Source organism: Nicotiana tomentosiformis, chromosome 2, assembly GCF_000390325.3.
Source record: "Nicotiana tomentosiformis chromosome 2, ASM39032v3, whole genome shotgun sequence".
In the NCBI taxonomy this organism is placed as follows: Eukaryota; Viridiplantae; Streptophyta; class Magnoliopsida; order Solanales; family Solanaceae; genus Nicotiana; species Nicotiana tomentosiformis.
This window is the reverse complement of record NC_090813.1, coordinates 148,759,455-148,903,633: the sequence shown is the minus strand read 5'-3', so window position 1 is coordinate 148,903,633 and position 144,179 is coordinate 148,759,455. Positions and strand designations below refer to the sequence as shown.

General features: G+C 36.8%; 2 protein-coding genes across 3 annotated transcripts; both read right to left on the bottom strand.

The window, feature by feature from the left end:
• Positions 1 to 57,573: 57,573 nt before the first annotated feature.
• On the bottom strand, positions 57,574 to 71,242 carry LOC104108740 (3beta-hydroxysteroid-dehydrogenase/decarboxylase-like). Of its 2 annotated transcripts, XM_009617850.4 has the most exons (13): positions 71,089 to 71,242; positions 70,771 to 71,015; positions 69,055 to 69,144; positions 68,801 to 68,934; positions 68,540 to 68,710; positions 68,207 to 68,332; positions 66,583 to 66,662; positions 63,256 to 63,454; positions 62,641 to 62,746; positions 61,411 to 61,585; positions 60,766 to 60,922; positions 58,320 to 58,386; positions 57,574 to 58,114 (listed from the first exon to the last, which is right to left on the bottom strand). In XM_009617850.4, exons 2-13 carry the CDS (start codon positions 71,003 to 71,005, stop codon positions 57,969 to 57,971), a joined length of 1,686 nt encoding a protein of 561 aa, XP_009616145.1. In that variant the 5' UTR covers positions 71,006 to 71,015; positions 71,089 to 71,242; the 3' UTR covers positions 57,574 to 57,968. The 2 variants fall into 2 exon arrangements, with proteins under 2 accessions (XP_009616145.1, XP_009616146.1); XM_009617851.4 differs by lacking the exons at positions 57,574 to 58,114; positions 58,320 to 58,386 and having other exon boundaries at positions 60,788 to 60,922; positions 61,339 to 61,585; positions 71,089 to 71,228.
• A 4,086-nt stretch (positions 71,243 to 75,328) lies between these two features.
• Positions 75,329 to 117,232, bottom strand: LOC104108741 (uncharacterized). Its single transcript, XM_070194044.1, has 7 exons — positions 117,167 to 117,232; positions 79,752 to 79,784; positions 77,163 to 77,249; positions 77,015 to 77,062; positions 76,219 to 76,269; positions 75,937 to 76,005; positions 75,329 to 75,812 (listed from the first exon to the last, which is right to left on the bottom strand). Exons 1-6 carry the CDS (start codon positions 117,205 to 117,207, stop codon positions 75,945 to 75,947), a joined length of 321 nt encoding a protein of 106 aa, XP_070050145.1. The 5' UTR covers positions 117,208 to 117,232; the 3' UTR covers positions 75,329 to 75,812; positions 75,937 to 75,944.
• Positions 117,233 to 144,179: the final 26,947 nt, after the last annotated feature.

Below are 144,179 nucleotides of genomic sequence, written 5' to 3'. Positions count from 1 at the left end.
GGGGCGTCTGTGTTCCTCCTCCTCACATGACCAAACCACCTAAGCCGTGTTTCCCACATATTGTCCTCAATAGACGTATGAAGCCTAACCTACTTCATGTACGACATAAACTCCGGGTGGTCCAAAACACACCCGAGCCACCCGGGATCCCGTCTGAATGCACTGTTAAGTCCATAAACATATTGCGGACTTACTCGAAGCCTCGAAGCACATAAAATAACAACAGAATCAAGAATCTACCTCAAAACCTCCTTAATCAACTTCTAAGCATCAAACTCATTTCAACCAACCACCACATTAGCATAGCCTTCTTAGTGTTTAAATACTGATAGTTATCATTCCTTTATTCTTTGCTTGCAAATTTCATATATGAGCAGGTATATAGTATTGTCCTAATGACCTTCTCTCTTCTTTTTTTGAACATGTACAATGGCTTGGGCCTGCTGAGTTCTTAAAGAACTCAGGCCCAAATCCAGCATTGCTATATACTGAGAGTCCAAAGTCAGTTGTCGTCCCTGTTACTATTGGGTCTGCCTCTTTGAGGCCCCAAAACCATAGCCCTTTATTTTCCTTTACTCATTTATTTACTGCTTTCCCTATTTTATAGCTCTACTGTGTCGTTGTCCTTTATTGCGTTCTTGTTGTTTAATCTCACATGTATGCAACAATTATATATTGGATTGAATGCTTTATTTTATCTTTTAATTCATATAAAATAACTTGTCACAAATGAAATTATCCCTAGTTAACTCTTTTTGAGCCGATTTGGCACCCACATTACAAGCCAATATCCTTTTTGTTCTTAATTGACATTATTTTGATCCTTTTAACTCTTAAAGCACTTAACTATAAAACGAGTGCTAGAAGAAGTAAGAAGGGAACTTGGGTGGATTTTGAGTGGAACCAATGAAAGAAAGAATGGTGCACTTGTTTTATAAAAGAATACACCACTAGCGAAAATTGAAAAAAAAAAAGGAAATGCAACAGAAAAAAATCTGAAAAAAGAATAGAAAAAATATAGATGAATAAATATCTTGTTTTTGCTAGTGGAGATTAAATGACGATAGAGCTTAAAGAAAAAGGGAATGTCTTTGGAGTGATTTTGTTTGTGAAGTTGAAGTTGGATTGAGAAAATATGCGTTTAATATTGATTATGTGATGTGTTAAAGTACTTAGGAGGGTGAACCACTATTCCTAAATATATCCTACCCATCCCTTAGACCGCATTAATCAGTGCAGACGGATTTATATAATGTATATTAGAAGGAAAATGTCACTAATCAGTTCAGAATGAGGCAATGGTTCTTGTCAAGCGGAGAGACTCCGTGAGTTACTGAATTGGCGGGTGATTATGAGTTCTACACATCTCTTTCATCGTTTCAGTATCCCGAGGGTTGGAACAGAGCATGTATGTGTTATAAGGTGTATTGCGGGCACTAGGTTCATGAATTTGCAGCTATTGTGGTGGGAAAATATTACTATGGGCAAATGAATTATGCGGTGCATTGTGTGATTACAGCATGGGAGTATGATCATATTTTGGGTACAGCTTATTGAGATTAATACGGGGTATGTATGCTAGAATCGGACCTTGTAGAGAATTTTGAATATTGGAATTTGGTTCTAAGGATTGTGGACTAAGGTAGCAGGAAGGACCTTCCCGAAACCACGTTGCACTCGGATATCCAATTTTTGTGATTCTTCTTGTATTCTGTGTATTTCTCGGACATCTAGTGGGATAAAGAGACACAAGATGCTCTTACTATGTCAATATTGATAAAAGGGAATGTTATCCTATTCAATTTGTTCCCTTAAATTTGTGCACAATGTTTATTCATCTTTAAGGATTGCATGATAGAAATCTCATGGTAATGCAGTTTTTAATTTCAATTTTAATATTTGAAATTCAATTTTCGAAAACGAGGTAGATACTTTATTGAATATTATTAAAGATAAAAAGTTTCTACTTATTTGTAAAAATGTCAACTTGTGTTTGTTGTATATCTTACTCCATTTAACTACTTTAATTTACTGCCTCAACCAAGGGATCAAACCTCGATAGATGCATTGAGTAGAGATTATAGGAGTAGAAATACAGATATTCCAAAGGTCTTGGTTTGGTGCATGGTGCATGCATATTCCTCCAGGTCTTGAATCCTAGACTCGGTAGGAGGCGATTTGGAGAGGGAATTTTCACCTACAAATTTTGGGTAAGTGATTCTAATCCATTTCTAATCATAATCCATCAATATATCTTGGATTTTAACATCAAAATCATATGAATCAAAGTGAAAATTTGTGAAACTTTGTCAAGTTTTTGAAAAATAAGAAATTGAGTTTTGAGAGTCGATTTGGACTCGAATTTTGAAACAAATCACATATATGAACGCATAGAGTCGTGGATAGTCGGAATCTACCACTGGACCCGGGTTTTGACCGGGCGAGCCCCGGATTGACTTTTATTGACTTTTTGAAAAAAGTGTAAAGATCATAGATTTATCTATTATAATTATGTACTAGGTTCAAGTAGTACAAAATTAAATCATGAAACTCAAGAGCTTCTAGAAACACTTCCGTGAGTCCATGTTATCGATGAATGACTTATATGTGGTAAGTTTTATGTATCAATTATAGTAGGGATCTTCGCCCCTAAATCCATTATTCAGATAACTCGAGTTTCGATAACTATAAAAAGAACTTTCTAGTTCACTCGGAAAAGAATGATCGTTGTCAATATCAAAAATCTGATTTTCAAAATCAAAATAGATGAAATAATTGTCTTCATTCCTATCACTAACTAAAAAAGTATCATCAGAGATGAAATTCCGAATGTCTTTAATGACGAATAAATAATCAACATTACCGCAACTAGAATTGTCATGATTCCTCCAACTATGAATGTTTTTCACTTTTTGATTTGGAACTTCATTGGTATTTTCAATAGGACCAAGACTGCCCGTTGATTTATTTAGCCCACACCTGCATTTGAACTCCTTCTTAAACAACGTCGAATTAAACCACCATTTTTCCATAGAGTTTTCTTGCCCCCTATTTGCATGAAAATACAATAGATGAATAGTCATTCAACTATCAAAGAATTAGGCTGACGTGAAAAGTCTCATGTTATTTGAATTATTTCAAGTCATTCATTGTGCTGAGGGTATGACACCCCGAATTACGTGCTATGTGATTGATGTTGAGGTGACGCGCATGCTAGGTGACGGGCGTGTGGGCATGCACCGTGTGAGTTGTGATTTAGTCGATTTCGTGGAACTGTGTAGCTATCTTATCTGAGCATTTTTGTTGTACTCCATGTATTAGAGCACTTGAGCTGTAATTTATGCTAGAAATCATGTTTAGGCTATATGTTGGTACTATTGGGACCCACGGTGGTCGTTCTTTGCTCTTGAGTTATTTGCTTAATTGCAGTTATGTACTTAGTCGCATTCATCATTTCATATCATATCTCAGTCTCTGTTATTGTATATTGTCACATCTTGTATCGTTGATTAGGGCTGCTTAGTATGAGCATTGTGAGCCTGTGAGACTAGAGAGATTGGTGACTGAGTTGGGGCCTGAGTACCGTACTGTGAGCTGTGAGATATATATATATATGTGTGTGTGTGTGTGTGTGTGTGTGTGTGTGTGTGTGTGCGCGCGCGCGCGTATGTGGATCAGGGTTGCATGCCCAACGAGCCTTATGGCTATATATATATATATATATATATATATATATATATATATATATATATATATGTAGATTGTAAGTAACCGCAACGAACTTTATGGCTATATATATATATATATATATATATATATGGATCGTGTTGCACACCACAACGAGCCTTGTGGCTATATATATATATATATATATATATATATATGTAGATCGGGTTGCTCGCCGCAGCACGTATTGTACAAGAGTGCTGAGTATTGAGCATGGTGAGAGAGGATATGAGACAGTGAGATTGAGTTCTCTAAGAGTGTGAGTACATGAGTTCATCAGTGAGATACATTGCATTTGACATGCATACTTGAGATACATGCATAGATATGCATTTCCTTCTACTACCCGGTTTTGGTGATATTCATGATTTCACCTGTATATTGACATGTAGGCATAGAGATATATTTTCTTCGTGCTATCTGAAAATGAAACATCTTGTTTATTTTTAAAAGATGTTTGGAAAAAATTATAGTTTTCAAACTTACTCATATGCTTTTGTATTTTCGGTGAAAGATTTGGAGTTGACTGTTATACTTGAAAAGGATGCCTATTTTTCCGTAACTGTGAACGAGTTGAGCATCTTATAGCTGAGTTATTTTCATGCACCATTTTATTATATTATTATGAACTGTTGCTGGTTATTGGAGTTGGACTCTGACCCTTGTCCCAGCTCGTCACTACTTTCAACCTAAGGTTAGGTTTGTTCCTTATTGAGTACATGGGGTCGGTTGTACTCATACTACACTTCTGCACCTTGCATGCAGATGTTGGATGTTGATGTTGCTGTGCACAACGGGAGCTAGATTTGAAGATGTACCTGCATTCCGGTCATAGCTGCCTCTTGATCTTTGTAGCTTTAGAATTTTAATCTGTTCCTAAATAGTTCAAACAGATGATGTACTTTATTTCATACCAGCTTTGTAAATTCTAAATCTTAGAAGCTCATGATTTGTACTACCAGTCCTTGGGAAATTCTTGTATAAAAGCAGTAGTATTATCATTTCTTTTCTTAATAAATCTCATTAAATTGGAAAGTTGTTGATTGGCTTACCTGACTGGTTGGGTTAGGTGCCATCACGATTAGATGGATTTTGGGTCGTGACACTTTATTGCCGAATAAATAATCAAAATTACTGCAACTAGAATTGTCACAATTCCTCCAACTATGAATGTTTTTCACTTTTCGATTTGGATCTTCATTGGTATTTTCAATAGGACCAAGGCTGCCCGTTGATTCAACACCTGCATTCGAACTCCTTCTTAAACAACATCGAATTAAACCACCATCTTTCCATAGAGTTTTCTTGCCCCCTATTTGCATAAAATTACAATATATGAATAGTCATTCATCTATCAAAGAATTAGGTCGAGGTGACAAGTCTCATGTTATTTGAATGATTTCAAGTCATTCATCTTTCCATAGTGTTTTTTGCCCCCTATTCGCAAGGTGTCGTGCGCTTGGGGCTAAGCTTAGTATATGTCGAATATCGTGTGATTGTTGTGGGTTGTGTCTGTGCCTTTAACTTGTGGTGCCTTCTTCGTTTCTACACTCCAACCCCCTGTTTATTCTTGGCGGGGCTTGTCTTGGCTTTGCAATGTTGGCATTGGCAACAACACATGGCTGCGTGTCGCACATAGAATTGTGCGGCCGCAGAACCTCTTGAGGGGCATTTTCGTCAACAAATTTTGGGACACTATAAATAGACAAGAATCATATTTTTAGGTCAAGTTTCGAAGTTTGAGCTGTTGTAGCCGTTGGATCTTGCTATTTTAGAATTTTTATGACTATTTTAAAATTTAAACATCATCCACACAAGTCTAAAAATATCATACGAACTCGCTCGTGCGCGCGATCAAAGCACCAAAATAACATCTAGAACCACGTATCAGATATCAAAACGCATGAATTTCAAAAGAAAATTCAAGATCCTCTAGAAATGCAACCAAGCATCCGAATCCTATCAAACCAACTCTGAATTACACCAAATTTCGCAGACAAGTTCCAAATAGCAAAACGGACCTATTCTAAGTCCAAAAATCAAATTCCAATATGTATGGACTCGTGGGATTATGGGTAGTCGGAATCTACCCTTGGACCCGAGTTTTGACCGGGCAAGCCCGGGGTTGACTTTTGTGGACTTTTGAGGAATTTTGCAAAGACCATAGCTTTATTTATTGGAATTGATTTCTCTTACATTATTTGATATTATTAAGTCAATTTGGATTAGATTTGAGCTGAGGTGAGGTGTGATCGCGATCGCGAGGATAAAACCGCAATCGCGTAGGATACCATTGCGCAGAGCATATAAGTACTCTATTTTAGACCTTAAGCTTATTTTATCACATTTTGAGTTATGGAGCTCGAATTTGGGAGATTTTGGAGAGGATTTTCTCCACATGGATTGGGGTAAGTATTTTTGACTCACTTTTGATTATATTCCATGATTTCATCTTCGATTTTTGGCATTTTATTGATGATTTTAAAAGAAAAATTGGGGGGTTGTCTAAACTTTCCTAAAATAAATTATTGTGTTTTGAACATCGATTCATGGTCGGATTTCAGTAAAATTAGTATGGTTGAACTCGTATTCGAATGGGTTATCAGAATTTATGAGTTTTGTCGGGTTTCTGTCACACCAAACCTAGGGAGGCGTGGCTGGCACCCGATGCCGTGCTGGCCCGACCGAACCACTCTATAACTCATGATCGTTCGACCAAAACTAGAACATACATAGGTCGAGTAAACTGAACTCATTCCTTTTGTAACTATCATTGGCCCGCATGGCCATCACTCATAATGTACAACTGTAAGTGAGAAAATATTATATCAATGAACCATCTTTCTTAAAACATGAATACATATGGGCCATCAAGGCCTCTGACATACTGTACAAAATGAACCTTTCTCTACCAAGACTCGAAGATTATTTGACATCAAATGGGACAGGGTACCGGCCTACCCATAAATCTTTAACAAAACTCCGATACGATGACTTATAGACTCGGCTGCACTCCAAATGAAGTGGAGTCTTACCGATCCTTCGCCGAATGCTAACTTCGTCTACTATAAGGGCTCGTCCAATTGATTATCTATACCTACAGGCATAAATACAGAGTCCCCAACAAAAGGACGTCAGTATGAATAATGTACTGAGTATGTAAGGCAGAACTAAAATATATCCATAAGTCAATATTAATTAAAGACATATAAGAATCAACCTAAATCTCTGAAGTGCCATCGTATATACATACTTATTATACTTATATATATATAATGCTTCTCTTTGAGACTCTTATCCATATAGTATGATGCATGACTACCCAGCTGATCAGTGGTAACTGTCTGACCGGTCGAAACTCGGTGGTAAATGCATAACTGCCCAACCGGTGGTAAATAATGATACATAACTGTCAAACTGGTAGTAACAACCCGACCGGCCATAGCCCGATGGTAAATGCATGACTACCCGACCGGACGTAGCACGGTGGTAAATACATGAAGATGCATGTATCACTATATTATAAACATTAATATCTTTATCAAATACCTCAATAGAGACTTAGGAATATGCTTAGACATACTTGAATATCACTTTATAGGAATGAATAACATAGACATCATTAACTGCTAAGAGTAGAACAACTTATGGAATAGCATTACGGTTACGTATCGTTACTTAGATCATGCCAAAAGAAGGAAGGATTAGCCTTAACATACCTGAGCCAATTTTCTTGATAATCCCTCTAACATACGTCAATTGCGACAAAACACGTAATGGCGGGTCGAAGTAGGGAAAAATCCGTATTATATTCTTGAGAAAGATTGCACCGTACTCCCTTAGAATCGCAAATCTCACGCTTTGAAGTTTCAAATGAATTTATTAAGCTCCATCGTTACTTTGCAAATCTTAGCCCCCACTTTAAAACTTATGAACAAAGTTTCTAATTAGGTAGGGGATGTTGTTTACTACAAGAAAAGAGATCAATAGGCCGTACCATCTCTTTGCCTTTTTTATAACATTTCTCGACCAAATGAGATAAAGGTATCTTTAAATGTTGCCACCTTGTTTCATGATTTAATAGTCAACAAATGTGGCTTGATTTGCTTACGTTAAGGAGATCCTTTGTCTTATCCAAGGTTCTTAATTAATCATCCACTAATCCTTAATTAACTTGCTAATCCTCCATTAACCAATAAATCAATTATCCACATAATTAAAAATTATTGTAAATTACTTAAAATACTACTATTAAAATATTAAAATATTAATAATATCATGATACCATATAAAATCAATACATACACTATTATTTTATTAAAATATCCATGTAAAAATACATATATTTTCTCAACTTTTAATTTTCCTAATCTCATATAAAGAGTACAACTTTTCGTACGCTTAATTCTTAAAATAGTAAAAAGATAATCTTCTTTTCTTATGAGAAAATAATTTTTATCTTTACAATAAATAAAATCTCATAAACTTTCTCATATTCTATGTATAATTTAAAGCATATTCGAAAGTAGTAATATTAATAGCTATATAAAATCATATTTTTCAAACCTTCTTTTACAAAAATGTTCCAGTCAAAATACCATATCAAATGTATATAACGGTCTCAAGGTTATTAAACTTACGGGGTCTTACAATAACATAGTCACAAATCCTTTATAACTTCATGAATGGTCTTAATCCCTTCAACCTCATATGGATTACTACGACTCATCCTAATATTAAAGTACGGGATGTAACATCCTTCACCCCTTTAGAAACATTCGTCCTCGAATGTTAACTCTTAGAGATTTACAAAACTTTTGCTAGGGTCTCCTCTGTAAACTAAACTAAAATCCAACCTCTATCTGAAGTCTCAACTATTCACAACCTTTTGTACTTGAGTATCTCGTATCTTCTTCACCTTTACCTTACTTACTTTTCAATCTCGCTTCGTATCTTCTGTTTCTTTCATAACCTCCCTTCCACATAGGTGAAAATTACGCCTTAAAGCTCTACTGTGATACCTGCACCTCTGGTGCATACAAAATCTGGTAAAAGCTTCATACTGACTTCTTACGACTCAGCTCTATAGCACGATCTGGAAACAAAAGAAGGGTAACATTTCCTAAATGCCCTATAACCTCTTAATTATAAATGTGGCGTGTAACATACCCATAATTGAGACTCTACTAGGCACGGATTTGTAGACTCCCTAGGACACGACTTGCTCTGATACCACTTTGTCAAACTTGGGGAGGCGTGGCTGGCATCCGGTGCCATGATAACCCGAGCGAACCACTCTATAACTCATGATCGTTCGACCAAAACTAGAACATACATAAGTCGAGTTAGCTGAACTCATTTCTTTTGTAACTATCATGGGCCCACATGGCCACCACTCATAATGTACAACTGTAAGTGAGAAAATATTATATCAATGAACCATCTTTCTTAAAATAAGGCCTCTGACATACTGTACAAAATGAACATCTGTCTACAAAGCCTCTAAGATTATTTGACATCAAATGGGACAGGGTACCGGCCTACCCATAAATCTGTAACAAAACTCTGACACGATGACTTTTATACTCGGTTGCACTCCGAATGAAGTGGAGTCTTACCGATCCTTCGTTGAATGCTAACCTCGTCTACTATAAGGGCTCACCCAACTGATTATCTATACCTGCAGGCATAAATGCAGTGTCCCCAACAAAAGGACGTCAGTAAGAATAATGTACTGAGTATGTAAAGCAGAACTGAAATATATCCATAAGTCAACATTAATTAAATACATATAAGAATCAACCTGAATCTCTGAAGTACCATCGTATATACATACTTATTATACTTATATATATATAATGCTTCTCTTTGAGACTCTTATCCATATTGTATGATGCATGACTGCTCAACTGATCAGTAGTAACTGCCCGACCGGCCGTAGCTAGATGGTAAATGCATAACTACCCAACCGGTGGTAAATAATAATACACAATTGCCCAATCGGTGGTAACTGCCCGACCGGACGTAGCCCGGTGGTAAATGCATGGCTGCCCGACCGGACGTAGCACGATGATAAATGCATGAAGATGCATATATCACAATATTATAAACATTAACATCTTTATCAAATACCTCTAAGTTTCTAATTAGGTAGGGGATGTTGTTTACAACAAGAAAAGAGATCAATAGGCCGTACCATCTCTTTGCCTTTTTTATAACATTTCTCAACCAAATGAGATAAAGGTATCTTTAAATGTTGCCACCTTGTTTCATGATTTAATAGTCACCAAATGTGGCTTGATTTGCTGCCACGTTAAGGAGTTCCTTGGGCTTATCCAAGGTTCTTAATTAATCATCCACTAATTCTTAATTAACTTGTTAATCCCCCATTAATTAATAATTAACTAATTATCCACATAATTAAGAATTATCTCAAATTACTTAAAATACTACTATTAAAATATTAAAATATTAATAAATCATGGTAACATATAAAATAAATACATACACTATTATTTTATTAAAACATCCATGTAAAAATACATATATTTTCTCAACTTCTAATTTTCCTAATCTCATACAAAGAGTACAAATTTTCGTACGCTTAATTCTTAAAATAGTAAAAAGATAATCTTCTTTTCTTGTGAGAATATAATTTCTATCTTTACAATAAAGAAAATCTCATAAACTTTCTCATATTCTGTGTATAATTAATAGCATATTCAAAAGTAGTAATATTAATAACTATATAAAAATATATTTTTCAAACCTTCTTTTACAAAAATATTTCACAATACCATGTCAAATGTATATAACGGTATCAAGGTTGTTAAACTTACGGGGTCTTACAATAACATAGTCACAAATCCTTTATAACCTCATGAACGGTCTTAATCCTTTCAAGCTCATATGGATTACTACGACTCATCCTAATATTAAAGTACGGGATGTAACAGTTTCAAGGTGCGGGCCCAGGTTGACGTTTTGGGTGACTTTGAGTTTTTTATTAAAGATTCGACCTTTATCGCTGAGTTTGTTTCCTAGGGCTTTTCAGATGCTTTTGGCTAGTTTCGAGCCATTCAGAGGTTGATTCGTGCCTTCACTTGACTATAGACTCTGTCATCCTGTCATATTTTAATTTACCGTTATCACTCATTTATCACATCTTACTCATAATGCTTAATTTACTCTCTTCTTATTCTCCTGCTAATATTTTTGTCTATCACTTTATTTTGAAAACTTTACCAAAACATTCTTTCTCTCAACTACATCTTTCTCCTGGCTACAGAAAGGAAAACACACACACACACACTAGCTTTAACACTCCTACAATATCTACATAGATAATTAGATATAAGCTAATCTCCTGCAGGTTTACTTGACACATAATTAAGTACATTTAGGCCAAATTACAATTCATGATCAAGCGAACACAGGGTTTTATAGATTCAACTATACTGCCTGAAATATGATCTTCATAAAAAAGCAAAACATGTCAATCGCCTAGAAGTTGAATCTTTAGGTCTACGCTAGTTCGTTGTGCAAAGTATTTGAACAATGAGCTTGCATCCACACAAGTCTAAAAACATCATATGAACTCGCTCGTGCGATCAAAATACAAAAATAACATCTAGAACTACGAATCGGAGATTAAAATGCATGATTAAATCATGAAACTCAAGAGCTTCTAGAAACACTTCTGCACGTCTGATTCTTATCAAATCAACTCGGAATGATACCAATAGTACCCGTCATGTGTGGACATGCTTGACTTTTGATTCAAAGGAAAAAAGGCATGGAGCTTAAATAACTCAATCAGAACGCTTTTTAAAAGATTACGTGGTACAATTAGGTCAAATAAATCCTTCTGGAATAAGTATTCAGCTGCTTGTGAAACTTCGGGTACTGTTTGTCACGACCCAAACCGCAGGGCCGCAATGGGCACTAGTGCCTTGCACAATCGAGAACCAACGTAACATATCTTTCTTATCATACCGTCATAGGTAAGTGGGCCATAAGGGCCGTCATGAGACAACGGGAATAAAACATAAGGGAATACAAGACATAGGATGACCCAACATGATATAGAAACTTATACATGTGAGATACGGACCTATAAGGCCGACATGATCATTTGTATACTCAAAACATAGGCCGATAAGGCCATACAAGTATCCATATATATGATATTTGTCTACAAGCCTCTAAGAGTATATAAATATCATAAAGGTCGGGACAGGGCCCTGCCATACCAATCAATACATATTCAAATCATACTGACCAAATAGGCAACACCGGAGCAAGTGGAATACACAAACACCTTTCGATGAGCTGATAGCCTACTAGGAGAACTCTCAACCTGTCTATTGGGACCTGCGGGCATGAAACGCAGCGTCCCCAGGCAAAAGGAACGTCAATACAAATAAAGTACCGAGTATGTAAGGCATAAAAGTAGTATATAAAAGACATGAAAGAAACATGGAGTAAAGAACTCAACCTGTAATTCTGAATAGCTCTGTGAATCATGAAAAATTTATAATGCCATGCATGTGCATATAAATGTCATACCATGCATAGGTATATGCGTACATAACATCATCAAGCCGCTGAGGGCATCCCATCATATCATTTCAGCCATTGTGGGTGAAATCATCAACTTATACCAGCTGATCAGGTGGTGGTACATATATAACGCCATAACCTTTCCTCATATCCCATATACATATAATATACGCGTATATAATACCATCTGGTCATGGGTCAGTGTACATGTATAAATGAATGCAATGCATAATGAAGTAAGCCAGTAAGATTTCTCGGAATGTCATAAGATCAATATGCCTCCGGATAAACTTTAGCAACTTACGTATTTTTCTGATACCCATGAACAGAAGATATAATAATAGGACACATGGGGAATCAAGAACATAGGCACCCCTAGTAATTTTATGAATAGAGTCATTTATGAAAGTTTCGCGTTTGCACGTTTCATTTGTATCATATGGATCATGCTAAAAAGAAAGAATGGATAGCCTTAACATACCTCAAGTCGTCAATGCAACTCAACAAAAAGCTTATGACAACTAGCGCGCCAACCCTATAACAAAGAAATATGTGTACAACTTAGATGGAGGTGGTATATCACGTATCTCAAATGATAACTCGATTCTAAAATAAAACGATCAGCATTTCCCCTAATTTCACTACTCCCTAAAGCCTACTATAGTCGAGATACAAACACAATGCAATCATCAACTCAAAAATAACCCAACTACAATTCGGGACCTTCAATACAACAAAACCCCCAAATATACCATAACACACCCAATCAATAAGTTATCAATTGACCTGAAATTGCAATGACGAGCGACCAGCCTACTACCCTACCACATGTGGCATTTCTCCACGTCCTTCATACTTCCAAACTTCATAAATCTTCAGCACAATAGGCCAACACGAGTGGACTACAAAACAGTCCACTAAAAGTAAAATAAATCAAACTCACGGCTTTCGATCACCATCCCATGAGTTCTAACTATTAGGAAACGAATTTATCAACCTTCTTTGATATATAAAAGATTAAATACAGAAATTAGATGTTTTCCTAACTATGAAGTACCATCCAAAACTCAAACTACAAAGAAAAAGAGAGGCGATATAGCGATACTTACGTCGTAGGGATCGTTCTAATGTTATCGCTTCTTGATTTCATGCCCGGTATGTTAATATCCTTTGAAACCCTAGAAGAGAGATTATGGATATATTTATGGATGTTTTCAAGTCGTGTTCTATGGAAAAATTAAGATAAATACGGCCTAAGACCTATATATATCAAGTTTGGAAAAGTCAAAGAGGTGCTAGCTTGGCACCCTCTCATTGGCCCATCTTCTGACGATACCTAGACTTCATGTCTTCTTCAGCTTCCCAAATCATCTCCTCCATATTCTTGTTCCTCCAAATTACTTTAACTGAAGCTATGTCCTTAGTTCTCAATCTCCGAACTTGTCTACATAGTATAGTAATGGGAGTTTCCTCATATGATACCTGCTATGTGACCTGAACATCATCAACTGGAACGACTCTAGAAGGATCTACAATACACTTGTGGAGCATAGACACGTGAAAAACTGGATGTACTGACTCCAAGTTGGAAGGCAAATCTAACTCGTATGCTACCTGGCCTACTCTGCGTATGATCTTATAAGGTCCAATGTACCGAGGGCTAATCTTTCCTTTCTTACCGAATCTCATAATGCCTTTCATCGGTGATACCTTTAGGAATACCCAGTCATCTACCTAAAACTCCAAGTCTCGTCGTTGATTATCTGCATAGGACTTCTGACGACTCTGAGCTGCTAATAGCCTTTCCCGTATAAGCTTAATCTTCTCAACAGCCTGTTGTACCAACTCTGGTCCTACTAACTTAGTTTCCCCAACCTCAAATCAGCTGATAGGTGACCTACACTTTCATCCGTAAAGAGGTTCATATGGATCCATCTGGATGCTTGAATCATAGATATTATTATATGAGAACTCAATAAGTGGAAGATGATCATCCCGGCTACCCCTGAAGTCCATCACACAAGCCCGTAGCATATCCTCCAGTCTCTGAATAGTACGCTCCTCCTGACCATCTGTGTGGAGATGAAATGTTGTACTAAGACTTACTTGAGTCCCAATCCTTTTTGGAAGGACCTCCAGAAATTATTTGTGAACTAAGCACCTCTATCTGAGATAATAGATATAGGGACACCATAGAGTTGTATTATCTCCTTAATGTAAAGCTTTGCATAATTCTCTGCTGAATACATAGTCCTGACAAGCAGGAAATGGGCTGATTTTGTAAGTCTATCAATAATAACCCATATAGAATCGAACTTACGCTGGGTACGAGGTAAGCCTATGATTAAATCCATATTAATCACTTCCCATTTCCAAATCGGAATCTCTATTGTAACATCCCGGAAAATTTTGAAGTACTTAAGTGTAAAGCCCGGTAGAATTTGCAAAGAAAATAATGTTTCATGGCTCGGACATTTTGGGTTGAACAATGCACCGGAAATTAAAGGAAAATATTTGGCGGAAAAGTGCATTTATGCGGTTCATTATGCGACCGCAGAACCACTCTGCGGACCGCATAATGGCCGCAGAGTGAGGCAGTTAATTGGGTCAGTTGGAAGCAACTATGCGATCGACTATGCGACCGCATAACTGTTATGTAAACCGCATAGTGACCGCATACACAGACAGTTCTTTTGGCTATTTTGTAACCAATTATACGACCGATATGCGGTCCGCATATCGGTTATGCGATCGCATACCTTGTTCCGGAGCTCCATTTTTGAATTTTTAAAACCCGACCCTATTTTGTTAAATACACTCTTTGGGCCATCTTTGAGACATAATCTGATATTTTAGAGTGATAGAGAGTGCCCTAGAGTGAGAAGGTGTTCTTCAATAATTGTTCTTCAATTCTTGCTCAAGTTTTGGAAGATTAAGAAGGCAAGCTCACTAGGTCTTCATCCTACAGGTAAGATTCTACACCCTAAACCCTAATTTCGAAATCATCTGAAAATGGGTAATTAGCAAGATAATTCTTGGGCATGAGAGTTGATTATTTTACAAGCATGTGATATCAAGGGGTGTAGGAAGATTGTTGAACTAAGCATGGTAAAGATTGGGTTGTGGGATGATGGAATCCTCCATAAAAGGACCTTGAAACCTTGTGCACACCTAGTGTTTGATAAAATGCTCAAATGAGTTAGAACCATGATCATCTTCCTAATTTTGATTCAAATTGTTATATTTCTACAATAGATTGAAGTTGCTAAGAATTCCGGAACATTTAGAGTGTAAGGAAGCTCAAGTGAGGTATGTTGGCTAAACTCTTCTCTTAGAATTGAATCCCACGATATTCATGTAAATTATGTAAGTCCTGAGTGATTCATTATGAGGCTGGCCATTTCGAGTAAGATTGGGTTGAAAGATATATATATATTCAACAAGCATCCTAAATGCTTTATTCATGTTATGTTACCAATTGAGGGTGTGTTAAGAAAATACGGGCTGTGCATTAATAATATTTTGATTTTAAGTCAAGTTCAAATGAAGGCTATTATGCCAAATTTTGTGAAATATCTCTATATTCCTTAGACTCTAAATTGCTCACATGTGTACTACACACCTTGATTTGAGTGTTATTTGTTGTTGATGATGATAATGATATTTGAAATTGATAAGGTGAGCATGAAATACTGAATATGGCCAATGTGCCAAGAATGATCTTATAATTATGGCCATTAGTGCCAATGAAATGAAAAGATGTGAAAGTATTATGAAATGCCATGATTGATATAAAAAGGTTGATGTCTCAAATAAGACAGCCTAGTCGATCGGGTCATGATCGGACACCATGCTGCACACATGGTGGTGATTGTGCTGGAAATTATAATTGAAATTGTTATTGTGGTCGATGTCCCTAATGGATAGCCTAGCCGATCGGGTCGTGATCGGACTCCGTGTTAAAGACGGTGGTATTGATATTGAGAGAAATTGTGGTTGATGTCTCTACTGATATAGCCTAGCCGATCGGGTCGTGATCGGACTCCGTGCTAAGAGTACGGTGGTACTAGTTTTGTGAATAATGGTATTGTGAATAGTGGTATTGGTATGGTGAATAATGGTACTGGTATTGTGGACAATGGTATATCGATATTAAAAATCTCCCAGTGTGAGATATGGAAATTAATTTGAACACTGTCTTGATCCTAAATTGAGGTTTGATGTTGATTAAGGCTTTCATTGATATTATGATAATCTTGTTTGTATTATTTGTCATTCTATTGAGAGGGTGTTTAGTTATACATACTAGTGCTATTCGACGGTACTAATGTCCCTTTTGCCGGGGGCACTGCATCTTTCAATGGATGCAGGTGGTTCCACAGCAGGAGATATTGATCAGTGATAGCAGTGCACTTTCTTCCCAGCTGACTTGGTGAGCCCCACTTCATCCCGGGGTCATGTATCTTTTGTACTTTGTGTATTCGGTTTGAGGTATAGCCGGGGCCTTATTGCCGGCATTATCATTGCACTCTTATTTATCTATAGAGGCTCCGTAGACATAATGTGGGTTGTGTATTGGTGCTGGGGAAAGACAAACTATGTTATGTTGTGGACGTATTACTTGTCCATTTTAGACTTTAAAAATGATGAAACTATTGGAAATGAATTGGTATTGTAGACATGAACACATTTTCGCCTAATTAATGATAATATGTATTATCTCTATTAACGGATGAGTTTGGGTAGAATGAAATCTAACAGGCTTGCTCGGTCAGGTTCACTCGGTTGAGCGCCGGTCGTGCTCCTCGATTTTGGGGCATGACATCTATAGCTTTCAATAATCCACCGGATTTCTGATGCTCAATCTTAACCTACTGACAATTAGGGCACTAAGCAACAAACTATATACTTCTTCATTCTATCCCACCAGTATATTTCCCTTATATCATGATACATCTTTGTCGCTCCTGGATGAATAAAATAACAAGAATAGTGAGTTTCTCCCATAACCTGCTGGCGCAACCCTGCCACATTAGGAACACATAATCAACCTCGATATCTGAGGACTCCATCTCCTGTAATCTCAAATGATGTATTCTCCTTTTGAGGGGATGTATCTCTATAATGAGCTAGCACAGGATCCTCATACTGGCGTTCCTTCACTTTAGTTACCAAAGAGGATGTTGTCGTGTCCTGAATAGTAACTCCGGCATCACCTGAGTCCAGTGTTTGAACTCCAAGACTAGCTAGCTGATGAATCTCATGGGCTATCCCACTCTTCTCTACCTGTAAATATGACAGGCTACCCATAGATCTACGGCTGAGGGCGTCGGCTACTACATTTGCCTTCCCCGGATGGTATAAAATATCAATGTCATAGTCTTTCAGTAGCTCCAACCATCTCCTTTGGCGTAAACTCAATTCCTTTTGCTTGAAGATATATTGAAGGCTCTTACGATCCGTATAGATATCAACATGAATGCCATACAAATAGTGCATCCACATCTTTAGTGCATGAATCACCGCGGCTAACTCTAAATCGTGGGTCGGGTAATTCTTCTTGTGCTTTCTTAGTTGTCTTTAAACATAAGCAATTACTTTTCATGGTCGTTCTGCCACTTGTTGCATGGATACATGGCTTATCTCGTTTTCCACAAATACTGGAATTTCCTCTAACTTATATGATCTCAAATATCATCTTTTGATTTTTTTTCTTCACGTTCATTAGCCACGATAGGTGCCACTTTCTTATGGAGTGCATACAATGTTGTTGTGAGACTATTGTTACAAGACCATTTCTTTTTTATGTCACTATGCTTAAGTTGAAGCCTTCTTCCTTATTCCCTCAGCTAGTCTTTCTTTGTAGTACTTAAGAGAGACCCTTTGACTCCTATAAAGCTGCGAGCTTATTACATCATATACCCAAAAGAATTTTTGATGTTCTTACTCGCCTATAATTATCCTTAATTACTTACCTCCGTGCCCTTGTGCTCGTAAGGTTGCTTCTGAACTGAAATTTTTGACTGTCTTCTCAGTGGCACCATTTTCTTTTCTTTGTAATACTTATACGGTACTTATAAATACCCCAACTCCTATTTGAATATTTCTCAAGGGTTACGACAATATATCTGTGAGACTGAATTCACTATGTTAGGGTTCACTACGTTTATCTTGCACAATCTGCTGATTTGTCTGCATCCTCTTATCTAGACATGACTAGGCTCTTCTTGAATCAACTACTAACTACTCATTAGTCCATTCTCATATCTATATTCTGCGTAATCTCTCTTGGGTTATATCCTTTGTCTTAACTTACCCTGCATACTGGCTCCTTATGTATCAAGTGTTCATTTGCACTTATTTATTAATAACATCTAGTGATGGAACCCTTACTGCATCTCCCCATCGTCATGCTTACATAATGTTCTAGAGTCGTATCATATCTGTAGGATCTGAATAAATGCAATCTCACTCCTTTCGCCTTTCTACCACATTCTTTCTTCACTACTCCATAGTTACCTATAAATGTTTCACTTCTACATATCTGGCGTCTTTTCACATCTTCACGAACTCTTACTTGCCTTGCGGTAACCCTTCTGTACCAAGGATAATTTAATTTCTTACGCACGAAGGTGATGCCTAGTGTAACTGGCACACTTAGTCCCTTAAGCTTAACTCTGCTCACAGCGATTGTTTTAGGGAAGCTTCTTCCTGAATGACCTTTAAAGGTTATTCTCCTGTTGTCCATTCTACTATTGTCGGAACACGATATCTAAAATTCTCGTGATGCCGACTATTATCAAATCTTTCGATTCCTAATTCATGTTCAGTTTATCTTGTTCACTAGCCCATATTGATTTCTATTTCTCTGGGGGTCTAACCTTTTCTTCTGGTAATCACGTACGAGTCACCAACTCATTTCTCGAAATGGGGACATGACTTTATGGATTATACTCTTTTATTGACTCAGGGAATGTCTCCTCTTGTCTTTTCCTTTACTTGACTATAGACATTGTCATTATGTCATATTTTGATTTACCGTTATCACCCATTTATCATATCTTACTCATAATACTTCATTTATTCTGTCTATCACTTTATTTTGAAAACTTCAACAAAATATTCTTTCACTTTTAGCTCCCCTTGCTTCATCTCACTGGCTCTTCGGGATGCCTAACATTCTCTCTGCCTTTTTTTTTCTAGGGACGGGAGTCATACTAAGGTAAATATTGTAAGGACCCGGAAAAATTTTGCTAAGTAATTTAAGGTTTGTGGTGCCAAGGTAAGCTAATGTATTATATTTTCGGAGTTTTTGGGTTGAACAGTGTATTGGGAAGTTGAAAATTTTCAATCTCGCGTCGCCCAGCTTGTAGCGCGCTAGACCGCGCTATAGAGCGTGCCTAGCCTGGTCTATAGCTCGCTACAGAGCGTGCCTAGCCTGGTCTAGAGCTCGCTACAGAGCATGCCTAGCCTGGTCTAGAGCTCGCTACAGAGCATGCCTAGCCTGGTCTATAGATCGGTACAAAGCGTGCCTAGCCTGGTTTGTAGCCCGGTTCAGAATTTCGGAGTATCCATTCTTCTATCTTTATAACCCGAACCAACTTCGATAAATAACCCTTGAAGCTCATTTTGGAGCAAAAATCTAATATTTTTAGAGAGAAGTGAGAGTGTTCTAGAGAGAGGAAGAAGCGCAAGTGCTTTGTTCATCAAGATATTCGTGAGAAAGAAATCTATTGTGCTTAAATTGTTCATTTCTAATGAACTTAAAGTTATGATTTCCAGAATATTATATGTATGTTGATATTTATGATGATGATACATGAGAGGGAAGAAATAAAAGTGCGGAATAACAAATATGGCCATTGTTCCTTGAATAAAGAATCTTGTGAATGGCCAAAAGAGCCAAGGAAATATTATTGTTGTTATTAGTTGAAAATACTAGTGGAGATTTATACAATGTGGAAGATGATGAGGTAAATACATTTGCCCCTATGTTATTTTTGTGAATTATTCCCCTTAGTTGGGATGAGATTGATGTGATAAAATTATTCCTCTTATTTGGGATGAGATCGATGAGATTGATTGATATAAAAGGGTTGATGTCTCAAATAAGACAGCCTAGCCGATCAGGTCATGATCGGACACCATGCCGCACACATGGTGGTGATTGTGCTGGAAATTATAACTGAAATTATGATTTTGGTTTATGTCATCAAATAAGATAGCCTAACCGATCGGGTCGTGATCGGACTCCATGCCAGATTCGCGGGGGAATATTTGCACAGGGATTGTGATTGATATTGTGGTTGATGTCTTCAAATAAGATGGCCTAGCCGATCGGGTCATGATCGGACTCCGTGCTAAAAGTACGGTGGTATTGGTGTTGATAGTGATTGTGGTTGATGTCTCTAATAAGATAGCCTAGCCGATTGGGTCGTGATCGGACTCCGTGCTAAAAGTACAGTGGTATTGCTATTGTGAATATTGGTATTGTAAAAGGTGAAATTTTGAACAGTGATATATCGGTGCTAAAGATCTCCCAACAAAAAATAATATTATCATCATATTTTGATTATCACTTCACAATGTTATCTTCATATTTTGGAAATTATTATGTTTTAACTTGGCATTTGAATATCATTAATTGTTGATTGTTGTTTCCATGGTTTTCCCTTTCTTACATTGGCATAATTTGAAAAAGGACAGTTAGCTTTACATACTAGTACTATTCCATATGTACTAACGTCCTTTTTACCGGGGGCGCTGCATCTTTAATGGATGCAGGTGGTTCATCAGCGGGCAGCTTTGGTCCTCGTTAGCAGTCACTCTCTATTCAGCAGATTTTGGTGAGCCCTACTCTATTCTGGGCCTGATGTCATTTGAGTTGTACATTGTGTTTTAAGGTATAGCCAGGGCGTTGTTGCCGGTACTTCCATACTACTCTTCTGTTGTACTTAGAGGCTCCGCAGACAAGTTGTGGGTGGTATTCAATGTTGGGAATTGAACTATAAATGTTGGTATTTGGCAAACATATTTTTATTATATTTATAAACTTGTAATATTTTGGAAATTATGAAAGAAGCTGCTAATGAAAATGAAATGAGAGTTGTTAATGAAATTATTTCAATGTTTTATTAATGGAGTACATCTCCTCTTTATTCATGGATGAGTTTGGGTAGAAGGAAATCTAACAGGCTTGCTCGGTCGGGTTCACTCAGTTGAGCGCCGGTCGCGTTCCCCGAGTTTGGGGCGTGACAAACTTGGTATCAGAGCCTAAGGTTTTAAAGTGTCCTAGGATGTCTCGGAGCCGTGTCTAGTAGAGTCCTTCTTATCGGTGTGTTGTCGACCACATCTATAATGAGGGGGCTACTTGGATATTTAGGAATTGCACAATTCTTTGATACTCCATATCATGTGATAGAGCTCAAGATAGGAAGCTAATTTCCTCGTCATATCTCACTTTCCATATGAGTAACCCACGGGTTCGAGGCAGCGAGGAGGTATTGAAAGAACCAGTTGCTAGGGGAAGTGTCCTTGTTCCTATTAATGTTACCGCACCACCGGAATATGTGGTGAGAGCACCTAAGAAATGAAAGAGGATTATTGGCATCAATAAGCCGGAATTGATATGAAAGAAAATCCACTCGGGTTTATGTTGGATGATTCTTTAAATATGTTATGGTTGTGGAAAGAGGGGGCACAAGAAGAACAAATGCCCTTAGGTTGGTTACACACATCCCGGTCTGCCCGATATGCGGGCGGGAACATTTTGCATCGTGTTGTGAGCATGCTCAAGAGTGTGTTAGGGGTGGCAGGCTTGGGAAATTCCAATGGCCCACATAACAAACCGGTATAGAGATTGTTACTCCCTCCATGAAGGCTTGGAGGAAGGATAGGGGGAATGTTTTTGATGTACACAAAAAGGGTAAATATCAGGTCAGTGGGGCAAGTCAGTTTAGTGGGCCTCATCCTCGTTGCGTGAATTATAGGAGATATCATTCGGGGGTATGTCAATATGGTACCAATGTATGTTATGGATGTGGAGTCGAGGGGTATAAATTAAGGTATTTCCATGTCAATCTAAAATCATAAAGTAAGTCACTCTTTTCTACCTTATTGTGAACACCACATTATATTCCTTGTTGTATATGTACATCCATATTGAAGGGGGCTACACAAATATGGTCTTAACCAAAATGTTGAATCACAAAACATTGCATGTACTTACTTTATGAATGAGACACATTATTCTTGAAGCCACTCTATCACAAATTCTCTTACTTACAATCTCTTGTGAAACTGAGCTCTATAATTATTTCTTTGGATTGAGTTATAACTCTAGGATTAATACTTCCCACTTGCTTCCCTAAATTCTCAACAAGGGACTATACCTGATGAATTTCTTACAAAACGTTTTGATTCAAAAGGATAACATCTGCTCACTTGTGCTTATGCATGCACAGTCATAAAGTTTACCTATGTGGTATCAAATCCAATATATAGCGGCTTAGTGTTGAGATCCTTCTTGAACCACTCTTTTTCTCTTCGGTGTATGTGGCTCCTATGGTTGGAACAGTCACTTTACTCGTTTATGAATAGTATCATGAATCCTTTTCACTGTCTAGTAACATGAGGTCATATCTCAGCACCTATTATATGTGTACGTGTCAATTGAAATGGTCACTTGTCTATATAAAGTTTCTCGGGAATTTGAGGTTTTCGTGAATTTGTCACAAGAAGATATTTTTGTTTGCCCATCTCAGTATGACTTTCATGTCCACTTAGATTATTCCACTGTAAGTAGCTCACTTTGTTCCTAGTATTGTAGTTTCCAGTGAAGTGGCCTGATATGGCAGCTTGAGAGTTGTTATGGTAGAAACATGTCTAACTCACTCTCTAACGAATACATGATTTCACCCCAATGTTAAGATGCTCTAGCTGCATGATTTCACTTGTGTGTGATTGAAAGTTAAGCAGACTTACCGCGACTTTTCCCTCCCCACTTCAGGTGGATGTTTCACATTCTTGCACATATGATAAGCATATTGATTTGAAAGACAAGTTTGTTGTATCTCTAGTCCTCTCATATAGGATCAACTATTGTGAAAGGTTAAGCTGTCAGAATGATAATAATCTCGCAAGTGTTCAACTTCTTTTTCAACCTTGTGGGCTTGTGGCATAGATTCCTTGTGCTAGTTACTATTAAGAGCATGATGCAACTTTATCATTTTTAAAACCCATATCACATTCGGGGTGCCAAAATATTCTCATTTCGAGTTGAACTGATTTTCCCTACACTCCAGGAGACGACTGGTGTCATGTACTTGGCCATTTCTCTTTGAGGCTTACTATTGCCGAACAAGGCACATGTGGAATGAAACAATTGTTGTTTTACTTTTTATGACTCATAGTCTTCCAAGAATAATTGACGCTAATGTCTTTATCCTTCCGATTATGCCTCCCATATGTCATATGTCAAAGAAGAAGCATCATCCTGTGATCAATTATATTGGATAGTAAATTTTATGGTCATATTCAATCTATACATCTTAGACTAATTGTTGAAGGTCTCCAAAGGTTTAGTTTGGGTGTTCGGCGTAGGGGTTTAGAGTTGAAGAAAGTGAACAGGTTATTCTCAAAATGTTTGCTATAAATACGTTGGGTGAATTGTTAAGGAAGGTAAAGTATGTGTAGTTTCATTAGGCCTTATGAAATCTTGAAGGAAATAGGCCAAACTATGAGTATGATGTTTTCCCTATTATTGTCCTCCATGTACCCGGTGTATCATGTGTCTATGTCTATTAAGGTAGTTGTAAATACTTTGTCTATCGTTCCGGTGAAATCTAGTGAAGATGAAGTTAAAGGATAATTGGATTATGAGGGGTATCTATTTGCCATCCTTGTTAGATAAGTCTGAGAGTTGAGATTTCCTCTGTTAATGTGTTATGACGGAGTCTGTAAGTCGAGGAGGCCACCTTGAGGTCCAAAAGTGTTAAGGAAATAAAATGTTCTCACTTGAGTGTATAGTCAAATGATTGTGAATCGAAAGGCACTTTATATGTGTTATGATTTAAATATGTGCAGCTCATATCTAGATATCACTCTTGTTAATATGATGCATGCAATGTTGAGATTAATGTTGTTGATATATATTGTGATGCTTTGTGGAGTTGTGGATATATTGTTAGGACTGGTTTTGGTGATTCTCTAACAGGTGGATAGGCCCCAATACAAAGGAAACTCTGTCAAAATTTCTTAAAAATTTGGGACATTGAGGTGTGTGAGAAAAGAGATAAGTTATGATAAGCGTTTGGGGACGGACTCTACTCCTCATTCGAGGACGAATGATCCTAAACGGGGGAGAATGTAAGGAACTGAAAAAATTTCGCTAAGTAATTTAAGGCTTCGTGGTGCCAAGGTAGGCTAATGTATTATATTTTCGGAGTTTTTGGGTTGAACAGTGTGGTGGGAAGTTGAAATTTTTCAATCTCACGTCGCCCAGCTTGTAGCGCGCTAGACCGCGCTATAGAGCGTGCCTAGCCCGGTCTATAGCTCGCTACAGAGCGTGCCTAGCCTGGTCTAGAGCTCGCTACAGAGTGTGCCTAGCCTGGTCTATAGCTCGCTACAGAGCATGCCTAGCCTGGTCTATAGCTCGCTACAGAGAGTGTCTAGCCTGGTCTATAGCCCGGTTCGGAATTTCAGAGTATCCATTCTTCTATCTTTATAACCCGAACCAACTTCAATAAATAACCCTTGAAGCTCATTTTGGAGCAAAAATCTAATATTTTTAGAGAGAAGTGAGAGTGTTCTAGAGAGAGGAAGAAGCGCAAGTGCTTTGTTCATCAAGATCTTGTCCGAGCCTTGAAATCCAACAAGAAATCCCTCAAGTTCTTCATCTAAGAAGTAAGGTTCCATACCCTAGCTTTCAATTTCGAATTTGGGTAGAAGATGGTTGATTAAGAGTATGATTATTGGGTATAAGAGTATTATTTATACATGCATGTACCAATAAGGTTTGTGGGAAGATTGTTGAGCTCAAATGGGTAAATATTGGGTTGTGAAGTGAAGGAAATCTTGTGGAAGAACCCTATAACCAATTTGCACACCTAGTGTTTGCTGAAATGCTTAAGTGAGGTGAACCCATGAATATCTTCCTAATTATGGTTTAATTTTGTTATGTTTCTAAAAGGATTGAAGTTGCTAGAATTTTCGGAACATCGTAGTAATGTAAGGAAAGCTCAAGAAAAGGTATGTTGACTAAACTACTCTCTTAGAATTGAATTCAATGATGTTCTCATAAGTTTCAAGTATGGTTGTCTCAAGTTCCTTATTCTATGCTCCGAGTTATTCCCAATAAATTCGATTGTCCCGAATAAGCAAACTGTCGAGAATTAAGTATTCAAAACGTGTTATGAATGTTCCTAACACATTATGTTATCCTTTGGGAATATGTTCAAGAATGATATGTGTATTAAAATGCTATGTCTTTGAGTTGTGTTTCAAATGAAGGTTATGATTCCAAATTGTGTGAGAAAACTCAATATGCTTAAGACTTTTAGTTGCTCATATGTGTACCTAAAGTCTTGATTAGAAATGTCTTACTGTTGATAACCTATAAAGATGGTTGGAAGTGAAATAAGTGAATTGGGATATAAAGTGTGGCCAATGTGCAAGAGTGAAAGTTATACTTGTGGCCAATGGTGCCGATGGAATTAAACGATGTGAAAGAAGTATGAAATGCGATGATTGATATAAGTGAAAGTTATACTTGTGGCCAATGGTGCCGATGAAATGAGATGATGTGAGAAAGGTTATGAAATGAGCCTTGATTCAACTATTCTGAATTGGCTTTGAAAATAGAAATGCCTAAAAGCTTATAAACTCAAGTCATGCCTATATGTGATTGTTTTAACAGACGCTATGATTTGTGAGTATTTTCAATATATTTTGTGTTCTTACATATTCGTGATTGGAAATTGTGTATTGCCCTTTTTGGGGAAAAATATGTCAAGAATAACTGGTGTGTTATTTGTTGATGATTTTAACTTGCGCATCAATTGCCAATTATTTTACTCCATTTCTCAGAAAGGAATCTATTGTGCTTAAATTGTTCATTTCTAATGAACTTAAAATTATGATTTCTGGAATATTATATATATGTTGATATTTTTTATGATGATACATGAGAGGGAAGAAATGAAAGTGTGGAATAACAAATATGGCCACCGTGCTTTGAATAAAGAATCTTGTGAATGGCCAAAAGAGCCAAGGAAATATTATTGTTGTTATTAGTTGAAAAGACTAGTGGAGATTTATACAATGTGGAAGATGATGAGGTAAATACATTTGCACCTATGTTATTTTTGTGAATTATTTCCCTTATTTGGGATGAGATTGATGTGATAAAATTATTCCTCTTATTTGGGATGAGATTGATTGATATAAAAGGGTTAATGTCTCGAATAAGACAGCCTAGCCGATCGGGTCGTGATCGGACACCATGCCGCAGACATGGTGGTGATTGTGCTGGAAATTATAACTGAAATTATGATTTTGGTTTATGTCATCAAATAAGACAGCCTAACCGATCGGGTCGTGATCGGACTCCATGCCAGATTCGCGGTGGTATATTTGCACAGAGATTGTGATTAATATTGTGGTTGATGTCTTCAACAACATTCGGAGTTTTTGGGTTGAACAGTGTATTGGGAAGTTGAAAATTTTCAATCTCGCGTCGCCCAGCTTGTAGCGCGCTAGACCGCGCTATAGAGCGTGCCTAGCCTGGTCTATAGCTCGCTACAGAGCGTGCCTAGCCTGGTCTAGAGCTCGCTACAGAGCGTGCCTAGCCTGGTCTATAGATCGGTACAAAGCGTGCCTAGCCTGGTTTGTAGCCCGGTTCAGAATTTCGGAGTATCCATTCTTCTATCTTTATAACCCGAACCAACTTCGATAAATAACCCTTGAAGCTCATTTTGGAGCAAAAATCTAATATTTTTAGAGAGAAGTGAGAGTGTTCTAGAGAGAGGAAGAAGCGCAAGTGCTTTGTTCATCAAGATCTTGGTAAATAATAATACACAATTGCCCAATCGGTGGTAACTGCCCGACCGGACGTAGCCCGGTAGTAAATGCATGGTTGCCCGACCGGACGTAGCACGATGATAAATGCATGAAGATGCATATATCACAATATTATAAACATTAACATCTTTATCAAATACCTCTAAGTTTCTAATTAGGTAGGGGATGTTGTTTACAACAAGAAAAGAGATCAATAGGCCGTACCATCTCTTTGCCTTTTTTATAACATTTCTCAACCAAATGAGATAAAGGTATCTTTAAATGTTGCCACCTTGTTTCATGATTTAATAGTCACCAAATGTGGCTTGATTTGCTGCCACGTTAAGGAGTTCCTTGGGCTTATCCAAGGTTCTTAATTAATCATCCACTAATTCTTAATTAACTTGTTAATCCCCCATTAATTAATAATTAACCAATTATCCACATAATTAAGAATTATCTCAAATTACTTAAAATACTACTATTAAAATATTAAAATATTAATAAATCATGGTAACATATAAAATAAATACATACACTATTATTTTATTAAAACATCCATGTAAAAATACATATATTTTCTCAACTTCTAATTTTCCTAATCTCATACAAAGAGTACAAATTTTCGTACGCTTAATTCTTAAAATAGTAAAAAGATAATCTTCTTTTCTTGTGAGAATATAATTTCTATCTTTACAATAAAGAAAATTTCATAAACTTTCTCATATTCTGTGTATAATTAATAGCATATTCAAAAGTAGTAATATTAATAACTATATAAAAACATATTTTTCAAACCTTCTTTTACAAAAATATTTCACAATACCATATCAAATGTATATAACGGTATCAAGGTTGTTAAACTTACGGGGTCTTACAATAACATAGTCACAAATCCTTTATAACCTCATGAACGGTCTTAATCCTTTCAAGCTCATATGGATTACTACGACTCATCCTAATATTAAAGTACGGGATGTAACAGTTTCAAGGTGCGGGCCCAGGTTGACGTTTTGGGTGACTTTGAGTTTTTTATTAAAGATTCGACCTTTATCGCTGAGTTTGTTTCCTAGGGCTTTTCAGATGCTTTTGGCTAGTTTCGAGCCATTCAGAGGTTGATTCATGCCTTCACTTGACTATAGACTCTGTCATCCTGTCATATTTTAATTTACCGTTATCACTCATTTATCACATCTTACTCATAATGCTTAATTTACTCTCTTCTTATTCTCCTGCTAATATTTTTGTCTATCACTTTATTTTGAAAACTTTACCAAAACATTCTTTCTCTCAACTACATCTTTCTCCTGGCTACAGAAAGGAAAACACACACACACACACACACACTAGCTTTAACACTCCTACAATATCTACATAGATAATTAGATATAAGCTAATCTCCTGCAGGTTTACTTGACACATAATTAAGTACATTTAGGCCAAATTACAATTCATGATCAAGCGAACACAGGGTTTTATAGATTCAACTATACTGCCTGAAATATGATCTTCATAAAAAAGCAAAACATGTCAATCGCCTAGAAGTTGAATCTTTAGGTCTACGCTAGTTCGTTGTGCAAAGTATTCGAACAATGAGCTTGCATCCACACAAGTCTAAAAATATCATATGAACTCGCTCGTGCGATCAAAATACAAAAATAACATCTAGAACTACGAATCGGAGATTAAAATGCATGATTAAATCATGAAACTCAAGAGCTTCTAGAAACACTTCTGCATGTCTGATTCTTATCAAATCAACTCGGAATGATACCAATAGTACCCGTCATGTGTGGACATGCTTGACTTTTGATTCAAAGGAAAAAAGGCATGGAGCTTAAATAACTCAATCAGAACGCTTTTTAAAAGATTACGTGGTACAATTAGGTCAAATAAATCCTTCTGGAATAAGTATTCAGCTACTTGTGAAACTTCGGGTACTGTTTGTCACGACCCAAACCGCAGGGCCGCAATGGGCACTAGTGCCTTGCACAATCGAGAACCAATGTAACATATCTTTCTTATCATACCGTCATGGGTAAGTGGGCCAAAAGGGACGTCATGAGACAACGAGAATAAAACATAAGGGAATACTAGACATAGGATGACCCAACATGATATAAAAACTTATACATGTGACATACGGACCTATAAGGCCGACATGATCATTTGTATACTTAAAACATAGGCCGATAAGGCCATACAAGTATCCATATACATGATATTTGTCTACAAGCCTATAAGAGTATATAAATATCATAAAGGTCGGGACAGGGCCCCGCCATACCAATCAATACATATTCAAATCATACTGACCAAATAGGTAACTCCGGAGCAAGTGGAGTGCACAAACACCTTACGCTGAGCTGATAGCCTACTAAGAGAACTCTCAACCTATCTATCGGGACCTGCAGGCATGAAGCGTAGCGTCCCCAGGCAAAAGAGACGTCAATACAAATAAAGTACTGAGTATGTAAGGCATTAAAGTAGTATATAAAAGACATGAAAGAAGCAGGGAGTAAAGAACTCAACCTGTAATTCTGAATAGCTCTGTGAATCATGAAAAATTTATAATGTCATGCATGTGCGCATAAATGTCATACCATGCATAGGTATATGCATACATAACATCATCAAGCCTCTGAGGGCATCCCATCATATCATCTCAGCCACTATGGGTGAAATCATCAACTTATACCAGTTGATCAGGTGGTGGTGCGTATATAACGCCATAACCTTTCCCCATATCCCATATACATATACATATAATATCCGCGTATATAACGTCATCTGGTCATGGGTCAATGTAAATGTTTAAATGAATGCAATGCATAATGAAGTAAGTCAGTAAGATTTCTAGGAATGTCATAACATCAATATGCCTTCGGATAAACTTTAGCAACTTACGTATTTTTCTGATACCCATGAACAGAAGATACAATAATAGGACACATGGAAATCAAGAACATAGGCACCCCTAGTAGTTCTATGAATAGAGTCATTTATGAAAGTTCTGCATTTGCATGTTTTATTTGTATAATATGGATCATGCCAAAAGGAAAGAATGGATAGCCTTAACATACCTTAAGTCGTCAATGCAAATCAACAACAAGCTTATGACAACTAGCGCGCCAACCCTATAACAAAGAAATACGTGTACAACTTAGATGGCGGTGGTATATCGCGTATCTCAAATGATAACTCGATTCTAAAATAAACCGGTCAGCATTTTCCCTGATTTCACTTCTCCCTAAAGCCTACTATAGGCAAGATACAAATACAATATAATCAGCAACTCAAAAATAACCCAACTATAATTCGGGACCTTCAATACAACAAAACCCCCAAATATACCATAACACACCCAATCAATAAGTTATCAATTAACCTGAAATTGCAACGACGAGCGACCAGCCTACTGCCCTACCACATGTGGCATTTCTCCACGCCCTTCATCCTTCCAAACTCCATAAATCTTCAACACAATAGGCCAATACGAGTGGAGTACAAAACAGTCCACTAAAAGTGAAATAAATCGAACTCACGGCTTCTGATCATCGTCCCGTGACTTCTAACTATTAGGAAACGAATTTATCAACCTTTTTTGATATATAAAAGCTTAAATACAGAAAGTAGACATTTTCCTAACTATTAAGTACCTTCAAAAGCTCAAACTACAAAGAAAAATAAAGGTGATATAGTGATACTTACGTCGTAGGGATCGTTCTAATGTTATCGCTTCTTGATTTTGTGCCCAGGATGTTAATATCCTTTGAAACTCTAGAAGAGAGCTTATGGATATGGTTATGGATGTTATCAGGTCGTGTTCTATGGAACAATGAAGATAAACACGGCCTAAGACCTATATATATCGAGTTTGGAAAATTGAAAGAGGTGCTAGCTTGGCACCCTCTCATTGGCCCATCTTCCGATGCTTATATCTTTTTATCCGAATGTCGTATGAACGAACGGTTAAGAGCATTGGAAACTAAATTCCAAGGCCTTAAATTTGGTTTATAATATGTCCCAAAAGAGACCATATATAACACACAAAATGTATTGCTCAAAAAGCTCTGTTACAAGGCAAATCCTTATTCGGTTTTTCCGCAACTTAAATCTGACTTTTTTCAAACTTTATATTTTCTATCCAAACATCATATATAGTCATATTATGACTTTAAACCTATTTAAATCATTATTAATAAGTCTCATATTCATTATACGTCACATTGGGACACACAGGGTGTAACACTGTTTTATTCAATGTTTGTTCAATTACTCTTTTACCTACAAATGCAATGTAGGCATTGGGTTCGGCAATAATTATATCCCCCAACATACCAAAACTTATTTCCACTCCACCAGTTGTCGTAGATGTAAGGATTGATACATAACCTTGAAGTGCCTTGCCACGGGCCATAGACATTGACCGCCCCCAGCGACATAGTCCAGCATCATAGGGCTATTTAATGGCTTCTAGATGCTAGTGTTGTACTGATCCAATGGAGAAAACAACGCATCATTTGTTCTTCACTTACTATGCTGCTAAAAGGATTTGGTCACATTTTCTGTCTCATGCAGGTATTGCGATGGAAGGGTTAACACTTCATCAAGCGATAATCAAGTGTTAGACTATTGATGTTATACCAAGATTGCAGCCTATAATGCAAGCAGTACCATCCATTATTGTATGGGAGCTGTGGAAAAGAAGAAACAAATTTAAATATGGAGATGTAGTGACTGTAAGTAGGGTGATATACCATGTGTCTTCGACGCTCCAATATCGTATCAAATATAGGAAGCCTAGCCTACTTCATATACCACATAAATGGCCACCTCATTTATAGATTCAACTCTACCGCCTGAAATATGATCTTTATAAAAAGCAAAACATGTCAATAGCCTAGAAGTTGAATCTATAGGTCAACTCTAGTTCATTGTGCAAAGTATTCGAACAATGAGCTTACATCCACACAAGTCTAAAAACATCATATGAACTCGCTCGCATGATCAAAACACAAAAATAACATCAAGAATCATGAATTGGACTCCAAAACACATGAATTAAATCATGAAACACAAGAGCTTCTAGAAACACTTCCGCACGTCCGATTCCTATCAAATCAACTCGAAATGATGCAAATAGTACCCATCGTGCGTGGTCATGCTTGATTTTTTATTCAAAGTAAGAAAGGCATGGATCTTAAATAACTCACTCAGAATGCTTTTTAAAAGATTATGTGGTACAATTAGGTTGAATAAACCCTTCTGGAATAACTATTCAGTTGCTTGTGAACCTTCGGGTACTGTTTTATTCAATGTTTGTTCAATTACTCTTTTACCTGCAAATGCAATGTAGGCATTGGGTTCGGCAATAATGATATCCCCCAACATACCAAAACTTGATGTCACTCTACCAGTTGTCAGAGATGTAAGGATTGATACATAAAATAACTTTTTATTTAATGAATAATCATATAAAGCAGATGATATTTTAACCATTTGCATCAAGCTCAAACTTCCTTCCGCATGTAAGACAAATATCATATGGAGTTTATGTGGTACATGAAGAGGGCCTCCAATATCATCCAAATCCGAGCTCCATAGCTCAAAATTTGATAAAATGACTCAAAGTGCAAAAATAGAGTACTTATATGCACTGCCTAGGAGATCCCTTCACGAACGCGGAACAATCCATGCGTTCGCGATGAACAAAATTACACTGCCTCAATTAACTCTACACGTTCGCGACACAAACCACACAAACACGATGTACATAGCTGACAGACCTACGCGAATGCGGGAAGAAAATCGCGAACACGAAGAATAAACCATCGACCTGTTCAGCTCAACCTAACACAATGCGAATGCATAGAAGCAGACGCGAATGCGTATAAGCAAACGCGAACGCGAACGCGAATGTGTAGAAGACCAGCCATAACACAATGCAAACGCGGTCAACCTGTCGCGAACGCGAAGAAGATAAGGTACCCAGCTCCAAGAATTACTTCGCAATTCTAAGGGCTTTGTCTGCATGTGCACGGAGTTATGATTTCTTTAAAGGTTGTAACATGCTACTTCAGATCTGGGCCACAAAACATATCTTCAAGCTAGAGGCCACCATTGACTACTTTTTGGGCGTTAGCAATATGATCCACAGCCACAACTAGAGGATGAGACATTGAGTCTCCCCACATGGGCAAGAAGAATGGAGGGAAATGCTGACTAATCTAAGTGGAGAATGGGTCAACTGAAAGCTATCATGGTTAGGTGGGAGGGAAATCTTAAGGACTCCCCAGAAATACTTCATTGAGTTGATCAAACTTGAGGGCATCCAACCATACTCACCCTTGCGGGTTCTCAGACAGTTCGGGATGATCCAGGATGTGCCTCTATGGACGAGGACAATGCTATATGAGTATGAGTACAATGGACAGATTCCAATCCCTAGGATAAGAAGGCTCTAAGAAGAGTAGAACGATCTGGTCAGAATGCTAATGGGTCAAAACTCGTGGTGCACTCCGGAGTATTATGTCTGGATCAACAAGGAAGACAAGCTAGCCCGACCAAGTAGAGAAGGTATAGACTGGCTGGAGGACGTAGTGGTTGCTTTGAAAATCTACCATGATATTCTGCCACATTACCTTATGACTACCTCAATTCACCATCAAGTGGTTCCAGGATCCATTGATCACATGTTGCCACCTGCTGAAGACGATGACCGGGTAGTGGAATGCATCCAGATAGAATGTGAGACAGACCCGGAGGGAGACTAGGAGAGGAGTCTGCATTCAATGATGACAAAGAGGGGTTTGAAGAAGATCCGGAAGAAGATCCGGAGAAAGAGATAGAAGAAGAATTTTAGTTTAAAACAAAATGACCATGGTTGTCTATTTGGTAAATGTGGTAATTGACCGGTTTTAGCTATGTATATTCCTTCCATGCCTTTAATTGAGTTGCCATAATATGTTATATTTATCATCATTAGTCAATCTTCACATGCTTTATTTGTCATCATTAATACTTGTCTTAACTCTTACTTGTTAATTGTCTTTACATGTTTAGTTGAAGTTATTGTTCTCTCTATTCCTTATTCATTATTTAATCGTTGAGTCCCTTACTTGAAGTTACTATTTCTTGGAATTTCAAATTAAATTACATAACCGGGCTCGGGGGTGAATGGGTGATCGGGTTTTGGTTCGAACCTCGAATTTTGACCAAGCAAGCTCAGGGTTGACTTTTGTTGACTTTTTCAATAATGATCTAAATTGAACCTCTTTCATTCATGAGTAGTTTCTAAAGTTTATTTTGAATCGTTTGGTCAATAATTTGCTAGATTTGGTTGGTTTGGAGGCTTGTTAGAAAGGCAAGGCTGTGGTTGAATTTTGAGTTGATTGTGGAGTGAGGTAAGTGTTGGGTCTAACCTTGACTTGAGGCCGCATCGCTAGTTAACAGGCTGAGGTCTCGTTCGTTAACGGAATTAACCAAAAAAATTGCTCCACCAACTAAGAACGGTCATGCACCACCACCCATAGAATCAAGAAAGAGCTCTTAGTCTGTCAATCCATACTGTGTCTAGACCTGGTAAGTTTCACCGCAGGCTCCACTCCTGGTGGTTCTCTTCCGTCAATTCCTTTAAGTTTCATCCTTGCGACCATACACCCCCCGGAACCCAAAAACTTTGATTTCTCATAAGATGTCGGCGGAGTCCTAAAAGCAACATCTGCCGATCCCTGGTCGGCATCGTTTATGGTTGAGATTTGGATGGTATCTGATCGTCTTCGAGCCCCTAACTTTCGTTCTTGATTAATGAAAACATGCTTGGAAAATGCTTTCGCAGTTGTTCGTCTTTCATAAATCCAAGAATTTTACCTATGACTATGAAATACGAATGCCCCTGACTGTCCCTGTTAATCATTACTCTGATCCAGAAGGCCAATGTAGTAGGACCGAAATCCTATAATGTTATCCCATGCTTTGTTACTTACCTCAAAACACGGAAATCAATACTCCAAAAAGCTATTCATGCACGAATCGGCCCCCGAGTGACTCGAATCTAGACAAAGCAACTTAATATCATCAATAGAATCTATTGCAAACAATTCCAAATGATAAATCTAATGTCTTGAATCAAATATGCAAAGTCAACCTAAAACGTCAACCCCGAGCTCGCACCCCGAAACCCGACAAAACTCACAAATTCCGAACTCTTAAACAAATATGAGTCCAACCTTATACTCTTATATTACCTGTTTGCTGTGGTTTTGTGGTTGTATAGATAGCTTGTCAGTATTTACCTTGCCATGTTCCCCCCCCCCCAATCTTGTTTGCAGTCTATAGTAGTAATCTGCAGCTATCTTCTTGTTCATGTTTATCAATATTCTTGTAATCAGATGAAGATTAGAAGTATCTTCTCCTCGACTACAAGGCCTACAAGCCCAACATACTGCATTGACTGACACGATATATCCACAAGCCTCTACTGATGGACATACTGTGGTCGGAACAAGGCCCTATCCATATATATATATATATATATATATATATATATATATATATATATATATATTATGTATACACAATATGTACTAAAAAGTCAACAACCTCATACGGTTCATAATCCAAATACCAAAATCGAAGATAGAATCATGAAATATAATCAAACTGAGTAGAAAACACTCACCTCAATCCGTGTGGTGATAATCGCCTCCAAAATCACCCAAATCCGGGCTTCATAGCTCAAAATATGATAAAATTACCAATTCCTTTGAAACATAGTACTTAAAACATTGCTCCAGAGGTACCCTTCGTGATCGCGGCCATTTCCCCGCGATCGCGATGAACAAATTTCCATTACTCTTCCCAAACTTTTCTCGGATAGCCTGTAGTTTATCAGCCCTAACTTTTTGTACAAAATTCCAAAAGAAAAATGATTTGATTTTCTGAAAATTAGGCACAAAGGGCTACAACTTTCATTTTGAATTATCTCCAAATTTCTTATAGATTGCAAGATATAAGATTCCAAAGTCGACTCAGTGACAACAAAATTTCTTCTTCACGAACGCGATTCACAGGACCTTGTTCTCATTTTGCTCTTCGTGATTGCCACCCAAAGTCCGCGGTCGAATTGTACACTCCTGTAGCCATAAACCAGCAACTAAAAATAGCCTAGAAATGGTCTAAAATCACCCCGAAACTCACCCGAGCCCCTCGGGACCTCGTTCGGACATACCAACAAGTCTTAAAACATATTACGGACCTATATGAGGCCTCAAATCACACATATTAATATCAAAACCATGAAACGTCAATCAAGATCAATCTCTTTAGTTCATAAACTTCAAACTTCAAATCAAGCGTCTGACTCAAGCCTAACCAATCCGAATTGAATCCAAATTTTGCATGCAAGTTCCAAATGACATAACGAACCTATTACAACTCCCGGAACAACAATTCAAACTCGATATCATCAAAGTCAACTCTCGGTCAAACTTATGAACATTACAAACCTTCAAATTTCTAACTTTTGCCAAATAGTGCCTAAACTTTCTAGAAATACCCAAATACAAATCCGGGTATACGCCTAAGTCCAAAATCACCATTTGCACCTAATGGAACTCTGCTGAGTGTCTAATCAACAAACGTATGCACATTTCTACTCAAGTAACTTTTGCCTTCCTCTTATTTTCCCTATTCTCATCTTTTACTTCTTTCTCTGATAACTTTAAAAATTACCTTTAAAACTAACCTTCTTACCTCCAAGGGTCTCCAAAGGATGATAATAGAGAAGGAAGGACTTTGGCATCAAGTGGACCAAATCATTTTTTACTTTAGAATATATTTGAACTATTTAAATATATAAAAGTATTAATATTCTAGTTAGTAGTTAAAAATTGAAACTACTAGACATGAGAGTGAAGATTGTACTTCAGACTCTGAGAGATAGCCAGTTATATGCCAAGTTTTCAAAGTGTGAGTTTTGGTTAGACTCAGTCGCCTTTTTGGGGCATGTTGTATCGACAAAGGGCATAAATGGACCCTAAGAAGATTGAGGCAGTTCAGAACTGGACTAGACCTATTTCAGCTACAGAGATCCAGAGTTTCCTGGGTTTGGCGAGTTATTATCGTCAGTTCATGGAGGATTTTTCATCCATAGCACCCCCATTGACTAGATTGACCCAAAAAGGTTCCCCGTTTAGATGGTCGGAGGAGTGTGAGTTAAGCTTCGTATCGTAATTTTGGACTTGGGCGTATGTTTGGAATTGAATTTAAAAGTCCGTAGGTTGATTTGTATTATTTTGCCGAAATTTGGCAATTTGAAGTTGAAAAGTTTGACCGTAGGTTGACTTTTATCTATCGAGCTCGAAATTTGATTTTGGACTTGGAATAGGTCCGCTACGCTATTTAGAACTTGTCTGCAAGAGTTTGAATCAGATTCATGGCAGAAAAACCAGAACTCCAATTTGAATTCTAATGTTGCACAATATGGACTTTTCATCAGAACCCTGGCACACAACCCTGGACACTATATTAGTTTCAACTCTCCATAACCTATAGCTTACATCAGAGTCTTAGCAGATAACCCAAGACTATATTTTCAATCAAAGCTCCACAACCTGGAGTTTGAATCAGTGTCCTATTAGACAACCTCGGACTCCATTTTCGAACCCTATGCTCTAGAACCTGGAGTTTGCATTCGAGTCCAAGCAGCAGACAATGTAGGACTCCATTTTCTATTTGAATTCTCCACTACACGTATTTTAAATCAAAGTCCTACCAGATGACTCATGATATCATTTTCAATCTCAATGCTCCACAAACCTGGAGTTTGCCTCAAGGTCCTTGCAGATAACCCAGGACTCCATTTTTAGTTCCAGTGCTCCACATAAGGGTGCTTATTGGGCGGATAATTACGCTTAACGGTTCGGCTTAGCGGTTATCGGATTATAAATGTAGTAATCTGCTAGCCATCCAATAAGACAATGGGCGGATTGGTATTAGATTAACAATTATTGGGCGGTTATCAAGCGGCTTATCGGCTAAACCAAATAGAAATATTTTGAACAATCATTCAATCAATACCAAAGAGTTTCAAATCAATACTAAATTTTTAATACCATCTAAGATCTAACCAAACGGTATTTTTTAATTGAAGAGTCTTCAAGACTACTGATACTGTCATACATATATTAACCAAATTTTAATACCATCAAGACTACTCATACAGACATACACATATTAATCATTGAGATTTTGATTTTTCGACTTCTCAGTTTTCAGTTTAAGAAAAGATGAGACTGATGACTTCTCTGCCTCTGGTGGCTGCAGACAATTGAGAATTAGAAAATAAAAATTAGGGATTTAGCCATTTAGGGTTTCAATAGTACTTATATATATAGGGGTAAAAGTGTAAATATAAAAATTCTTAACGGGTTAACGGTTTACCCGATAAGAAAATTGAGTAATCCGACCCTAAATAATTAAGCCGTTAATTATAAAATCTCAATTTGTTCACCATCCATTACCCTGATAATCCGATACTAATAAGCCAATAAGCTATCGGTTCGGTTCGGTTAACGGTTTCGGTTCGGTTTTGAACAGCCCTAGCTCCACAACCTGGAGTTTGCATTAGAGTCCTGGCAGAAATCCCAAGACACCATTATCGAGTATCGACCCCGAACCGCCATCAAATCTCAAATTTTGGTAGACTTCATGGCCGACTTTACGGCGGCCTTAATACCCGAAGTTGAAAGGGAATTATTACACCGGTCTTACGGAAGGTGCCTCGAATGCGAAGGGGTCCATGTTCTTCTTGTTGCTGCAACAGGTGCTAGATTATGGTAATAGCAACAGGTAGTTATGGGTAGTTAATTTTTTGTGTGTGTGTGTGTATATATATATATATGGATTGTTCCTCTTTTGTGGCATTTTGGGGCCATAAAAAAGGAATTCTGCCTGATTTTCAAATTTTGGTGTCCTATAGCATAGGCCATTTGTATGCATCCGAGCGACCGGGCCCGAATCGCCTAAAATTTGTCGACCCATAGAAATTGACCCAAGGAAAAATAGTAATCACTTCGCTATGATCGTTCCTCATTTTTTGGCATTTTGGGATCCTAAAAAGGGACCTATTTTCATATTTTCGTGTGCTAGCCCACGCCAACTGCATGAATCTGAGCGACGAAACCCGAATCGCCTAAAATTTTGTCGACCCATAAAAATCGACCCAAGGAACAATAGTATGAACTCAAATTTTGCACACAAGTTTCAAATGACATAACAAAGATATTTTTACATTCAAAGTCAACAACTGTACAACATGATTCGAATTACAAAATTTGAATACCCATTCGATAACGAGTCCAACCATACAAGAATTACTCAAATCCGACCTCAAACCGCCTTTCAAATCCCCAAATTTTAGCCTAAGAAGTTCCACAAATTTTTTCCAAATTTTCAACTCCAAAACACTAATTTAATGATGAAATCAGCAATAGATTCGTGTAATTTAACCAAAATCGAGTTAGGAATTCTTACCCCAATATTTCCCTTGAAAATCTCCCGAAAATGTCTCACACCGAGCTCTCTAAGTCCGAAAATGGATCATAAATCAAACCCTCGAAATTTCCCATTTTCTGCCCAGCGAATCCGCTTATACGAGCCTTTCATCGCATCTGCGATGCCGCACCTGCGGAAAAACCATTAGAGGTGCGGATTCTACTTAAGCTCAGGGGATTCCACTTCTGCGGATAAAATCTCGGCATGGCCATGGCATAACGTAGGTCATGGCCATGGCACGACGCATGGTATGGCCATGGCACGATGCCGCACCACGTCGCATCGACTTTATTGGCGAGTGAAATTACACACGTTTTGAAAAATTGGTCAATAAAAAAGTGATATATCTTAGTTCACATTAAAAGGGTTGAATGTGTAAAGTGATTTTGATGGTAAAAAAAGGTATCATAGGAATTTGATATATAGTTCCGGGGTAACTTATGCCTGACATGATTCTCGTTTCGACGAGATACGTAGGCAACCTATGGGTTTGGTCACATTTTTCAAAAACAAATTCATCAATCAAGGACCCTTCCCGGGTTCGATCTCATTTTTCAAAAATTAAAAATTCATCAATCAAGTACCCTTCCCGCGTTCGATCTCATTTAGTTTTTAAAAAAATCAAAAAAATCAATCAAGGACCCATCTTGGGTTCGATCTCATCTTTCAAAAAAAATCAAAAAAACTCCCATCGTGCGGAGATTTTCAATTCTTGTCTCTCCCGTAACGTAGAGATTTTACATTTTTAGCCACTCCTATCATGCAGAGATTTTAATAATATTAGTTCAATCATGAACCATTCAATGCGCATAACTCTTCTTCCTGGACTGGGCTGTGTGAAACCTCTTCTGAATCAACTTCACCTTCTTCAAAGCATCGCGAACCAAGTCTGTGCCCAATAACCTAGCCTCATTGGGCTCGTACCAACCTACTAGAGAATGACACCGCCTCCTATATAGGCCTCATATGGATCCATCTGAATACTAGACTAAGTTTCTTTGTTAAGATTCAATTATTTATTTTTCTTTTTTCTCTTGCTTTTCATCGATGATTTTTTGTAATGACCTGCCCAGTCGTTTAGTGTATTTTAGCTCTATTCCCTTACTTGATATTTCTCATATGCGTGTTTGTTTTTTTTGACTTGCGGGGTGATTGGTTTGGCTTTGGGAAGGTTCAAGAGTGATTTGGAACACTTAGTGTCATTTATAGAAGCTTAAGTTGTAAGAGCTAACCGAAGTTTGACTTTTATGGAAACGATATCAGAATAGTATTTTGATAATTCCAATAGGTTCGTATGGTAATTTTGGACTTGGGCGTATGCCCGAAATTGAATCGGAAGTTTGTAGGTTGATTTGTGTTATTTTACCAAAATTTGGCAATTTAAAATTGAAAAGTTTAACCGTAGGTTGACTTTTAGCTATCAAGCCCGGAATTAAATTTTGGGACTTGGAATAGGTCTGTTATGCTAATTAGAACTTGTCTGCAAACTTAATATGGAACCGTGTTGAATGGCGCACTACTTATAAGCATGATTTCTAGATGATTAAACTTGGACGGTTAAAACCCTATAGACATGAAATCTAAGTGGACAACTCGATTAAAGAGGATATCAGCATAAACAGTCTCAAACAGTCCACATGGAGTCATGTGGAGGACCCAGAGGGTTTTATCGATGAGATGCATAAGACTCTCTGCGTTATGCGTTCCACAGTGACAGAAGTAGTGGAGTTGGCCTCCTATCGCCTCAAGGAGGTAGCGTATTAGCAGTGTGATAAGTCCCGTGAGGAGGGTAGCCCTCCGGCAAAATGGAGTGAGTTTGTGCATGCATGTCAAATGTAATGCACCACGGTGTGAACTCATGTACTCACATTCTCAGAGTACTCAATATCACTGTCTCACACTCCCACTCATCACGCTCAATCACTATTCACACTCAGTCACTCAGCACTGTATGGTACCTAATGCGGCGCGCAGCCCGATCCCATCATGAATCAATAAATACTGTGCTCATTGCTGGTATGTCAGACTCCAGAGCAGCGGATCCTGTCCAAGCACCAATATAAGCCATCATGGCCTGTTGCGGCGTGCAGTCCAATCCCATAAATAATATATATAAAGCCCATAGGGCCTGCTGCGGCATGCAGCCCGATCCATATAATAATAATACATATAAAGCCAATGTGGCATGTTGGGGCACACAGCCCGATCCCATCAATAATATATATATATATATATATATATATATATATATATATATATATATATATATATATATATATATATATATATATATAAAGCCCATAGGGCCTGCTGCGACATGCAGCCCGATCCCTTCAATATCACTCACAGTCCGGCACTCAGACCCCAACTCAGTCATCAATCTCTCCAGTCTCTCGTGCCCGGCGGTGCATCAATTATTTGATCGATGTTTGGCAGTGGGAACGAGTCATTTGGGCACGCCTTATTCAAGTCCTTATAGTCTACGCACAAGCAAAATTTTTATTTTTCTTAGGAACTACTACGTTAGCTAGCCAGTCTGGATACTTTACCTCTTGGATCGAACTGATATCAAGTAGGTGAGTTACCTCTTCTTTGACGAATTTATTTGATCCATGTTTGAAGTTACATAGAGGCTAATTTCATGAACGAACTTGATAATTGCTAATTCTGTGATGAAATTGTTGAATGAGCTATGATAGCTCACCTTACACATGCCTACATTTTAGCTTGTCATTTGAACAATTGTCTATGCCCCACGGTGGGCGCCGAACTGTTTACCCGTAAAACAGTACAGTTAAATTTGTAACATGGTTTATAGACACGTGAATTATTTTGATACAAAAATATGAAAGAAATAAGAATAGAAATAAGATTATAAAATAACTTTAAAAGAAATACGATCCTGGCTATGAGTTTGGCTTCTCCGATAGCAGTAACAAGAATGATATTAACAATAAAGTAAAAGTGCAATTTTATAGCGTAAGAGTCGAATTAAGCTTTTGCATACAAAATGTTTCATGTCCAATAATGAATACAATTTTTCCTATTTATAGCTCTATTCAGGGAGACAAGATCCTCAAATCAAGCGCTTCTTGAATGAGAATAAAACTCCTACTAACGGTTGTATTATAGTCGGTCATTAATACAACGATTCCTTGTAACGGACTTGGTATAGGTCCATTATGGTTTTTAGAACTTGTCTGCAAAATTCGATGTCGTTTGGAGTTGATTTGGTAGGATTCAGACATTTAGTTGTAATTCTAGAAGTTCTTGAAAATTTCTTTGAAATTCATGCGTTTTAGAGTTAAATTCGTAGTTTTAGATGTTATTTTTGTGTTTTGATCGCGCGAGCGAGTTCGTATGATATTGTTAGACCTGACAATAATAATACAATTATCATACATTTGTGATATAAACTATGGTACATTTCTATAACTACCCATCCGGTCGTTTTGAGCCTTTGTAATTTGTTCAGTTATTTAAAGTTTTGAGTAGCTTCATATGATGTAAGGCTGGCAAGTGGGTCCGTCCAGGCCCAGGACCAGCTCGGGATCGCGGTCCAAATGGGCTAAATAGGCCAGGACCGTTTGGACCGGTTTTAGTGGGCCTGGGCCAGTCTCGTGGACCGGTCCTATGCTTTGGGCCCGCCAGGCCCGGGACCATTTGGCCCGCCAGGGACCGGGACCGGACCGGTCCCTTAGCGGGCCAAACGGTCCCAACGGCTATTTTTTTTTTTAATATAGCTGTTGGCTATTTATAAAATAGCCATTTAGCCCCCCCAACTTTGTTTTAATCCCAAACTTTTTATAATTACACTTTTTTCCCTATTTTCAACTATAAATACCCCCTCATTCTTTCATTTTTTCGTACAAAATCATCAATCTATCACAATCTCTCTCTAATTTTCTTCTATAATTGCTACTATTGCTTACTTTATTGTTACAATTTGTGAAACAATTGCGAAGTTGGTGAATTGAAGTCTTCAACGATAATCAATTTTCAACAAGTTGTTCGTCAATTCGGTAAACACATTCCAACTCTTAAGTTTTAATATTATAATTTTGTTTATTTTATTTATTTTTTATTACTTTATTAATTAAGATGGCTTCCTTAAAAAAACTTTTTGGTAAAAATAAGGAAAAATCCAAGAGTGACGAATCTAGTGCTCAATCGGTTCCTCCTCCACTACCCCAGGCTCCCCGAATCAAACTCCATATCCGTCCTACACCTGCTATTCTTGATAGCGATAATAGTTTATTACAATTTACTGAAAGTCAATTTTGCCATAATATTAGAGCTGGTGAACAATTAGACCATGAATTAATGAATGCTCTTTATTCTAATCCAACTATTGATGAAAATGATGACGAGGAAATAGATTTTGATGAAACTCAACCGGATGATGATACACCAACTAGTCCTGCTCATGATGATAACCCAACTGGTGATAACCCTGCTAATCCAAATGATGCCCAATCTGATACTCCTGTTACTACCCCTACTTTTTCTAGACAACCTAGCAAACGGACGAAAACATCTCACATTTGGCCATTTTTTACTCAACTAATTCCAGAAAATAAGGCTAAGTTTAAAACTTGTGGCACAAAGTTAGTTTTTAAATATTTAGGATCGTGGGGGTGGGGGAGGGGGGAAACTTTGGCTAGACACATAATGAAACACCCTCAAGATAGAGTGAGATATCTTCGTCTGAAAGCTTTGGCCGAGGGAAAAAGTCTACCTACTCCTAGTCAGGTTGATCCTAGTACCGGTTCAAATCAATTTCAATCGGGAATTAACACTGTTACCGATGGTATTTTATATTATGATCCAAAAAAAATATCAGAAAGAATTGGCAAAAATGGTAACTGTTATGTGTTTACCCTATAGTTTTCCTTTTGACCCTAACTTTGTGCATTATATTAGAAATATTTTTAATCCTACTTATAAAGGCTTTCCTCGCACAACCGTAAAGAGCGATATTTATAAATATGAACAATATTTGCGCTATTTATTTACTCATATAAATTATCGTGTTGCTATTACAATTGATATTGGTAGAAGTGGTAACGACTGTGATAACCTTACCATTACCAGTCATTGGATTGATGAGGATTGGATAATGCAAAAGCGCATTATTTCTTATAGAATAATTAATTCACGTCACACAGGGCAGTTTATTGCTAGCACAGTTACAGATATTTGTAGATACTTTTGCATTAGTGATAAAATAATGTCAATTTCAATGGATAATGCTACTAGTAACACAAATGCTATAGCCTTACTTACCACTACGCTAAATCATGCATTTAGTGATATTTTTCATGTTAGATGTATTTGTCATATTTACTATTTAATTGTGGGTGATGGTATGAGAATTTTAAATATTGAAATTGAAAAGGTTAAAATGGCTCTTAACTGGATTTTTTATTCAAACCGTAGAAGTAGACTTAGAGAATATTTTAAAAGATGCGATGAATTTGGCCTAAGAGAAAGAAAGGTTCCTAAACCTTGTCCAACTAGATGGAATTACATGTATGAAAGTTTGGTTGTTGCATATGAATATAGAAACCCCATAAACTCAATATTTAATGCACATGTAAGTGATGATGATGAGCACCTTACAAATGGGGATTCGGCTAATGTTAAAATACTTGTAGATTTTTTAGAAAAATTTCATATTGCTACAAATGAATTTTCTGGGCAATATTATCCTACTATTTCTAACTGTTTAGTTTATATTGCAGAACTTGCAAATTTGTTTGCTCATTTTTCAGAGGGTGGGAAATTTTTAAACTTGCTATTGATTCTATGAGAAAAAAGTTTAAAAAATATTTTTTCCCTATTCCCCATATTTATGGTGTTTCTGCTTTGTTAAATCCTTATATGAAATTAGGAGGTCCTCATTTTTTGTATGAAATTATTTATAATGGTTTAGCATTTGAAGATGAGGAATTGTCTCAACTTCCGGAAGCAATAGCCTCAATTAGAATAAATGCTAAAACTATTTTTAATACTTATCAAGTTGCATTAAATCATGCTAGACCAAATATTTCAACTCCTTCTTCTTCTGATTCTCAATCATCTAAAAGAACTGCGGGAGTAAGAGCACTTAGTGTTTCGGCGGGTTTAGGGGTTCTCAAGGTTCTAGTAGTAGTGATTTTTCACAACTAAATGAGCTTGAAGTTTATTTGTCGCAGGGAATTGAGGAAGTGAATCCCGACGGCTCCTTTAATCTTTTGGAATGGTGGAAGGACAAAGAAAAACACTTTTCGGTTCTTTCAAGGATGGCCCGAGACATTTTAACTATTCAAGCTTCAACAGTGGCATCAGAGAGCGCTTTCACTCAAGCAAGACTTCAACTCGGTGATTATAGAGCATCTATGAGGGAGAGCTTGGAAAAATTAATACTTTTCAGAGATTGGATCCGGTCGGAAAGAAGAAATTTTGGACTTGCTGAATCACAACCAGATGAAGACAAAGCTTACGAAGAAATGCTAGCTGAACTTGTGAAAGATGTTGCTTCGCCCGGAAGTGGCGATGACCAAGCTACTTTTCTGCCACCACCAACGAAAATTCCTCCAGACCTTGATAGATTTATGAAGTTTGTAAGAGATACCATGTAACTTGTATGAACAAAATTTAATATGTATTATGTAACTTGTATTTTGGCACATCTTGATTAGTTTCTTTTTCTTCTCAATGGTGGTATTAGCACCTTGTTGTGCTCATTCCATAGGGGGATGAAGACTAAGAAAGATATTGCCATATTTTTTAATCCTATAATAAAATTACAAGGCATTGCTTTGAATATCTCTTTACAATATTTTCTTCTTTAGACATTAAAGTTTAATTAAAAAATATTTAAAAATTTAGGTCACAATTTTATAATAAATTTTATAAGGCATTGTCTTAGATATTATTTTTAACATCCTTTTATCTCTAATTTCTAGTTAATTTTTAAAAAAAATCCATTGGGCCCACTTATCCCACTTAGTCCATTTAGCCCGCGGGCCGGGACCGTTTAGCCCGGGACCAAACGGTCTCAGTCCCGGGCCGGTCCTTACAAAAAGACTATTTAGCCCGGGACCGTTTGGCCTGTTTAATTTGGGACCGGCCCCGGACCGGGACCGTTTGGACCGACCCACTTAGCCCGTTTAGGCCCGGGACCGGCCCACTTGCCACCCTTAATATGATGTATTATGACTTGTGTGAATCGTCGGTTTTGATTTTTAGGTGATTCGGGATTGATATGGAAGAATGATTCTCAACTAAGAAGCTTTAAGTTGGAAAAGTTGACCAAGTTTGACTTTTGAGTATTTGATCTCACATCGGAGTTTTGATGATTCTGTTAAATCCGGATGGTGATTTTGGACTTGGGCGTATGCCCGGATTTGCATTTGGATGTTTCTAGAAGGTTTCGGCACTATTTGGCGAAAGTTTGCAATTTGAAGGCTTGCCAAAGTGAATATCCATGAGTCTAATTTGTAACGCATTAAATCGTTTGTCGATAAAACATCCGAGTAGAGAGATATTCATGTTTTTGTGGGACCGTGCAAGCAGCTCCCAATGGGACCCACTTAGGCAGTGGACGACCCTTGAATATTTTAAAGGGGTTGAACGGCTCATTTCTCTACTCCGATGTCGTATCCCAATTCAACATAAGTGGTTAGGAAGGGGCAGGTATCCCAATTCAATATAAGGGATTAGAACTCTGGGGCGGGTGTTTAAAATCAAAAGAAAATTGGAGATAAAATGTGAGTCGTTGATCTAAGAAACAGACGGCTCGGTGTAACGACCCGACCGGTTATTTTGAGTATTACAGCCCTATTCCCCCATTTACTGCTCAATTTATGCTTTACAGTTGTTGTATAACTTGTCGGGGGTAATTAGTTCGGGTCCGGAAGGATTTCGGAGTGAAATGAGACACGTAGTCTCATAATTGAAAACATATTCTCCTGCAGATTGTGAGGACACGAGTTCATCTCTGAGATACTTTGCATTGACATGCATACATGTCATACAGGCATAGATATGAATTTTCCTCATGTTGTACGGTATCACATCATTCATGACTTCTCACACATGTTGACATATGGGCATAGTAATGCATTTGTTTTACACTGACTATCTAGAAAGAAAATGAAACATCTTATTTATTATTGAAAGGATTTTTGGGAAAATTACTGTTTTCAAACTTACTCATATTTTTGGCAACTTCGGTAAACGATTTGGGTTTTCACTGATATACTTGAAAGGCAAAACTATTTTCAGAAATCATGATTAAGCTGAGCATTTTATCTTTGAGTTGCTTCTTTTATTACTTGCATTATGTTGTTATGAACTGTTGTTGGTTATTAGAGTTGGACTCTGACCTTGGTATAATCTCGTCACTACTTTCAACCTAAAGTTAGTTTTGTTACTTATTGAGTGCATGGGGTCGGTTGTACTCATACTACACTTCTGCACCTTGCGTGCAGATGTTGACTGCTGATGTTGCTGTGTTCGTTGGGAGCTAGATCTGAAAATGTACCTGCGCTCCGGTTGTAACTGCCTCTTGTTCATGGTAGCCTTAGATTCATAAAACTCTGTTTATGTACTTTTCAAACAGATAATGTATTTACTTCGTACCAGCTTTGTAAACTCTATTCTTAGAAGCTCATGATTTGTACTACCAGTCCTTGGGGAATGTATCAGATTCGGATATTTCTTTACTTTATTAATTGTTATTGGAATTGATTAGAGGTTAACTGGCTTATCTAGTGGGTTGGGTTAGGTACCATCACGACTATTTGGACTTTAGGTCATGACAAGTTGGTAACAGAGCCCTAGGTTCATAGGTTCTACAAGTCATGAGCAAGTGACTAGTAGAGTCTTACGGATCGGTATGATGACGTCCATACATATCTTCGAGAGTCTACAGGGCATTTAGGATATATAGTTCCCATCTATCTTTCCTTATCGTGCGGAATTGATTCAGCTTGAGACATAACTCTTTGAATTTCTTCCACGCATTCGCATACGCACATGAGCACTCGATATCAGCTGTGCATCGCTGGCTTGTGATTCTATGAAAGAGGTTCGAGATGTGTATTCTGTATTTTGGTGATGGGCTAGTCTGGAGGACTTGATACCATGGTTATACCGCAGCTTAAGCTCGGTAGCCTCAGTTGTAACTTTTACATTTGGACTCATATGTTCGGTAATGTCCCTACGAGTGGAATTTGTGGCTCGATGAGCGATAGAATGGCTTTGTGATGAGTATGATGTGACTGCGGGATGTGGTAAGACGATTTGAATGTGACGAGAAGTGTTTCCTTGAAATGTAAAAGGGGCCATTGGGTGCTTGATTTTCGTTTTGATGTGACGTATAGTCTCGAGTATGAATGTTTTGAAGGATCTTTCACGCTGTTAAATTTTGGGACAAATTAAATTCTCATGTTTGGTTAATGAGTTTGGACTCAGATAGACTAAGTGATTGCATAGTAATTGTGATTGTGAAAGGATATAACAAGTTACCAATTTGAGGCTAAGCAGTTGGGTTATCCCCTGCAGAGTAATCTACGTAGGTGTGTTCCTTATAATGTGAGGAGAGAGTTTCTTTTCTACCAGCGGGGCGCATGTGTTGAGATTTGAAGTTGAATCTGGTTGAGAAAGTTGACTTGAGTGTCAAGAGAATGAATGCGAGCTTAGCGAAAGATTGGGGTATTTTTTTTATGGTTGGCATTGCATGAGCTTGAGAAGAATTTTTGTTGAACTGACTGCGATATTATAGAAGTAATAGAGTATGGGTACTGTGAGTTATCGAGTGTTTTAATTTATGGATTTGAGCCAAGTGGGGGAGACTACTATTTACAATTCAATTCATGGTTATATGTTAAATTTTAGTTTTAGTCGGAGGAATACTTGTGGATTAGTTATGACTTGCAGAGGTTGAGATCGAGGATGACCCAAGTACTGAAATTCCTAAATACGTGTTATATTGCGCTTTATGAGTATATGAAAATCATGGAATGAGTGAGTTGTTATTTGTGAATAATGTAGTGCGCACGGAGTATGAATTTGATCGGTGGTGTTAAGGCGGGGTTACCTCTTTGATTGTTGTTGTGCTAATGGGGCACGTGACTTTCAGCCCATTTGGGCGGTGCAACATATATTTGAGCAAAGTGGGTGACTCTCGAGAAGGTGCTAATGGATGCAAAAATGTATAAGTGGCAATTGAAAAATTTTCGGATTCGTATATCGTTAGAATCGGTTATTTACATTGGATGGTGTCGGCACTTGCGATAATTCTATATGACTATGGATTCTACATTTCAGTATAAGTAAAGGGAAGAGGAACAATTTTAAATTCACATAAGGTCTTTCAGAGTGGATGTCTTGGTTGTGGTGCTTTTGGGGTACTTAAGAGAGAATTCAGCGGCTTATGGGCCTTAGGGCGTTGTGGTTCTATGCTAGGGTTCGTAGGGTGAGTTGTGGTTCAAGATCGGGGTGTGTTAGCAAGGAGAAGTATCAATCTGAAGACAAATTCGGAAGGGAATCGGAGAAATAGGATAGCTTGGTAGTAGGTTGGATCAGCATGGTAATGGATATGATCAGTTCTTTGGGTGCTTATGATGTGGGGGGGTTTTTTATAGGTGCTTTGTGGAAATACTCTTGGGTTTGGAAACCTGCATGGCTTGATTATGTGCAAATGGATTCCAAATCATTCTCGAGGATTACTACCACGGTTTGAGATGGATATTTCCTACCGGCCTGAGGAGCATGTTGAGTATTGTGATTTTCTACCGGATGGGATCAAATGGAAGGCTTTTGGCTGATCGGATATGTATTCTACTTGTAACTCATAATGATTATGAGGTTCTCGTATTATTTTTTTTATATGATGGCATGATAGATGCGGTGTCTTGTGTGGGATTAAGGTTTGCGTGTGCAAGGTCACCGTTTAGTTTTGAAAGGGAGGTCATAAATTCTTAGAGGGCATGGACGGTTTTCGATGTTTAGATGAATGCTATAACTATTTGGTATTGCGTGAGTAGGGTGTACATTTCAGAAGGCGCACTATGTTTTGAATTATGGATATGTCATAGGTATTGCGGCACTCTCCTGGTTGATCGACTGCTGATTTTAAGACGTTGCTATGTGGCACGAAAGAATGGGAGAAGTATGCCTCGTGTGATCGTGTATGAGAGATGTATTAGACATTCGGGCGGTGGAGATAGAATCAGAAATGGTGATTCGTATGTTCTATGGATTTGGAGACCGGGAGTTTTCAGGAGCAGATTGTTTCATGGTTGCGGACTGTGAAGTCATGGCTGAAGCTAGCTAGATGATAGTATGTATTATGATTCAGACATTGTGGATTTTCGGAGGGTTATTTATCTATTTGTGGGTGACCATAGTTGATTTGGGGGTCCATTGGTAGGCCCAATTAGGATGTGTATTCTACACCGATTCGGATTAGTTAGCTCCATACTGCTATTGTTGAGGGATATGTCATTCGGTTGATGTTGAACTTATTCGTGTTCTGAACTGATCTGTCACTTACTCTTCTATTCTACGAGGGGTTGTAATTCATTGGTTATATGCACACATGGTGCGGTTCTATTGGGGGCCACACGGCGAAATTCGAGCGAGATGAGTATTTGGGTATTGCATGATCGATTGTGTAATAGTTATGTTCTTTCAGGTTTTGTGTGGCATTGTGTCATTTGCCTATCCGTGGTTATTGCTTTTAAGCAGGGCGGCTCGAGGTATATAATATGGACCAGCTTTTGGATGGGGTCACGCGTTGCAGCGGAGTTATGTTAAGGTATATGAACCTTGTGTTAGAATCATGTGATGGTTCTACGATGTGTGATGGATTTTCAACATTTTTTTGTGGCGGTACTTGTTAATCTTGCGGGGCAGTTCTCTCATTTGAGTCATTTTCCATGACTGAGTACATTTGAATTGTTGCGTATTGGTGCACGGATGGCACGGTTTGTGGCTCTGAGTTATATTAGTGTGGCATGTCGGTGTGCTAGTTATGTTATATAATATAAGGTCATTAGACCTAGGATGGGTACTATCAGGTTCGATTACGGTATATTCGGGAGAATAATATTGAAAGTCGGCTTAGAAAGTGATTATGATTTTGGTTGGGGCGAGATAGCTCCATGACTTGTTGATCTGATGAGGGGTCATGAGATTTCTGTGTGTTTCTTTCATTTTCAACAGTGTACAAAGTTTTTGGAACGAGGTTTTGTTAGATATGGGGTTTAATGCTAGTACCTGGTTGGTTTTGGAGTACTTAGTGTGATCATGAATGGCGCTACGAGTATGCGAGTTGTATAATATGTTAGGTGATTATATCTGTGGTTGTAGTTATGACTTGATGCAGCTTGTTCAAACTTATACAGTGTGTAACTGTGAGATTCGGGTCTTGGAAGAAAATTCTGAATGTTGGGAATTGAATTCCAAGGTTTTGGGGCCAAGATTAAATTAATGATTTTCAGTTGTATTGTGTTGTCAGGCCTATATAGAATAGGGTGACGTGGGATCACCCCCGGGTATGTGCATGGTAAGATGGAATAGTGATTTGGTGGCTTAGAAACAACTCTTAGCACGTTTGAGGACGAACGTATGTTTAAGTGGGGGAGAATCTAACGACCCGACCGGTCGTTTTGAGTATTACTGCCTCGTTCCCCCATTTACTGCTCAATTTATGCTTTACAGTTGTTGTATGACTTGCCGAGGGTAATTGGTTCGGGTCCTGAAGGATTTCGGAGTGAAATGAGACACGTAGTCTCATAATTAAAAACTTAAGTTGGAAAAGTTGACCGGATGTTGACTTATGTGCAAACGACCTCGGATTTGAATTCTGTTGATTCCAATAGCTCCATATGGCATTTTGGACTTAGGAGCGGGTCCGAAAAATTATTTGGAGGTCCGTAGTGGAATTAGGCTTGAAATGGAGAAAGTTAAATTTTTAAAAGTTTGACCGGGGAGTTGACTTTTTGATATCGGGGTCGGAATCCAATTCTAGAAATTGGAATAGCTCCGTTATGTCATTTATGACTTGTGTGCAAAATTTAAAGTCATTCCGGATTGATTTGATGTGTTTCGGCACAAGATATAGAATTTGAAAGTTCAAAGTTCATATATTATGATTGGAGGTCCGATTCATCGTTTTGATGTTGTTATGTGTGATTTTAGGTCTCGAGTAGGTCCGTTTTGTGTTATGGGACTTGTCGATATATTGGGACGGGGTCCCCAGTGGCTCGGGTGAGTTTCGGACGAGGTTCGGAGCATTTTGGAAGCTTTGGCTAAGGCTGGTGTTGGCTGCTGGTTCTGATATGATCGCACCTGCGGCTGGGTTGCGCAGGTGCGATGGTCGCAGAAGCGACAAAGCAGTCGCAGAAGCGAGGGAGTGCTAGCTGGAGAGGCATCGCAGAAGCGGATCTTCAGGCGCAGAAGCGCGATCGCAGATGCGACCATGACCATCGCAGAAGCAGCTTGTCTCGCAAATGCGAGCCTTTTCCCGCAAAAGCGAAGGTCGCAGATGCAACCTCTTGTCCGCAAATGCAGAAACGCTGGGCAGAACCCCTTTAAGTTCGAGGGTTCAATATTTTCACCCATTTTTCAGATTTTGGAGCTCGGTTTGGGCGACTTTGGAGAAGAAGTTTTCCACACAACTTGGGGTAAGTGTTCTTGACTCCCTTGTGATTATATTTCATGAAATAATCTTCATTTTTGGTGTAAGATTATCGAATCTTCAAGAGAAATCGAAGGAAATTTCTATAATTTCATAACATGAATTTTCGAGTTTTGAATACCCATTCGGAGTCGGATTTGAGTGAAATTAGTATGGTTGAATTTGTAATTTGATGGGTTGTCAAATTTTGTGAGTTTTGTCGGATTCCAAGACGCGGGCCCCACGGGCGATTTTTGGAGTGTAATGTTAGATTTTGTGGGAAAATATTAGTATTTTGATATGGAATTTATTCCTATAATTGTGTGGACTGAATCAAATTTATTGTGGCTAGATTCGAGCCGTTCAGAAGTTAATACGCGCAGAATGGAATTTCTGGAGCATTGTTTAGCTTGCTCGACATTGGATTCGTCTTGTTCGAGGTAAGTAACTCTTCTAATATTGGAGCTGAGGGTATGACCCTGATTATACGTGTTATGTATTTGGTGTTGAGGTGACGCACATGCTAGGTGACAGGCGTGTGGGCATGCACCGTGTGAACTGTGACTCTGTTATTCCTGTGGTACTGTGTAGTTACCTAAACTTATCTGTAATCATGAAATCTCTACGTACTAGAGTTATCGAGATGTAATTCATGTTAGAAACCATGTCTAGGCTACATGCTTATTCTGTTTGGACCTATTGAGGTCGTTACTGCTGTTGAGTTATTTGCTTACATTGCAATTTCATACTCAGTCATGTTCATTCATTTCATATCATATCTCAGTCTCTGTTGCTACATATTGACACATCATATCATCATTTTTGGGCTAGTTTCCTGATATTGTGAGCCCGAGAGACTAGAGAGATTGATGACTGAGTGAGGCCGAGGGCCTGATTGTGAGGATATTGATACTATGGTACGTGAGTTGTCCGTGCAGCACGTGAGTTGTCCGTGCGGATCCAGATATTGATACTATAGCATGTGAGTTGTCTGCGCAGCACGTGTCATCCGTGCCGTTTATAGCGCTTGGGCTGAAGAAGCCCCTCCGGAGTCTGCACACACCCACAGTGATCGCGGTTGATTTATATTGAGAGATGGATCTTCCCTGGACATGTATCTTGTCCGAAGCATTTATACTTGGGGGATGGATCTTCCCCATGGGCTGGATTGGCCCTACTCGGTACTGAGTGACTGATGATCAGTTGATGTGTATATTCCGGGATGGATCTTTCCTAGGCCGGATTGGCCATATACAGTACCGAGTGATTGAGCATGATGAGTGGAATATGTGATAAAGTGAGATTGAGTACTCTGAGAGTGTGAGTACATGAGTTCATCTCTGAGATATATTGCATTGACATGCACACATGACATACAGGCATAGAGATGTATTTTTCTCATGTTGTACGGTATCACGTCATTCATGACTTCTCACACATGTTGAAATATGGGCATAGTGATGCATTTATTTTACACTGGCTATCTGGAAAGAAAATGAAACATCTTATTTATTATTGAAAGGATTTTTGGAAAAATTACTGTTTTCAAACTTACTCATATTTTTGGTAACTTCGGTAAACGATTTGGGTTTTCACTGATATACTTAAAAGGCAGAACTATTTTCAGAAATCATGATTAAGCTGAGCATTTTATCTTTGAGTTGCTTCTTTTATTACTTACATTATGTTGTTATGAACTGTTGTTGGTTATTGGAGTTGGACTCTGACCTTGGTACAAGCTCGTCGCTACTTTCAACCTAAGGTTAGGTTTGTTACTTATTGAGTACATGGGGTCGATTGTACTCATACTACACTTCTGCACCTTGCGTGCAGATGTTGGCTGCTGATGTTGTTGTGTTCGTTGGGAGCTGGATCTGAAGATGTACCTGTGTTCCGGTTGTAGTTGTCTCTTGTTCATGGTAGCCTTAGATTCATAAAACTTTGTTTATGTACTTTTCACATAGATGATGTATTTACTTCATACAACATTGTAAACTCTATTTTTAGAAGCTCATGATTTGTACTACCAGTCCTTGGAGAATGTATCAGATTCAGATATTTCTTTACTTAATTGATTTATTAATTGTTATTGAAATTGGTTAGTGGTTAACTGGCTTACCTAGCGGGTTAGGTTAGGTGCCATCACGACTAGTTGGGTTTTGGGTCGTGACACTCAGATTCACTGTGTTTCTTGTGTGAGTGTTATGGAGAGGTCGGTGTGGTCACAAGCTCAATGTGATGGGGCGTGGTCATAGGCTATATCATAAATCACCTATTGAAGGTCTTAAGTTTTGCCTTAGGTTTGTCCAATTCCATCATTAGATTGTGAACATAAACTTTATGACTTATAAAAATCGATAATTTAATCTTCCGTGTATAAGCTAAACTCTATACATTAAATCATCTACTATATAAGCAAAGGACACACAGACAAATACGTGATCTATTTAAAATAAAACTTTATTGAATTGAATAAATAAATAAATAATTATTCCATAAAAAATACTATAACAATATGCCCGAAAAAATTTAGAGACATGCATTAGTTTGCTTAGGTCTCACGAGTCATGAACAGGACTAATCGAATCTTGCGGATCGGTGTGGAGACGTCTATACTTATCTCCGAGATACTACAAGGCTGTTATGAAAACTTTTCTTTCTTACATTCTCTATCGTGTAGATTTGTTTATACATAAGTATGAATCTTTGCTTTTTTATTCTCCTGCAGATTGTGAGGACACGTTGAACGAACTAATAAAGAAAGTACCTCATTTAAATTGGAACAGCAAAAGTATCTAAAGTCCGTGTTGAAATAATATTTATACCAAGTTAATGAAGGTAAAAACATTTATCTTTCTTGCACGCACTTATTGCTTAATAATGGTTAAATGATATGAATTCTCTCTTTAATTTTTAGCAGTTAAAATTAAATTACCTAGTTTGGTATCAGTGTTTTAAAAGGCTTTTTTGGGACTCGCCTCGGGACGGGGCACTGTCAAAATGCCTTGAGGCTCATATGTGGGGCTTAGTTCTGTTTTGTGAACGAAGCGCCCGACTATGGATTCTAAACACCCCTGACGCTCAACGCTCAACGCCGCTCGCCCATAGTTTCAATGCAAATGATGTGTCGAGTTCACATGCATTGTTGACTCTCAAAATTCTTTAACAAATAAATGATTAAAAAAATTCATCTATAGGAATATCAAACATTGTAAATAACTCAAATAACGAACATTAGTATCGCATATTTACTAAATTGAGAATATCTTGAGGGTGAATATCATTTGAATATTTCTTCTAAAAATAGATGAGCAAAATTTAGATCCTTACTTGCTAGATCTTCATGTCTTAGTTCTACGTCTCAAAATTATCACACATTTATTATTTTGCTATTTAAAAATAATTTTGCATTTATTCATAAAGGAGTAGTATCTTAAATTATAATATTGATAAAATTTATTGAGTATTTACTTTTAGAGAGGTAAAATGTACAGTTCAATAATATCTTTTAAGAAATTATAATTTTTAATTATTTAAAAGTTAAGACGTTCCAGTTGATATATATTTTTCGTAATAACTTTGACAGTATTGTAATTTTTATACTTGTAAAACATGATAGATTTTTTATTTTCTATGAGTTTCTTTTATTCTTTTTATTTTATTTTATTTTTAAAAAAACTTGCATTATCAAGAAGAGCCGGATGGAGCTTAAAATCTATGTATTTGGTAAATATTTATCTGCACAATTATCCTCTATATGCCTAAGCATTTCAAGGTAAATGGAAATATGGAAAACATCAAGACGCTAAAATACTAAACATTGACACTTCTACAATTGTTATAGATAACAAATTACAGATGATGGATAATAGCTGTGTGCTACTATGCACGCAGGCCATGGAAGAAAAAGATAACATTAAGATGCATTTCTTTAACATTGAAGCCAAACAAGATGATTAGCCAAAACAAAAAGAAGTCAAACTAGACGAGAGCTACACTGACACAAAAACTAACACATTCTTGATTCTTCAATTCAATAGCAAGCAAAATTACATATTATCACATGACAAATAATCTGTAACTAACCTGCACCTCCCCAACCACTATAGGACCAAAAGAAAACGTTCAAACCCAGTGCAGCAAGAACCAAAACATATTCTAGCAATATTGGCAAAGAAGGAAAAAAAGAGAAATGAGAAGAGGAAACAAAATAGAGTCCCTTGGCACACTGCATGCTGATATCAGATCAGACAGATAAACTGGCTTTCACCAAGGTTCCCAACCATGAATATGTTACACACAAGGATATGTTTCAAGTCCCTGAACTTCAAGAACCTGGCTTAAGGAAGCTTCTCGAGATAAGGAAGAAGCTCCATCAGGTTATTGCTGCCCATTATAGGTCATTTGCAGAGCTGAAAATTCTCCTAGAAATATCAGACTTCAATTTCCATGTAAATGAGATAATCTCATGTAGTAGATGATCTATTTCTTCCTCTTTTTTCTCATATATAAAAAATAAAGTAAAGGCAGCTGGGATTCCTGCAGTTGAACAAAACATGGTCAGAGCACCCAATATGTAGTTGAATTTGTTGCATAGCTTGAGCTGCTATTTGCATCATTTTAGAAAGTATAACAGTTTCTGAGTGCAAATGAGTTTTTTACTATGTAAGCACAAGGATAGATGTGCTAATTCAATGTCAATACGTACATATATGGATAGAGGGAGGAAAGAGAGACCACTTACCAATGACAAACAGACTCCGCAGAGAAATGGTTCCAAGGATACATAGAATCAGTAGAGAGAGAACCACCTGTTTCATCGTCCAATTGAAGGATTTCACAAACTAATAGATGAAAATTCCAGTAACAGTATGGCGGAGATATAATTACTAATCTTGGCCAGCAGAAGCAAGAGGGCTTAGAAATCTCTATTTTGCATCCAATGTCTTATCCGGAATTTTTAATTTCAGTGAAACAGAAATGCTAATTCTACATGTTTTCACGTGGTTTGGGTTTTCGAAATAGGTCAAGGAAAATTATTGTTACAGTGGCACTCAAGGGGAATGCAACAAAAATACAGAATGTCAAAGCATGACAAACCTGCGTACCTTGTCATTTCCTAAAATGCAGAAAAAGAAACACATTAAAGAAAAAAAAGAAAAAAAAGAGATTCCTTTTCCCCTAGATGTGTAACTTGACAAAAACCCATCTATTCAAAACGGAATAAACCCCCGGCCCAACCCAAAGAAAAGGAAGGAAAAATAATTTGGGGCTTGGACTGCTGTTACCCCTCCCATAATTTCTTCCTACTGCAACACATCAAATCAATTTAAAGGCCCTTACACACCCAAAAAACATTCAAACATTGCAGAACAGTACTCTCTTCCAACTTAACAGGATCCTCTTGAATCTCCCATCTGCTACATCAAGCTGCCCAAACTACCCATATAAGCCCCAGAATGCTTTCTGTGAGATATTACTTCCCTAAACACAAAATAACCCCTTTTCTAGCACCTTACTAGTATCTTAACCTTTTCATTTTCTGCGACTGTCAAAGTTCCTTGACCTTCCAAAGATTATATTTTAAAGTCAAATATTTTTTTGATACCTGCTTTTTCGTTTGCTTCCGACCCTCGTAGAGTCATAATAACAATAACAAGTATTCTCTCGACCACAAATTGTATTATTAATTTGAATCAATACAGATATTAAAAGTGAAGCTGAAATTCTATAGTAGAATAGAAGCTTTGTAGAGAACTTTTTAAGGGTTTAAAATTTTAATGGATGGAGCTGGGCGCAAAATGATTTTTGAAACCTAATAGTATGAATAAAGTAATGCAAAGTGGAGATAATAGATTTTTCATTCAAGTGGCAGTATTTTTAAATGGACAAAAAAGAAAATAAAACAATATCTAGGGACAAAGGGAGAAGCTGAAAATTTCTTTCAGTTGAGAAATTTTTGTATAGATATTTCATGGAGAAAACATTATTTTTTTCAATTAAGAAGTTTAATAAACTTTGCATTATAAAATCTAATCAAATTATAACATTATCCCATTACAAGGTATCAAACATTTTTTATATCAAAAAGGCACACATGTCACATGAAATAAAGCAGGAAGAATAAAAGAAAACTGTAAGGATATAAAAAACGCACGTTCATACTCATCAAAAAGAAGACAAAAGAATGCATAACCAATTCATAGCCAACCAAATACAAGTGAAACTCTGCATTACTTTTGGCACTAAATGGTACTCCCTATGTCCCAATTTATATGGAACTGTTTGACTAGGCCCGAAGTTTAAGAAAGAAATCAAGACTTTTGAAACTTGTGGTCTAAAACAAGGCTTAGATATTTGTGTGACTATAAATCATCTCATTAAGGGTAAAAGGAGAATTTTGAAGTTAAATTGTTTCTAAATATAGAACGGTGACATTCTTTTTGGGACAGACTTGAGAGCTACTTAATATTCTTGCTTGACTTCTTTGGAATTGTGTATCACAGCCTCAAATGTTATGTTTGAGCAGCTTGTACACATTTGTATTTTACCTTGGGCCTCTGCTGTGGTTCACTCTCATGTTTATCACTGATAAAAGCTTTGGTACTTGCTTTTCCTAACAGATGTCATGTAATCTTCTACCTATTTTTTTAATGTCTTCTATCTTATTGAATGAACACTATGTCTCTGTTAATTTTTATGCTGTTTGCAGTTAATTCAAAGTTTATTTGCTCAAAAGAAACAGATTGAAGCACCTATACATTTTGTGTTATGGTGTAAATAGGAAGATGTCAATGGCATACTGGAGGTATTATTGTCTTCGTTAGAAGTTTAAACTTTTTATAAAGCCATTATAGCACTCAGTGCTAATGTAAAATAACTTATTTTACTTGACGAAGACTAAAAAGAAAAACAAATAGAGCACCCAAGGATGTGATCTAGTGGTTAGTGAAGTGGGTTGAGAATCATGAGGTCTCACGTTCAAATCCCAGCGAAAACAAAAAACACTAAGTGATTTCTTTCCATCTCTCCGAACCTTGGTGAACAAAGTTACCCGGTACCTGTGCTAGTGGGAGGTAGCAAGTAACCGATGGAATTAATTGAGGTGCATACAAGTTGGCCCGTACACCATGATTGTCAAAAAGATAAACAAATAAATAAATAAATAGATTGTATGTGTTAGCAATTACCTTAAGGAAGAACATGCAATCAGTCCCTCTACAAAGAGACTTTAAACCCTTTACTGCAGAATTCCACCCCGAGGCTGCTGACAGAGCAACTTGGCGTGATGTCTCTGCCGATACATGGAAGCATGATCCGGGAACTTTGTCAATTTTATAGCCCATTCTGTACCAGAAAAAACAAAAGCATATCATGACTCCTGAACTGACTCAACGCCAGTTCCCTGGCTGCTCACTCCACAGAAAATGCATATGCAATAGACTGCACCTTTATTAACATGTATACATCAGAATGACCATTAATATAATGATGAGTAATTTCTAAAAGCCAGAAGGAAATCAATTAAACAAATGGGCCTCTCTAAAATCCATATCCAAATGGTTAATAAATGCCGTGAGAAAATGTAGAATTATCAAACAATGGTAGCTATAGGAAAGAGCCATCAAGGTAACAATCATCAGAGCAAAAAAAGTAGGAGAAAGGGAATAGAATTCAGTTTTACCAAGAAAAAGTACAATGAAAATTTGTCACGTAATTGCGGTCATAGTTGATAGTTAACATTTCCAGTAATTCTGTCATACCAATTTATATATATGTCTGCTGCACGGATAGAAATAGGGACAGACAGACGGAAAGACAGTACAGGTGAATACATTTTCTGAGGCAGTCTCCCGTGGATGAACAAGAAAATTGATGCCACGAACAGAATCCTTGATATAGAAGTTACAACGGTGAAGCCAGAAGCTACGAAATTGAAATAAATTGCGGCCAGAACTAATGCTGCTGTTAGTGTCTGTTTCTTATCCTTCCAAAGAAGTGTGTCAGCCACTGCAAAATACAGTCACATAGGTCGTGTTAGAATCTTTTTTTTTCCTCTTAAAATATGATATAAATCTGTCATTCACTGTTTATCACATTAAATAATGATTCTTTTACAAACATGCAATACAACTAAGAAGTGTCAGAATCTTTTGCAATTGTGCTCAGTATACATATAAATATGTGAAATAGTCAAATCTGTGTTAGATAATACCTGAAAAACCAGCCTAAACAAGGGGAAAGCCAGTTTGAGATTGCAAGGTAAGACATCCCACATGTAAAATTTGCATTTTATTCATCGCAGAGAACCAAGCAATTGCATTCGGACGCCTAGTTTGTAAGACTTTTCAGATTGATGACTAATTGGTCGCTACCACAACTTAATACAATGTAAGAGAAAGACAAGTTATTCAAGGCAGTAGCATGTTGAGGGATATTTCTCAGTAAGTTGAATAATTCAACTCCCAACTTTTAAATAATTCACTATAAATACAGAAATCAACTTGATGCTGACAGAGGAGAAACCACTTTGTGGGCTTAAAATTTTACAAAATTGTGTGCATTGCTGTGGTCCGTATCCGAACTAAAAAATTTCATTTAGATCATTACACAATGAAGGCAAAAATAGAGATGGAGACTAGACAAATATTTCACTATTCAACATCCACCAAGTACCACATGTGGGATTTCACTGGGTTTGTTGTTGCAACATCCACCAAGTACTGGTTCTGGATGTCTTGCTGTTTGTTCATCGAACACAGTAAATATGTTCGATTATGTAATAAGCCAATAGAATATACAAGTTTTTGCTCCCCATACATTTTATTTGGATGTATAACAAAGTACAATAAGGGACCACATGCGACTTGCCAATAATCAAGAAGTATACTGGAATGAAATGTTTTACAAGAAAAAACTATGTAATAAATTTCAAAGGGCGTAGCCTCAGCGGGATCCCATCAACAGATGCAATACATTGACTATAGAATTAAAATAATCTATCAGACAAATAAATTGATTGTTATGAGAGGCTCAAGTTATGAGAATGGAGCTCAAACGCATACCTCTCCCACTTCCGAGAAATAGAGAAGCTTTAGAAGGGCCTTCTTTTTCTGGACGCTTTTCAGCTCTCAAGTGCGGATACGATTCAATTGTCCTCCTTAGGCCCTCCTAAAGAAATAGAATCACAATCATTGAGTACCTAACAAGAATAAAAGCCAAAGTATCTGTGGGAAAATGAATAATCATTCAAAGTGATGTTATCAAACAAGGCCCCAACACAAAATTCTTAAACTTAAAATCAAGGAAAAATACAAGCTAATTCCATAATTCCTTTCATGAAACATAAGTTTACAAGCCACATACAAGTTGGACACTAAAATAGCTATTCAACAGTAACATAGCGGAAGTTCAGACTCAGGCATCTGTGAAGCAATATATCTAGAGAAAGTTCAATCTTAGAGAATCAAGTTCCGAGAATATGTTTTAGCCAAAAATGTTGACCACATATGACATGAAAATTTATGCTAAGAAGTTATAAAGGACTATCCAATGCAGATGATTATGAGTAGAATACCTTAACACTTCCACGGAGTATGAGACAGATACAACATGGCATTTATCGTTTATATGTGCAATTACCAGACACAATTGATCAATTTCAAGGATTGTACAGGAACCTGAAGTGGGACAATTGGTGTGTAGCCCAAGCGATCATTTGCTTTTGAACAACTAAATGTTCTACTACGAGATAGGAGTCTGATTCTTGACGGAGTCAACTGTGGGACCTTCATTCCATATGCGGCCAACAGCTTATAAGCCAACTCCACCAAATGTGCAATTGGCATCATAACAGAAGCAGGAATTTTAATGCTTGGCCTGCATACTACGAAAAATCAGAAATAAAGATAATATACACCGCAAAAAAATGAGGTAAACTGAAAGCGGAATTGACCAATGGTATCTACTAGAGCGTGAAGCACTCATAAATGCTTAGAAATGACATAGAAGCCATATTTCCTTTTCATGAATGCACAAGATAAAATTTCAGTTGTTATTCAAATGCATCTGCAAATGCCAATAGGCATGATAAACAGCTTTAGTTGACGAGGAATTATAATGAGTTGGTTTTAGAGGTAACAAATCACCCAGAGAAATCTCTCTCATATATATATATATATATATATATATATATATATATATATATATATAAACAATCTGACCAAACAGGAGAAGAGGTTATAGTGCCTCAAAATGAAAAAGAAACAAAAGAAAGAAGCAAATCTGAACCTGCCAAACCCACTTAAGATCTTACAAATATCTTCATCCTGTTCATTAGCAACTCTGGATTTAGAGTCAAATCACACAGTTCCACTTGGTCCTAACACAAAATTAAAGACGGTAATGATAACCAATCTCAAAGCTAAAACCGTGGCTCAACCATCTTAACAGCAAAAGCAAAAAGAAGAAAACGGAGCTGTACATTGAGCAATCAGCTTAAAACACAATTCCTCAAGTCAAACTAAAAGGTACATCTTTTTCAGACGTCATCACCATCCAGGCAGAAAAAATAGAAAACACCGAAGAAGCAAAAGAAGGAAATACTAAAATACCAACCCCTCCCAGATTGGCTAAAGATAATGTACAACAGCCATCATAGCGAGCCACCCCTTGTACTAGGATACAAGCTTATGCATGAATAAACATAATATTACAACCAAAAATCATATTTGATCCTATATAATATTATTCGCTACTTAACCTTAATATAATCTGCGAAGCACATGCTTCTTTAAATCGTCTCATTCACATAGTTTACAACCAAAGCAATTAGCAATCACTTAAAGGTGGCAATCTTAGCCAAAACTTTTGAAGCTGCCCAAACCACCCATATTTCAACAATTGGGGTGATTAGTACTACATAGGGTTAATCATGGGGTTACACCCACAATTAGCTCTCTTAAAGGGGTTTAAAGTGAGTTCAAAACTATTTCAGGAATGAAGTTTTCGTTTATTCTACTATTAGTTCTATTGTTCCAATCCGCTTGTGTTTCCAGGAATCAAGCGGAAGCCAATTTATTCAATGATGCCCCCTAAGACATTCTATATTGGATTTTGCCTAACACCATTTCACTTTCCTTGCTTTTCATTTTGTATTGCATTTCGTAAACGGACACTCTTCTTTTCAAACCATTGAAACGAAAGCCCTTATCCAACAACCAAGTTGTGACCTAGTAGCCAATGAAGTAGGTGAAAACCATGGGTAGGCTTAAATCCCAACATAGACAAAAAACGTAAGGTGGTTTCTTCATCTACCTAAGTCTCGGTGGCCAGAGTTACCTATACCCTGTGGAATAATCGAGGTGCCCACAAGTTGGCCCGGACACCACTGTCCTTAGCCACCAATTACATTACTGATGTACTAGTTTTCATCTCTTTCACCTACACCTAACTCACTCATACAGAAAATTCCATCACTATCCTATCCCCTGCTATTCAACTTTTCTGTATCTCTCTAAATACTCTTTCCTTTCTACTCTTCTACTCGGAAATCCTTTCTACATCGCATCCCAGTTAAGTTTGCTAGGCGATATCTTCCCTATATTCCTGGATAATGCTTTCTAGTTTTGCATGCGAAGCAAGTAAAATAATTCATCGACAAAAGGAAGTGTGGGGGTTAGCACGAAAACATTGGGGAAGTCTCCTTCTTCTTCTTCTTGGTTTTGCATGGTTTCTTTATTCCTTTTTCTTTGTTAGTAAGATGATATACTGCTATGCTTTGTGATTGATCTAAAATTGAAATGATATATTTAACTATGAAAAGGAAAATTAAGAATAGGCAAGTTTTATAATAATACTACCTCCATTCCAATTTATGTGAACCTATTTGACTGGGCACGGAGTTTAAGAAAGAAATTAAGACTTTTAAAACTTGTGGTCCTAAACAATACATAATACTTGTGTGGCTATAGTTCTTTTGAAGCTTGTGGTGCTAAACATGCCATAATACTTGTGTGGCTATAGTTCTTTTGAAGCTTGTGGTGCTAAACATGCCAGAGTTTGTGTAGATGTAAAAGCTTCTCCTTGAGGGTAGAATTGAAAGTTTAAGTTAATTCTTTCTAAATTTAGAAGAGGTCACTCTTTGTGGAGCGGACTAAAAATGAAAAAGGTTCACATAAACTAGAATGCAGGGAGTATGACTTAAGCTATAACATCGGCACGCCTTCTACTGTTTCAAAATCTGGGTCTTGCACACAAAATAGTCTTGTTTTACTGTGTTCGACTAGTTATTTTTTTCCCCATTAGCTTACATATCAGATTATACAGGTTACATTTCCTTTCAAAATAAAGCACCTAAAAGATAGAACGTTTTCCCTCTGAAATAGGTCATGTAACAATTTTAGTATCTTACTTTCTTTTTTGAGTCAGCATCAGAACCAAATACATCAAACCATATACTAAGACTGACATTCTATTTTCTTTTGATGTACAAAATGAAGATGCCTCATACTTGCTGGTCATCATCAAAACTAGATATACCGAACATGATGTGTGGAATCCCTTAATATGACCCAATAAGACAGAAAAAGATTTGCATAGCAGAAGGGTTCTGCTCTATAAGTCGTCTTCCTGGATGCCAAATAATCAGAATTAGGCCCCAATAGGTTTCCAGCAAGTGGTTTATGTAATTACTTGATCTCATGGGAGCTGCAGCACATAAACAGCGAAAACTAAAAAGTGTTCGGAATAATGTTTCTCCCTAGTTCTTCTAGGTGATAGAGGATGCCTTCACCTCTATTATTGTAGTTGAACCTCTTTGGTAAAATCATTTCTGAATCACAAAAATATAAAGCAGGTAAAATCTATGTTGCTTGGACTCGGAATAATACTAGACAAATTTTAGAGTGCTTTTTCGTACAAAGAACACGAAGTGATCCAGAGAAAACAAACTAGTATTGTGTATGGTAAAATTTTCCGACAGAGCCAGAGCCATAAAATAAGAATACCTTTCATAGCCAAGACCTTCAAGAATAAGTGAGACGAACTCCCAGAACTTTATGGGCTCCATGTTTGTGATAAAATATGCCTGCCAACACCATTTTTTATCAAGGCTTTAGTATTCAACAACAGCTAATACACAAAACATAGAAAAAGCCTCCTTTAGTACGTTCGTCTCATAGAAAAAGTTTGATAATGCAAGAAAACATTTTTTACTCATAAGTCAGCATGGCCAATATGACCATTTTCATACCTAAACACACCTCACACAGAGGTGTTAACTATAATAACACGGGGAAGGGAATGAAGAAAATTATGACTAGATCCACGGTAGAAGTTTCCAAACTTGCTAGAGAAACGAAAGTTGACAAAGGTGCTCTTATTTGATCGTTTACTGTAAATTTGTAACTGTGAGGAGGGGAAAGGCGAAAATTATGACTTAATCCAAGGATAGAAGTTCCCTAAACGGCTAGGGAAAATGACTACAAGCAGGGTATGTCTTATTAGATTGCTGAAACTGTAAGCTAGACAATAACAGATGTATAAGTGTTGTCGACTGAAAACTACTGGCAAAGTCTGTTTTACCCAATAAAGTTTTGCAGTAATTCCACATAAATAGCGACATGTTAAGTCTGTACTTTTTCAAATGCATAGCTAGAGAAGAAAAGAACAATATTAAGATAAAGTGATAGATGAGGAGGAAACTTCTCCCTGCCAAAGAAGTAGTGGTGGCAAAATGGTTAAAAGAAAACAGTTATCCACCCATATTATCCATTAAGATGATGAACTTCTTAAAAACGGGCCAAATATGGATAAGAACCATATTATCCACTTAGAAAATGGATAACTAATGGATTTAACTTTTAAATTTGTAAAGCCTCAAATTGAGAGTTTCTCAAGTTTAGGAGACTAGGAATTCTCCCAAAAGTGATCATATTCAAGAAGCCATTGATAATATGGATATCCATATTATCCGCCGGTTAACCCGTTTTTTATCCGTATTAAATATGGGTTGGGTCGGATAATGTATCCGTTTTTGCATTACCCGTTTTCGACTCGTACATATCCGACCCGACCCGCCCGTTTGCCACCCCTACAAAGAAGTATAACTGATTTAGTGCCGCACAACAGCCAATGACCGTTAACCACCTAAGCATTTAGTCCTTCATGGAAACTGTCAATAAGTAAGATATTAAGCAAAAACAGAACCCAGAAACCACATGGACTTCAAGGAAAGTAATGACCTTTACCCAACCTATGGAGTTGTATGGTGCAGCATAAACATTTGCTGAACCTTGATTCGAGATCTTTCAATTAAAACTTAAGATTGATTGCTCAACTTCTATTGCTGCATGACATAATATTCTTCATCTTAGTTTTCTTGCAACATTAATCACATATCGCAATTATGAGGCTGGGTACAGAAATGGATGGGACTCCAATAGTAACTCAAAGATTTCTATGGCATTGCATGATCCTGGATACTTTCGTCAGTTACAATTTCACAAGTTAAAACACATAGGTGTAATTAAATTGAAAGCATACGGCAAAGCATGAGATCATAGTAGCTGCTTATAACAAAGATTTCAAAAAAATACAGAACATACAAAAAAGAAAAATTAGAAACGTTACCTGCCCAGCAGCTTTCTCTGCTACTGCACCCCCTGATGCGAGAGCTCGTTCAGCACATACATGAGCATGTGCGACGTTTTCTACGTAAGTGAAATCATACATGTTGTTTCCATCACCAATAATGAACTGAACATCATGAATCAAAAAAATAGTCAAAAATCATTCAATAGCAAAAAGAGAATAGAAAACATTTAAAATTCATCATTCTTTTGGTTCATTACAAATAACAACAAGCAACAAAACAATAGTGAACCAGTGTCCAATAGTAAGTTCCTCAGGACACAATTTCTAATCAAACTATTGAACAATAAATATGACCTATTATCGAATCACCTTAGATTTTCCAGTCCTTGCAGCTGCAACTAGTGATGGAACCAACAACCTGTCGCCAGGGCCAAAGATACTGCTAGGTCTAATGCAGCAGGTCAGGAGCCCTTTAGAATCATTTGACTTGATAACTAGTGCCTCTCCTTCAGCTTTAGTTGCAGAATAGGAATCGTTATGCTGAAGACATTATCAGTAACAAAAGTAAGTTTATAGACAAACCAGACAAATATTCATTTGGATAAAGTAAACAGGAAATGGAGCCAACACCTGAGCAGGATATGGTAGCGATTCATCCCCATTCAGAATACCATGAACTCCATCAAACACAACACTGGGGGAGCTGGTATAAATAAGTCTCTTCACTTTTAGCTCAACACAAGCATCAATGACATTCTTGGTTCCTTTATATTTGTTCAACAGAAAAAAGAGAAGTAAAACTCTAATATAGGAAAGGCCAAATAAGAAAAATGAATTAGTCTGACAAAGTGACAAAGAAAGCTTTTCCTAATTGCGAACAATACCTAGCACATTAACAGAATGATGAAGCTGGTGGTTGTTGATCGATGAATCTGGAGCAGCCATGTGGAAGACCACTTCTGCTCCTTCACACACTGCAAGTTATCAAGTGAAAAGTTATGACACTACACAACTTAATAAAAGTTCTTTTGAATATTTAACCTAGAAAAAATGAGCCTTGGACTTATTTTATTTGGAACAATCTCAAATGTGGAAAGTCCCATTTTTGCTTTCATACTATGGTTAAAAGTACACGATACATCATTTAAAGTTGTATAAAAAGTTCACAAGCCATAGTTGGAAGCACTACCAACCTCCCATAAATCTTCACTTGATAAACTACAACATTTTCTATTTTCAGCTACAGACCAAGTTTTCTGGATCAACAAATTGGCAGTTACTTAAATCTGTAATTCCATGAATTGCTAGCATAGAAAGTTTCTTTATAAAAACGATAGCACTACATGAAACTTACAAATGTATTACAAACATTGATATAATTTACATGGAAACATCAATTGGCATATGTTATTCTAAATGAATCAATATTGGAATGAAGGAATAGCACATATTCAACGAAGTACAAATGAAAGTTCCACGAGTTTTAATCTTCAGGCCAAAATGTTGAAAACAGGACCAAATTCAAGTCAGTGATGATAAATAAGTTACTCACTTTCTCACGAACCAGAATAAAACGAATAATTTTACTCCCACAACCTTAATTTAAATTTGTTTATAACCAATCTAGATAAAAGCTCATGTTCTAAAATAAAAACAAAGATGTTGAACAGAATAATTGGTTCAGTCTTCTCTTACACCAAAATCATGCATGCAGCGGATAGACCTGCTAACACTATGATTGGCTGGCAAACATTTGACATCTCTAGCGCTCACATTTTATACAATGAATACACCCAAAAAAACAACAAAAGTAAACTACTTAAAGATTTTCTTTTTAAAAAAAAAGAGAAGAAACTACTACTGCTATGCCTCAATCCCAAATTAAATGGGTGGGTCATATATATCCTCTGTGTATTTTGCTCTATTTTGGCATGTCTCATTCTAATAATCAATAGTTTGCCTTTTAAGACAAATTGGAGTTTTTTTATAATCTAGAAAACCTTGAGGGCAATGGCACATGATTGAAACTTGGTGGTTTATGGTCCGGTCCCTCTACCATTCTCCACTTAAATACTAGGTTTTTGTCAGTAGTAGGGTTCAAGCCCGTGACGTGCAACCTAAACCACACATCAAGCGTTGCACTCTTACCACTAGACCAAGACCCTGGGGGCGACACATATGAGTTTTTACAACTAATCACCAATATCAAGCAAAATATAAGGAATATTATTTTTTTATTTTTTTTATTTCAACCCTTCCCAAAATTAGGAGTATTTATAGCGTTTCCACACTTTCCTCCAGTGTGACTCGAACCCAGGACCTAACGGTAGTGGGTGGATGCGCTTTTACCAACTGAGCAAGCATCACATGTCAACTTCTTCTTTTCTTTCTATACCCCTCCCAAATTAGCAGGATCTATTGTGTTTCCACACTTTTCTTCCGGCGTTCCACACTTTTCCTCTAGCGTGACTAGAACCCAGGACCTAATGGTCGTAAGTGGATGTGCTTTTACCAACTGAGCAAGCCTCACTTATCAATATCAAGCAAAATATAAGGAATATTAATTTTTTATTTTTTATTTTTTTAACAAGGGAAAAAACCTTTAAGAACTTGGGACTTGTCACGAAGATCCATGGATACATAGTGAGCACGGCCTGATCGCAGAGCTTTACCGACAGTGCCTTCCTCCTCGTCAGGCTCCAGCTTAATGTCCGGACACAAATCCGCAATGCGGACGTGAAACATTTCGTAACGGATCAGCATTTCCACCAAATGGCGAGCAGCAAAGCCTCTCCCTCCCGTCACCACACACCATCTCTCTTCTCCTTCACCCATTTCTACACTCCTGTGATATAATAAAGTAAACTCGATCAATAAATCAATCAATCAGTACTATCACAATGCAGCTAAATACACACCTCTTCCGTCTTAGTAATTCAAATTGTAGCACTTGGAATGACTTCAATCTCTTATTGTGCTCTCGATCAATCTACTAATGTCACCTTTCCCGTGATGTTTCTAGGGTTTCTAGTACTATAAATTTGGGGGATTGCAGATGGAGAGATGTGAGATGAAAGAAATGGAGGTTGAAGTAGTATTAATTTAGGGTATGTTTGGTATTTCTGAAAATATTTTTCAATTTTACTATGTTTGGTTGACTTTTAAAATGTTTTGAAAAATATTTTTAAAAAAAACTCATTTTACTTTGATGGGAATAAAATATTTTCCCTATTTTCAAAACTTCTTCAACCTTATCTACACTACACTCCCACACTTATCCCATCCCACCCCTAACACTCCCTCCCCCAACCTTGCCCTAACACATCCTAAATAGAAATATTATTAAAAATACTTTATTTTCATATTATAAATAAAATTTTTTTTTTTTATTTTAACAAAATATATTTTTTTTTTCATGATATAAAAATATATTTTATTTCATTTCAACAAAAAAAGAACTTTTTTATGATGTAGAAAAAGTATTTTCTTTCATTTCAACAAAATAATGTAGCAAAAAGTGTCTTCTTTCGTTTAAACAAAAAAATACTTTCTTTTCATGATATTGAAAAAGTATTTTTTTTATTTCAACAAAATGATATAGTAATTGAAAAAGTATTTTATTTCATTTCAACAAAATAACGTAGTAGAAAATATCTTCTTTTATTTCAATAAAAAAAAATTACTTTTTTTTCATGATGTTGAAAAAGTAATTTCTTTCATTTCAACAAAATGATGTAGTAAAACGTATCTTCTTTCATTTCAACAAAAAAAATACTTTCTTTTCATGATGTTTAAAAAGTATTTTCTTTCATTTCAACAAAATGATGTAGTAAAACGTATCTTCTATCATTTCAACAAAAAAAGTACTTTCTTTTCATAATGTTTAAAAAGTATTTTCTTTCATTTCAACAAAATGATACAGTAAAAAGTATCGTCTTTCATTTCAACCAAAAAAAACACTTTCTTTTTACGATGTAGAAAATGTATTTTCTTTCATTTCAACAAAATGATGTAATAAATGTATTTTCTTTCATTTCAAAAAAATGAGTATTTTCTTTTCATGATGTAAAAAAATATTTTTTTTTTTAATTTCAACAAAAGAAATACTTTTTTTATGATGTAGAAAAACTATTTTATTTCGTTTCAACAAAATAATATAGTAAAAAGTATTTTTTTTTTATTTTAACAAAATGAGTATTTTCTTTTCATGATGTAGAAAAAGTATTTTCTTTCATTTTAACAAAATGAATACTTTTTTTCAAGTTATAGAAAGAGTACTTTCTTTTTCAACCAAAAAAAGAGTATTTTATTTTTACTTAGTAGAACAAATTTCAACATTATTTTTGAGTGAAAAAGTAAAGCAACACATTTGTGTTAATTTTTAAAAGAATAATTAAATTCTTGAAGAAAATAGAGTGCTGAAAATATAGGGTATTTAGGGTTCATGGGGAGGGAGGGAGGGGGGGGGGGGCAGAGGAAACATGAGGATTTGTGAGAAGGGGGTAAGGAAAGTAGCATAAAAATTTATTTTTCTAAAAAATATTTTTTACTATCTAAACAAACACTAGAAAATATTTTTCGAAAAAAAATTTCACTCACCAATAAAACATGGAAAAATAAGGGATAAAACTACTAATTTTTCAGAAAAATATTTTCTAGGAAAATATTTTCCTTCGTACCAAACACACCCTTAATTGTGACCTCTTAGTAGGGTATCAATGATAAATTTGATTTTTATTTTTTTATTTTTTTTGGCTAATAAATTTGAAAACTTCTTAATTGAACCGAATCTACTTGAACTGATTATTACTTCTCTCTATTTTTTTAATGAAAGATCAGGCTTTTCCTATACACTTCCAAGGTTTATTTTTTATTTGTGAATGCGATAAAGTGAGATTATAATATCTGGACTATAATACGAGATTAATAATAATTAGATTATTTAGTGAATATATTTAGGTTTTAATTCATACAGGCACGCAGATTGAGGTGCATGTTTGCAAATTTTTTAGGACATACTATAAGTTTATTATAAAATATGTGTTTAGTTTTATCGTAAATAAATTTGAATATACTTTTATGTTCTATATTTAACTTTGGCTTTCTTAAAAGACTATGAGATAAGAGTTTTGGGGGAGAAGTGCACAGTTAGCCACTAATTAGAGATGTCTTTACTTTTTAGCCACTGTTTAAAATGTATTTACTCTTTAGCTAGAGCTTAATAATTTTTTACCTGCCCGGACGAAAATACCCTTGTTCTAGACATGGGTGTTGTGTAAATATTAAGGACATGGTGTCCTTAACTTCATGAATATTGTGTAAATATTAAGGACAAAATATCATGTATTTGCACCTTCCGTTGTTAAATTTTAGGACATCATGTCCTTAACTTCACGTGTGCAGTGTAAATGTTAAGGACATAATGTCCTTAGCTTGTATTTGCACATTTTTGTTGTTAAACTTTAGGACCTCGTGTCCTTAACTTCATTTGTGCAGTGTAAATATTAAGGACACAATGTCATTAACTTTATGAGTGTTGTGTTAATATTAAGGACATGGTGTCTTTAACTTCATGAATGTTGTGTAAATATTAAGGACAATGTGTCATGTATTTGCACCTTCTGTTGTTAAATTTTAGGACATCGTGTCCTTAACTTCAGATGTGCAGTGTAAATGTTAAGGACATGGCGTCCTTAACTTCATGTGTGCAGTGTAAATGTTAAGGACACCATGTCCTTAATATTTACACAACACTCATAAAGAAAGGGTAAAAATATCTTTTTGTATTAATTTTAATAGAGAATTGGCTATTGCTCAGCATTAAAAATACTGGATAAAAACTAAATAACATGTTAAAAAGTTGGTATCCCACACCATTTCTACGAGTTTTGGCTCCCGTTTGGCTATAAAATTTGAAAGCTTTTTTTTTTTTAAATTTTGTTTTCAAATGTTTATTTGTTTATAGATTTTAACCATTTTTTTGGCAGATTTTAAAAACAAAATCTTCAAATCCCAAAATAGCTCTAGAGTAGTTTTTGGATTTTTTTACTCACAAAATTTCAAATTTTTTTCAAGTGAAATGCATGTCCAAACACAATTTCAACTTTCAAAAAATATTTTTTATCTCATCTCCAGAAACTCTTTTTTAAGTTTCAAACAAATTTATGTCCAAATACTAGCTTGAAGAAGGGCATCATTATTATTTTAGTATTTTATCATGAGATTGCAAAAATCGAGATTGTTATCTCACATTGTGTGCGGTAAGTATAAATAATTTCTAGATTGTTAATCCTGAAATCAAAAACTCAAGCAATGAATCGAGAGATAAAATAAGCTCGCATTTTATCCAAGGATTATTATCTCATATTCATTCAATCAAACGAGTTCCTAACAATATAGAATAATAAAGCTTATTTAAAGTTTGCTTGTGAATCGAAAAATATACTAAATTCAAGCTAATAAATGCCTTACGTTTGTATAATATAACGTGTATAAAATTAGAATATCAAGCTACTTGAATGATCATATTAATGCACAAAGCCAATAAGAAAGTACTCCTCCACCCCCTCCTCTTATGGATTTATTTTCTTCGCGAGTTAGAGCCTAAGAGCATAAGGATAAGATATTTACATTAAATTACACTTGCGAGATTATAAGATAGTAAAGATTTATTCTTGATGATATTAGTATTGCTCATTTGGTCAACCATATTTTGATATTAGAATTTTTAATATGAATATCATTTACCTAGTAAGATTTTTAGGGCTTTATGTGTTATATTAAAGAGTTACTATTTCTATAACAACGAACTGGAAATTAGACACCCAACTTACACGGAAGGAAATAAGGACGGTTTTAAAAAATATAATTTTGATTATATGCATTTAATTAACAAAAAGATTGATATCATTTACTCCTACTAACATAACAGGATGAAACAATCCATCTTACTTATCCTTTTTTTATATGGCAAGCAAAAGATAGTAACTGTCTCATTTAACAGGGTACATGTCTAATAGGAAACTTTTTCTAACGTGAGAGAATATCATGACTTACTATATGCTTTCACCACTTCTGGTAAATTGTGTCAAAAATTACAGACAAATAATCACAAGATAATTTGATTTGTCTCAGCTGCACCATGAAGACAAATTTCAATTTTCACACTGGCCAGGCCTAACTATACAAGATCGAATCATAAAGTGAAACAAAAAATGAGAAGATTAAGGCAATGATTTGTTTTACAATGTAAGACCAACCCCGGTTACATTCATCATTTCATTTTTATTTACAGTAGAAGCATACATTATCTAAGTAGGAGACTGCAGGAGTCGAGAAAAAAGCTTTCTGTTTACCTATCCTCTTGGACAAAAATCTTTCCATTCTTTAAATAAGAAAAGAAACAATAGCAAGAATACATCCTGCAGCAGGCTCAACCCTTGGACAATCCAAAATGGTTAATGGTTTATTTCCAGCCCATCCTTCACAACCAACTTTTAATGGATTACTGAAATGTTCTTCTCCAGTACTGCAATTGAAGTTAATCCATAGCAGCACATATAATCTAATAAAGTCTCAATTTCAACTCAGAAAGCAATGATTATTAAACAGAGAGCAGGCACACTTCATAAAATGCTGTTTCCTGTTGTGACGAGACAAAAGTAATTAAATTGTGGATTGTCCAATAGCAATATCACATCTGCAAGTAGGTATCACTAGCCTAAAACTTCCAAACGATAAACAAGATAATACCATACTCCGCATACCTTGTGTTTCATTTGAAGTCTCTGAAGACTAACCTCACTCTCCACAACCTCTCGTTTCTTCTCCTCTCTCTGCATATAATCACGTCAAAGGAGTTGAAAATGCTAATTGAGTGATCAGATAGACTGACTTTCTATAGGTCTGTAATTTCTTCATTTTGTGGTAACCAGCTTACAACTATAAAAGAACATGCTCTCCATGTCTTCACATTGCAATTGTTTTTTTTTCACATTGCAATAGTTTTTTTTAAGTCTTTGACATTGCAATAGCTAAGAAAGACAAACCTTGATGAGAGCCTCAAGAATGGTCTTTGCTTGGTCAAGGTTGCGCCTAACCTGAAGAATTTTGAGTCATATAAGATACTTTACATTACAATTCAATCTGAAAAAGAAGTTGACACAATATCTGTTCATCTGTAGACAGCAGACCCCTGCACTAGAAACAATATCTGTTCATCTGTAGACAGCAGAGCCCATGCACTAGATGCAGTTTATCCCTCTTACCACTTATATGGGAGGCGTACTAGAGGAAATCATGTAGGGCAACAGCTTTTGTTTCCTAGTTCGTTATTTTTATATCCCAGACAATCATTTTTGAGAGAATTTATATCAAATAAGCAATGACACCAAGTGAGGCCACCAAGAACATTGGCAAGAATGACCTACAATGTGCAACTTAAAATCTCACCATCTTAAAAAGATGTTCAAATCCATTACTGAAAACAGGGAGGTTGAAACGCAAACAGTTTGATTATCTGGCTTGGTGTTGCAATGCCATGTTCAAACCATGCAGAAGTTGAAGATAGATTGGACTACTAAAGTACAGAATGAACGAAATGAGGGTGATAAAGAAAGGTCAGCTGGTTGTGCAAAAAGTTTATAATATGTGTTGCCAACAGACTAAGAAAGACGCTGAGCAAGATCGTGATAAAAGAGTGGCCTGGGCCAATAAGCAGGGCAAGGACACGATAAAACAACCACAAATGAAAGCCCTGTTTGGTAATTTTTTTTTTTGGGTTTCTAGTTGTCAGAATACACACAAGAAATGAATTAAGAACTCTATCTGTAATTGGAAGCTCACCTGGCGAAGCTTTTCAAATGACTGCACATTGTTTTCCCTCCTTTGCATCTATGACAGAAAAAGGGAAGAAAATAAAATACATCATACAAATCATCAAGGCCGATGATTTTAAAAAGAAGATTAGGTCAAAGTAACCAGAGTCGCATACCCTCCTTGTGTGAAGCCTGTGAGCCTTCTCCCTTGGCCTAAATACATTATATGGATTGGTATCACTAACAGGTGGAGGAGGCTGCAAGAATGAAGGTTGAAAAGGCAGTCAGAATGTAATCACTTGTAACTGATGGAGTCACAAAATGGAACACCAACTTTAAATACCATTATTCTCTAACGAAGGTGCATATATGAAAATCCACCAAAACGAAATAAAGAAAAGGAATGTGAAATCTTTTCATTAGGAATGATATCACCGGTCACATGTTAAATAAAGTTGGTGCAATTAGGAGTGCGGATGCAGCAATATTTCATGTGAGAATTGTTACACGAAAATATTGACCAAATGGGAAAACAGATGCAAGAATATGTGATTGATTGAGAATATGTCAGCAATCATATAAACAATACCTTCAGTTGAAATGGGAAAAACAGGAGATCACAATGAAAAATGAACAGCGAGCACGGTGAGCAATTTGCTAGCTTGTATACAAAAGATATAAGCCCATAATCTTATCTCACCTATTTACCAGCCGAAGACTCCAAAATTGCAACAACTATAGGGGTATCAAGTTGTTAAGCCACACGATGAAAGTTTGAGAGAGAGTGATAGAAGGGAGGATGAGGAGGAGCGTGTCCATTTCTGAGAACCAATTTGGTTTCATGCCGGGGCAGTCGACTACTGAAGCCATACACCTTGTGAGGAGATTGGTGGAACAGTGTAGGGCGACGAAGAAGGACTTGCATGTGGTGTTCATTGACTTAGAGAAAGCTTATGATAAAGTCCCAAGAGAGGTTCTATGGAGATGTTTGGAGGCTAAAGGAGTGCCTGTAGCATATATTAGAGTGATCCAGGATATGTATGATGATACTAAGATACGGGTTAGGACAGCAGGAGGAGACTCTGACTACTTCCCCGTTGAGATGGAGTTGCATCAGGGATCAACACTTAGCCCGTTTTTATTTTCCTTGGCAATGGACGCATTGATGCAACGCATTCAAGGGGAGGTGCATTGGTGCATGTTATTTGCAGATGACATAGTCCTAATTGATGAGACGCGAGGTGGTGTTAACGAGAGGCTGAAGGTCTGGAGACATACCCTTGAGTCTAAGGATTTCAAGTTGAGCAGGACCAAGACAGAATACTTGAAGTGCAAGTTCAGCGATATTACCCAGGAAGCGGACGGAGATGTGAGGCTTGATACGCAAGTCATTCCCAGGAGAGAAAGTTTCAAGTACCTTAGGTCTATAATTTAGAATGATGAGGAGATTGACGAGGATGTCACACATCGTATCGGAGCAGGATGGATGAAGTGGAGGCTCGCTTCTGATGTCTTGTGCGATAAGAATGTGCCGTTGAGACTTAAAGGTAAGTTCTACAAGGTAGTAGTTAGACTGACTATGTTGTATAAGGCAGAGTACTGGGCCCATATCCAACAAATGAAAGTAACTGAAATGAGTATGTTGAGATGAATGTACGGGCATACTAGGTTAGATAGAATTAAGAACGAAGTTATTCGGGACAAGGTGAGAGTGGCCCCTGTGGAGGAAAATATGCGAGATGCGAGACTTAGATGGTTCGGGCATGTTAAAAGGAGAAGCACAAATGGCCCAATCAGGAGGTGTGACAGGTTAGCCTTGGGAAGTAAGAGGAAGGACAGAGGTAGGCCAAAGAAGTTTTTGGGAGAGGTGATCAGACAGGACATGGCACAGCTTGAGCTGACCGAGGACATGACCCTTGATAGGAGGGTGTGGGGGTTAAGGATTAGGGTAGAAGGTTAGTGGGTAGCCGAGCATTTCTCTTTGTCTTCATTAGTTCAATAGTATTAGTGTCAGTATGGTACCCATTTTTCCTTAATTTGCTATTATCGCATATCTTGTACTGTTATTACTTGCTACTAGTACTCCCTTAGTTTGCTATCACTACATACCTTGTATTGTTGTTACTTGCTATCAATACTTCTTTCATAGTCTCTATTGCTATCTTGGTTTTAGTTTTCTAAATATATTGTCTTGCTATTACTTGCTATCAGTGCTTCTTCCGTCTTTTATTTAGCCGAGGGTCTATCGGAAACAGTCTCTTTGCCCTTCCAGAGTAGGAGTAAGGCTGCGTACATCCTACTCTCCCCAAAAGATCACTTGTGGGATTACACTAGGTAGTTGTTGTCGTTGTATTTACCAACCGAAGACACGACCCAAGAAGTCTCATTATCATTATATGACCACCGAATCACAATACTATATAAGGCTGAAGAGATATTTAAAAACCAACAGTGGAAAGTGGGGCAGATCATTTATTAACATAAATTCAAAAATGGGATCTTTGACTTTACGAGGCTAACTATCTCAAGATATCTCTCTTTTTTTCTTGATGAGTTGGTACGAAGATTAAAATTCAAATGATAAAACCATCAGAGAAATTTCGGGGAGGAGAACAGTATCCCTGAATTTTTTCTACAGTACAAACTGATGAGATTATTGAAGGCAAAGACAATTGCTTGACAGACCATATCCAGTATTACGCATAACGCCAATGCAATTACTTATATCTGGACTACAAATACAAAAATTAAAACCTGATCTGCAAACGCCGAAGAATAGGCTTCTGCCACCGTTCCCGCTGATAGACAAGAAATGCAAATTCCCAAGAAAAAAAAGATGTGTGAGAATTCATCTTTAATATACCAATTTACTAAGATTCCACCAATGCAGATAATAAGGAAAATATAATAACACCCATTGATCAAGCATTTGAAGCCCTTTGCATTTTGGTACATAACTGAATAATCATTGAGATATCAAGAAACATATCAATAAAAGAGCTCTTATCGTGCATATAAAGTCCACCATATTTAAAATTGAATAGGAAGTTCAAAAAAAATAAGTCATATAACCACACATAAAAAAGATTTTGTAGATGTTTGAACAACACAACTTGTTAGAACTCTATATATCTAGTAAATTAGGTCTTTATCTATCATATCCATTCACAACTATTTAAGATACATAATTTCAGCCATCCCAAATGATCCAAACTTAAATTTTTGTTCATAAAGGATTACATTAGAGCCTATTGCATACAATTGATCTGAAGTTTAACCGGACAGATTCATCTGTAGACTTACTGATTACAATGGCCACAAATGATATTACTAATATAAGAATAAGTGGAGAGGAACTTCATAGATATTTCTTGTATGCATACACATATCTTCAATACCAACTTCGATAATCTCTCAAATATTTACTTTGTCTTTGTTAGTTTACAGTTATGTACATGTATAGTCTTGTCCCACATTGGAATAGGAGTAGTATATCCTTGTATAGTATAACTATAAATAAAGACCTCTTGTATTGTATTGAATATCCAATATCAATAACATATTTTCTCCCGTACAATCTCACATGGTATCAGAGCAATTGTGAGAGATTTATCGTTGTGATTGAATATCCAATATCAATAACATATTTTCTCCCGTGCTTTCTCACATGATATCAGAGCAATTGTGAGAGATTTATCGCTGTACATAAATTCCAGCGATTCAGGGAAGAGAAATCAGTCACCAGAAGTCTTTTTCTGGCGACCCTTTTAAGACTGTTTTGCGTCTGCTTCGTCTCCGTCAGTGTTGTGTAAAATCCAACACTACCACAAGAGTCATCACTATCCGGTGACCAAACCTCAGTGAAAATCTCCGGCAACAGCCTCCCCACGCACCACCAGAAGCTCACGTGTGTGAGCTCACATGTGTGAGCTCACGCGCCGGCACGTACCACCACTTCCGGCCATTTTTTAAAAAACTTTCTTCAGAACAGTTGGGTCGCCTGGTAATTCCGATCCTACCCCTACTATTTTTATTTCATTCCGACCACTTTAAATTTTTTTCCGGTAGCTACAGCAAGATTCCGATAGCTACAATAAGATTCTGGCAGCTACAGTATTTTCTTATTTTGTTTCTGTGTTTCCTTACTTTGTTTCAGTGGATTATAATTGATTCTTTCTCTTATTTGGTAATAATTTGCAACTATGTCTTTGGGATTTGATATTTTTGGGTCTAAAAATATGGGTTCTGGAAGCTCTAGTGTTACGATTACCTCGGAACCCTTAATAGGAAGTTCAAACTACTTAGCTTGGGCTTCATCTGTTGAGTTGTGGTGTAAAGGTCAAGGTTTTCAAGATCATCTAATCAAATAGTCTAGCGAAGGAGATGAAAAGGCGATAGCACTTTGGGCAAAGATCGATGCTCAATTATATAGTATCTTGTGGCGTTCTATTGATTCCAAGTTTATGCCTTTGTTTCGTCCATTCCATACATGTTATTTGGTTTGGGCAAAGGCTCATACCTTATACACTAATGACATATCTCGCTTCTATGATGTGATATCACGGATGGCAAACTTAAAGAAGCAGGAATTAGATATGTTTACTTACTTGGGTCAAGTACAAGCAGTCATGGAGGAATCTGAGAAGTTGATGCCAGTCTCTGCTAGTGTGAAAAAATAACAAGAGCAGCGACAAAAGATGTTTCTAGTTCTTACCCTCTCTAGACTTCCTTATGATCTTAATTCAGTACGAGATCAAATTTTGGCTAGTCCGACTGTCCCCACAATTGATGAATTATTCTCTCGATTACTCCGCCTTACTGCAGCACCGAGTCACCCAGTGATCTTATCATAGAAACTTGATTCCTCTATTCTCGCATCCTAGACAGTGGATGTTCGGGTGTCTCAAACTATGGAGAATAGACGAGGAGGAGGTCATTTTGGGAGATCTATACCCAAGTGTTCTTATTGTCATAAACTTGGACACACTCGTGAAATGTGGTATTCCTTACATGGTCGTCCACCCAAAAATGCTTATGTTTCTCAGACCGAGACTACAGATAACCGGGGTTTTTCTGTATCTAAAGAAGAATATAATGAGCTCCTTCAGTATCGAGCAAGTAAGTAGACATCTCCACAAGTAGCCTCGGTTGCCCAGACTGGTACTTCTGCTGCTGGTAATTCTTTTGCTTGTGTTTCCCAGTCTAGTACTCTTGGACCATGGGTCATGGACTTAGGCGCTTCTGATCACATCTCTAGTAATAAATTACTTTTGTCGAATATTGTATATTCACAGTCTCTTCCCACTATTACATTTGCCAATGGATGTCAAACCAAGGCAAAAGGAGTTGGACAAGCTAACCACTTGTCTTCTATCAACCTAGATTCCGTTCTTTATGTCCCTGACTGTCCTTTTAGTCTTGCATCTGTTAGTCATTTGACTCGAGGAATGTAGTCCCCATCTCTGCCTCATGGTCCATAAAAACATAAATCTCAAGGTGCAGACCCACAATAAACCTCTGCATCTCTCTACATCCGTGGGGAGTATAATAGCTGCATGACGAGACAAGTCAGTGAATCTCACCTCATAATTAGTCACAGATATAACCTTTACGGAGCCGCTCAAATTGACCCCGAAGCTCCTCTCCCTTTATAGGTGGAATATACTTCTCCAAGAAAAGATGGGTAAACTCATCCCAAGTCAAGGGAGGTGAACCCGCTTGCCTACTCAGAAGGTAAGCCTACCACCACCTGCGGGCCTTTCCCTCTAGCAGAAAAGGTGGTCAAGTCCACCCCATTGGACTCCAATACTCCTATATTATGCAGCCTCTCCTTGCAACAATCAATGAAATCTTGTGGGTCTTCTTACCGCTCACCGCCAAAGACAGGAGGACAAAGCCTAGTCCATCTGTCCAGCCGCATCTTCTTCTCAATGGTCATGGCCGGTCTGGTCTTTGGTCCAATTGTTTCAACCGCTTGAGCCCCACATGAAGTAGTGCACCTGGGGTATGATAAACGACAACAACGTGCCCTGGAGAATAAGCGGTAGGGGTCTGTGCTCCCTCTCCCGCCTGAGATGTGGTTGGATCTGCTGGAAATAACACAACATGGGTCATAGAATCCATGAACCATAGCATATGATCCATGACCTCCTGAAAGCCCGGTGCGGTCATAAAATCCGTTGGGGCTGGCTGAGCTGCAGGTACCTCATCCTGCTCTCCAATAATAGGATCCTCCAACAATGCGGCTCTGACTTTTTGGGTTGAACAATGCACGGAAAAGTAAAAGAAATTTTTTGGCAGAGAAATGCATTTATACGGTCCATTATGCGATCGCAGAATCACTCTGCGGACCGCATAATGGCCGCAGAGTGAGCCAGGTACGGGCCGATTTTGGAAGCCATTCTGCGGTCGACTATGCGACCGCAAAACTGTTCTGCGGTTCATTATGCGGCCGCAGAACAGGTTTGTAGGCTGCATAGTGACCGTAGACCCAAGCAGATTTTTGTCAGTTTTGGACACCAATTATGCGGCCAATATGTGGACCGCATATCAATTATGCGATCGCGGACCTTGTTCCGGAGCTTTATTTTTGGGTTTTAACAACACGACCCTACTTCGTTAAACGCATTGGACCATTTTTGACTAAAAATCTGATATTTTAGAGTGAGAGAAAGTGCCCTAGAGTAAAAAGGTGTTCCTCAATAGTTATTCTTTAATTCTTGCTCAAATCTTGGAAGATTAAGAAGGGAAACTCACTAGGTCTTCATCCTAGAGGTAAGATTCTACACCCTAACCCTCAATTTTGAATTTGTCTAGAATTGGGTAATTAGTAAGATAAGTTTTGGGCATGAAAGTTGTTCATCTTGCATGCATGTGTTATCAAAGGGTGTAAGAAGATTGTTGAGCTAAGAATGGTAAAAATGGATGTTGGGATGATGGAATCCTCCATAAAAGGACCTTGAAATCTTATGCACACCTAGTGTTTGATAAAATGCTCAAATGAGCTAGAACATGATCATCTTCCTAATTTTGGTTCAATTTGTTATATTTCTAAAATAGATTGAAGTTGCTAAAAATTTCGAAATATTTTAGAGTTTAAGGAAGCTCTATTAAGGTATGTTGGCTAAACTCTTCTCTTAGAATTAAATCCCATGATATTCATGTAATTTATGTAAGACCCGAGTGGTTTATTATAAAATTGGCTATTCCGAGTAAGTTTGTGTTGAAAGATATATGTTTAATAAGTATCCTAAATGTTTTGTTCATATTATGTTATCAATTGAGGATGTGTTCAAATATGGGATGTGCATTAATAATATTTCAACTTCAAGTCAAGTTCAAACGAAGGCTATTATGCCAAATTTTGTGAAATATCCCTATGTGCCTAAGACTCTTAATTGCTCACATATGTAATATAAACCTCGAATTGAATTGTATTTGTTGTTGATGATGATGATAATGTTTGAAATTGAAAAGGTGAGCATGAAATACTAAATACGGCCAATGTGCCAAAAAATAATTTTATAATTGTGGCCACTAGTGCTAATGAAATGAAAAGATGTGAAGAAGTATGAAATGCGATGATTGATATCAAAAGGTTGATGTCTCGAATAAGACAGCCTAGCCGATTGGGTCGTTATCGGACTCCGTGTTAAAGGTACGAGGGTATTGATATTGTGAGTGATTGTGGTTGATGTCTCTAATGAGATAGCCTAGACGATCGGGTCATGATCGGACTCCGTGTTAAAGGTACGGAGGTATTGACATTGAGAGTGATTGTGGTTGATGTCTCTAATGAGATAGCCTAGCCAATCGGGTTGTGATAGGACTCCGTGTTAAAGGTATGTGGGTATTGATATTGGGAGTGATTGTGGTTGATGTCTCTAATGAGATAGCCTAGCCGATCGAGTCGTGATCGGACTCCGTGCTAAGAGTACGGTGGTATTGGCATTGTGAATAATTGGTATTGTGTCTTCACGAATTGGATTTGAACAAATATCTCTGGGCGACCTTGCTCCGACCTGAGCTATGCAACAACGAGATCTCCTTTGATCCTTGCCGTATGTAAATAATGGCATTGTGAATAATTGGTATTGTAAATAATGATATTATGTAATTGGTATTGTAAAAAATGGTATTATGAATAATGGTATGTGAACAATGGTATATCGGTGCTAAGAATCTCCAATCTAAAAATATGGAAATTTACGTGAAACTTGATGTTTTGGTATTGTTCGAGACTTTCATTGATTTTATGATTATTTCTCCTTGTAATATTATTTGTTCTATTGAGAGGGTGTTTAGTTATACATACTAGTGCTATTCGACAGTACTAACGTCCCTTTTTGCCGGGGGCACTGCATCTTTTAATGGATGCAGGTGGTTCCACAGCAGGAGATATAGATCAGTGATAGCAGTACACCTTCTTCCCAGCTGACTTGGTGAGCCCCACTTCATCTCGGGGTCATGTATCTTTTGTTCTTTGTGTACTCTGTTTGAGGTGTAGCTGGGGCCTTGTTGCTGGCATTATCATAGTACTCTTCTTTATCTATAGAGGCTCCATAGACATAGTGTGGGTTGTGTATGGGTGCTGGGAAAGTCAAACTATGTTATGTTGTGGTTGTATTACTTGTTCCATTTGAGACTTTAAAAATGATGAAACTATTGGTAATGAATTGGTATTGTAGACATGATCACCTTTTTGTCTAATTAATAAAAATATGTATTATCTCCATTCATGGATGAGTTTGGGTAGAAGGAAATCTAATAGGCTTGCTCGGCCGGGTTCACTCGGTTGAGCGCCAGTCGCGCTCCTCGATTTTGGGGCGTGACACACTGGTGGTACTACTGGAGCAACTCTAGGACGTTCTCATCCTCTAACAGGAGCAGTGGACCTCCCTCGGCCCCTGCCTCTGCTTCTGCCTCTAAACTCCAGGGGAGTAGCTCGTCTGCCACCGAGTATAAACGTAGCACGTGCTCTCACCATCTGTGAGAGCATAAGAGAAAGATACTTAGAACAACATCAACTGCATAATAAGAAATAAAGAAATAGAAGATTCCTGGCACCCTATAGCCTCTCAAAGATAAGTACTGACGTCTCCATACCGATCCGCAAGACTCTACTAGGCCTGCTTATGACTCGTGAGACCTATGTGAACCTAGGGCTCTGATACCAAACTGTCACAACCCAAAACCTATAATAGGTCATGATGGATCCCAACACCACCGTTAAGCAAGCCAACACGTGAACCTCCAATTTAATTATTCATTTTTAACTTTTAAAATCAGAAATTTCTTTAAATACACCAAACAAAAGAAGATCTCATGGAAACATGCGTACTTCTTTCCCAAAAATACCAAGTATGAATAATACATATATCACAGTGATAATATTAATAGGTACAATGGTGGATAAACACTACTATCCCCCAAAACCCGGTGTCGCAAGTGCATGAGCAATCTAAGGAATATTCAAAACTACTACAGCTATTGTCTGAAATAAAATAGACAGAAACAATAAATAAGGTAGAGGGAGACTTCGGGTGATGCATATCGGATCATAGAAGGCAGCTCACTGCTATATCTCCGTGCAATGCATCTACGCGCCCATGTGACAACTGGAAGTGCCTGTCTCAGTACCTGCACAATCAGTGCAAAAGTGTAGCATGAGTACGTAAATCAATGCGTACCCAATAAGTATCTAGTCTAACATCGAAAAAGTAGTGACGATGGGTCGACTTGACACTTACTAGTGGTTAAATAATAAAATACATATAGTGGACATATATGAAATACAACAAGTAACAATGAAACAGATAAACTTTAATAGTAAGTTTCCAAACATGGGTCATTACGAAATTACTAAAATGTCCTAAATGGCATTGAGGGCAAAAATCTAACCGATATCAATACCCACTCAAATCTCAAGTGTTACGCACGAGTCTGCCGAGGCAAACGACCCGATCTCATAGGAATAATGATACATAGTACCGCCGAGGCGAGCGTCGATCCCATAATAATAGTGTTACAAAACTGTCGAGGCGAACGACTTGATCCCATAAGAGTAATTTACAACACTGCAGAAGCAAACAGTCCAATCCCATTAGAATAGTTTGTAATCCTGCCAAGGCAAACGACTCGATCCCATAAAAGTAGAGAAACTCTCTCGCTCGCAAAAATACATGCAAGTCAAGAAGACACAGAACTACTGTTCATCAAATATTTCACGAATTATCAAAGTAAGAGACTCGGTCAATATTTTATTCTAGTCTGCATCTTAGTCATAAATCAAAGAAATCAAATGCATAAGATAATTTCAAATAGCACATTAAGGCATGATGTGAATCTAAGTCAACTCGGAAATAAACAGGAATATAGCTACGTACGGACTCTCGTCATCTCGTACACGCGTAGCTCCCACAACAAGTAGCACACGAAAATTAATATACCTCAGGAGATAATTCCCTTTTACAAGATTATGCAAGAGACTTACCTCGCTTCCAAGTTCACTACTCGGCTCTAAGAGGTGACTGGTAGTCTCCAAACGACGTCGAGCAATCTGAAACTAGTCAAAGTCGTACAAACTGTTCAATATATGCTCAAAATTCCAAAATTTATCTATTAAAGTGATTTCACAACCAAATTCGAAAATTATATAAAAGTTACCCCCGGGCCCACATGCCCGGATTCCGAAAATTTTCGAAGATAAATATTACCCATGACATACGAACTCAAACATATAATTTATTCCTAATTCAATATTTAATTTCGTGGTCAAACTCCATTTTTACCAAACCCCAAGTTTCCAACAAAATCCTACAATTTTCATTAATTTCCATGTTAAAGCTACCCATAGTCCATGTATTTAACTCAAAAGTTGGTAGAATTCACTTACCTTATGATGCTTGATGAAAATTCCCTCAAAATAGCTCCCCAAATTTGGCCAACCCAAGTGAAAATCAGAGAAAAGAGAGCTAAATCCCGTATTAAAATCAAGTCTGCCTGGAGATCCCTTCTCCATGATCGCGGAAGGTCTCTCGCGATCGTGAAGATCAACTGCCCAGCTGACCAAATTTACCCTTCGCTTTCGCGACTACCTGGTCGCGTTCGCGATGAACCAGCGCCCATCCTTCCACATTTGTGATCCCCTTGTCGTGTTCATGAAGGCCATCTGCCTTCTAGCCCAGCTCAGCACCTCCCTTCTTCGCGTTCATGACATGGTTTACACATTTGCAAAGAAGGACTAGTAGCACGTTTGGATTAGCTTAAAAAAGTGACTTTTAAGTTAAGTGCTTAAAAGCACTTTATAAGTGCTGGTACTTATTTTATAAATAAGCAGTTACGTATTTGGATAAAAGTACTGAAACTGAAAACAAGCTGATGAAGTGTTTGGTAAACAAGTGTTGGTAAGTACTTTTTCTTGTTAAAATGACTGAAATATCCTTCAAGTTGTTAACATTATAAAGAAGATGATAAATGATTTGATTTAATAAAATATAGTTATACCAATTAAAAAAAAAGGAAGGATTCTACGACCAAAAAAATTAAATGTTATGGAACCAAAAAAAAAAAGAAGCTAAAAGAACAATATTTCTATTGAGGGGTAATTTCGGAATTAAGAAAAATTATAAGGGATAAGAATGTAATATCATTGGTCAAAGCAATATGGCTTTTAAGCCAATTTCGAAAAAGTTAGATTTTTCAACTTATTGATTTTGGCTTTTTCAAAGCAAATTTTAACTTTTTTAAGCCCTTTTTTTGGTTGCCAAACACTTCCACAAGTTAAAAACTGCTTAAAAGCTGGTCAAACCAGCTTTTAAGCCCATCCAAACAAGCTCTAGATCATCCCTAACGTTCGCGATGACCTCTTCACTTTTGCAAAGAATAAAGTCCCAGACCTCCATCTAGCCTTCTTTGCGATCGCGGGACATCCTTCGTGATCGCGAAGCACACCAACAAACCAGAAGTTTCAGCCAAGTTTAACTTTGCTCCGGGTGGTCCGAAACACACCCAAGCCACCCGGGACTCCATCCAAATGTACCAACAAGTCCATTAACATACTACGGACTTAATCGAAGACTCGAAACATATAAAATAACACTGTAACTAAGAATCGCACCTCAAAACTAAATTAATCAACTTCTAGGCTTCAAACTCATTTCAACTAACTCCGAACGCGACGAACCATATTTAGACAATTCAGATTGTCGCTGAATTTTACGCACAAGTCAAAAATCAAAATATGAACCTATTCCAAGCCTCGGAATCCCAAACGGAAATGGATAATACCAAAGTCAACTTCAAGTCAAACTTAGGAAATTCTAAAACCTTCAAAATGCCAACTTTCAAAAATAAGTATCGAAATGCTCCTGGTCCACCTGAAACTCGATCCGAACATACGCCAAAATACAAAATCATCATACGAACCTATTGTAATCTTCAAATCTCAATTTCGATGTCGTTTACTCAAAGTGTTGACTCAAGTCAAACTTGGCCACCTTAGGCCACTATTATGGAACTAAGTGTTTCGAATTCAACCCGAGCCCTTACAAAACTAAACCAACCATCCCCGAAAGTTATAAAACAGTAAAAGGACATAAGGAAAGTCTTAAATAGGGAAACGAGGATCTATAAAGTAAAATAACTAGTCAGATCGTTATAGTCTCGTCCAAGGGGTCATGGGGCATGGCTGGAAGGCAACCCATGACATTCTCCCCCACCTGAGTTAGCGACATCCTTGGTTCCTTAATTGCAATATAATCATAGATCAGGCTCTTGTAGGCTTTGAGGTTTGTTCCCCTCTCCCAAGTATTCTCCTCTGCATCACAACCTTTCCATTTTACTAACGACTCTTAGTAAAATGGGGCCTCGAATACTGGCTATTATGAGTTAGATCGCAAAGGATCCTCCATGTCTCCCCGAAAAGGTTTTAGAAGGCTGACATGGAAGACTAGATGAATCTTCCACCAGCCTGGGGTATTCGCCCGGTATGCAACTTTCTCAATGCGCTTCTTAATGGACAATGGTCCAATGTACTTTTGCAATAAGCGAGGGCCATGGACCCCTGCAAAAGGTATCTATTTGGGATTTTCACCATTACTTAGTCCCTCACTTGGTATTCAACAAAGCGACAATTTTGACCAGCATGCTTTTTTATCTGCTTTTAGGCTTTCATGAGATAGCTCTGCACTATCTCCAAATTTTGCTTCCATTCTTTCGAGAAGTTAGTAGCTCGAGAAGATTTTGACATATTTGGGGCATTCGTAGTATGTGGGAGTAGCGGTTGCTGTCTGATAACAATTTCAAAAGCGCTTCTATTTGTACTAGAGCTCTTTTGTGAATTGAAACACAATTAAGCAGCATCTAGATGCTTCGCCCAATTCTTTTGCGATCCGGTAACAAATGGGGAAGGTATTCCTCCAACATGCCATTGAACCGCTCCGTCTAGCCATTAGATTATGGATGGAAACTTGAATTGTGGCTCAGCTTGGACCCTAGGCACTTAAAGGGTTGAGTCCAAAAGTTGTTAGTGAAGCAAGAGTCGCGTTCACTAGCGATGTCTTTAGGTCGGCCCCAATATTTGACAACATGAGCGAAGAAGATTTGAGTTATATTTTCTGTTAATATATATTTTTGAGCTATTATAAATGTTGCCTATTTGGAAAATCGATCTACCACAACCAAGATAATAGTAAGATCTCCGACCTTGGGCGATCCAGTGATGAAATCTAGTGATACGCTTTCTCAAGGTCTCTTTGGAATATGTAATGGCTCCAAAAGTCCCACTTGTGTCAAGCAGTCGGACTTGTGTTTCTGGCATACTAGGAAAGTCTTCACATACTGAGCAACATCATCTGCCTTTTGGGGCCAACAATAAGCACAGCGCAACAGCAACAACGCCATGGTGCGTTCTTTCCCTGGTGGCCTACCTACAAAGTATCATGGCATTCCATCAAAAGAGTCCTTCATAGATCTCCTCCTTTAGAAACCTAAAATTGATTCCCTTTTATCTTCAAGAACCCATCTTCTATCTAGAATGGGTGAGTCTTGCCCTGTCCTACCAGGTCAACCAAATACTATGCAGAAGGATCCTTAGTGAGTAGATCTTATATCTGGTCTTTTATAGTGATGGCCACTTCACTTCCCTTTAGGGTGGCGAGTAGGCAAACTGATGCTAAGTCAGCCCTCCAACTAAGCACATCAGTAACTTGGTTGGTCTTCCCACTCCGCTATTCCAGTTGAATTGAAATTCTGCTAGGAGCTCCTGCCACATGGCCTGTCGGCCATTCAGATTTGGTTGGGTCATTAAATGACTAACATTTGTGTTGTCTATCTTGATCACGAACGGGGTTCCCAACAGATAATGCCTCCAAAGGCGTAAGCAGTGGACGATAACCAATAGTTCTTTTTCATGGGCGGCATAGCGTCATTCTGCATCCTTCAAATTTCGACTCTCATACGCAACTGGATGCCCCTCTTGTAACAAGACTCCACCCGAGGCATAGTCGGAGACATCTGTTTGTACTTTGAACAACTTGGTCGAATCAGGAAAAGCCATGGTGCTACTAGGCATAGCCTTTTTTAATCCGTTGGAGGCTTACACTCTCTTGGAACCCCAATCCTAAGCCGTGATTTCTTTAGGAGTTTTGTTAATGACAATACAACGAGAGAGTAATCTTTTACAAACCGTTGATAAAAGTTGCATAGGCCAAGGAATGCCCTCAAGACATGGATATCCTCAGGCGGCGGCCAATTTGTGACAGTCTGTTCTTGATGACAGGTCTGAGGAAGTCGATCTATTTTTAGGCGAAGGAGCACTTGGATAGCTTTACATATAATTCGTGCCCTTGCAGTCAAGCTAGGACCTTCCGCAGATGCTCCAAGTGTTCCTCCAATGTTTTGCTATATATCACAATGTCATCAAGGTAGACCACTACGAAGTCGTCAATATACTCTCAAAAGACTAGGTTTATCAGGGTGCAAAATTTGGCTGGAGCATTAGTCAAGTCAAATGGCATATCTAGGAAGTCGTACGACCTATATCTTGTCACACAGGTCATTTTGTGTTCATATCCCTTAGAAATCCGGACTTACCAGTAACTTGTTTTTTAGATCTATTTTGGTAAACGCTGTAGCACCACCCAATCTATTGAATAGGTCCGACATTAGCGGGATATGGTACTTGTTCTTTACGGTGATTTTGTTTAGGGCCCGATAATCCACACAGAGTCGTATGGTGCCATCATGTTTCTTTTGGAATAGCAGCGGGGACCCATAAAGTGACTTGGAGGGCACAATGATCCCCGTGTCCATCATTTTTGTCAAATGGCTCTGAAGCTCAGTGAGTTCGGGTTGTGACATTCTGTAAGGCGCCCGGGCAGGTGGCTTCGCACCTAGCACCAACTCAATCTCATGGTCCATAGTTTGCCTAGGCGGGAGCCACTTTGGCATGTCCTGTGGCATGACTTCTTCAAACTCCTTTAGCAGTTCTTTCACGAGTGCAGGAATGGGACCTGAAGAGCATTCAATTCTTCAACACAGAGGGTAGCCAGGAATGTAGGTTCATGTCTTTTGACTCCCTTTTTCAACTATAGGGCTGGGATATTCCCCGCGACCATCTTTATGGTTGTTCATGGGATAATGCAAGGCTTGGACTCATTTGCTCCCATCATCAGTAGCATGTCTGCATAAGGTACATGAATGGTGTTGATTTGCCTCATAAATTCCAATCCAACTATCAGTTCGAAGTCATCTATGGTCACCACACGTAAGTTGCATTTTCCTTCATAAGGACCTAACTTCACCGGCACTCCTTTGGCTATTCCACCCACTAGATGAGAAGGTGAGTTTATAGACTTGACACAGCCTCTGCCTTTTCATACGACTAGAGCAAGGTGCTCTACCTGAGTTGAGGCTAGGTAATTGTAAGTAGCGCCCGTGTCTATCATTGCCCGAGTGGGCTTGCCATTAACTTTTATTTCGACAAATATTAGGGTCTTATCTTGGTTAAGAGAAGGCTCCTCATCCTCCTTCATTTTTATTTTCTTGGTGGTTGGGCATGAGTCCTTCTTCTTATATATGCCGGCACAGGTTCCCATTAAGGCCTCAAAAATAGAACAAACAAGTGCGTTAAAGTAACCTATTAGTTCGGTCTGGTCAGCATCATCTATGTCGTCATCGGTCCCATCATCAAAAGCTTGATGTGCGCTCATTTATGCTTGTGGGCATTCATTGTCCAAAATGGCCTGCCCCAATGATGACATCCTAAAGGGAACTTCTTCTCCTGATCATTGTTGTGAGATGCAGCAATATTGCTGCCTGAGGAAGGAGTCTTAGATTTGGTTGCACTCTTACCTCCTCCACTTTTGCTAGGGCCACCGTTGCTGGGTTGACACCCTTTGTATCCTCCCCAGACAGACAGTTGAGTCCTATCCTTATGAGCTTCCACTTGGTAGCCCCCAAGGAATTCCGCTGCTTGGATCATCTTGGGTAAAGTGTTTGCCCTTTGTCTTTGCATCTCCATACGGGCATAACGTTTTAAACCTTCCAGGAACATGAAGAGTTTGTCTTTTTCCCCCATATCCCGTATGTTCAGTATAAATGTGGAGAATTCCCGCATATAATCTCAGATTGACTTGGTGTGGCGGAGCTCCCGGAGCTTTCTCCGCACATTGTACTCAATGTTTTTGGGGAAGAACTGTAAGCGTATGGCTGCCTTCAGGTCTCCCCATATCTCAAGAGTATCTTTACTAGCCTTGGTGGCTTCATAATTCACCCACCACAAGAGTTTAACATCACCCTGAAGATACATGACAGTAGTTGCTACCTTTTTTGCTTCTTCTAACTCCCTGATGACATCAAAGTACTGTCCGATCACAAAGATGAAGTTCTCCACTTCATTGGCATTTCGAGCCCCATTGTAGGGTTTTGGTTCAGGATTTTTTAGCTTTTGTGCCATAGGGGCGAGGTTCGCAGCGCCCCGAATGTGGTTTCTGCCTCTTCGGAGTAGGCCTTGTAACGTAGCATTGACAATATTGAGGTGGACCATCAAGTTGTCTATGGTTTGCTGCATGGCAGTCACCCTGTTTGCCTCTTGTGTCCTATAGGCTAAATCCCCGGTCATCTCCTGTTGGAGCCCATCGAATTTACTGAATATTTCAGCTGCCTTTGTGGCTGTCGATTGACGGTCTCCTTCTAAGTCGTGGCTTGTGATTGCTATGTCTCCTTCGTCCTTCCGCATTTTACGGTCTAGGTCATCCAACCTTTGCACTAGGTTGGTTCTAAGATCAGGAACAGTACTTGCGATGGGTCGTAATATATTATACGTCTCTTCAAAGGCCACAATGCGGTTCCCATGATTTACCATGGTCTGAAATGGTGGCAATGATAATGTGTTCCCTCATCCAATGTCGAGCCTAGACTTTGATGCCAACTTTTACGTGGCGCCTTCATGATATGTCTTGGAAGGCGACATAAGGCTAAGAAATCGATGTCCGTGCGGTTACTATCCACCAACTAGGGTACCCTCCGTATGCTAGACGAGACTGTCAATGCCGTATGGGAAACCGATGTCAAGAGCAATCGAGAGAATAGAAAAGAGGATGAGAATAAAAGAAAATTTGATTGCATTAATTGAAAGCTATTATAGAAAAGCAACATAGTGTCTAGGAGGAGAGACACTAATATAGAGAATTATTCGCTTGCTTGAAAGATTGACTACTTGTTGTTTGATCCCCAATAATACTTAAAAAATAAATCAAAGTTACATGACTTGACATAAATAAGATAGAGAATCATATTGAAAATACAAGAAGTAAAACTACTCTATATTTACAAGAAAAAGGACTTAGATTCCTACAAGGTAAAAGTAGGTCTGTTGGATGAAACCTTGTCTTTAGCATCAGGGTCTGCACGCGTGGCGCTGGCCGCGGGGCATGGGTCAATTGCGCAGACAATGGGCGCATACAGGAGCTTGGCCCATCGAGGGGCGTTGTTGGTATTTGCCTGTGGATGGGTGATGGCAAGGGCTATTGATGGGGAAACATAGGCACACGCGCGCTTGTTAGTTGGCGTGGCCAAGACCACGAGGCCGTCCATGGAACTAGGCATTGGGAGGCTTTCCAAAATGCCATGGGGTGCATCTAAGGGGTCATGGGGCATGGCTAGAAAGCCGCCCATGACATTACTTGTGCCTGCTCCCAAAGAGATGGAGTAGGCAGAGATGACATTTCCTTCTTGGACTCTAATGATTCTTCCCCCTCTACATTTACTATTAGAGCAACTTCCATCACTGTTCAACTTAACTAATTGTGCAGGTGGTCTGCTCCATTTCACTGGAAAGCTACTATTATGTTGAATGTGAGTTTTACAGGCTATGCATATGCTGCTCCAGCTATCTCCAATTCAAACTCTGATAAACTCTTTCTTGATTATCTACAAAAGAAAATTGTGATATTAGAACTAGTTCTATATATTGAGGGTCTAGTCCCTTCAAACTTGTTGCAAAATCTTGATCTCCGGAGCTCCCAACAAATGATAGGAAGGAGGTTCTTGGTGATGAATTTCGCAATTAGATTGGATGATTTGTCATTCCACCAATTCAAAAGAGTCATGTTCAGATTGTTGAATTCTAACCAATACCGAAGGGGCCTACAAATTTCCTCCATATTTTCCTAGTAAGCCTTGACAGAATAGGTGATTAATGTCCTCAAGCTCAGTTCAGCTAATAGCAGGATTACATTGGGGGTTTAGAGTGATGCCAAGCCTAACACTCTCTTGTCAATGCAGAGATTATTACCAACTGCTCTCCACAAGAGAAAAGACATCTTGTAAGGTACCTCCTTTGTCCATAAGTTGTTATAGAAAGGGTTATGGTCGTTACTTTGCCTTATCGAATTCCAGGTAGAGCTGAAGATAAAGTTTCCTGAGTTAAAAAGGTTCCAATTAGCTTCTTCATGGCAATTGTTATCTAACTCAATGCCCAAGGATAAAAGTTGAGTTCTGGTGTCTTCATTGGGTTGAGTTGTGAGCATGTTCTAGTTCTAGGTGTTGTGTTGAAGGATCTTATTCATCTTAATATTAGGCAGGGAGACCTTTAAGGGAGTAATCCTGTATAGGGGTCCCAAGGGGCACCAATTGTCAAACCAAAAGGAGACATCTCCTTTACCGATGTTCCAAATAATATTAAACTCCATTTCTTCTTTGTCACAGATAGCTTTCCAATTTTGTGAGTTCCCCTTATTCCAGTTGGTAGTTATGGGATGTTTCAATTGGCAGTATTTAGCAATCATAAAGGAACCCTAGAGAGAGTTAGAAGTTCTAAGGTTCCACCACTGTTTAGCTCTAAAAGCTTTGCAAGTATCAGTGAGCCTCCTAAAATTAGCACCAGCTTCACCATAAGGGTAGCACAAGTTCTTCCATGCAGCCCAGTGATACTTTCCTCCACTATCTTGCCCAGACTAGAAGAACCTGGCCACCAATTTCTCTATGAGCCTAGAGTTACTTTGGGTGAATTCACAGCAGATAGTAGATGTATATGGAGAGCCAGAAGAACATGTCTGATGAGGATGGCTCTTCCCCAAGTGGAGAGGAGTTTGGTATGCCACCCCTGATTCTACCAATGACTTTGTTCACAATATCTGAGTAAAATTCAATCTTCTTTCTCCCTATTGTTAGAGGGCATCCTAGATATTTAATGGGGAATTTTTGGTATTTCATGCCAGTGATAGACTTCATTCTATTGATTGTGATCAAATTGATCTTGGTGCTCATTGCAAAACTGCTCTTGTTCTTGTCGATGAGTTGTCCAGAAATCTTCTCATATTCAGTAAGGTACTCAAAACTAATCTCATGGACCCCTTGTTTCCATTGCAGAAAAGAATCGCGCCATCTGTAAAAGAAAGATGGTTATTTTTAGGACAATTAGTATTCATATAATAACTTTTGTAACCAACTCTATTATGTAGATTGTTCATCATTTGAGAAAGAATTTCAGCACTCAAAATAAAAGGTGAAGGGGAGAGAGGGTCTCCCTATCTTAAGACCCTCTTAGATTGGAAGAAACCATTCCTTCTTCCTTTAACAAGCACAAAATACCAATTATTGAAGATGTACTTATGAATAATCTCAATCCACTGCTCACTGAAGCCCATCTTCTTTAAGATATTTCCAAGGAAAGTCCACGAGACTTTGTCATAGGCTTTAGTCATGTCAATTCATGACAAAATTGCCTACCCTATTTGGTTTGTTGATGTCACTGATGATCTCTTGTGCAAGGAGAATATTTTCTGAGATTGATCTCCCCTTAATGAATCCAATTTGGTTTCTGGAGATAACCCTAGATAGTATACTAGCGAGCCTGGAGTTGAAGATTTGAGAAATCATTTTGGAAGACATATTACAAAGGCTAATTGGTCTAAGGTATGAAAAACTTTGGGGGTGGTCAACTTTATAAATCATGGAAATACACTTATAAGTATAGAATTTGGTAAGTATGGAGCCTCTGAAGACAACTTTGACAGTATTACGCACATATTTTGAGATAATGTCCCAACACTTGTGGTAGAACATCCCACTAAGTCCATCATACCCTAGAGAACTATTGACATCAATGGATAACACAATGTTAGTAACTTCTTGGAGAGTAGGAATAGCATTGATTCTAATGTTATCATCTTCTGTAATACAACTTTCAATACAATTGAGAGCTTTAAAATCAGTGTTGCTGGAGTCCTCAGAAAAGAGGTTATTGTAAACATTCATATCTCTCTCAGCAATAGACTCATAATCGTCAAGCTAGTTACCTCCTTCATCTTGAATCCTTCTAATAGTCAACTTCCTTATTTTGTCTTTAGTAGTAGCATGGAAGTAGGCAGTATTGGCATCACCCTCTTTAAACTAATTAATTCTAGCATTTTGGCTCAAAATGGAGTCTTAAATCTTTAGGTATCATAAACTCAACTTTACTCTTGGATAGTTTACATCTATTCTCTAGAGTATTATTTGTCTTGCAGTTCTCTTCCAGGTCCCTGATGAGGTTTTCCAACCTTTTACATTCCTCAAAGATATCTTCAAAAGTTGCCCTGGACCATATACTAAGTGCCTTAGTAGTGTTCTTGATCTTCCGATGAAGGATGTATAAAGGATTACCTTGGACGTAAATACTCAACTGCTTCGCACTACCTGTAAGAATTCAGGGTGTTCAGTCTAAAAGTTAAGAAACTTGAAGTACCTGGTAACTTGAGTATCTTCATGATGTAGCTTCACTAAAAGTAGAGCATGATCTGAGCAAGATTCAGATACGTGTGTGACTGATGTGCTTTTGAGAATATCAACCCAACTAAAATTATATACCAATCTGTCAGGTCTTTTCCATATAGTGAGGGGCCGATCCTTGTTTTTACACCAGGTAACTTTAGCCCCAGTACAACCAGCATCTTGTAAGCCACATTCGTTGAGATAGTCTATGAAGTCCAGACTTTCCTCTAGTCTGTGTGGTCTGCCACCCAATTTTTCCTCTCTATTAATGATCACATTAAAGTGTCCAATGACCCCACTATGGATCTTGAATGATAGTAGCTAAGTCTCTTAGGTCTGACCATAATTCCCTCCTTAATTCTTTAGAGCATTTAGCATAAACAATCGTTAATAGAAAGGAGGGGCAATTATTGTGGTCAACCTTAATGGGAATATGTTGTTCATTGTCTTGAAGAATAGTTATATGGATGTCATTAGTCCAACAACCATACCTTGTTAGAGCAATTAAAGAAAGCATGTTGCATTCCTAACTTTCTTTTAAATTTCTTAATTTTGCCACTATCCACCATAGCTTCTTGTAGGATGATGAGAGGAAGTTGATATTGAAGTTTTAATTTGGAGTCTCTCAAAAGATCTTGTGGACCCTATACCCCTGATATTATATGATATTGTATTAATCATTGGAAGTATTAGGATTGGGGGTGCTTTGAACTGCCATTGCGGAGTCAAGAGAGCTGTCTCTGAAAAATTCGCTCCCTCCAATATTGTGTTGATTCCTTAGGAACAAGTTGTTGATATTAGTTTGCTCCTTGACTCTCCAGCAGAGCGACTCTTTAGAGTAGGGATATTTGGTGCCCTTCCTGGTAACTTCATCGTTTGATAAAGATTTTTCGATATCATCATCAATGCATTCCATAAATATTTTCAGGTTAAGCTTGTCGCCAGTTAACACATCTATGTCTTGCACTTGGATGACTGGAACATCTATTGAGTCTGGAGGGTCAGGCTCAGGATTTTGAGCCCATTTTCCACTTGCTACTTCAGTATATCCAGTTACTGGGCCTAGTTAGTTAGGCTGGCTACCTTCTCTTTGATATTAGAGGTGATCTGCTTTAGAGAGAAGTTTATGGGGGTGCATAGGGGTATAGTCTTGGGCACTTTATCCTCTCCCTTAATAGTATCCCTCTTAGGGGTGCTGACTTTGTCTTTGAATCTTTGTTTCTTGGTGGGTACCTTTTACTATTATTGGCTTCATTACTGATTTATAGCTCCTTGCTGCTTTATGCTTGTTGATCGATGTTCTCCATATAAGAAAAGTAGTTCATTTATGTTCTTCCTGACTCTTAGATTATGGTGGTGCATTTCATTCTTCTTCTGCTTCCTTTTCTTTATTTTGTTGTTATGTTCCCTGTCCCATCTAGAGTTCATGCCAAATTGGATTTTAGAGTCTTCCCCAGCTTTACCTTGTACATTATTCTCCTTATATGTAGGGATGACAATGAGGCGGTGCGGGTGTAGGGTGATGAGGGTTTAGGGGTCTGCGAGATAGTGTGGGTTAGAGAGTTCGCGAGGGCAGTGCGAGGCAGGTTCAATTTTTTAAAAATAGAATTTCCTGCGGGGCGAGGCGAGTTGTGGTTAGTTTTTTTTTAAAATTAAAAAAAAACCATAAAACCTAAGTCTAAAGACCTAAAACGCTAAATACATAACAGCTAAAATCAGATCTCCCCTCTTAAATCTCATCTCTGGTCTCTCAAATCTCAATCTTAATCTCTGACTGACGAACTCAAGCAGCATGACAGGTCCAAGCTTTCTCCTTTCTTGCGACAATCTCATCTCTCCATCCCTGGTATACTCTTACTTTTCACAATTCCACTTAATTTTGAAGATAACAGATATCAAATAACTCTTTCTTTCTCAATTTTCTTTTTTTTTTAGCTAAGATTCGAGCTTAATTTTGAAACTCATGCTGTAGTTTTGCTGCTCTAGTGTGGTTATGATTTGGGTTAGGTTAAAAGAATGATTTTTGGTTTTTACTAGGATAAGTAATTATTTTTTGGATTCTACTTGTTATGTTAAGTAGTTGTTTCAACTATAGCTAATATAATAATTGGCTTGCTCTTTTTCATTTTTAATAATGTATTGTTTAATAATCAGCCTACTATTTTTAATTATTTTATGATTGTCATCCCTCTTCTTGTCTTGTATAAAAACATGGAGTCTCAAAATGAAGAGAATCAAGTGGGTTCATCTTCTAGTACATTTCCTATTGAGAATGAGAGCCAAAGGCTTATGCAATCCGATGAAGTTAATATTGAAGTTATTGATGAAACTAGGAAAAGAAAATTTAGTTCTAAAGCATGGAGACATTTTAAACTGGTGGTTATTGAAGGTGTTCCCTTTGGTATTTGTAAGTATCGGAATGCTTGTATTAAATTAATAAGAAAATATGGGACGTCGTCTATGTTAGAACATGTTCGTACATGTAGCAAGAAGCCAAGTAACTTAGGAAGTGAGGATGGTTAGGGGGGTAACTTAGAACATTATTTTGATCAAGATATTTCGCGTAAAGAACTTGCTCAAGCCATCATTTTGCATAAGTACCCATAGTCCATTGTTGATCATGTGGGATTTAGAAAGTTTGTTGCTAGTCTCCAATCGTTGTTTAAAATGATGTCTAGATACAATCAAGAATGATATTTTGAAGATATTTGACAATTTGAAATCAAATACTTCTAAGTTGTTGGAAAAAATCACTAGTAAAATTACAATAACAATTGATATGTGGACTTCAAACAATACCAAAAAGGGTTCATGGCTATTACGACACATTTTATTGATGATTCATGGAGGCTTCAAAGCTATATTTTTAGATTTATTTGTTCCTGCTCCACTTGATAAGGATACTTTGTGTAGTGCGTTACTTAATTGCTTGTTAGAGTGGAATCTTGAAAGAAGAACATCAACAATTACAGTTGATAATTCTAGCACAAACAATGCTATGATGAAAATCTTGTTAGATGAGAAACTTTATAAGAGAGATATTTTGTTAATGGTTGAATGTTGCATGTGAGTTGTGCCGCACACATCTTAAATTTAATTGTGAAAAAAGGACTAAAGGTGATAGAAGATGGTATTATTAACGTGCGTAACAATGTCTTATACTAGGTAGCATCTTCAGGCAGAATTGAAAGGTTTGAATAATCTGCACGGTTGCTACATATTTCTTTTACTAAAAGGTTAGAGTATGATTGCCTCACTCGTTGGAACTCAACATATCTTATGTTGAGAACAACCCTAGATTACAAAGAGATGTTTACAAAGTTGAGTATAAACGACACCAATTATTGTTGTTTTCCAACCAAAGGGCAATGAAATGCAGCATACGAAGTTTATGAAAAGTTAAAGTTGTTTCACCGTATCACTGAACAATTCTTAGGGAGTCAATATCCAACTTCAACTCAATACTTTTCAAAAGTTTGTGATATTAAGCTAGAACTAGAAGCTTAGGTAAAAAGTTTAAATCCTTTAATTAGTTCTACGACATCATCAATGTTGTTGAAATTTAAAAAATATTGAGATAATGTGCATATTTTCATGGGTGTAGCTACTACCTTTGATCCGAGATATAAGATGAAGTTGGTGGAGTTCTATCTTACAGAGATTTATGGCGAAGAAGCTTTAGATAAAATTCAAGAAGTTCGAAATCATTATTTTGATCTCTTTCAAGAGTATAAGAGGTTCATCTGTCGGTACTTCTAGCCGGGTTATTTCTTTCTTGAAGGCTCGACATATAGTCGAGAAAGGTTGTTTGGCCTATCTAGATCGAGATTCCACTGCAGAGACTCCCACTTTAGATTCAGTGCCTGTGGTATGGGAGTTTTTCGATGTATTTCCTACTGATCTACAAGGCATGCTATCAGATCAGGATATCGATTTTCGTGCCAGACACCCAGTCTATCTCTATTTCGCCTTATCGCATGGCTCCAAAATAGTTGAGGGATTTGAAGGAGCAACTTCAGGAGTTTCTCGAGAAGGGGTTCATCAGTCCGAGTGTGTTGCCTTGGGGTGCACCAGTATTATTTGTGAAGAAGAAGGTTGGGAGGATGTGCATTGATTACCGTCAGTTGAACAAAGTCGCCATCAAGAATAAGTACATGTTGTCGCGCATTGATGATTTGTTTGATCAACTACATAGTGCTAGGGTATTCTCGAAGATTGACTTGAGTTCTGGGTATCATCAGCCGATGATTTGTGCTTCGGATATTCCAAAGAAGGCTTTTTAGGCCAGATATGGGCACTATGAGTTTCTAGTGATGTCCTTAAGCTTAACTAATGCCCCGATGATGTTTATGAATTTGATGGATCAGGTGTTTAGGACATATCTTGGCTTATTTGTCATTGTCTTCATTGATGACATATTGATCTACTCGCGTAGTATGGAGGAGCACGAGCACCATTTGAGGTTAGTGCTTCAGACCTTGTGAGAACAAAAGCTATATGCTAAGTTCTCCAAGTGTGAGTTCTGGTTGGATTCTGTGGCTTTCTTGGGGCATGTCGTATTAGGTCAGGTTATTAAGGTGGATCACAGAAAGATCGAGGTAGTTCAGAGTTGGCCTCGTCCTACCACAATGACAGAGATCAGGTGTTTCTTGGGGCTACCGAGTTATTATCGCTGGTTTGTAGAGGGTTTCTCGTCTATCGCAACTCCTTTGACTAGATTGACCCAGAAGCGTGCTCAGTTCAGATGGTATGATGATTGCGGGGTGAGCTTTCAAAAGCTCAAGACCGCATTGACTAAAACATCAGTGTTCGTTTTGCCCTCTGGTTCAGGGATGTATATTGTGTATTGCGATACTTCACGCATTGGTCTGGGTTATGTATTGATGCAGGAGGGGCTAGTTATTGCATATGCTTCACGTCAGCTAAAGCCCCACGAGAAGAATTATCTTGCGCACAATTTGGAGTTGGCTGCGATAGTTCATGCCCTCAAGATCTAGAGGCATTACCTTTATGGGGTGTCGTGTAAGGTTTACACTAATCGTCGCAGTTTGTAGCATTTGTTTAACTAGAGAGATCTTAATCTGAGGCAGCGCATGTGACTTGAGTTACTGAAGAAATATGATATTACCATCCTCTATCATCTGGCAAGGTGAATGTGGTTGCGGATGCCTTGAGCAGAAAGGTCGAGAGTATGGGTAGTTTGGCATTCATTTCAGCGGAGGAGAGGCCATTGGCTTTGGATATCCAGTCCTTAGCTAACTGACTTGTGAGGTTGGATATCTCATAGCCCAGTCGAGTTCTTGCATATGTTGCGGCTCGGTCTTTTTTATTCGGGCGAATCAAGGCTCGTTAGTATGATGATTCGCACTTGTTGGTCCTTAGAGAGATTGTGCTATGGGGTGATGACAAGGAGGTTGCTATCAGTGATGATGTTGTTCTGCTACTCCAAGGTTGCTTATGTGTTCCTAATGTTGATGGCCTGAGGGAGACGATTCTAGAGGAGGCACACAGTTCGGCGTTATTCTACTCATCCAGGTGCCACAAAGATATATCGTGACCTAAGGCAGCATTACTGGTGGAGGAAGATGAAGAAGGACATAGTTAAGTATGTGGCTAGATGTCTAAACTGCCAGTAGGTTAAGTACGAGCACCAGAGGCCAGTTGGCTTACTTCAACAGATGGTTATACCGGAGTGGAAGTAGGAGCGCCTCACTATGGATTTTGTGGATGGTTTACCGCTGATGTTGGGGAAATATTATGCTGGGGACGTCCAAATGTACCAACAAGTTCCCCTATTTAAGACTTTTCGTATGTGTTTTTACTGATTTATGACTTGCGGGGATAGTTGGTCTGATTTTGGAAGGGTTCAGGTTGAATTTAGAACACTTAATTCCATAATAGTGGCCTAAGGTGGCCAAGTTTGACTTGAGTCAACACTTTAAGTAAACAACCTCGGAATCAGAATTTGAAGATTTTAGTAGGTTCGTATGATGATTTTGGACTTGGGCGTATGTTCGGATCGGGTTTTGGGGGGACCATGAGCGTTTCAACGCTTATTGTTAAAAGTTGGCATTTTGAAGGTTTTAGAATATCCTAAGTTTGACTTAAAGTGGACTTTGATTTTATCGACGTCCGTTTGGAATTCCGAGCCTTGGAATAGGTTTGAATTGTGATTTGTGACTTTTGCTAAAAATTCAACGTCATTCCTAATTGTCTAAGTATAGTTCGTTGCGTTCGGAGTTGGTTGAAATGAGTTTGAAGCCTAGAAGTTGATTAATTTGGTTTTGAGGTGCGACTCTTAGTTCCGGTATTATTTTATGTGTTTTGAGGCTTCGATTAAGTTCGTAGTATGTTTATGGACTTGTTGGTACATTTGGACGGGGTCTTGGGTGGCTCGGGTGTGTTTCGGACCACCCGGAGCAAAGTTAAACTTGGTTGAAACTGCTGGTGTGCTGCGCGATCGTGAAGGATGTCCCTCGATCGTGAGGAAGGCTGGATGGAGGTCTGGGACTTTACTCTTCGCGAACGTGAAGAGGTCTTCGCGAATGCGAGGGAGGATCTAGTACTTCTTCGCGAACGCGTAAACCACGTCGTGAACGCGAAGAAGGGAGGTGCTGAGTTGGGCTGAAAGGCAGATGGACGTCGCGAACGCGATAGGGGGATCATGAAAGTGGAAGACTGGGAGTTGGTTCATCACGAACGCGACTAGGTGGTTGCAAACGCGAAGGGTAAATTTGGTCGGCTGGGCAGTTGGTCTTCGTGATCGCAAGGGACCTTCCGCGATCGCGAAGAAGGGATCCCTGGGTAGACTTGATTTTAATATGGGACTAAACTCTCTTTTCTCTCATTTTTACTTGGGTTGCACGAATTTGGGGAGCTATTTTGAGGGGATTTTCATCAAGCATTACAAGGTAAGTGAATTCTACCAACTTTTGAGTTAAATACATGGATTATGGGTGGATTTAAGATAGAAATTAGTGAAAATTATAGGATTTTGTTGGAAACCTAGGGTTTGGTAAAAATGGATTTTGACCATGAAATTAATTATGGAATTGGAAATAAACTATATGTTTGAGTTCGTATGTGATGGATAACATTTATCTTCGAAAATTTTCAGAATCCGGGCACGTGGGTACGAGGGTGACTTTTATGGACTTTTTGAATTTGGTTGGGAAATCACTTTAATAGATAAATTATGCACTTTTGAGTATATATTGATTAGTTTGTACAACTTTTGACTAGTTTCGGATTGCTCGACGTCGTTTGGGGACTACTAGTGAGGTCTTAGAGCCGAGTAGTGAGCTTGGGAGCGAGGTAAGTCTCTTGCCTAATCTTGTAAGAGGGAATTATCCCCTTTGGTGTATTAATTGTTGTGTGGTACTTGTTGTGGGATCTATGTATGCATGAGGTGACGAGAGTCTGTATGTAGCTATATTAATGTTTATGTCCGGGTAGACTTAGATTTACATCATGCCTTAAATGTGCTATTTGAATTAATCTTGTGCATTTGATTTCTTTGATTTATGACTAAGATTGAGACTAGAATAAAATATTGGCTGAGTCTCTTACTTTGAAAATTTGTGAAATATTTGATGAATGGTAGTTCCGTGTCTTCTCGATTCGCATGTATTTTCGCGAGCGAGAGAGTTTCTCTACTCTTATGGGATCGGGTCATTCGACTTGACAGGATTACAAACTATTCTAGTGGGATCGGGCAATTCGCCTCGGCAGTGTTGTAAATTAATCTTATGAAATCGGGCCGTTTGCCTCAGCAGTATTGTAACATTATTCTTATGGGATCGGGTTGTTCGCCTCGGTAGTACTGTGTATCACTATTCCTATGGGATTGAGCCGTTCGTCTCAGCAGGCTCGCTAACACTTGAGATTTGAGTGGTTATTGATATAAGTTAGTTTTGTTCCCTCGAGGCTAGATATGACATTTTAGTGATTTCGTAATGACCCGTGTTTGGAAATTTACTATTAAAGTTTATCTGTTTCGTTGTTACTTGTTGTATTGCATACCTGTCCACTTTATGTATATTATTTTTTGACCACTAGTAGGTGTCAATTCGACCCCTCATCACTACTTCTTTGAAATTAGACTAGATACTTATTGGGTACGTATTGATTTACGTACTCATGCTATACTTCTGCACTGATTGTGCATGGACTGAGATATGTACTTCCAATGGTCACACGAGCGCGTAGACGCATTGCACAGAGACTTAACGGTGATCTGCCTTCCATGCTCCGATCTGTAGCACCCGGAGTTTCCCTCTACCTTATTTATTGTTTCTGTCTATTTTATTTCAAACAATAGCTGTAGTAGTTTTGTATATTTCCTAGATTGCTCATACAATTGTGACACCGGATTTTGGGGGCTACTAGTGGTTATTCACAATGATAGTGGTTATTATCATTGTGATATATGTATTATTCGCACTTGGTATTTTTGGGAAAGAAGTACGCATGTTTCCATGAGATTTTCTTTTGTTCGGTGTATTTAATATTTTCTTATTTTGAAAGTTAAAAATGAATAATTAAATTAGAAGTTCACGTGTTGGCTTGCCTAACGGTGGTTTTAGACGCCATCACGACCTATTAATGTTTTTGGGTCGTGACAGCGCCCCATGGCGTCCTGGCAAGCCTCCCAACGCCTAATGCCATGGATGGCCCTGTGGTCTTGGCCGCGCCAAGTGACAAGCGCGCGCGTGCCTATGTCGCCCCATCAATAGCCCTCGCCAATGCCCAGCAGCAGGTAGATGCCAATAGGTCCCTTCGGCAAGCCGCTCCCCAGCGCGCGCCCTTTGTCAGTGCAATTGACCCATGCCCTGCGTCCAGCTCCGGCATGCAGACCCTGATGCTAAAGACAAGGCTTACGCCAACTGACCTACTTTTACCTTGTACGAATCTAAGTCCTTTTTGTTGTAAATATAGAGTAGTTTTACTTCCTGTATTTCTATTATGATTCTCTAGCTTATTTATGTCAAGTCCTGTAACTTTGGTTTATTATTTTAAGCACTATTGGGGGGGGGGGGGAGGGGGGAATCAAGTAGTCAAACTTTCAAGCAAGCAAACAATTCTTTGTATTGGTGTCTCTTCCCCTCGACATCATGTTGCCTTTCTGTAATAACTTTCAATTAATGCAATCAAGCTTTCTTTCATTCTCATCTTTTTTTCTGTTCTCTCAATTTCTCTTGATCTCGGTTTTCCCGTACAATACTAACAGTCTTGTCTAGTGCACGGAGGGGACCCCAGTTGGTAGATAGTAACTGCATGGACATCGGTTGCTTAGCCTTACGTCGCCCTTTCAAGACATCTCAGGAACGCGCCGCGTAATAGTAATTATGCAGAAGCAGAAGCACAACTCTTTGGTTTGAAATGGTGTGCCGATAGAGGTCTAGACATGGCCATAGGAGAATCTGATTCACTTCTAATGGTCAAGTGTACTAAAAGAGAGTGAAAACGTCCATGGAACATCAACAACCAAATAAAAGAGATCCAGAAAATGACCGAAGATTACATCTTCAACATCAATCACTGCTTCAGAGAAGCTAATAGACCAACCGATAGTTTAGCAACTCTGAGTCACAGAATTGGAGGAATCAAGAACTTCAACCTTTTCTCTGATATTCCTAGCCATATAAAGGGCTTAGTAAATATGGTCAAATGGAGCCTACCTACTTGTAGAATAAAGCCCACAAAAACTTCTAATATCATCTATGATCCTCTGTGTGCTAACTTTGTTTTTGCTGTCCTTTAGTTAGGATATAGAGTGGAAGTCATAACTCAATGATCATGTACAAAGGTTGGGATGCCAAACTCAATATGTATTTTTTTGCACATCAATGATCAATGGAGACTGTTTAATTAAAAAAAGAATACAAAAGGTGAACTACCGACTGATAATTGAAGCGAAAAGTGAAGCAATAAAGAAGCTTATTCTAAAAGGCTGAATTTTATACATTTCCAATATGCAAACAGAATAAAGAATTAGTGTCAAAAAAGAGAAGTTCATTAGAACACTAATAAGTCAAAGACAATTTGTGAATGAAGATAATTAATTTAAAAAAAATAAATTAACCCTCCAATGCAGCTTGATCAGGAACCAAAACTAATGCCAACCACGGGACCAAATCTTGTCTAAAAGACCAGACTTGCACTATCATTTCAGATTTGAGATTATTCCTTTCTGCTACTGCCATCCAATCATTCAACAAGACGTAATTTAAACTTTTATTTATGTCCCACTTTGCCAAATGAATTTTTGTTTCTTCAAGTGATGGCTCGATTAAGTTGAACTGAATCTTCATCTTTTTGTTGGACTCAATGTCCCTCATCTCCAAGTCCAATTTTTGTTGTGGTGTCAAGAAATCCTTATTCCTTACTTGGTTCACAGGAATTGACATTCGCATATGCTTATTGCTCAAATCTGTATCATAAAGAACTTTCTGAATTACCAGTTTCACTTCAGAACTTTGAACACCCATATTTTCAATCTTCTCCTTGAACTCATCTGGCAAACCTGGAGGTTCAATTGGCACTACAGGTTCTATCCTTTTTCTCTTTTTCGCTCTATTTTCCAATTTACTTTGTTTTTCATCTAACAAATCTTCAATCTTCCTTCTCTTAACCTTTTCGTGCACATATTTTGTTGCCAAACAAGTATCAGTCTTTAAATCACTAACACTGGAACTCCCTGGGGAATATGAATTTCCACTAAAAACTTTCTCATTGACTATCTCATTCTCCATCAAAGCCTTTTCTTTTCCTCCTCTATCAACTACTTCTGTAATTTTCCTTTTAAAAAAAATTCTAATTTTCTGGCTTTTCTTCTCTAGTTGTGATTGACACCCAATAGTCATAGCAGTAGGACGCTTTCTTAATCCTTTGCTTCTTTTAGTCCTAGGCAACAGATAATAATAATGATCCACAGCTTGTTCACAAACATAGGGATTCCTTTTAAAAGCTTGATCTTTCTTGTACTCGTCAAGAAGATATGAGATTATATCTTCAAGATTTCCTCACAATTTCTGCCTACTTTCTTCTTCAATGCGAACAATTTCTTCCAATATTGAGCAATCCGTAATGCAAGAATCAACATTCGTCCCTCCATAATTATCATACACAAATTCCAATCCAAACTCATCCTTTTTCTTCTCCGTAAACACACCAAAAGCAGAGTTTTCTTGATTCAGGATTGCTATGGCAACCCCACTTAAACCAGAAAGGAATAACAAGAAAGTAACCAAGAAACGTACTTAGACAGAGATAAAAGGAATGTTGATATTGTTAGAAATAAATGTAGCATTGGTGTTGATGAATGAAGTTAAGAGAGTGTATGTAGAATTGCAGATTAATTTTGAAACATAGAAGAATTGTGGATCGCTGATAGGTATGGTAATTGTGGAATAGAAGTATGGAAATATAGGATCGTGATTGACGAAAGGGAGTAATTGTTGTCCCAATTAGGATAGAAAAGGGGGAATTGTCCAATCAGATGTTACAAAGGTTTAAGAAACGGGGTTTAAGAAAATAGGTATTCCTGATTTCTTGGACGGAAATTAACTGTATGTAATATTAATATTACATCCTTAAATTATATATCCTCAGGGACCCAAAAAAATTTCTGTTAGATATAAAATATATACATAATTCAAAATTTCAAATGACTACTAATACTTCTTTGTTGCCCTTTCTTATTCTACATAGTTCGCTCTTCTTGTATATTTTATAGATGAAATTAGAGACAATTAAAACTTTAGTCACTTTCACTTTTTTCCTCTTATTCATTAAAACTTAATAAAATCAATTTTCTTTTTATAACTTTGACTTTGTAAAGTTTCTTTCTTTGACAAGTAAGGCTTGCTTAGTTGGTAAAAGTATCTCCACCCACGATCGTTAGGTTCTGGGTTCGAGTCAAGTTGGAGGGGAAGTATGGAAATACTATAGATTCTCCTAATTTGGGAAGGGTGAAAAAAAAAAGGTTCCAGTAAACCCGCTTCAAGCTGGTTAGACCGCAACATACTTAAGATTGGAACTAAAAGTGAAAACAATTGTGCAAGTTGGAAAATTAAATTACTCTATTTAACATACTCAATTAGATAAATTTTTATTTTTATTTTTCAAATATCTCTATTGATTATAGAATAACGCTAGCAGGATGCAGTGTTCATATTACATCCTATAACAATTGTCTTAGATAGAAGAGTTTTCAAAAACTTTTAAAAAGAAATCTTACTTAAGATTAACAATGGGTCAAGAAATATTAAATTGAATGATTCACTATGTTATCAATTGAAAAAGAAATTTATTAAAAAATTAGCATTTTAGCATCTCAAAAAGCTAGAATAATAAATTCAAGATAAAAGAAATACTTATATAATTTATATCTATTCTATTATAAAAGCATGAAACTTCAAGACAAAATATTGATCAATTTTTATTTACTTATGTAAGTGCATTCTATGTTGGATAAAATCATAATTACAATTAATCCTTAAAAACATAATTATTTCTTGTATTCATTATTTGACCTTTTTATCTAATAAAAAATCATTTTCTTATATGATCACATTAGGGATGTTGTAAATCTCCTTCAGAGTTTTTACTTAAATTTCTCAAGTTGCAATTTATTTTTAATTCTCCGATAGAAGCCTTTTATTTACGAGGTAATACCCTAAAATCCTCCTAAACTATTATTTTTTGTCAGTTTCCTAATTAAATTATTCTGTACCCCCAAAACCCCCTGAACTATATTGCCCTTCATATTAAAAACTTCTCATTGTATTCTTAGATGTGCGTGTAGTGCACGCTCCAAAATTTTATAAAAATGTATCATATAGCATTACACATGGCTATTTAACTCAGCCTAAAACCCGCCTAAACTATCATTTTTTTGTCAATTACCTACTTAAACTATCTAGTGTCCCCAAAATCCACTGAACTATATTCCCTTATATATTCAAACCCCATGTTGGACTTTAAAGGTGCGTCTGTCTAACTATATTAACTTATGGTTTGTAAAATATTTTTTATATAGTTTACTCATGATGTATTACTCTCGGATGATTGATTAATTATAGGAGTTTTGGCCAATATAATATTTAATGTACTATGTTAAGTTTAAATTTAATTGTGATTGTGCTTTATGCTAAAATCCAATTGAATAAGTCCTTATTTATATTCATTTTGTAGCACAAATAAAATATAAATAAAGGCATATAGTTTAGCATTTCTTAAAAATCATCTTATATTAAAGGTTCAAGATATTAAACTTTATTCTCTACAAGATGTTGAGTTTAATAAGAAAATTTAAATTGGTATTCTTTCAACAATATGTGTAAGACATGAAAGAAGACTAAAACAAGAAAGAGAATAAATCATTTCAGAGGAAACAAGAGAGGGAGAAATTTTTCCGGAGGAAACCCACATGGAGAATTGAAGAAACAATATTAAAAAATAAATAAGAAATGTAAAAAAAAGAAGTAAGAATGGTGAAAAATGAGGAAGAAAGGTGGATATACTGAAATAAGGAGAATATTTTAAAAAAGCATAAAAGTGAAAGAGGGTTAGGCTAATTAATCATTATTTTCTGTCATACGAGCCGTTTTGATGGCTTTTTTCAGCTGCCACACGCTCCAAAGAGAGTGTTTACACGTTATGCCAAGTGGGGTACAAAAGAGAGGGGTGGGGTGGGGGTGGGGGTGGGGGTTTAATATGAAGGAAAATATATCTCAGGACACCGAATAGTTTAAGTGAAAACTGACAAAAATGTGATAGTTTAAAGGGGTTTTAGGATATTAACTCTTTATTTACTACTACAAAAAATCAAGAATGCCATATTCGCTAAAAGTTACAATTAATTTTTAAAACATCAATATTTTCTTGTGCTTGTTATTTGACCTTTTAATTAATTAAATTAAATTATATTCTTGTAAGGAGACATTAGGAGTGCAGTGATCCTTTCCAAGTCTCCAAGTCTTTTTTTTTTTTTCCCTTCAAATTTTCAAGTTTTTCTTTCAAGTTTCTGACACATTAGAAAGTGCAATAATATATTAGTTAGTAAAATATCACATTGTTATAGACTTAGAGTCACGATTAGGTTGGCATGTGGGCCGGGCTCGGTCCTAAGTGTGTATATATATATATATATATATATATATATATATATATATATATATATATATATATATATATATATATATATAAAAGCTATATTCGATATTAAATATTGAATATTAAAATTTAGGATGTTAAATCAATTATAGGGTAAGCACATAATAGTAACCATTTTTGCCAATTCTTTTCGATCTTTTTTTGGATCATAATATAAAAGAGATTGAGAGAGATTGATGATTTTGTGAGAAAATAAAAGAATGATGAGATATTTATAGTTGAAAATAGGAAAAAAGTGGGGGATGGGGGTGGGGTTTAATATGAAGGACAATATATCTCAGGACACCGAATAGTTTAAGTGAAAACTGACAAAAATGTGATAGTTTAAAGGGGTTTTAGGGTATTAACTCTTTATTTACTACTACAAGAAATCAAGAATGCCATATTCGCTAAAAGTTACAATTAATTTTTAAAACATCAATATTTTCTTGTGCTTGTTATTTGACCTTTTAATTAATTAAATTAAATTATATTCTTGTAAGGAGACATTAGGAGTGCAGTGATCCTTTCCAAGTCTCCAAGTCTTTTTTTTTTCCCTTAAAATTTTCAAGTTTTTCTTTCAAGTTTCTGACACATTAGAAAGTGCAATAATATATTAGTTAGTAAAATATCACATTGTTATAGACTTAGAGTCACGTTTAGGTTGGCATGTAGGCCGGGCCCGGTCCTAAGTGTACAGTATATAAGATATATATATATATATATATATATATATATATATAAAAGCTATATTCGGTATTAAATATTGAATATTAAAATTTAGGATTTTAAATCAATTATAGGGTAAGCACATAATAGTAATCATTTTTGTCAATTCTTCCCGATCTTTTTTTGGATCATAGTATAAGAGAGATTGACAGAGATTGATGATTTTGTGAGAAAAATAAAAGAATGATGGGGTATTTATAGTTGAAAATAGAAAAAAAGTGTATTTAAAAAAAAATTGGGGTTAAAACAAAGTTGGGGGTTAAATGACTATTTTGTAAATAGCCAACGGCTAGATTTTAAATGCCCAAATGAGCAGATTTTTTTTTAAAAATTATGGCCGTTGGAACTGTCTAGGCCCGCTAGGACCGGTCCGATCCCGATCCCAAACAGTCCGATCTCGCGGGCCTCAAGCTAAGTACCGGCCCACTTGCATACCATTTTCAAGTCCTTTGAAATAATAAAAAAACTTCATTACGTTTTCGTTTAGTTACATAAGATTTGACTAAACCCTTTTTTCCTAAATTTCTAGTTTCCATAGAACTTTTTCCAAGTTTTGAGCGGGCGATAAAGTCATACGAAGTGTTACCCACATTTGTCCAACAGTTGTCACATTCTCCCCCATTAAACCTCTATTTGAAGCTAACAAAGAAGATGCACAGAATGAAAGCACAGAATCAGCCAAGAGAATGTCAATATAGCCTCTTAAACTGCTCGGGAGCAGGCTGACTATCAAATTCCATCATCAGACGCAAGTAGCAGGATATGAGTAGTTTTTTATATCACTAATGAAAGAGTTTTTTGGGGAATAACCGAGAAATCCGATGTTTCCAACTTCAAAGCTCGTGATAATGAGCCCATCCATCTCCTCTTCTCCACTTAAATATCAAACTTACTTCACCAGCCAAGATTCATCCCGCGCCATACAGCCATACTACCTTTGCCGTTGAATCGAAGTAAAGATCTTATAATGTCAAAGCGAACATATAATACTACAGATTACAGATTAGGGGTGTACATGGACCGGGTTGGTTCGATTTTTATCAAAATCAAACCAAATCAACTATATCGATTTGGATTGGTTCAGTTTTGTCGGGTTTTTCGGGTTTTTGGATTTTTTATTGTTTAAATATTATTTTAATTTTACTTTGTTAAATATTTGATAAGTAAATATATATTTAGTAAAAATATAAAAAATTAACAAACATATTATCGATTAAAATATTCTTATGGGAGAATTCTATTAGTAACACATAATAGTTATTTTTTTAGTCGTCTAACAATAATTTTTCATTGATGTACACTTTCAGGTTAAACCGAATTTAGTAATTAAACATAAAAATTAATATGATACATAAATATTAATAATCACTTCACATTTGAAAAAGATATAAGAATTTAATAGATCTTAACATATGATATGAATATGGATGAATAAAGAGATAGACGCATTCCAGTAACACTTATAAGAAAGTGACCATACAACCTATTATTTAAGGTCAATAAATATGGAGCACTTCATATTCTATTAAAATTTATATTTTGCAAGAAAATTCCAAATATTTTTAGACATTTTTTAAAGAAAATTTTATATAAAATCTTAAAAGTATATATAAAAATTATATATTTATATGTCGGGTTGGTTCTGATTTTTTTACTCAATACCAAACCAAATCAAATCAAACCAAGTCGGGTTTTTTAATCGGTTTGATTTGACTTTTCAGTTTGGTGCAGTTATTCGGTTCGGTTTGTACACCCCTAATAGAGATGCACAAAAATTTTATATGATAGTTTTCTAGGATACATGTATGTGCGATCAAAAGAAAAAAAGGGGAAAGGGCCAAATATATCCCTCTACTTTCATATGTTGTCTATATTTAACCTCAGTTATACTATCGGGCCAAATGTACCCCTACCGTTATACTCTCGGGCCAAATTTACCCTTACAATCAACAAACTTTTAAAAATACCCCTTGATCTGTTAAGTCATCTAAAATCTCCCAAATTCCTTTTATTTAAATCACTGGTTGTTCTTCTTGGTCCACTATTTTTGAAATAATTAGCATTTACCTGCTTTCTGAACTAGAGAAAAAAATAAGAGAAAAAAATTTAAATAATACAACCGAATAAACAAAGTATAGTAAATTGAAAAATCTAAAGTAGGTAGCTTTTCTAAATTCTAAAAGTATTTACAACATCCCAATTTTAATGAATTCGTTACACAAAATGTATGGAGACTTTGCAAGTATTAGTGATTGAAGTTGAAGTTCCTTGGAGACTTCATATTGTCTAATTCAACTTTGGTTTAATTAAATGCCTACACATTTTGCACTCTTAAGTTAGTCGATCGAACTCTATACTAACCAGACAATGACAAAATATATTTGAATATACATGTACATATATGATGATCGGCTGCATATAATACACAATAAATAGACTCACTAAATTCTACGATGTGTATATGATTGAAAAATAAATAAAATTTTAAACCAATTTTATTTATTACAAAAAGAGAAACGGGTGCATTGGTAATAAAAAAAAATTATAAATAATTTGTATAGCCTAGTAACTTTAGCATTCACATTAATAGTAATTTTTGAAATTAAAATAGTGGACCAAGAAGAACAACAAGTGATTTAAATAAAAAAAATTTGGAAAATTTTGGATTACTTAACATATTAAGGGGTATTTTTAAAAGTTTGCTGATTGTTGGAGTAATTTTGGCCTAATAGTATAACGGTAGGGGTAAATTTAGCCCGATAGTATACTGGAGGTTAAATGCAAATTGCAGACAATATATGAAAATAGAAGGGGTATATTTGGCGCTTTTCCCAAAAAAAAAAAAAAATGGCTGAAACCACTTCTACATAATTACCAAATACCAAACATGCTTTTTTTATAAGCAACAAAATTTGTACTGGAATTAAGAAATATAAACAAACTTTTGTGCTAATTAAAGTATTGAAACAAATTTTAGTCCCATTTGTTTCTATCCCATCTTTGGCCACAGAACAATGTCGGCCATTTGCAAGTTCCACCCAAACCAAAAGAAAACTATTACAAATTTTAACAGTGTGGATCAGTGATAGAGCATCAACAATTGAATATCTGGAACCTGATAGCAAATGGTTGCAGGACAATATGTTTCCCAAGTTAGAACTTTAGCTTTGAGGGAATGAAACATTCTTCTGAAGAATGAGGACAGGATATTAAAGGAATGCCTAGCATTAAGTGCTTAAAAACAAATTTTTTAAGTTCTAATTTCTAAGGTGGTTCACTGGTACATTTTAGTATTTTCTACTACAATTAAGAAGCAGTGATATTATTGCAAGATCAGGGTCCAGCTTTCTCCTCTCGTGAAGACAGTAACATTCCAAAATAACTCTGCAGAAAAATCTCTTGCAGAATATGAAACACTAGTTAAATTAATATGGAGCAAATGAAAACATTAATAGAAGAATATGATCATGGGTTTGATTGATGTTTTTGAAGGCCCTAAACAATCAAAGAGGGGTGAAGCCAGGATTTGAATTTTATGGATTCTAAATTCTAGGATTACGACATCAGATTTTAGTAACTAGCTAGGTTCTGAATTTAATTATTGTATATAATTTAGTGGTTCTTTTAACACATATACAAGGGTAAAACCATCAGAGAAAATTCAGGGAAGAGAACCTTAGCCCTGTACTATAGAACAATTGATGAGTTCATGGAAGGCAAAGAAGATTGCTTGACAAACCATATCTGTACTATGTGTAACTCTGAAATTAAAACTTAACCTGCAAACACCAGAGAATAGGAAACACTGTTCCCGCTGATAGACAAGAAATGCGAATTCCCAAGAAAATGTGAGAATTCATCTTCAAATACCAATTAGTCAAGCATTTAAAGCCCATTGCGTGTTGGTACATATCATTGTGATATCAAGAAACATATCAACAAAATAGCTTTTATTATGCATAAAGTCCGGTATATTCAAATTACCCAACATAAAATGGTGCGTTAAATCAAACAACATGAATTGCTGAGGAATGGATACCTTGTCTTTTCAGTACGTATAAATTGACGGGAAAACTCCATATTTGAGGGAATTGGGATCTTGAGAATCCGAAAGCTCTTCTACATGTTATGCATTTAAAACAGTGAAACAGTAATTTTCAGACATTTCCTACAAAAGATGTTGTCCCTTTCCATTGGACTGACAAAATGCATACCCGAACATGGAAATTTTCAACTTGACAGTACAAATTCCAAAAATCAAAATGATCTCAACCTTTCTTTACTTGATACTGGTGCTGTGAGTTCAACACGATTCCCATCTTTCTTATTTTGAACTGATAGCTCCTCAGGTCCTTAACTTAGAATTTTGGAAGTTGTTTCTATCTAAACAGTGAATCTTCAGGCGGTCAAAATGAAATTAGAAAGTAGGAGAACCACAACATGCACGATTTTCTCCAACTCTTGCATCCATGATTTAACCGCTTTACGTGAAGGCTTCTTTTTCGCTAGAATTAAAAGAGAAGAAAATCAATGAACAAAACAACCGAAAGAGACATTAGCTGGCACTAGAAGATTATTAACCGTGATACTCTTCAAAATAACTATAGCGGATCCGGAATTTAAATTTAATGGTTTCAACCTTTAGGTTATTACTGTTGAACACATTACACACTTGAATTTATGGCTTCAAACTCTAATAAATTTTTAAACATTAGTGATTTTTCAATATTGGGTTCAGTTGAACCCCTTGATCATGCTCTCCATCCGCCACTGCTGTGCACCCATTTAGAATCATATAGTTCATCAGATCACTTAGTCAAGAAACAAAAGCAGAAAGACTACACGTGTCACATTGCCTCTAAGAAGTCTGTTGCATTCTTGCAGAGTACTGTAAGCGGTAAACTAAAATAATCAACACAGGTTCTCTACTAAGTAACGCAGCCCGGTGCACTAAGCTCCCGCTATGCGCGGGGTCAACAGTATCAACTACTCTAAATGATTACTCTTTTGGATAGTAAAGCAACAAAAATGTCAAAGTAAAACCAGCAAAAGAAACGGATTAAGCAGGCTATTTTTACCTCAACAGAAGCATCAAAACTTAGAAGCACCGGGATAGGTGAGCCATGAGTATGAGTAATCGATCCTGCTCTTTCTCGGGCCTTTTGATCTAAAACCTCTAATTTGTGTAGATGGTCTCCAACCTATATCAGGCAATAAGTGATGTAAGGATAAGCTATCTAATTCGAATCCTGAACAACATCTATAAAACTAGACAGGGAAAAAAATGAAGACAATGAGATATTATAGTACTGAGAGAGGAAATGATAGCAGTTTGAAGGGATGGGGCATAGCAGTCCCACTGAGTTGGAGAGCAAAGACAAAAAAAAAAAACTCGAAAAGGAAAATCCTGGCCTATTACTTAGGGAACTGTAGGAGAACTTGTAAGGATAGACTAAGGAAAGAAAGCATTCAATACTGCTAGGTCTGATGAAACTCAAGAAAGGAACACCGAGGTAGTGACAAACAATTTTTCGACATATCAGAAGTAGTACCTCATGTGTAGTAAAAAATCAGGTTAGAAAATGGATGGATTAGTTAGCAAATAGATATGGACTAATCATTTTCTCGAAATATTCATCATTAATTGAACCAAAAATGACTTCGCCTTGTCTTCTGGTGCTTCAAAAGCTGAATAGGTTAAATATTTTAAGAATATCTAATGAGATTGCACCTCAATGTCTCACTACGAACTTGACCCCAAAAACGTCCTCACACGAAAGATGCCTGAAACGTTTAATTGGGAAAAATATGGATTCTCTCCTACAACAATCAAGGCCTTAATGTCTTACAACAGGTACTTCACAACCCCAAAGATTTCTTCATCTTTTATAGAAAACCACCAAATAAAAGGAACAACAATTCATACTTCATCATTCAAAACGGAAGAAAGAAGCTCTAATCCAGCAAGTAAACCGCTTGTGTTCATACTTTCTTTTTGATTAAAAAGAAGTACTGAATCTGAAAATAGAATGTTACAGATGTGCAACCTAGATGAAAGAATACCAACTCTAGGTGACGATACTCACCTGGCTAGTAGTATCATGCATCTGATATCATGCATCCGTATTTCCTCCTACAAATATATCGCATCGCCATTCAGTATATACAAATAAAAAAATTATGAATTCCATGAAAACAGTGAACACTACAAACCATGGAAATAGGAATAAGAATGCGAATTTTGCTAATGCGGTGGCTACAAAGGAAAAAAAGAAGAGTGAAATGAAGCACAACTACAGAACTTTTTCCAAGTCTTGAGGGGCAGTTAAGTCATACAAAGTGTTACCCACATCGTCCAACAGCTGACCTTATAAAAGGCAAGATTTATATTCTCCCACATTATACCTCTATTTTAGGCTAACAAAGAAGATGCATAGAATAATAGCACAGAATCAGTCATGTCAATACAGCTGAAGTGAAAGCCTAATCTGGGGAAGAAAAAGGATGTGTCCTTTTCTCTTTGCTTCCACAACGATTGGCATCACAAGACACATCTTATACTTTGAAATCCTTGTAAACTTCTCACTAACAGGTTGACTATCAAATTACGTCATCAGACACAAGTTGCACTATATGAGTAGTTTTTTTATATCACTACTAAAGATATCCTTTTGGGAAGAACCAAGAAATCCGTTGTTTCCAACTTCGAAGTTCATGATAATGAGTCCGTCCATCTACCCTTCTGCACTTAGAGACCAGACTTAGTTCACCAGACAAAAGAGAACTAGTTCGCCAAACAAAAGAGAACTTGTTACGTTCATCTACTACACATCCCGAGCCATACTACCTTTGCCGTTGAATCAAACTAGAGGAGGCTGCTGTTAAAGATTCAAAATGTCAAAGCCAACAAATAATCCCTTCAACTACATATGCATAAAATTTTAATACAGTTTTCCAGGATACATGTTTCAATTAAATAAAAGAAAATTATAATTCTTAGTAAAAGCAAGCAGAAAAAGACAGTTGACAAAATTATACAAGTGGATCATTTTATTATGTATATGTATATGCCAGAAATCAAACTATGTATTACAAGAAAGAAATCATCCAACTCCTAAGCTCAAAAAAGCAAGTAACCAGAATACTAATGCTTCAAGGTATCAGAGGGAATCTTGAGTAGATATTGAAATATTAGATCATTGTTGCAAACACTACACAATCTCTATTCAACATTCTGCTTTTTAACTAAGTAAAAACTAATCCTAACATAGAGATTCTTTAAAAAGAAAACAACAAGAAATCCTAGCATAAAGATTAGAAATGAGATAGTACAAAACAAATTCAGGTCCATTTCAAAGAACACAGAAATCAACAAAAACACAAAATATATTGGTCAATTATATCTGATTATTTATATTCTTTTCCGTTTGAGAGAAATTCGAAGTTTGAGATTCTTGTTTTCTGGACACGCAATAGGAATAGGAATAGGACGCTTCTTTCTAAAGCGTTTGCTTCTTTTAGACCGTGGCAGCAGATAGTAATATTGATCAACAGCTTGTTCACAAATGTAAGGATTGTTTCTAAAGGCTTCATCTTTTTTATGCTCTTCAAGAAAATATGAAATGATGTTTTAATTTCCTCCGACTTATCATTTATTTCACAGAAGTCACTTATCTATTTTTCATCACTTAAAAGTCACTCAACTTTAATTTTGTAACTTAAAAGTGATTCTAGTTCAAAACCTATAAAATATCCAATAAAAAATATGACATGACATTACATTTAATTAAAAAATCTAACAATAATGCCATATAAGCTTAAATAGACCATATCTAAGTTAGACTCATTTCTTACTCAGCCCGATTTCGGTCGGTTTTCTGAATATTAGTTTTAATTTATTTTATATGAAACACAGACCGATTTCGGTCGGTTTCTTAAAAAATAAATTTTGCGGAATTCTAAAATAGTTTCTCGCATTTTTGCGCAAAAAAAAAACCGACTGAAGTCGGTCGGTTTCGTAAAAAAAAAAAAAAAAAATTAAAAAATAAAATATTTTGAAAAACCGACCGACTTCGATCGGTTGGCCGCACTCGATTTTGGCCGAATTTTTAGTAGTGAACTTCTACTATACAATTTCATTGTTGGTGTTTCTTATCAATATTTTGACTTTAATGGAATAGTAATTTGTGAGAATATGTTCTTATTAGCTTGTTGTTCTTGTCTGTAAGTGGTACATTTATATGTTATGTGAGATTGAAGTCAGTCGATTTTACAAAATATTTATTTTTTTAATTTTTGTTTACGAAACCGACCGACTTCGATTGATTTTTTAGCACAAAATGCGGGAAACTATTTTAGAATCCCGCGAAATTTATTTTTTAAGAAACCGACCGACCGAAATCGGTCAATTTTTCATATAAAATAAATTAAAACTAATATTAAAAAATCGACCGAAATCGAGCAGAGGAAGAAATGTGTCTAACTTAGATATGGTCTATAACTCCACCTTTTTTTTCTTAGCAAAAGCACAGTTTTCTTGACTTAGGATTGACATAAAAGCGGAGTTTCCTTGATTCAGGAGAAAATAAGGAATAAGGAGATTACCACAGAGAAAGATTATATGAATGCTGACGAAGGAATTGTAGAATAGTATAGAAATAAAATGTAGCAATAGTGTATATATGAAGAATTGGGCTTTGCTGTCCGAAATAGGATAGGAGACGAGGTTTCAAGAAACACGATTCTTGATTTTTCTTAATAATTCAAATAATTCTTCTTCTTCTTATAGCATGTTTGGCCAAACTTCTCCGGGGGGCCAAAATTGGTCCATTTTTAAAAAGAAAAAAAAAGGTGTTTGGCCATGCTGTCTAAGGAAAAAAAGTATATTCAGATAGAAGCAGAAATATTTTTTAAGAAGCAGAAAAAAATAGCTTCTCCCTAGAAGCAGAAGCAGTTTTAAATTTTCTTCTTACCAAAAATACCCTCAGCGAAATATTATATATATTAAAATAATCTTACTTATTTTAAATATTTAAATAATATATAATGACTTTTGGGGTGAACTTTCATATTTGTTGAATGATTTTTGATATATTAAAATAATCTTGAAAGAATAAAGTAATTTCCTTTTTATTTTCATATTTTACTTACATAAAATAAAAAATTTAATTATTGTCTTTAATAATAAATATTTGATATTATATATCTACTTATATAATATTAACTATTATGTAAATCTCTTCGTATCTTTATTCGTAAATTGATACTTAAAATTATTTTTTGAAAAGCTTGGCCAAACAAACACAAATTGTTGCTCACAAGTGCTATTCAAATTGATGTAACGACCCAATCAGTTATTTTGTGTATTAGAGTCTCGTTTCCCTATTTGATGCTTCTCCTATATTTGTTTGATATTTTGTTACTTGTGGGGGATGGTTAGTTTGGCTTCAAGAATATTTGAGAGTGAATTAGAACACTTAGTTCCGTTTGGGAAAGCTTAAGTTTTAAGAGTTGACCAACGTTTGACTTTTGAGTAGACAACCTCAGATTGGTGATTGATGGTACTAATAGGTTCGTATGGTGATTTTGGGACTTAGGCGTACGTTCGAATTTGGATTTGGAGGTTCCTAAAAGGTTTTGATTCTATTTGTCGAAAGTTGGCGGCGATTTAAAGAATTGGAGAGTTTGCATGTTTGACTGATAGTTGACTTTGATATCGGGTCCCGATTGGTATTCCGGAACTTAGGATAGGTTCACTTGGTTGAATGGAACTTGTGTACGAAGTTTGGTTGAAATCTGGAATGTTTAGGCATGATTCGAACGTGTTAGGCATGTTGATACTCAATTTTGCCCTCATATTTTCCACTTAGCCTTTGTGAATTAGTATATTTTATAATATATTTTAATATATTTTTAGTAATATTTATAGAATATTTCCTTGCATTACTAGTCCATGACATGTTCTAAATATCAATCAATTGTCTTCATAACATTTTTTATCAAATTATTATCATGAAAGTTTTATACAAATAATTTATTTATATTATAACCTTTTTAATTGATCCTAGAATTTTTAATTAATAAATATCTATTTATTATCCCCTTAAAATTATTTTTGAATGATTAATTGTCCAAACTAGATATTTATATTTTTATGTATATTTTATAATATTTTACATATTTCATACAATTGCATTTGTATTTTTATACCATTTACATATTATTTGCGATAATAGCCTCTATTTTTAATAATTATATTTATTATACTATTTAGGTCAAAATAAACATTTTTATATTTTTACAATTATAGTCTACTATTTTAAAAGTATTAATTTAATAAATAGCATTTTTATCAGTTTGTTAACCATTTTTATAATTTAGTTTTATTAATTTTCGTGTGTTTTTAATTGTGGCCCGACACAGGGTTAAAATTTGGACCAAATATGGTCCAAATAATCGAGCCCATCCCATTTAACCCATCTGAGGCCCAAACCAAATGGCTCAATACCCTATACGCATGTAACCCGAAAAATCGTCCTATTTCCCCTTCTAAAATCTCGACCGTCCAAATCTCTTTATCCAACGCCCATTATTCATCCAAACCCTTTACTTATAAACCTAGTCCCAAACCCTAGATACCTATTTCTCCCACTTCAGCCGTTCTCACACGCTCCTTTCTATCACAAAACTAAACCCTAGCCGCCTTATCCCCAATCCCTCTCTAATTCCAGCTAGATAATGGGATCCTTCTGTGATATACTTGGCTTATTTGTGTTACCTCGTTATTATTTATACAATCGTGGTGTTACTTAGTATTTGTCCAATTTTGGCAAGTATTATCTCTCAAAATCAGGCCCGATTAACTTCATTCTTCTTGATTTAGACGATATTCCGTCTATATACACGCAAAAGGGGATGATTCTCGCACTCATAAGCCAATTTGCAGTCGTTGAACCCTAACTAGGTTTGAAAGCTAATTTATTTCCTTTACTGGCCGTCTTACTAATTGCATGTGATTTCCTTTTTCCTTGTTTGATTTTGATTGATTTTCTTTCCTTGTTTGTTCGCCTAATCGAATGCTATATAATAAACCCCTTCCCCAATTTCCCCTGGGGACAGACTTTAGTCACTATCTCTCTCACTCGTACTGGTTCTATTTTGTTCTGGTTCTTTGAATGCTACTGTTGTCTGATTGTGTTCTTGGCTGGCTGAAAGCCAAGGCCATCTTGGTATCGTTCAAAGTCTCCTCTGGCATAAGCACTGCTCGGAGCCCTTTGAGGCTTCTCGGAACTTAATTCTCTATTCGTTAATGCAAGCATGTTTAGATTAACCTTTACTTATTCATGCCTATATGCCACTCCTATGTGAGAACCTCTAGAAAACATGACTTAGGATCTTGGTTCTTTGAAATTTATAAAATGCAGTGGTGTATCATGTTACCTGCTGTTTTATTCTTGCTGCGACTTCCTTGTTAATATGGTATTATGAGAATACTTGTTTGATATTTTGAGTTCACTTAAGTTTAATCACCTCTAATGTGAATCTTTGTCACATGTAACTCTACTCATCTATGTGTATGTAATGGACCTGTAGAACCTCCTCTATTCTTTTTAGGAATTAGGTGAACACATGCAGATTGATTTGTTAATTGCTATACTTATAAACCATGTAAATGAGACTGATTTGCCTTAGATTTTCATGCTAAACCTCCCACGTAGGAACTTCTGTGTTCTTAAGATTAGGTCTAAATCATGTATAGGATATTTCTGCCTTGGACTTTCACGCTATGAATTCCTGGTTTGTTTGTGATCCTTCAAGCATGGCCATCATAGAAAACTACGTTTAAGAGGGAGTCACTTTAATTTGAATCCATCAGAGGTGTGTTCATACTGTAATTCTGTGTGTCTCTTAGAGGTTATACTTAGAGCTTATATCTGTGAGACTCCTCATATGATTTTGAAAACATTCAAACCTATTCCTGCCTTATCTATGTGTTCTTTCATCTCTCAAACCTCATATCCTAGAAGGTTACTTAGGAAATCTTGTTTTGGTATGTTGGTAACTTCAGGAAATGAACTTTGAGTGTATATGTGTTCCTTGCTTAAATTTGAAGTTGCCTAGATGACCATTTGCATAGGCTTTCACTTGCATTCTTGGTGCTCTTGTTGGGTGTTAGCTATCACTGGTAAAAGAAAAGGTTTTGCTTCTGAATTTCATCCTGGTCTGCTAGGCCAAATTTCTTATTGGGTCTAAACTGTGCTATCAGCCTTCCCGCATATCTGGAAGTTTGGGCCTGCTATTTGCAAGAAGTTGAGGTTATCTAAGGTCCAAATGTGTTACTGGGTTATTTGTATGTTTCCGTTGGACTTGTAATTATTTATTCTTGGTCTATAATAATTTGTAATAATAATAATGGGGGATAATAGTTAAAAGAGGGGCCTAGGATAGTTTAATTTTCGCGGGATTGGGTAGATAACATGCCTATAGGTCCAAATAATTTTGCCTGCTACTTGTCAGCCATGCTTTACTTCTGTGTATTACTTGTTAATATATATCATGCCCGTAGGATTTCCAACTTTGCCTATTCCGCTTAGCGATCATGAGTTTAGGTCCTCAAGCAACTGATGACTAAACACTACCTATGTGACTTACAATATTGTTTAGAAAGCATGCCAATATGGCCTATCCCGTGTTAATTCGTTTGACTATCTGCCACTACACTTAGAACTCATGTATTAGGATTTCACACTTAGCATCATGCATATATGACTTTTATTTAATTAATTCAACAGTTCGTACTGCCAACTATCCCCTAACACTTTACACCTAGAAGCCATGTCTATAGGATTGGTAACAATAACTCTTAACTGTTGTGCCGCTTAAAGCAATCGAAAACTTGAGTCACCTAGAGATCCTGCCCATAGGACTTAGCGATGAAATCTGTCTTGCTATGATATCCATGTATAAATCATAGGCTTAATTAGTTCACGACTGAACATTTACACTATTACCTAGAGATCATGTTTTAGGACCAAATTAATTAATTCGATAATACGAGCAAGTTCATAACTGTCCGGCCTAATCTCACCACTAGAAAGCATGTTCATAGGACAATTCATTTTTGATTCTATCACTTCTTTACAACCGTTTAGTTGGTAATTGCTTGACATTCATGTGAGTCTACTTGTGGAGGTAAATGTGAGCCCTATTGTGCTAATTGTACCTCTGTGAAGTCCTATTTGTTTAAATTATTTGACGCTTAGTCTTTTAATTTTGAGCAGCCTATGATGAGTCTAGAACCATCCATATAGTGGTCCAACACCTCCTGGACAATAGGCATAGGACGGGTAGGCTCATATAGGGCACGACTTAGAATTGAATTAGTGCGTGTTAGGTAAAACAACTTAAAGATAGTAACTGGGTAGATGGATGTAACGACCTGATCGATCGTTTTAAGCTTTAGTATCCCATTCAGTGGTTTAAGACTTTGAATATCTTCATATGATGTATTATGACTTGCGTGTATGATCGGTTTTAATTTTTGAGTGATTCAGAATTGATTTGGAAGAATGACTCTTGATTTGGAAGCTTTAAGTTGGAAGAGTTGACCAAGGTTTGACTTTTGGGTAAAACGGACTAGGAATCGAGTTTTTATGGTTCCGATATGCTCGTATGACGATTTTAGACTTGTGTCTATATTCATATTCGATTTTGGAGGTTCCTAGAAGGATTCAATACTATTTGTCGAAAGTTAGCAATTTGAAGAACTTAAGAGTTTATAAGTTTGACCAATAGTTAACTTTGATGTTACTGGACTCCAATTGGTGTTCTGATACTTTGGATAGGTCTATATAGTTAAATTGAACTTGTGTGAAAAATTTAGAAGTAATCCGAAGTGTTTAAGTGTAATTCGAACACTCTTTTGAAAGAATGAAGATTTAATAACTTAAGAGAAATTCTATTCCGTTTGAGACTCACTATTTTGTTGTGATGTTCCCGTGGATGTTTTGAGGCTTTGCATAAGTTTGGATAATGTATTTGTACTTGTTGGTATGATTGGATGGGGTTCCGAGGGGCCCGGGTGTATTTTACATCATTGGTTGAGAAACTAGTTAAGGATTTGGAGTTTGACTATGATCAATATCGGATCAAGATAACCTCTTTTCGGTATTTTGAGTGCGCGAGCAGATTCGTAGCGTGTTTTATGACTGAAATGCATATATATGGTTTGTTTCCGGGAGGTTTCGAATGAGTTTTGGGTGCCAAAACGAAGATTCTTTTGTTGCTGATTTTCTGGTGGAAAATAATTACGAAAATGTCATTTTGTCCCTTAAATTTTCAGACTTCCTCTAAAACTTCAAAACATCATATCTCCCTCATTTTAAGGCCAAATTGGTTGATTCAAAAGGCTATCTTGGGTGTAATTTCACAATTATTATCATGGGGTTATCAAATGTGAGTTCCGGATCATCTAGGATCTGATTCATGCTATAACAACTGTTGCGTTATTTTACTTGTTTCGAAATTTAGTCACTTTTTCTCACATGGTTTTGGAGCTCGGATTTGGACGATTTTGGAGGGGATTTTCCCAATTTGGATTGGGGTAAGTATTTTTTTATTCGATTTTGATTATATTTCATGAATCTATGTCCGATTTTGGCATTTGGATTATGAATTTTAAAGAGAAATTAGGGGTTTTTGTCTAAACTTTCCTAAAGTGAATTTTTGAGTTTTGAACATCGATTCAGAGTCGAATTTGAGTGAAATTACTATGGTTGGACTCGTAATTGAATGTGTTTTCAGATTTTGTGAGTTTTGTCGTGTTCCGAGGTGCGGGCTCAGGTTTGACGTTTTGGTTTACTTTGAGTAAATGTGTAAAGATTCGACCTTTATCATTTGAGTTTTTTTTTGGCTAGTTTCGAGTCGTTCGGAGGTTGATACGCGCAGGATGGTGTTTCTAGAGTATTGTTTGGCTTGCTCGGTATTGGATTTGGCTTGTTCGAGGTAAGTAACGTATCTAAACTTTTATTTGAGGGTATTTAACCATGGGAACTATGTTATAAGAGATGTATTGAGGTGACACACATGTTAGGTTATGAGTGTGTGGGCATGCATCGGGGTAATCACGATTCAAGTTGATTATTAGACTATGACCAGACTTGTTTTGCTGTTATATCTTGTTCTATCCGTGTAATTCCTACTTGTTAGAGTAATTGGGCCGTGATTCATGTTAGAAATCGTGTTTAGGCTATGTGCTTATTCGATTGAGGCTATTTCTGTTGTTTTGAGTTTTATGCTCTAACTGTAATTATATACTCAGTCATGATTCTTCATTTGCATATCATATCTCAGTCTCTGTTCATCATTCACTGTTACATCACATGTTATCATTGTTTGGGCTGAGTGGTACGAGATTGTGAGCCCTTGAGACTTGAGAGATTGATGACTGAGGTGGGCCTGAGAGCCGTGTTGTGAGTGTTATTATGGATCGGGCTGCATGCCGCAACATGCCATATCGGCTTTATTTTTATTTTTATTATTATTATTATTATTATTATTATTATTATTATTATTGTTGTTGTTGTTGTTGTTGTTGTTGTTGTTGTTATTATTATTGTTATTATTATTATTATTGTTATTGTTATTATCATTATTACTATCATTATTATTATTATTATCATTATTATTATCATTATCATTATTATTGTCATTATTATTGTTATTATTATTGTTATTATTATTATTGTTATTGTTATTGTTATTGTTATTGTTATGATCATTATTATTATTATTATCATTATTATTATTATCATTATTATTATTATTATTATTATTATTATTATTATTATTATTATTATTATTATTATTATTATTATTATTATTATTATTATTATTATTATTATTATTATTATTGTGGATCGTGTTGCATGCCGCATCAAGCCTTATTGGCTTATTTATTATTGTGGATCGGGCTGCACGTCGCAACTGGCCTTATAGGCTTTTGATTAGTGCTTGGGTAGGATCCACCCCTCCGGAGTCTGACATACCAGCAGTGAGCGCAGATACATTGATATATATGCACGTGCTTTGGTAAAGGGCTTATGAGTCAGGCACCCGTACAGTGCTGAGTGATTGTTTGTATGTGATAAATTGGGCATTTGAGACAGATAGCTTGAGTATTGTAACAACCCGGTCGGTCGTTTTGAGAATTTAAGCTCCGTTCGGCGGCATAAGGTCTTGAACAACTTCATATTATATGTATTGACTTGCGTACATGGTTGAATTCAGTTACCGGATGATCCAGAGTGATTTGGGACACTTAGTCCCTAAAACGGAAGCTTAAGTCTTAGGATTTTGACCGTAGTTAGAACTGTGTGAAGACGACTCTGGAATGGAGTTCCGTCGGCTCCGTTAGCACCGTTGGGTGATTTTGGACTTAGGAGCATGTCCGGACTGTGAATTTGAGGTCTGTAGCTGATTTAGGCTTGAAATGGCAAAAGTTAAATATTTGGAGATTTTGACAGGAAGTGGACTTTTTGATATCGGGATCGGAATGTGATTTCGATAGTTGGAAAAACTCCGTTATGTTATTTGGGACTTGCCTGCAAAATTTGACATCATTCCGAGTTGGTTAGATTGGTTTCGGCACGAGTTTTCAAGGTTGGAATTTTTGAAAGTTCATAAGTTCGATTCGTGGTGCGATTTGTATTTTCGGCATTGTCTGATGTGATTTGAGACCTCGAGCAAGTCCGTGTTAGGTTATGGAACTTGTTGGTATGTTTAGACGGGGTCCCGGGGGCCTCTGGTGAGTTTCGAATGGGCTACGGGTCATTTCCCCTATTTTGAACTGCTGTTATCTGTCATCTGGTTTCCTTTATCGCGTTCGCGTCCTTGCCTTTGCATTCGCGTAGTGTTATTTTGGAGGGTGAAATATTTCCTCTTCGCGTTCGCATAGTTCTGCCACTCCCTTCTTCGCGTTCACATTCCCTATCTCGCGTTCGCGAAGTGCAAACTAGGCCCTGGGCACTGGCGATCATTTTCCTCTTCGCGTTCGCGTGTCGTTTACGCGTTCGCGTAGCTATTCCATTACACTCTTCGCGTTCGCGTACTACTTCACGCGTTCGCGAAGAGCAGTTATTGGGCCATCATATTTTTCCTCTCCGCGTTCGCAAATGTGTTGTCGCGTTCGCGAAGAACAACTAGGCAGCTTTTGTTTTTCTTCTTCGCGAACGCGTCCCTTTCTCTGCGTTCGCGATGCACAAAACACATGGGCAGAATATAAAGTCCTCTATTTCGAGGGTTTGCCATATTTGTGCTTTGGAGTTATTTTGAATAGATTTGAGCCGTCCAGAGGTCATTTTACTCGAGAAGTTCATTTTTGGGTATCGGCCTGTCTTCTTTGAGGTAAGTATCTTGCCTAACCTTGTGTGGGGGAACTACCCCTTAGGATTTGAGTCATCTATATTGATTGTAGTCTGTGTACGTGAGGTGACGAATGCGTGCTTGGACTTATTTGTGGAAAGTTGGCCTTTTAGGGTTCTTATGTCCTTATATTCACCGTGTATGATGTTGTTTTTGATACGTTTGAATTCCTATTTGCTAGTTTCACCTCTACATGCTTTGATTAGAGATAATTGCTTTAGGATTCACTCTTACTGTCTATTTGACCCTTATTCGACTTAACCAAAGATTTTACCTCTTCTATCATCGTGCTATATTTTTCATAACTGCTTATCTTTAACTGAAATCATTATTTTCTCATCCTATAATTGATTAGTCTTAATTGGAGTTATGATTATCTTCCGTTGCTTATCCTTACTTGAATTGTTGAATATTCCTCATAATTGCTCAACCTCAAAAGGAGTTTAGATAACCTATATCTTAGTTGACTTGCCATTATTTGGAACTATTTGACTCGTGTTTGCTTCTTATTGTTGACTTGAATATTGTGGAATCGTTGCTACATTTTTGTTTTGTTTTCCCTTGTTAAGCTGTTCGGTTATTCCTTGTGAATGAGTTCTACCGTTCTTGTGATTTAAATTCTTGAGTTGATTTGCTCATTGTACTTTGCATTTCTGTCATTGTTGTTTTTTCTACTCGTTGTGGTGATGTACGAGGTTTCTGTCATGTTATGGTTGTTATCTCTGTTGTTTGCACTGTATATTTAAATTGGGACTATAGACGTATTTCGGGAGATCCCTCAGCACTGCATATTTATTTTGGGACTAAAGACGTATTCCAGGAGATCCCCCAGCACTGCATATTTAAATAGGGACTACAGACGTATTCCGGGAGATCCCCCTGTCTTGCATATTTATTTTGGGACTACAGACGTATTTCGGGAGATCCCCCAGCACTGCATATTTATTTTGGGACTACGGACGTATTCCGGGAGATCCCCCCGTACTGCATAATTAATTCGGGACTACGGGAAAGTATCCCGGTAGATTTTCCCTGTGGTTATATCTGTGTTCGGAGCTATTTGAAGATATTTATTTGAAAGGGGTATACTTGAAAAGTATTTATCTTGAAAGAACTATGTTTGAAGGCTAATTATTTGAAAAGTTTATATTTGAAAGGTTTTATCTTGAAAGAACTATATTTGAAAGATATTTATTTGAAGGAAGTATATTTCAAAAATAATTTCTTATTAGAAATGATTATATTCTAAAGACCTCAATTTAAAAACTTATGGGTGAAAGTTTTCACTTGAAGGATTTGACTAATTTATTGGGGTTGTTGGCTGAGACCTGATGTGAAAACTATTGCAGCTGCTGAGTTACTACTTGCCTTTAATGTATTGTGATTTTTGGATTTGGGTTGTATTTTCGTTCATTCTTCTGTGTCTTATTCTGGTGTTCCGCTGTTACTTCCTATTTTTCCTTCCTTATTGTAGTTGCTATGTCGTTAGCCATATCGCGGGGTCCTTAGATAGATGTCATGTTCTGTCATCCGTATACTTATGCTTGTTCAATTTATTAGACCAGTGGGTGTCTTGACTAGTCCTCGTCACTACTTCACCGAGGTTAGTCTTGATACTTGTTGGGCACCGCTGTGGTGTGCTCATGCTACTCTTCTGCACAATTTTTGTTTTTGTGCAGACCCATGTATTTGTTCATTAGCTAGCTTTGTGGACTGTCGCTGCGGAGACTCAAGGTAAACCTGCTGCTGCGTTCGCAGGTTTCGGAGTCACCTTCAAGTTTTCATTTGCACTGTTTATTCTTACTTCTGGACAGTTGTATTTAGAAGTTTTCTAGCAAACACTCTGTAGAGCTTATGGCTTGTACTACCGGTTTTGGGAATTGTAAGAGATTTCTATTTATTTTGTTAGATGTTAATTAAATAATGTTGTTTCAATTAATGTTAGGCTTACCTAGTTCCTAAGACTAGGTGCCATCACGATACCAAACGGAGGGAAAAATTGTGTCGTGACAAGTATGTTTGAGGGTGAGAGTACTTGAGAATATCACCATGAAATCATTCACTTGACATGCATACTTGGAATGTAGGCATAGAGATGCATTTTTCCTCATGCTAGACGGTATTGTGACTTTCATGATTTGACATGCAGGCATAGAGATGTATATTCCTTATGCTAGACGGTATATGATAATTGATGACTTGAAATGCATATTGACATGTAGGCATAGAGATTTATTTTTCTTATGCTATCTGGTAATGAAATGTCTTATCTGTTATTGAAAGTTTGGGAAAAATCACAGTTTTCTGATATACTCATATTTTGGTGATTCCGGTGAAAGATTTGGACTTTACTGTTATACTTGGAAAGCATGCCTAATTTTCCATAACTTCAAACAAACTTAGTGTCACAACCCAAATCGATGGGCCGCGATGGGCACCCAGTGCCTTACCTAACCGAGCGCCAATGTAACGTATCTTTCTTATCATACCATCATAGGTAAATGGGCTAGAAGTGACATCATGAGATAACTAGAATAAAACATAAGATAATACTAGATAGGACAACCCAACATGATATAGAAACTTATACATGTGACATACGGGTCTATAAGGTCGACATGATCATTTGTACACTTAAAACATAGGCCGACAAGGCCATACAATCATCTATATACATGACATATGTCTACAAGCCTCTAAGAGTACATAAATGTCATAAAGGTCGGGACAGGGCCCCGCCATACCAATCAATACATGTCTAAATCATTCTGACCAAATAAGCAAATTCGGAGCAAGTGGAGTGCACCAACACCTTCTGCTGGGCTGATAGCCTACTAGGAGGACTCTTAACCTATCTATCGGGACCTGGAGCATGAAACACAGTGTCCCCAGGGAAAAAGGACGTCAGTAAAAATAAAGTACAGAGTATGTAAGGCATGAAAGTAGTATATAAAAGACATGAAAGAAACATGGAGTAAAGAACTCAACCTGTAAGTCTGAACAACTCTGTGAATCATGAAACGTTTATAATGCCATGCATATGCGTATAAATGTTACATCATGCATAGGCATGTGCGTACATAACATCATTATGCTTATGAGAGCATCCCATCATATCATATCGACCTCTGTGGGCGAAATCATCAACGTAGACCAGCTGATCAGGTGGTGGTGCGTATATAATGCCATAACCTTTTCCCATATCCCATATAAATATAATATACGCATATATAACACCATCTGGTCATGGGTCAATGTACATGTATAAATGAATGCAATGCATAATGAAGTAAGTCAATAAGATCTCTCGGATAAACTTTATCAACTTACGTATTTTTTTGAGACCCATGAACAGAAGATATAATAATAAGACACACGGGGAATCAACAACATAGGCACTTCTAGTGCTTATATGAATAAAGGCATTTATGAAAGTTGTGCGTTTGCTCATTTCGTTTTTATCGTATGCATCATGCCAAAAGGAAAGAAGGGATATCCTTAACATACCTTAACTCCATTGAGTCCTTAATACCTTCCAAGCAATTCTTCAAATAACTCAACTCAATCTACCATAGCATAAAGAGATTCAAAATCAGTGCTGAGTAAAGGCTAAGTACGCAACTTAAGCTAGTAGCTCATTTATGTAAATTTGGGCAGCATCTCCCCTGTAACAAGGGCCTCCTCTAATACCATATACCAACAACAACAACCAGAGAAATACAATCAGCAATTCAAAAACAACCTAACTACAATTCGGGACCTTTAATACAACAAAAACCCCAAGTATACCATAACACACCCAATCAACAAGTTATCAATTAGCCTAAAATTGCAACGACGAGCGACCAACCCACTACCCTACCACATGTGGAGTTTCTCCACGCCCTTCATCCTTCCAAACTCCGTAAATCAGCATCACAATAGGCCAACATGAGTGGACTACAAAATAGTCCACTAAAAGTGAAATAAATCGAACTCACGGCTTCCGATCATCGTCCCGTGAGTTCTAACTATTAGGAAATGAATTTATACACCTTCCTTGATATTTAAAAGCTTAAATACAAAAAGTATGCATTTTCTTAAATATGAAGTACCTTCCAAAACTCAAACTACAAAGAAAAAGAGAGGCGATATAGTGATACTTACGTCGTAGGAATCGTTCTAATGTTATCGCTTCTTGATTTCATACCCGAGATGTTAATCTTCTTTGAAACCCTTGTAGAGAGCTTAAAGGGTAAGTTTATGGGGGTTCTCTGGTCGTTTTCTATGAAAAATGAAGAGAAAGACGATTTAAAACCTATATATATCAAGTTCTGAAAAGTCAAAGAGGTGCTAGCTTGGCACCCTATCATTGGCCCTTCTTCTGACGCTTATATCTTTTTATCTGGATGTCGTATGAAAAAAAGGTTAAGAGAGTTGGAAACTACATTACAAGACCTTCAATGTGGTATATAATATGTACCAAAAAGACCTCATATAACACACGAAATGTATTGCTCAAAAAACTTCAGAGACACACCTACTTGTCACCTATGCAGTCTGCGCAGTCTCACGAAACTGCAAATATCTCTCTACTACAATGTCGTATCGATGAACGGTTTAATGAGTTAGAAACTAAACTCGTAGATCTTCAACTTGATATGTTGATCATCCTGTAATTCCAAGTATATTGGGATAAAAGCGCCACTACATTCGACCTAATATTCAGCGCATTATGAATGTAACTTGTCATGACCTTTGCCAACTTTTGTTCCACAACTCGCTTGACCTCAAAATGTAATATACGACTATCATACGCCTAAAATAAATCATAACATAACCTCCTTATCATGTTAAGAACCCTAGTCTCATCCGAAAGTGCTTGTTATAACATTTCAAACTTATCGACTTTTAACGACACTTATTTTCTTCAATTTGCTTAGCTCCTAAGCCTTTCAACCCTCTTGGTAGTTGTTATCCATGATCTTATAGATTTGTAACCTCCAAGGTAACATGATTAACTTACTTTATGTACTTTCAAAGACGATCTCATTTCTGAGCTTACATCAGTTGTCTTACAATGTGCTCTTACATACGAAAAATAAGGGGTGTAACACTTAGCATAATATCCTTTGAATTATTACTTTTACTGCCTTCATTATATTATTAAGAGTTGTTATAGGCTATTGGTGTTGTATTTTGACCATTTTTCGAGCTCGTCACTACTTTCAACTAGAGGTTAGGTTTGTTACTTATTAAGTACATGGGGTCGGCTGTAGTCATACTACACTTCTGCACCTTGCGTGCAGATCTTGGAGCTGATATTGCAGTGAATGGGGGAAGCTGACATTGAAGATGTACCTGCATTCCAGTTACCGCTACCACTTGTTCTTCGTAGTTCTAGATTTGAGATTCTATTTATGTACATTTCAAATAGATGTTGTATCATTTTCCTATCAGTTTTGTAACTCTAAGTCTTAGAAGCTCATGACTTGTACTACCAGTCATTGGGTTATTGTATAAGAATTTAGTTATTTCATCATTTATTTCCTGTTATTCTCATTTGGATTGTGTTTATGGATAATTGGCTTACCTAACAGGTTGGGTTAGGTGCCATCATGACTAGTTAAATTTTGGATCATGACAAGTTGGTATCAGAGCTCTAGGTTCATAGGTTCTACAAGTCATGAGAAAATATCTATTAGAGTCTTGAGGATCGGTATGATGACGTCTATACCTATCTTCGAGAGGCTACAAGGCATCTAGGATAAACTTACGAGATTGTGAGCCCTTGAGACTTGAGAGATTGATGATTGAGGTGTGCCTGAGAGCCATGTTGTGAGTGTTATTGTGGATCAGACTGCACGCCGTAACATGTCATATTAGCTTTATTATTATTATTATTATTATTATTATTATTATTATTATTATTATTATTATTATTATTATTATTATTATTATTATTATTATTATTATTATTATTATTATTATTATTATTATTATTATTATTATTATTATTATTATTATTATTATTATTATTATTATTATTATTATTATTATTATTATTATTATTATTATTATTATTATTATTATTATTATTATTATTATTATTATTATTATTATTATTATTATTATTATTATTATTATTATTATTATTATTATTATTATTATTATTATTATTATTATTATTATTATTATTATTATTATTATTATTATTATTATTATTATTATTATTATTATTATTATTATTATTATTATTATTATTATTATTATTATTATTATTATTATTATTATTATTATTATTATTATTATTATTATTATTATTATTATTATTATTATTATTATTATTATTATTATTATTATTATTATTATTATTATTATTATTATTATTATTATTATTATTATTATTATTATTATTATTATTATTATTATTATTATTATTATTATTATTATTATTATTATTATTATTATTATTATTATTATTATTATTATTATTATTATTATTATTATTATTATTATTATTATTATTATTATTATTATTATTATTATTATTATTATTATTATTATTATTATTGTGGATCAGGCTGCACGTCGCATCAAGCCTTATCGGCTTATTTATTATTATGGATCGGGTTACACGTCACAGTACGCCTTATAGGCTTTTGATTAGCGCTTGGGCAGGATCCGCCCCTCCGGAGTCTGACATACCAGCAGTGAGCGCAGACACAGTGATATATATGCACGTGCTTTGGTGAAAGGCTTATGAGCCAGGCACCCATACAATGCTGAGTGATTGTGTGTGTGTGTCTGTGATAAACTGGGCATTTGAGACATATAGCTTGAGTATGTTTGAGGGTGAGAGTACTTGGGAATATCACCGTGAAATTATTCCTTTGACATGCATACTTGGCATGTAGGCATAAAGATATATTTTTCCTCATGCTAGACGATATTGTTACATTCATGATTTGACATGTACATTTCACATGTAGGCATAGAGATATATATTCATCATGCTATACGGTATATGATAATTGATGACATGAAATGCATATTGACATGTAGGCATAGAGATTTACTCTCCTCATGCTATCCGGTAATGAAATGTCTAATCTGTTGTTGAAAGTTTGGGAAAATCATAGTGTTCTGATATACTCATATTTTGGTGATTCCGGTGAAAGATTGGACTCTAATGTTATACTTGGAAAGCATGTCTAATTTTCCGTAACTGCAAACAAGCTTAGCATTGTATTGTTTGAGTTATTACTTTTACTACCTTCATTATATTATTACGAATTATTATTGGCTATTGGTGTTCGACTCTCACCGTTTTTCGAGCTCGTCACTGCTTTCAACCAGAGGTTAGGTTTGTTACTTATTGAGTATACAGGTTCGGTTGTAGTCATACTACACTTCTGCACCCTGCGTGTAGATCTTGGAGCTGATGTTATTGTAAATGGTAGGAGATGGCATTGAAGATGTACATGCGTTCTAGTTACTGCTACCACTTGTTCTTCGTAGTTCTAGATTTGAGATTCTATTTATGTACATTTCAAACAGATGTTGTATCAATTTCCTATCAGTTTTGTAACTCTATGTCTTAGAAGCTCATGACTTGCACTACCAGTCCTTATTATTGTATAAGAATTTAGTTATTTCATAATTTATTTCCTGATAATCTCATTTGGATTGTGTTTATGGATAATTGGCTTACCTAACGGGTTGAGTTAGGTGCCATCACGACTAGTTGAATTTTGGATCGTGACAAGTTGGTATAAGAGCTCTAGGTTCATAGGTTCTATGAGTCATGAGAAAATGTCTACTAGAGTCTTGCGGATCGGTATGACGACGTCCATACCTATCTTCGAGAGGCTACAGGGCATCTAGGATAAAATTCTCGTCTTTCCTTCCTTATCGTGCGACCTTGATTTAGCTTGAAGCGTATCTCTTAGAATTCCTTCCACTCACTCGTATGTTATGTGAGCTCTCGATATCAGCTGTGCATCGACGGCTTGTGATTCCATGGATGAGGTGCGAGATGTGTTTTCTGTATTTTGGTGATGGGCCAGTTAGGAGGATCCATATTATTATTATTATTATTATTATTATTATTATTATTATTATTATTATTATTATTATTATTATTATTATTATTATTATTATTATTATTATTATTATTATTATTATTATTATTTATTATTATTATTATTATTATTATTATCATTATTTTTATTATTATTATTTTTTTATTATTATTATTATTATTATTATTTTTGTGGATCGGGCTGCACGCCGCATCAAGCCTTATTGGCTTTTTTATTATTGTGGATTGGGCTGCACGTCGCAGCAGGCCTTATAGCTTTTTGATTAGTGCTTTGGCAAGATCTGCCCCTCCGGAGTCTAACATACTAGTAGAGAGCGCAGACACCATGATATATATGCACGTGCTTTGGTGAAGGGCTTATGAGCCAGGTACCCGTACAATGATGAGTGATTGTGTGTGTGTGTGATAAAGTGGGCATTTAAGACAGATAGCTTGAGTATGTTTAAGGGTGAGAGTACCTGGGAATATCACCATGAAATAATTCATTTGACATGCATACTTGGCATATAGGCATAGAGATGCATTTTTCCTCATGCTAGACGGTATTGTGACATTCATGATTTGACATGTACATTTGACATGTAAGCATAGAGATGTATATTCCTCATGCTAAATGTTATATGATAATTGATGACTTGAAATGCATATTGACATATAGGCATAGAGATTTACTTTTCTCATGCTATCTGGTACTGAAATGTCTTATCTGTTACTGATAGTTTGAGAAAAATCACAGTTTTCTAATATACTCATATTTTGAAATTTTGTGGGCTGAATCAAATTAATTGTGACTAGATTCGAGCCGTTTGGAAGTTGATACGCACATAATGGGATTTCTGGAGCATTGTTTAGCTTGCTCGACATTGGATTCATCTTGTTCGAGGTAAGTAACTCTTCTAATCTTGGAGTTGAGGGTATGAACCCTGAATATATGTATTTTGTGAATTGTTGGGAGCTGACGCACATGCTAGGTGACAGGCGTGTGGGCGTGCACTATAGAAATTGTGACATAATTGTTTTTGTGGAATTTTATAGTTAAATAATCTTGGCATTTTCCATGCAGTTTTATGTGTCAAAGAAATTGAGTTGAAAAGCATATTAAAAATCATGTTGAGGCTATGTGCTAGTATTATTGGGACCCACAGAGGTCATATTGCTGTGAATTATTGTGTTAAATTGAAAATTCATACTCAGTCATATTCATTTCATTGCATATCATAACTCAGTTTTATGACTCTATTTTGATGCATATAAATATTTTGGGCCGAATGCCCTATTTTACTGAAATGCCCGAGTGGCTTGATTTGTGAGGATGAGTGTGGATCGGGGCTGCCCGCCTGCAGCATACTTTATGACTGAGTGAGGCCGAGGGCCTGATTTGTGAGGATGAGTGTGGATCAGGGCTGCTCGCCTGCAGCATACTTTATTATTATGGCACGTGAGTTATCCGTGTAGATTATAGTGCTTGGGCTGAAGGAGCCCCTCCGGAGTCTGTACACACCCCCAGTGAGCGCAGGTACCTACTGAGTGCGAGTTCCGAGTGCCTAGAGCCGAGTGCTGAGTGACAGGGAGGCATGAGTGATTGTGAGGTATGCCTGAGTGGCACGAGTAACTGTGAGGTTGCCCGAGGGGCTGTATATGAGTGATGTTCTGCCCGAGGGGCTGTTTATGATTTTATCACAGAATTGCATCGTATTGGCATGGACACATGACATACATGCGTAGAGATGTATTTTTTCTCATGCTGTACAACATCACATCATTCATGATTTCTCATATATTTTTGACAGATGGGCATAGTGATGCATTTGTTTTTACACGGGTTATCCGAAAGGAAAATGATACATCTTATTTATTATTGACAAGATTTTGGGAGAAATTTATTGTTTTCAAACTATTTATATTATTGGGGCAAACGATTTGGGTTTTCACTGAGATATTTGAAAGGAAGAACTATAATTTTTGAAATCATTATTTGGCTGAGTATTTTATCCCTGAGTTATTTCTGGTATTATTTGCTTTATGTTGTTATGGATTGTTGTGGACTATTGGTTTTGGACCCGACTTGGTGGAAGCTCATCACTACTTTTAACCTACGGCTAGGTTTGTTACTTACTCAGTACATAGGGTCGGTTGTACTGATACTACACTTCTGCACATTGCGTGCAGATGTTGGCTGCTGTTGTTGCTGTGCTAGATGGTTGCGGGACTTGAAGATGTACCTGCGTTCCTGTTGTAGCTGCCTTTTGTTCAGGGTAGCCTTAGATTTATAAAAGCTCTGTTTATGTATTATTCAAACAGACTATGTATTTATTTCATTTCCGCTTTGTATACTCTATTCTTAGAAGCTCATGATTTGTACTATCAGTTTTTGGGGGATGTATAAGATTAAGATGTTTATTCACTTAAATTACTTTAAATAATTGTTATTGGAATTGGATGGTTGAAAGTTGGCTTACCTAGCGGGTTGGGTTAGGTGCCATCACGACTAGTTGGATTTTGGGTCGTGACAATGAGCCAGGCACCTATAAAATGCTGAGTGATTGGGTATGTGTGTGTGTGTGTGATAAAGTAGGCATTTGTGACATATAGCTTGAGTATGTTTGAAGGTGAGAGTACCTGGGAATATCATCGTGAAATCATTCATTTGACATGCATAATTGGCATGTAGGTATAGAGATGCATTTTTCCTCATGGTAGACGGTATTGTGACATTCATGATTTGACATGTAGGCATAGAGATGCATTTTCCCTCATGCTAGACGGTATTGTGACATTCATGATTTGACATGACATTCATGATTTGACGGTTTTGGCTTTTATTATTATTATTATTATTATTATTATTATTATTATTATTATTATTATTATTATTATTATTATTATTATTATTATTATTATTATTATTATTATTATTATTATTATTATTATTATTATTATTATTATTATTATTATTATTATTATTATTATTATTATTATTATTATTGTGGATCGGACTGCACGCCACATCAAGACTTATTAGCTTATTTATTATTGTGGATCGGGCTGCACGTCGCAGCAGGCCTTATAGGCTTTTGATTAGTGCTTGGGTAGGATCCACCCCTTCCGAATCTGACATACCAGCAATGAGCACAGACATAGTGATATATATACACGTTCTTTGATGAGGGGGCTTATGAGCCAGGCACCCGTAAAATGCTGAGTGATTGCGTGTGTGTGTGTGTGTGTGATAAAGTGGGCATTTGTGACATATAGCTTGAGTATGTTTGAAGGTGAGAGTACCTGGGAATATCACCGTGAAATTATTCATTTGTCATGCATATTGGCATGTAGGCATAGAGATACATTTTTCCTCATGCTAGACGGTATTGTGACATTCATGATTTGACATGTACATTTGACATGTAGGCATAAAGATGTATATTCTTCATGCTAGACGGTATATGATAATTGATGACTTGACATGCATATTGACATCTAGGCATAAAGATGTACTTTTCTCATGCAAACTGGTAATAAAATATCTTATCTGTTGTTGAAAGTTTGGGAAAAATCACAGTTTTTTGATATACTCATATTCTGGTGAAAGATTTGGACTTTACTGTTATACTTGGAAAGCATATCTAATTTTCCGTAACTACAAACAAGATGAGCATAATATCTTTTGAGTTATTACTTTTACTGCCTTCATTATATTATTACGAATTATTATTTGCTATTAGTGTTGGACTATGACGGATTTTCGAGCTCGTCACTGCTTTCAACCCGAGGTTAGGTTTGTTACTTATTGAGTACATGGGGTCGGTTGGGTTAGGTTCCATCACGACTAGTTGAATTTTTGGTCGTGACTCTGGAGATGATAGTCTGTGCTCGCTGGATAATATGAGCAACCATTGCACTTAAAGGTTGCGAAGTATTATTTATGTTGCACGGGGTGATCCATTAGGCTATAAAATTTTGGACCCCCCCTAGCGTGTCTAATTGTTCCAATACATTTAGTGATTAGTACTAAGATTTAGATTTGTGTAAGTAGGTTGAACATCTTTGTAGCCAAAAGATTGGACCAAGTAATATTATTAATGAACGAAGTATGTTCTTTCAAACAGTTCTCTTTACATTATTTCTGTACTACTTCTTCAAATTAGTTGATTATTAGTAGTTGGACTATATATGATCATCCTGCTCCACCTAGAATAATTAATCACTTGCTTTGACCATGTACTCCTTTAGTTTAAAAATGGATTAATTTGCATGCTCACTTAGGATAATTAGTTATAATTCAATATTCCAACATAGCATAAATTCGACCGGGAACCACAATTGTGGACCTCGAAGAGTGCCTAACACCTTCTTTTCGAAGTAATTTGAGCTCTTATCCGATCTTTGGTGACACGGACTAGTCGAACAAAGTTATTTGTAAATAGGTTCCCTAACGCATGATGTGCCGTAGAATTTCGGCACTTTTGATACTAATTACATAGATTTTAGCTCGTATTTTAAAGCATTGTTAGTTATTTCTTATGAAGCTTTGGTGTTTTGCAGTGTGCGAGACTTGAAGAACCAAAAACACGAAAAAAAGTCAAAAACCCGTAGAAGGACAGAAATACGGCAAGTCTGCGACCGCAGAAGTGATCTGCGGATCGCAAACCTACCGTAGACTGAAGCAGTTTTTTTTGCCATTGAAGAGAAGAATATGCGGTCCATTATGCAGTCGCATAACACTTCTGCGAACTGCATAATGACCACACAATTGCAACGGGAGATTTTGTTTGAGCACTTTGTGATGAAGTCTGCGGTCGCATAATCGCTATGCGGACCGCATAATGGAAACGTGATGGAGAACTGGGCAACTGGGCATGTGATTATGCGACGACCCTTGCAAATATGCGGACCACATACTTGGTCTGTGACCATTCTGCGGTCGCAGATGGGTTCTGCAGGGGCATTTTTGTCCACCTTTGACCCCGACCTTTGGTCCACTATAAATAGATTTACTAGGGTTTTTGTGGGACAGCTGGTCAGAAAAGGAGGCCACTTTTAGAGCATTGAATACACTATTGTTTTGGAACCTTTTGAAGAAAGAATCTTGTATCTTTGTAAGCTTTATGACTTCATTTATTGCTTTATTCTTGAATTCTAGTATGAGTAGCTAGTTTTAACTACTAAGGTTGTGGACCCTAAATGGATGTAATGTTAATGGGTGTTTATCATTGAATAAATATATAATGGTTGGTTGATATTTATTCATTTCTTATGCTTCATTTATTGTTAGTGGTTGCAAACATTAACTAATTCCATTTCACTCTATCTTTACTTGGAAAAGTGAGTTAGGGTTCGATAAAATTGAATATCAAAAACTCAAGGCTTTAAACCTTGTTTAATAGAATCGCCTAGGAATAAGTGGGTTCTATTTGGCATAAATTGGTTATTCTTAACTGCAACTCTTTTATATTTGGGAAAATCATAAAGAGAAAATATTACCTAACTATTGAAAAATATTGGGTAGTCACTTAGAAACCATTTGCATATCAAAGGACTTTCCATTAGA

Coding starts and splice junctions, on each gene's coding strand:
- LOC104108740 (XM_009617850.4), bottom strand. CDS start 71,005: ATGGGTGAAGGAGAAGAGAGATGGTGTGTGGTGACGGGAGGGAGAGGC. Junction 58,387..60,765: donor ATTGCATGTTCTTCCTTAAG/GTAATTGCTAAC, acceptor ACGATGAAACAG/GTGGTTCTCTCTCTACTGAT. Junction 58,115..58,319: donor GCGGAGTCTGTTTGTCATTG/GTAAGTGGTCTC, acceptor GTTCAACTGCAG/GAATCCCAGCTGCCTTTACT.
- LOC104108741 (XM_070194044.1), bottom strand. CDS start 117,207: ATGGAGTTTTCCCGTCAATTTATACGTACTGAAAAGACAAG. Junction 79,785..117,166: donor ATACGTACTGAAAAGACAAG/GTATCCATTCCT, acceptor CTTGTCTATCAG/CGGGAACGGTGGCAGAAGCC. Junction 76,270..77,014: donor CATTTGAAAAGCTTCGCCAG/GTGAGCTTCCAA, acceptor AAAATTCTTCAG/GTTAGGCGCAACCTTGACCA.